The 121,896-nt window shown below is 46.9% G+C and overlaps 3 protein-coding genes across 5 annotated transcripts in view; 2 read left to right on the top strand and 1 right to left on the bottom strand.

Annotated features, from left to right (window-relative positions):
* Positions 1-3,821: 3,821 nt before the first annotated feature.
* On the top strand, positions 3,822-66,024 carry EPHX2 (epoxide hydrolase 2). The gene is made up of 19 exons (XM_077868752.1): positions 3,822-3,982; positions 9,096-9,180; positions 16,234-16,393; positions 17,619-17,809; positions 18,936-19,058; positions 22,464-22,538; positions 26,090-26,185; positions 26,693-26,771; positions 29,908-29,942; positions 35,176-35,202; positions 37,454-37,539; positions 41,803-41,914; positions 55,293-55,367; positions 56,959-56,992; positions 58,810-58,912; positions 59,740-59,809; positions 63,595-63,675; positions 65,331-65,389; positions 65,565-66,024. The coding sequence occupies exons 1-19, from the start codon at positions 3,882-3,884 to the stop codon at positions 65,641-65,643; spliced, it is 1,671 nt and encodes a 556-aa protein (XP_077724878.1). The 5' UTR covers positions 3,822-3,881; the 3' UTR covers positions 65,644-66,024.
* A 5,096-nt stretch (positions 66,025-71,120) lies between these two features.
* On the top strand, positions 71,121-103,079 carry LOC144295994 (L-gulonolactone oxidase). 3 transcript variants are annotated; one of them, XM_077868748.1, is made up of 12 exons: positions 71,123-71,325; positions 72,174-72,275; positions 74,682-74,807; positions 76,762-76,856; positions 80,693-80,783; positions 83,997-84,182; positions 93,776-93,883; positions 94,810-94,886; positions 98,542-98,691; positions 99,564-99,728; positions 101,483-101,573; positions 102,340-103,079. In XM_077868748.1, the coding sequence occupies exons 1-12, from the start codon at positions 71,161-71,163 to the stop codon at positions 102,466-102,468; spliced, it is 1,485 nt and encodes a 494-aa protein (XP_077724874.1). In that variant the 5' UTR covers positions 71,123-71,160; the 3' UTR covers positions 102,469-103,079. The 3 variants fall into 3 exon arrangements, with proteins under 3 accessions (XP_077724876.1, XP_077724875.1, XP_077724874.1); XM_077868750.1 differs by lacking the exon at positions 98,542-98,691 and having other exon boundaries at positions 71,121-71,325; XM_077868749.1 differs by lacking the exon at positions 101,483-101,573 and having other exon boundaries at positions 71,122-71,325.
* An 8,259-nt stretch (positions 103,080-111,338) lies between these two features.
* CLU (clusterin) overlaps positions 111,339-121,896 on the bottom strand; it is a 16,908-nt gene continuing 6,350 nt past the window's right edge. Inside the window, exons 4-9 of the mRNA XM_077868747.1 lie at positions 119,867-120,037; positions 117,788-118,193; positions 116,589-116,687; positions 113,217-113,446; positions 112,103-112,278; positions 111,339-111,587 (exon numbers count right to left, since the gene is read on the bottom strand). Of these exons, the coding sequence (XP_077724873.1) occupies positions 111,578-111,587; positions 112,103-112,278; positions 113,217-113,446; positions 116,589-116,687; positions 117,788-118,193; positions 119,867-120,037 (1,092 nt within the window). The 3' untranslated portion in view covers positions 111,339-111,577. The remainder of the gene's footprint in view (positions 111,588-112,102; positions 112,279-113,216; positions 113,447-116,588; positions 116,688-117,787; positions 118,194-119,866; positions 120,038-121,896) is intronic.

Raw genomic sequence — 121,896 nt, 5'->3', positions numbered from 1 at the left:
CTAAGGCAGAAACAAGTTCATCAGCTAGAGAAAGAGAAACATCTTCCCCTGCTTCCTGGTATTTGCTGTGGGACGCTTCTCAGTCCTTAGAGTCTCATTTCTTTCCCATCAGTGCTATGAACTGAACTGATGTGGTAATTAGGCAAATCACAGGATTTTGAAATCAAATTCTTTTGAACTTGGATGGTAGCCATCTTGTCAGTTACCCATTTATTGCCTGTCATCTCTGAGTGTACCTTCAATATATGTTTTTTTTTTTAAAAGCATGTGCAATACTAAGCTTTCTCAGTGAAGAGCACCAGTGAATAGAAAACCATGCCATGGTACAATTTTTACAAAGCCACCATTGTGCCCCTCTCCATCCATACTGAGTATATAGGACTAGACTGCAGAAGCTCCATATTATCCTCCCCAGAAAAACCAGATCCTTCTACTAATGCCCTTGCTGGAAGAAAGTTCCAGCTGGCATATCTGTTGCTTCAAGTTGTTCATTCCATACCCAAATCTCAGCCCAGAAGGTTAACTCGCAGAGCCCACGTCATATATCAGCATTAAGGAAGCCCAGGAAGCATGGTATTTATGGAGTCTAGCTTGAGAAAGCAGAACTCAAAATGTGAGAACTATGAAAGTAGAGAAGAGATCTTCGAAGGACATCGTGCATCTCTGAATGACAGATGTCCACTGTAGAATTTTTCAAATGTAGGACAAAGTTGTAGATGTTTGGTAGTCAAAAAAAAAAAAAAACAAAAACAAAAAAAAAACAAGAAAAATGACAAGTAGTCATCACAAATATTTCTAATGTCATTCTCATGGCCCCAGAAGCAACTAGCAATTCCTCGAACTCATCATTCCACTACAATGGGAGCTTCTTAGTCCCGATTTTTGTCTGTTTTATTTACCAACAAATCCCAAGTGCCCAGAAAGTGCTGAATACAACATCTATTAATTAAAGAAATTCATTTGCTGCACCTACGAAAGACAAAGCTTCAGATGGAATGTGGGTTTAGAAAACTGCCAGAGATAACTTTAACTTTGCTTGATTCAAACACCTACAGCAGGAGAGGCAATAGGGTTACATAGAGTTTTAAAATAGCATTGGAAAACCAAGGTCTAGCAGGTTCTGGGAAAGGGTGGCAGTGGCAGGAAATCCAAAACAAAACTTGATGAATTTACTGTGAGTTCACTGTAAACTTAGTGATTGACATGAGGTATAATTTCTGAATCTGTGTTACTACATTAGCCATATTTTTATGATTCCATGCTATTACCTCAAACATATTTTATGGATATTAAAATTAGCAGACATACAGGGTGGGATTTATATTTCAAAAAGATCCCCCTTTCCATAGCCCAGTTGAGTGAGCTCTTAACCTTCCTCTACCTTGGTTTTGCAGAAAACCTAGGGGAAGTGTGACCCATGAGAAACAGAAAAGCACAGCAAAATGCAATTGAGACCTCTAAACCTTGCCTAGGCAGTTCAGTAAGGAAGTTCTGTAACTCATAATGTATTATAAAATATTCCAGACTAGATCAATTTACTAGCGTACCACCTCTGAATAAAGAAAGGTCTGTCATAGTTTCACAGTTTCCTCTTAACTGGCAATGATTCCCATTTTAAAATGGAGTCTCATGTTCTGTGTTTCTTACTTTCCTTCCCAAAGGGGGTATTTACAAAATCCAATTCTGTCCACGTGTCCTTCTTTGCTTTGCTATGTTTACAAACATATGCATATATGTATTCCTAAATGGTACCACACCAGTCAAACAGCAGAAATCACTCTAGGTAATTTAAATAGAAAGATATTTAATACAGGATATTAGGAACTGACAAAACCTTTGAAAGCAGTGGAGAAGTGAACTCTGGGGTGAGCCTTTAAGAAAGACTCCCCAAACTCACCACTGAACTAGAAGCTATTACCTCTGCCCTAATCAACCTGACAGCACTGGGACTGAGTTCAAGAACACACGGCTTAGCCGGGACCCAGGGATCCAGAAGCAGCTCCAAGTTCTTTGGGCTAAGTAACTGAATGAATGGGGGTGCCATTGAGTAAGACCAGGAATGTGCTGGGGGAAACAGGCTTGAGAGGTGGGATGCAGCAAGAGTTCTGTTTTGGTCATGATAAATTTGAAATACCTGTTGAATATTCAAGATGAAATATTGAGTAAGAGGTTAGATATGCAAGTTTGGAGACCGAAGGAAAATCTAAGTTGGAGAATTAATTTAAGAGAGTTCATACCCTACAAGTCATGTTGCAATTTTATTTCATTATTTTTTTTAAAAGCTCAGTTTTGCTTTTGAGATCACCAGTTCCTTGAGAGACTGCTGTAGTCACTTTACCTTTCTCTCTAGGTCTTCAAACCTGGGGCAATCTAGCTTTTATCTCCAAAACCTCTAAGAGTGTTCTGAAAGAGGTTGTCCCGTGTCATCCAAGTCCAAAATCAAATGGCTTTTTTTTTCCCTTTCTCCCTGCTAAATTTGCCATTGTTGACTCTGCAATTCCTGCTTTCTATTTTGCTTTGTGGGAGTGGATCTCAGCACCAATAACAGCCTCAGGCAGGTCCCAAAAGAGGTTATGAGGCAAGAGGAGTAAACATGGTCATATTTCACCAGAGCAAAACACCCAAAGTAGACTCATTTTTCTTCTTCACCAGACTGATGATTTGTAGGTACAAAGATTGTTGTAAATCAATGCCTCTTGATTTTAGTAAGGTATCTGATGATCTTTCACAACATTCTTCTAGCTAAATGGAGGAAAATAGCTTGGGTAAATTCACAGACGACACACTCAACAGAGAGGTCTTTAGTGTGTGTCTTGAAGCGTGCTCCTGGCAAGCTATGACACAAGGTCCAAAGGATGTTTTAATTCACAGAGCTAGGGGCACCTGAGTGACTCAGGGGTTGAGCGTCTGTCCGCCTTTGGCTCACAACATGATCTGGGGGTCCTGGGATGGAGTCCCACATCGGGCTTCCCACAGGGAGCCTGATTCTCCCTCTGCCTATGTCTCTGCCTCTGTCTCTGTGTCTCTAATGAAAAAATAAACAAAATTTTTAAAAAATTCACAGAGCTATAGTACAAAGGCGTGAAGAGTGCAACAACCCGTAGGCAAGTACACCTCAGACACTCCTAAGCAAAGTCCAGAAACAAAGGAGCCAATAATATGGAATTTGATTTCAAACAAAGCTGGAACATTTTCAGGCAGCATTAGTACAAGTAGAATGTACAGAGGAGTAATAAGTACTCCCAATTTTTCCTTCTAAGCCTCCTTCCAACAAGAGATCAGAATAAATGTATTCTGAGTTGGCGGACGGTATCTGGAGCGTATTTTATTCTTGAAACACATTCTGCCTTGACAGATAACGTGTGTGAGGAGGGGAGCGAGCTCAGCATAGGGAGGGCTCTGTAAATATATGCATCAAAAGGAGGGGCAACAAAACTATTAGCTCAGTGGCTATGCCAACCCAATCAACAGAATCCAGAATGCCAACCGAAACAAGTATCACAGGATCCAGATACAGAATGAAACTTTTGGCAACACACACACACACACACACACACGCATGCTTCAAAGGGTCTGTGGCCTCTGGCTCTTTTTCAGACTTTCTTTTTCTGAGGCCTGCGCAGGCTGGTGAAAGTCTGGCAAATTCGCTGGAAGTGGTCAGCGGTCCAGGTTTCTGCGCCTGGAAGGGGTGGAGATAGAATCCAGGCTTCCGGGCGCTGGACCAGGATAGGGGGCGGGGACTAGGCCGGGGGGCGGGGACTAGGCCGGGGGGCGCGGGGCGGGGGCGGGGCCGGGGCCGGGGGCGGGGCCGGGAGGGGCCCGGGCGGACCAGTGCGGTGGAGGCTCGGCGGCAGGGCTCGGGCTGCGGCTCCGGGGCCGTCATGGCGCTGCGGGCGGCCGTGTTCGACCTGGACGGGGTCCTGGCGCTGCCCTCGGTGGTCGGCGCCCTGCGCCGCACCGAGGCGGAGCTGGCGCTGCCCAGGTAAGGGCGAAGCTGCCTCCCGGGGCTCCCGGGGCTGTGGGGCGGGCCCTGCAAAGGTGGAGGCAATTTCCCGGGTACGCGAGTGGACCCCATCGTCTTTCTAAATGTCAAGGAATTAGATCTCTCGAAAGACTCCAAAATTGCTCTCTATCCTGGATTCCACTGCTGTCCCCGCGCTCTGTGTAAGGGGAATGGCTCTCTCTCTCTCTCTCTTTTAAGATTTTATTTATGAGAGACAGAGAGAGGGGCAGAGACCCAGGCAGAGGGAGAAGCAGGCTCCATGCAGGGAGCCCGACGTGGGACTCGATCACTGGGTCTCCAGGATCACACCTGGGGCTGCAGGTGGCGCTCAGCCGCTGGGCCACCCGGGCTTTGCGGGAATGGGCCTTAAAGACGCGCTGAAGTTGAGAGGGAAAAAAAAAAAAAAAAAAGTTCTGTAATAGGCAACTAGAGAAACAGCCCCAGAGCCTCACCACTGGGAAATAAACTAGGAAGCATCACCGGTAAACCAGTAAACAGGATGTTCAGAAGGAGAGTTCAGTAACATGAGAAAAGACCTGTTATGATCATTGAAAAAAAAAAAAAATCCCCACCAGAACGTACAACAATGTAATTGAAACATAGTTTCAATTATAGGGGCAGGGGCGCGTGGGGGGGTGGGGGCGGGGGTAGCTACATGCAGAAAACTGTGTCGAAGAAATACCCCAGAAGGTGTTTGGAATTATTAATCCCAGGTGAGATTATGAATGATTTTCTTCATTTTTCTACTTTTTGCGTTTTCTGGGTTTATCTACTTATGAATATATATTTCTCCTCTACTCAGAAGGAAGACAAGCATATTTGTTTAAAAAGTTAAAAAGGGGGCGCCTGGGTGGCTCAATCATTTAAGCATCTGCCTTTGGCTCAGGTCATGATCTCAGGGTCCTGGGATCCAACACCCCATCGGGGTCCCTGTTAAGAGGGGAGTCTGCTTCTCCCTCTCTGCCTCTCCTCCCATTTGTGCACACCTGTGAACACACACTCTCTCTCCCTCAAATAAATAAGTAAATAATATTTTAAAAAATTAAGAAAGATAGGTCACCCTGGCAATACCCGAGGAAGACTAAATTCTAAACTACTGGCAAGAATAAGGAGCAGGGTGGAAGCTTTGAGAGTACTGCTTTGTTTCATGGCAAATTCATGCTCAGAAGACTGTTTCTCTTGGCAGCTATTTCTTTAATCCATGTTCACTGCAGGTATTTCACAAACCAGTAGCATACAGGATAATGTCCTTTCATTACACCAATAAAGAAACAATATACTCCCAAACAATGATAGATTAATCCCGTTATTGTTCTGGTCAAGGGGCTCTGAAAGAAAGTCCAAACTTTGTACTTGAGAGAGATGGCTTAACCAATTGAGAGCTGCCCTCCAGCTTGGCTGTTGCAAAAGTAGAAGTCCCCTGTTGCCAGAGCATGTTGCTAGGGAACGATGGCACCAGCATTAGTGAGCAAGAGGACTTTATTCCCCAGCTGATGGCTGCTCTAAAGAGTAAAGAGTTGCCTTTGCCCAGGCAAAAGCTAATTCCCCCAAGGGCTTTGGAGGGCTGTTTAGATGAACCCAGTCCCCTGGCCCAGACCAAACACTCCTGGATAGTCCTCACAAACTCTTGGTAATGCTGCTTTATGTTTTAATTGATAGACACCCAGGGAGGCCATCAGCAATTGAGCCACTGAGTTCTTATCAAGAGCAACGGAACAGATAACCAGATGTTGACACGCTCTTCCAGCTTACCTCACTCTCCCAGCAAAACAGCTTTACTTCTCACAACAACTTCATGGTTTTTAGTCTTTGTCATGAACCAACAAGTGGATCTGAAATCATATCAGAGCAATACAAAATATGCCCCATTCTGGAATTCTGGTGATACCAAAGACCAGCAAGGCTTTCTAACCTGTTATACTATATACATTATATATTATAAAAGGCTTGGGTCTGCAAAGATGACAAGCCCAAAGGATTCTCAGAATCTAGAGCCACCCTTACTTTTACAGATACAGAAACTGAAGCCGAGCAGGGAATTAACTTGATTGCATAATAATTAGTCATTAGTCACAGGCAGCTATGGAACCTAGTTTTTCTGACTCCTAGTCTAGGACTCTTTCCTCTCTGGTTCATCCTGACTTCCCACCTCCCTCAGTTATCTTTCTGGGAAAGATATCAGTCTGTAGGGGGTAACTAAGTACATCAATAAGTATATCAATAGTAAATTGATACCAATATATCAACAGCAATAGTAAGTGTATCAATAATTATTTATTGTCAATAAATACAAAGTGCACACAAGGCCCACAGTCAGAATAATCACATCCTAGGTAATTAGGATTTGAAAGCAGTATTAAAAATGGAGGACCACTCTCAATCGAGACTTGTCCAACTCAGATCATTTGCAGGAGGAAAAGCTGAAGAAGGATTAGTGAGCTTTTTTAGAAGCCCTTTAACCATAGTGTTGTTTTACTTCCTTTTGACTCATAAATTTGATTTTACATAAATACATAAAAAGAGCTTACTCTTGTAAGCTGTGAGGTGTATTTGTGCATGTGACCTCATCAATGTAGAGGTGAAGGTGACTTGTGAGAAAAAGTCATAAATATTACAGGTTTGCAAGTGTGGGGTATTTAAATGAGCAATGGTCTCTCAGTCAGACCCAGATTAAAAATCTTAGCTCTAACACTTACTCCTGGGTAACCTCAGTTAATCTGTTTTAGTCTGAGCCAACTCCTCTGAAACCTGAGTATTAGTCTTAAGATAGGAAAATGCCTTCCCTTAGACATTTTTGTGAGGGTTAAATTAGGTAACACATTAGGATGGGCAGCTGTATTCCAACACATTTCTTTCTTTATAAAAGTCTTGTGCACATGCAAGGTGATGCATTGGGCATACTCTGTTTATCTAGTGTTGCACAGACTCACACCCTCCCTCCATGACCATGATTTGAATTGTTCCCAGCAGCCATAAAATGGGTCATAGCAAAGCTAGCTGATACCAGGAGGTCAGAGTCCATGGTCTTGACCTTGTTAGCCTATGGAGTCTGTGAACCAACCATGGAGGTGTTGGTTCAGAAGGTGAGCCTGAAGGGCCTGCCGTGCATGGGGCATTTTCAGCATGCTTGGCATCTGGTATGTGAATTCAGGCATCCACTGATAGCCAGAGTATAAGATGAAGGCAGTGTCTTAAAATGAACAAAGTTCTTAGGTAGTTCAAAGAAGGGACAGATTAGGTCTGAGCAGAGAACCAGAAACGCCTTAATGGAGGCAGAGCCTGAGAAGATTGATAAGGGGTTGATGGAAAGAGATATGAAGAGAGAACATTCCAGGTGAAGGAAGCAGCATGAGCAAAGGCTGGGGGCAGAAAGCATGGAATGCACACTGGAGTATTGCATAGTCCAGTGGGGCCAGAGAGGAGGGGAGTCATGAGAGAGAAGTGGGAGGAGTTGCTTATCATCTTTATCTGTCCCACTACTATGAGTAGTCACACCTTTCCCTAGAAATTTCCATAGAAATACCAATCACTATGATTAAGAGAGATACCCCAGACCCTCCTAGAAATGTTACTGACTTTTGAAACTCATCTGGTTCTGAGGCTTCAGATAAGGGATTGTTGGGTGGAGAGGTTACTTAAAAACAAGATCTTTCAAATAAGTAAGTAAATAGATAGATAGATCCATCCATCCATCCAACTGATGGCAAAGGTGTGGCAAGGCCATTGCTATTACTGGGACGTTGAGGAAGGCTACAGTAGTAAGAATATATCTTTTTACATTTTGTGCAAAATCAGTAATTGTTACCTGTGAGAGGGTTAGTCGAATGGAAGATAGTTGACTATTTTCAGAAATAAAACTCCCAGATTAGAGATATTTGTTGTCTAACTTGGGAATGGTAAATACTTCAACTGGTTTGCTCATTCGAGTCCATTGTAAATATTTGCCTGAGGCACTGTATTAAGAAGGATTGCACATCTGTGTAGTGGAATCGGATGTGGTGATGGATTATCAACATCAGCTGGGGGTGTGGGAGAGCAGAGGTGTTTGTGCATGCCACTTATGTACCATATTTTATCCGTCTGATTTCACCCAGCTGGCCATGTGAGGGTAGCTGATCCGCTCCTGGGGGTGGGAAATTACCAAGAAAGTGGAATGGAAACTTTTATTTTGTAATGTGAGAGGGTAATTAGCTGGTCTCTCTGTGTGTCTGCTACTCCTTGGGTCTGTGTATAAGGGATAAATATGAGCTGAGAGGTATTAGATGGCTAGGGCTGCCATAACCAAGTACCATGCACTGGGTGGCTTCAGTGGTAGTTCCAGAGGTCAGAAGTCCAAGATCAAGGTGGTGGCAGGGTTGATTTCTCCTGAGGCCTCTCTTCTTGGATTGTAGATTGCCATCTTCTCCCTGTGTCCTTACATGGTCTTCTCTCTGTTCAGGCCTATGTCTTGATTTCTTCCCTGGGACACCACTCATCAGATAGGGCCCACGTTAATGACCTCATTTTCATTTAATCACATCTTTAAAGGCAAATACAGTCACATTCTGAAGTACTGGGGATTAAGACTTCGACACATGAATTGGAGGTGAGGAGAGGCACAATTTGCCTCATAACATGAGAAAACTGTTTAAAAATTAAACAAGGTCAAAATGAAATAGAAACTATATGCTCAGAATCAAAATCAGAAAAAAATCTTTCATTCCCTTTGAATATGTACTGATAAAGCAGTCCTTTGGAGCACTGCCTTGTGCAAACAAGCTGAAGATGGAAAAGGATCCATATCATAGTCTTGATTTTGTACCTTAAGTGGCAAAGCCAGAAGTCCTGCCACTTGGAAAGTGTCTGCTAGGTGGTGCCCCATGAGCTGCTTCACCTGCCAGCATACTCATCATTTAAATTATGGTCTCATAATTTAATAATTTGTTAGATGGCTCTTTCAGGCTAAGATCCCAACTCGAACTTTGCCTTTCCCCATCCATAGCAGAATGCCTTTCTAATCAGAGTTTGTGGATAGAAATAGTGTCTGTCCCCTACATGCTGCTGTGATGAAGTCATCTGAATATACATGCTGTTGTTTCTTTGTGTCTTCCAGAGGCTTTCTGAATGAAGCTTCCCAGACAGGGGGCCCAGATGGCTCCAGTGCCCACCTTATGAGGGGAGAGATCACATTTTCTCAGGTAAGGTGACATTTCACAGACCCCCTCAAGAACGCTCTGAGCCCACATGACCATCTCCCATACTGACTAGAAGCTCTCTGAGGGCAGACCCATGTTTGTTTCACCCACTTATCCCATATAGTATTTACTTCATAAGACTGGGATGGAGGCTCAGAGACACACAGAGAGATATTTAAGACTGGTTTATTGTCTCTATGGGCCAACCAGCAGGACACACCCCATGACTGGAAAAATTTCCAGCCCCTTGAAGACCTATGCCAGGGAATTACAGCAGCCAGAGTAGTTTTTTTTTTTTTTCTTCTTAAATTGTGGTAAAATACACAATACAAAATCTACCATCTTGATCATTATGAAGTATGTAATTTTGTAATGTAAAGCATATTCGCATTGTGAAACCATTACCATCATCCCTCTCCAGAACTCTTTTCATCTGGCAAAACTGAAATTCTATACCCTTTAAACAAAAACTCCCCATCCTTCTTTTCCTCCAGCCACTGGTGACCACTACACTACTGAATTTCCTATCTATGTATGTGGCTACTATAGCCACATCATATAAGTAGAATCATGCAATATTTGTCCTTTTGTGCCAGGCTTATTTCACTTAGCATAATGTCTTCAAAGTTCATCCATGCTGTGGCATTTGAAAGGATTTCTTTCCTTTTTAAGGATGAATAGTTTTCCAGTATATGGATAGACCACATTTTATCTGTTCATCTGTTTTTTTTTAAATATTTTATTTATTTATTCATGAGAGACACAGAGAGAGAGAGAGAGGCAGAGGGAGAAGCAGGCTTCATGCAGGGAGCCTGATGTGGGACTTGATCCGGGATTTCCAGGATCACTCCCTGGGTCGAAAGCAAGCGCTAAACCGCTGAGCCACCCAGGGATCCCCATATCCATTCATCTGTTGATGGATACTCAGCTTGCTTCTACCTTTCAATTATTGTGAATAATACTGCTGTGAACATGGGTGTACTAATACCTGCTTGACACATTGCTTTCAATTCCCCTGGGTATAGACCCAGAAGTGGGATTACTGGATTATAGGGTAGTTCTGTTTTTAAATTTTTAAAAAAGATTTTATTTATTTATTCACAGCAGACGCACAGAGAAAGAGAGAGGCAGAGACACAGGCAGAGGGAGAAGCAGGCTCCATGCAGAAGCCTGACGTGGGACTCAATCCTGAGTCTCCAGGATCATACCCCGGGCTGAAGGCAGCACTAAACTGCTGGGCCACCGGGGCTGCCCTGTTTTTAAATTTTTAAGGAAACTCCATACTGTTTTCCAGAGTGGCTGTACCAGTTTGCATCCCCCTGAGCAGTGCACAAGATTTCTAGTTTGTCCACATCCTTGCCAATCCTCGTTAGTCTTTGTTTGGGGTTGTTTTTGCTTATTTGTTGTTTGTTTTGTTATTGTTATTGATAATTGTCATCCTTAGAGTAGCTGTTTTCAGACAAGGGCAATTGTGGAGAGGAGTTTTTTTTTTTTTTTTTTGAGTTTTTTATTAATAACTAAGTCATTTATTATTAATCATTCCAAGGTCAGAGAGCAGGATTTGAATCACAGCTCCCATTTACAGACTGTGTTGCCCCATCAAGTTACTCAAACCCCCAAAGACTCAGTCTTACCATCTGTAAAATGAGAGTGATCTATTGTCTACTTTGTGGGTTGTTAGGAAGCTGGGAAAGTGCCTCACACAGTGCCTGGCACAGAGTAAGTGCTCAATAAATAGCAGTTACCATTGTGACTACAATCTCAGTTGGTTTTTAACAAAGTAATCAGGATCTGAAACCACTTGGATTCTCTGTCAGTGTGTGGAGGAAGAAAGGCTATTGAGAATCTATTCTATAAGCACACAGAGAACATGGTCTATATTTTAACACTTTTTATGAATTACAGCCACCTATCAGTCTGTCAGAAAACTTAGGGCTGGGACTCCTGGGTGGCTCAGTGGTTGAGCATCTGCCTTTGGCTCAGGTCATGATCCCAGGGTCCAGGGATCGAGTCCCACATCAGGTTCCCCACAAGGAGTCTGCTTCTCCCTCTGCCTATATCTCTGCCTCTCTCTGTCTCTCGTGAATAAATAAATAAAATCTTAAAGAAAAGAAAAGAAAAGAAAAGAAAAGAAAAGAAAAGAAAAGAAAAGAAAAGAAAAGAAAAGGCCTACTTAGGGCCTACTGCAGTAGGAAGTAAAAACCATCTTTTCTGTGAAGGCACCTCTCTCTCTCTCCCTCTCTCTCTCTCTCTCTCTCACACACACACACACACACACACACACACACACACACACACACACCGGAGTGGCCCCTGGTGAATGAAAACTAATGATACTGTTGAAAAGAAATGTTAAATCAATAAGAAATCTGCAGTTAATATTATTGGAAGAGAAGGAAAGAGGGAAGTGCAATGTGGTTTCAACTAACATAGGAATTATAGATTGAATTTCTAGTAATTACTGTGAAAAAACTGCACCTATTCTGACTTCTTTTGTCTTTGTGTAGCTTCTAGAAAACTTGAATGGTTAGCAGATGAGGCTTGAAAAAGCAAATTGCAGTTGACCCTTGAACAACATGCATTTGAACTGCATGATACCTATACATGGATTTTTTTGTTTGTTTGTTTGTTTGTTTGTTTTTATACGTGGATTTTTAAAAAAATAAATAACAAGTGCATTTTCTCTCCCTTATGATTTTCTTAGTAACATTTTCTTTTCTCTAGCTTACTTTATTATGAGGATACAGTATATTATACATTTAACATACAAAATATCTGTTAATCAACTATGTTATTGGTAAGGCTTCTGGTCAACAGTAGGTTCTTAGTAATTAAGCTTTTAGGGAGTCAAAATTTATATGTGAGTTTTCAACTATGCAGGGGGTTCACATCTTCAACCCCCACGTTATTCAAGGGTCAACGATATACTATGACAAAGGCTATGGCTACTTAGGTTTAATTTGTCTTTTTAAAAATCGTATCTTAGAAATCAGTGCCATCTTTTAATTTTTCATTTGTGTATATAGGGCACCTGGGTGGCTCAGTCAGTTAAGCATCTGACTATAAAAATTTTTTTTCACTTGTGAATACAATACAAACAGAAAAATACACAAAGTATACAGCTTAATGAATTTTCACACAAATTGAGTGCACCCATGTCACCGGCACCCAGATCAAGAGATAAAACATGATCAGCACTGTAGGCACCCCACTTCACACCCCTTCTAACACTACCCTTTGGAAGGTAACTAACCATCCTGACTTCCAACCTTAGAGATCACTTTTACCTATTTTTTACTTTATGTAAATGGAACCTAACAGATGAATCTTTTGAATCTGGCATCTTTTCCTCAACATTGTATTTGTAAAAGTCATAGATGTTGTTGTGTGCAGTCATAGATGGTTTTATTCTCATTGCTGCATGATATTCCATTGTATGAAGATACTCCGATCTATTTATCCATTTTTTTTTCCACCCTGAGATGGAAGGGAATTGGGAGATTTTGAGCAGTGAAGTGACTTTATGTATATGTATTTGCAGGAAGGAAAAGGTTTATTTGAGAGGCAGCCAAACACGGAGATGGGAAGGCAAGCAAGCCTCAAATCCACCTCCTGACTGATATTTTTAAAACCTCATTCTTCTACTGCATAAATAGTCCAAAAGGGCAAGGATCATTATAGATTAATTAAGGAAGCTATTGGAAGATCCAGGTGACAGATGGTGGTAGCTTAGACTAAAGTAATATTGGTGGGAGTGGTTAAAAAGTGGTCCAAGTCTGAAATATTTTGACAGTAGATTCAACATGGTTTCTTTAAAGATTGAGTGTGAATGAAGGATAACAAACATTTCTGGCCAGAATCAGTGGACAGTATCAGTTGCTGTTCACTGCTATGGGGCTCGGAAATCAGATGCCAAACTTGGGATTTTTAAAATTTGAAATGCTTATTGATCCCCAATACAGTATAGAATAGGTAGCTGGGTATACAAACCCAGAGCTGAAAGATGTCCAGACTGAATACACACACAGCATATAAATGGCATTTTTAATGCCATTGGACTCAGTGTGATCACTGAAAAAAGGGAGTATAAATGGGAGAATCCAGAGTCCTGGGTACCCTAATTTTAAAGGTCAGGTTGATGAGGATGACTCAGGACTGAGGAATGGAGAATGAATCTCCACCCATAAGAGAAAAATCAGGGGGGTGTGGAGTCCTGAAAGCCAAGAAGTTATCAAATTTCAGATGAAGATGAAGTGGTCATCTGTGTCAATGCAACTGATGAGTCAGGCAAAACAAAAGCTGATGAGTACCCATTAGGTACAGCAGCACAACATGGATGGTCATTGATAACCTTGATAACCTTGAAAGGAGAAGTTTCTGTGGAATGTGGAGGTAAAAGCCTAATCAGAGTATGTTCAAGAAAGAATTGGAGCATAGGCTTGAAGACTACGTGAAGTTTTGATGCAAAGTGAGGCAGAAAAATGGGGCAGTAAAAGGAGGAGATAAAGTCAACAAAGAGGTTTTCATTATGATAACCACATGCTTGCATGCTGATGGCAGTGATCCAGTAGGGAGGGAGATGGCTGATAAAGGAATAAGGAAGGGAGACCCACTGGTGCCACATTATTCAAGGGTCAACTATATTCTATGACAAAGGGTACTTAGGTTCAATTTGTCTTTTCAAAAATCATATCTTAGAAATCAATGTCATCTTTTAATTTTTCATTTGTGTATATAGGGCACCTGGGTGCCTCAGTCAGTTAAGCATCCGACTCTAAAAAAAAGAGAAAGAGATGGAATCTAATTGGAAGAGTTGAGCTTGGATTAGAATAATGTACCATTATCTCTGGCAACTGAAGGGAAGATGGAGCTCTTGGCCACAGATGCTAGTTGATGGCTATTTGTGATGGTGGGAACTTGCTGGAAGATTTTTATTATTTTTATGGAAAGGTGAATACTTTCATTATTTTACCAATTTCATTAATGGTTTTAGTCTATTCATGTTTTATATTTTATCTTGCATCAGTTTTGGCATTTGTATCTCGTTTTTCCTTTTTATCTTTTGGCCCCCTTCATCACATTTCTCCCACCCTGTCCCCCACCATCTGCCTCTGGCAACCATGTTCTCTGTATCTCTGAGTTTGGCTTTTTTTTGTAGTTTGTTTTTGTTTCTGTTTTTAGTTTAGTTTCCATATACAAACGAGATCATACAGTATTTGACAGACTTTCTCTGTCAGACTTATTTCACTTAGCATAATGCCCTCAGTGTTCAGCCAGATTGTCACAAATGGCAGGATTTTGTTCTTTTTTGTGGCTGAATAACATTCCGTTATATACCACATTTTCTTTATCCATTCATTCATCCGTTGTTGGGCATCTAGGTTGTTTCTGTATCTTGGCTATTATAAAAAATGCTATAGTGAACATGGGAGTGCAAATATCTTTTCGAGTTAGTGTCTTTGTTTTCTTTGGATAAATACTGGAGTGGAATTGCTGGATCATAGGGTAATTCTATTTTTAATTTTTTGAGGAACCTCCATACTGTTTTGCACAGCGACTGCACCAGTTTGCATTCCATGATGTTCCCTTTTCTCTACCCAACATTTGTTATTTCTTGTCTTTTTGATAATAGCCATTCTAATTGGTGTGAGGTGATAGCTCACTGTGGTTTTGATTTGCATTTCTCTGATGATTAGTCATGTTGAGCATCTTGTCATGTACCTGTTGGCCATCTCTATGTCTTCTTTGGAAAAAATGTCTTTTCAGATCTCCCATACACTTTATAATCAGGTTGTTTGCTTTTTTTTTTTTTTTCCTGTTGGGTTGTATGAGTTCTTTATATATTTTAGGTATTAGCCCCTTATCAGATGTATGATTTGCACATATTTTTCCCATTTACTGGGTTGCCTTTTCATTTTGTTGATGTCTTCCTTTGCTGTGCAGAAGCTTTTTAGTTTGATATGGTCCCACTTGTTTATTTTTGCTTTGGTTGCTTTGCTTTTGTTGTCAGATTCAAAAAATCATCACCAATACCTATGTCAAAGAACTTATCACCTATGTTTTCTTCTAAGGGTTTCATGGTGTCAGGTCTTACATTCACGTTTTTCATCCATTTTCAGTCGATTTTTGTGTATGATGAGAACAGTGGTGAAATTTCATTGTTTGGCATGTTGCTGTCCAGTTTTCCCAACACCATTTATTGAAGAAATTGGCCTTTCCCCATTGTACATTCTTGGCCCCTTTATTGTAAATTAATCAGCTTATATGTATGCATGGATTTATATATGAGCTCTCTATTGTTCTGCTATTGGGGTTTGGGTAGTTTTCAGTTTGAACTATTACAGTTAGTGCTGCTATCATAGTGTGTAAATATATCAGAATCCATTTTGCTGTTAACAAGTATAATAGTTAGCTAGGGCTGCCATAATAAAATACCATAGACTGAGTGGCTTAAATAATAGAAATTTATTTTCTAATCAGCTCTGGAGCCTAGAAGCCCAAGATCAAGGTGTGTTGGCAGGGTTGGTTTTTTTTCTGACGTCTCCCTTCTTGCAGTGGTCATCTTCTATGTCTTTGCAGTCTTTCCTCTGTGGGGTACACACCAGGTGTGTGTATGTGTGTGTGTGTGTGTGTGTGTGTGTGTGTCCTAATCTTACAAAGACACCAGTCAGATTCAATTAGGACCCACTCATGACCTCATTTTACCTTAATTACCTCTTTCAAGACCCTACCTCCAAGGATAATCACATTCTGAGATGCAAGTGGTTAAGATTTCAACTTGAATTTGGGGGGAACACCATTTAGCCCATAAACAGGGGCATTTGTGTAGTTTATAGTTTGGGGCTCTTAGAAATAGTGCTGCTGCTGTGCACTATTATAGTGTATATATGTATATGTCTTTTGGGGAACATCTGTAGACATTTCCATGCGATGTGTGTCTAGGAGTGGAATTAATGGATCACAGAGAATGCATACGGTCATATTTAGTACATGCTGCCAAAAGCTTTTCCAAAGGATTGTACCAATTGATAGTCCCTAATCAATTCACTTTTACAGTGGGTGCCACTCATGGAAGAAGGCTGCAGGAAATGTGCTGAGGTCTCTGGAATCTGCCTCCCTGAGAATTTCTCTATAAGTCAAATCTTTGGCAGAGCAGCTGCAGCAAGAAAGATCAACCACCCCATGCTTCAGGCAGCTCTTGCTCTCAGAAAGAAAGGTAAGGATCCAATACTGGCCATTCTCTGAATCAACCACACCAGAATCCTTGGGAGGGTTAGGTTCGAATGTCAGAATACATTGAAATGTGTATTTCTGGACCTTGATAGGAAGCCATTCTTAAAGCATAGCCCCGAAGTAGGTTTCATCAAATGGCCAAAAGTAGCGCTATCAGAATAGCTAGAAAAAAATGAAAGAATTTTATTTAATAAAGCAATTTGTGCCAGAGACTGCCTTGTGAGCAGAATTCTTTCCCTCCAGTGACACTAGTAATGACCAGAATGACCCAACCTCTTGTCACAGTGATTGAAAATGAAGGCCTTTTAAGTGATTGTCTCAACCTCTGAATGTCAAAGTGACTGAGCTGTGAGCTGGCTGACATGAATTCAGATGATGTCAAATGGTCTGGGACATGGGATCATGTTCATCCAATAGGCATTTATTTACTGTCAGAGCCCAGCTTTTCTTTACAGGTATATTCGAAATCATTCTACCCACTTATCAGTAGACTTACCTGGTTGTGCCTAAGCCATCCCATGTCCATGTTTCTCACTCATGTTACATGGAAAGAGCCTCACCACTTGTCTCATCAGTGCCTCGTTTCCAGCATCTCTTGGTTCTTGCCTTCTTGGTTAGAGAGAGAAAGCCAGGGGATAATGCTGTCTCTGTTTACATTCCTCTGGTTTTGAGATGGGAATGCAGCCTCTGACAGCTAAGGCAGGTGTTTTGAAAGATAGCCGAGCAGAGTTTTCAGTAACATAGGCTGGAGTGGCAGTGCAAGGACAGGAGTCTGGGCCTGGCCCAGTTCTGCCTTCACTGTGTGACTCTGTGAAGCTCATAATTTGTCAGAGCTTCTGTTTGCTCATCTGTAAAAGTGATGGTAAGATCTGCCCTGCCTGCCTCAAAGGTGGTGAGGATCATAGGAGCTGATGAAGATCACAACCTCTTGCTCTGCAGCTGCAAGGAATTAAAGGATGTAGTGTTTCTATCTGCTTCTGAAAGCCCTTAATCTACCCAGTTAGCTTACTCTGGTGTCTCTGTGGCAGGAGGTGCTAATGGGTAAAGATGATTCTTTTCCCATCTGTGAGTTTAGAAGCTGGGCATCGAGAGTCTAATGCAAATAAGAACCCTGAGTGGGCCCTTCTTTGGGGTTCCCTGTGGGGTACCCTGAACTTCTCGGAGCAAAGTTCTATATCTGGTCCAGTCACTGGTGATTTCTCATTCAGGATACACAACCTGCATCCTCACCAACAACTGGCTGGACGACAGCTCTCAGAGGGGCAGCCTGGCCCAGCTGGTGTGTCAGCTGAGTCCACACTTTAACTTCGTGATAGAGTCGTGCCGGATCAGCATGGCCAAGCCTGATCCTCAGATCTATAAGTTTGTGCTGGACACCCTGAAGGCCAGCCCGAGTGAGGTATGTGGACACTTCCTTTTAGTGAAAAAGAATGTTCTGGAGATATTGCAAATAAGAAAAATTGAGGAGTGAGCATGTGGGGACATCTGGGTTATGGTAGTTTGATTCTAGGTACAGTGATAGGGTCCCGTTCTCCCAGGCCAGGACTTCTGAAGGATTCTCCCTAACCCTTCAGCCTAGAACATTCTACAAGAGATGGGCATCTGGCCCCTCTCTGGGGCTTTTATATAGGCCAACAATCCCAGAACACTTCCTCTCTCCTCTTAGACTTTGCTCCTGCTCTTCTCAGCCCCTGGATTAAGCCTTGTGACAGTGCTCTGAATTTTAGCATGCACATAAATAAACATCTTCTCATTTCTGGCTTTTGAGTTGGATGAGCGGCTTAGAAGTCTGGGCCTGCCTTAATCCAAGATGATAATGTACTTATGTTCTCTTCTACAATTTTAAGGATATTTTTAATTTAAAAATTTAAATATTTTATCCATTCAGAATTTATTTTGGGGGAAGATGAGAAGGAAGCATTCAATGTTTCCCCCAAAACAGTTGACATAATTATATAATATTTTAAATACTATTTTTTTCCTTGCCAGGTAGACAACACAAGTTATCATTTATATTTGGGTTCATTTCTTGGGTCTCTTCTATTTCATCAATATGTGTCAATTTCTCTTCTAGCACCTTTTTAAAAAAATTTTACCTTTCGTAGCCTCATTTTAGTATCTGCCCTTATTACAGTTCTTTTCCAGACTTTTTGGGGGATCTATTCATACATTGGATTTCCTAGATGAATTGTAATGTCACCGTGATAAGTTTACCTTCCTTAATTTTTTTAAATTAATTTATTTTTTTTCCTTAATTTTCTTACAATTTCAGAATTCAGGCTGAAGCCCACACGTATATGGGGGAATATGTACATCTATCTGTGTGTTTTTGTGTAGGCTTATGTAATTCAGTATTTTTAGTTTAAAGAGTAAACAAATATATGGAGAAAAAAATAATTCTTCACTTTGTTATCAAAAAAATAACCACTAATCACATTTTCCTGTGTGCCTTTCCGGTGTTGCCCATCACGCATGAGTTTTGCTGTGGCTGAAGTGATGCTGGTGTCTGTGTTATCTGGATTCAGGTTGTGTTCTTGGATGACATTGGAGCTAATCTGAAGCCGGCCCGTGACTTGGGGATGGCCACCATCCTCGTCCGTGACACAGACCCAGCCCTGACAGAACTGCAGAAAGTAACTGGGGTGCAGGTAACTTTGTGGGTTGCGCCAGGTTGGGTCTCCTGCCACTCTTCTGTGGTTGGGTGTATAGGCGACCCAGCAAGTGAGAGGGGAGCCGGTTCCACGGGTCCATCGCTGTGCACCTCCTGGGTGGAAGGCCGTCCCCCTCATTGTGCCATCAGCATTCTGTCCTTGAAGAACTTCTTGTTTCTTTCTCCGCAGTCATGAGCAGAGAACTGATGCTCAGAGAGCAAGAATCCGTACTCATCAGAGTCAGATGAACCAAGATCCAAGACAAGGGTGGAGCTATCAAAGCCATCAGGCCTTTCTTTCTTTCTTCTTTCTTTCTTTCTTTCTTTCTTTCTTTCTTTCTTTCTTTCCTCTCAAAATTGTTTTTAAAATTTTTAAATTCTTTTTTTTTTTTTTAGAGTAAATTCTGAGAATTTAGCTGCTAGGTCTGCCTGAGTAGGGGTAAGGAGCACAATCCTCCCCTTGTCTGCCTGGTTATACTGCTGGCACTCTGGTGGAGTGGTTTAGTTTGCACCCTGACCTTAAAACCATCCCTCACAGAGAAGGAGGGGACACTCTTAATGATGCCCCAGGGGGCTGCCTGGGGATTAGTTTGCTGTACCAGAGCTGAGGCACTTTTTGTTGTCTTGAGATTACCTAAGATCATGAATCCCACTGAGCTCAGGAGTGATGGCTGCACAAGGCTTTTCCAGGAATGCCATGCTTTGGTTGTGTCAGTGTGGTGGGGGGAGGGGCATACACCTGGTGGAGCCAGCTGGAAGGCACAACCATCCCAACCTTTTCTCAAAGGGAACTGTGTCCGTTTCCCTGAGCTGCCATAAAGTACACAGCCTGGATGGCCAAGATTACAGTGTTGGCAAGGGTGGTTTCTTCCAAGGCCTCTCTCTGTGGCCACATTCCTCCTGTGTCTTCACATGGTCTTCCCCTGTGTATGTTCAAATGTTGTCATCTTTATGAGGACACCAGCTAAATTGGATTCTGTCTCCAATAGGCTCACTCCAGTGACCTCCTTTAACTGTAATGACCTCTTTAAAGACCTTATCTCCAAACACTGTCACATTCTGAGGCCCTGGAGGTTAAGACTTCAACAGATGAATTGGAAGGGGACACGATTTAGCCCCCCATAATAGGAACAATTGACTTCTCATCTTTCTTTTTTCTTTTCTTTCTTTCTTTCTTTTTTTTTTTTTTTTTTTTGTAGATTTTATTTATTCATTTGAGAGAGAGAGAGAGCATAAGCAGAGGGGGATGGACAGAGAAAGAGGGAGAAGCAGGCTCCCTACTGAGCAGAAAGCCCAGCGTGGGTCTCTATTCCAGGACCCTGAAATGATGATCTGAGCCAAAGGCAGACGCTAAACTGACTGAGCCACCCAGGTGCCCCTGAGTTTTCATCTTTAACAAACAAATAGAAATGTGTATCTAATGACTTCACAGCCATAAAGCTTCTTGCCCAAGTTTGATTTGTCCTTCTACAAGACTGGAAGTTCCATGCAGCAGAGAAGAAAACATCCCAGACTTGGAATCCCAACATCTACCTGCTTGTCCCACTTACTAATTGTCCCCTCATCACATATGAGTCACAGGTTACTGACCTGTAATTAGGAAAGTTAAGCCATGCCTCACCTGTCTTCTCTGGAGTATGGGGAAGTTATAAAGAAAAATTAAAATTATTCCCTTCTAAATGGAGGAGACTTACCTCTTCTCTCTCAGGAAAAACTATGGGACTCAGCCCTGAATAGGCTTTGTAAGTTGTAAAAACAGCGGGAGAATCGTTAGAGTAGGAAACCCCTTTCCCCACCCTGGAAAGAGTGGGACATCCCCTCGGAAGCTAGGGATATCTCATCAGAAGGATCCCAAGGGACACGGACTCTTGGTTGGTATCTTGGCTCCCTCAGGCCAGACAAGGCTCATTGCTATCACAGGGCACCCAGCTGCCCATCCCTCTGGCCACACCCTGAATCCCCGCCAGTTGCCATAGAGGTAGGGGGCTTGACTTCTGTTTCCCCCTCTGGGGAGCCCAGGCAGACTGTTCCATGTTTTAAAAAGGGAGGCAGATATCATGGTTTATTTCTCCCACTTTAGAGGTCAGAGCTAAGACTTCTTCCTTAGGTTGCATCTTTGGGACTAACTATGAGCGATCTAGCAGGTGGAGTTGCTAATATGTCACTTCCCACAAATAAGTTCACTTACATGTGTCAGCATCCTGTCCTTTGTCATTCCTGTCTCAAGAAATCTGACACGAATAAGGTAAAGAAGCCCCTTAAGGACCCTTTGTGCAGGGATTTTCTTCTTTACCCAGATTTCATACAAGGATGGGTTATCTGACCTCCTGGAACTCCAGAGGACATAACTGGGGACTGTAGGCAGAAGGCTCTTGCTGGCTCAGCTCTGCCCCCACCTGCCCCAAATTCATTCATGTTAAAGCCTCAGGAACTCAGAATGTGACCATGTTTGGAGGAGATAGGACCTTTAAAGGGGGTGATTAAGAGAAACTGAGGTCATTGCAGTGGGCCCTCATCCATATAACTGTGTCCTTATGAGAAGAGATTGAGATACAGACATATAGAAGAAAGACTATGTGAGGACCCAGGGTGAAGGTGGCCATCTGCAAGCCAAAGAGAGAGGACTCAGGAGGAACTGACCCTGCCAACACCTTGGTGTTGGATTCCCAGCTTCCAGAACTGAGAGCCCTAAATGTCTGCTGTTGCAGTCACCCAGTCCATGGCATATTGCTATGGCAGCTCAAGCAGACTGATACAAAGGCACAGAGAGTTTGCTTTTGGTGGCCTGAAGGAGAAATCCTTCAGTGGAGCCATACAGTGATGGGATGGCTGCTTTGTGAACTTTGTGTTCCTGGTGGTGTCCAACATGAGCCTGGGTGACCACTTGAGGAACTGCCATAGAGAAGAATTACAGTAATAGAAGTACGAAATCTCAGAGTTTTAGAGCAAGTGGTGTTTATTTCTTGCTTGTGTGAAGTTCAGTTGGTGGTGGCCAAGAGCTTTGCTTCATGCAGCCATTCAAAGGCCCTGAGTTGACAGAGGACCCCCTTGTCTTCCACTGTGGTTTCCCAGGTCACACCAGACTCTCAGCCGGTGGTTAGAGGGGTGTGCAGTAGAGAATGTAGAGAATCGTGTGGGGATTTTAATGGGTCAGGCTGATGGGCCATATTCTTCTGTCCTAAGGCCTCAGTCCCCGGCTGCGCTGAACTGAAAGCGAGGGGTGGGGGAGATGAATAGACCTGTGTGCCTTCAGGAGAGGGATGTGGGCTGGGCAGTCACCGGGAGGATTCAGGAGGCCATGGCACAGGTGCCTCTAGCTCTCTTCTGGTGCCAGCAGTCTCGACTTTTGCAAACTCTGTCTGAGAACTTCTCACAGAAGGAGGCTGTCTTCTTTTTCTTTCAGCTTCTCCAAACTGCAGCCGCTCTGCCAGTCCCGTGCAATCCGAGCGACATGAGCCATGTGTATGTGCCAATAAAGGTACGTGAGCACTCTCTCACAGGCAGCCGAGTACTCCCTGACCAGGCCACCTACAAGAATGTCCTGCAGAGACATTTGTTAAACATCAAGAATAGCTGAACATCCACTGTTTATAGGGAAATAGTATTTCTTCATATAATCATTCTTCAAAAATCAGAAGACATGGATCCTGCCTTAAGATATACAAAGCAGTGTATGGAGGTGGTCAGATTCCCATGGAAAACAGGTTACACAGTGCCTTGAGTAGCCCAGGGGTGCTAGAGTCCATGTGTTATCTGGCCTGTGTTCTGGGGAGAACTTATTTTTATTCAGCAGATAGTTATTGAGCACTGCCTTGTGTCAGGCATGGGTCAGATACGAGCGATGAAGTGAGGAACAAGACAGACCCATCCTCAAGGAACCCATGGCAAGAATAAAGAGACAGAATTGGGGACACCTGGGTGACTCAGTGGTTGAGTGTCTGCCTTTGGCTCAGGTCGTGATCCTGGGGTCCTGGGATTGAGTCCCACATCAGGCTCCCCGCAGGGAGCCTGTTTCTCCCTCTACCTATGTCTCCACCTCTTTCTCTGTGTCTCTCGTGAATAAATAAATTATCTTAAAAAAAAAAAAAAGACAGAAGTGGTCAATAAAACACCCAGTGAAAAAAAAAAAAAATAAAATAAAAAAAAAAAAAACACCCAGTGACCAGGGCTACAACAAAGCCAAGGCAGTGTGCAGAGGGGCCCCAACTCCCGACCCAGCCAAGATACAGAGAAGGGTGTTACAGTGTCTTTATGGATTCACTTTGGAATCTTTCTTCATTTGTCATTGGTCCCATTTAAATGGGAAGGGACCTAGAGTGCCAGGTCAGCTCAGAAGCAAACCAAGATGGGACAGTTTCTTTAGGCTAGAGAGAACCAGTGAGAATCCTGGCTTTGGCACTAAGTTTGCAAATTTAGGTACATTTTTTATCACTCTGAATGTCAGTGTACATAGCTCTGTGACGAGGTGATGCTAATACCTCCCTTCAGTGTTCTCGTGTGGATTAGTTGACCCTTGAGCAACATGGGTTTGAACAATGTGGATCCACTTACTTGAGGATTTTGAACAGCACAGTGCTGTAGATGTATTTTCTCTTCCTTATGATCTTCTTAAGATCATTTTTTCTCTAGCTCACTTTATAAGATTACAGTATGTGATACACATAACGCAAAATATGTGTTAATTGACTGCTATTGGTAAGGCTCCCTGTCAACAGTACAGTAAGCTAGTACTAGTTAAGTTTTGGGGGAGTCAAAAGTTATATGCAGATTTTTGATTACACAGGTAGGGGTCAGTGCCCCTTATCCCCACATTGCTCAAGGGTCAACTGTCATTGAAATACTGCATGCAGAACACCAGGCATAGTACCTGGCATCTCCACGCTCCATAAACGGTAGCTGATGGAGAGGAGAGCTGGTGGCCTGAGAGGTGTAGGTCTGCAGAATGAGGGAAAGCCCAGCTGCTGTGGAGGACAGTCCCTCAAGGATTTATTGAGTATCTGTAGTTTGCGGGGAACAGAGAGAAATACCGAGATGGATGGAGTGTCTTCTATCTTAGGAATTTTACAGTCTAATGAGATAAACATTCCCAGCCCCTATAGTTACAAACCAGGATGGGGTCCTTGTCTAATAGTGGAGCCCTGGAACACTGGGGATGGTCTCTGTGAGAGCAGAGGCTGCACTGGTCAATGTTCAGCAGCCATGGCGAAGTAGGCACGAAAGGATGAGTGGGAGCTGGATGGTAAGAAAGAGCTATCAGCGTCAACCCAGCTCCTTCTGTAACCCTGGGTGGTCCTGAAAGGGTGAACATTTCACGAGGTCCCTTCAGCCTTCATCTCCAGTGTCAATGAGAAGCCTGGGGCCTGGGGTCTGAGATATAACCTTGTGTCTTAACCCCATGGACAGAGTTATTCTCATAATCCACTTGAGGCTTGCAGGTCCAATTATTTTCAATACATTTCTCACTTGACCAAGAAGGAGAGTGATCAGAATTGCTTTATCACCCGCTCTGCCTTCACCACAAATTAAAGACCTAGGACAGCAACCTCTGGGGAGTCCCAGCTGAGCCCCACTCTGGGGAGTGCTAGTTCATTGATCTCCGTGGAATACTAATACAACTCAAGGTGGGTTAGATCTTTCTTGTTTTCTGGCTTTATGGCAATTTTATTAACATACCATTTAAAGGATGGGAAAGGACATGCATTTGCTGAGCTACTCAATGCTGAGTCAGCTCTGAAGCAGCAAAATGGAGCCTTTTGGTTAGGATCCTTTTAGAACAGGGGCAGATTTGGATTTTACTGGACATTAATACTGCAACACTTTTCAATATAAGCAACAGAATTGAAAGTTAAACCCCTTCCTTTGCTAAGTACTTACAAGAAGACTATGGAACATGTTCTGAAAAGAAGATTGAAGACCATAAAAGAATTTGTGAAATGTCAGCCTAATGTTTTCTTGAGCAGAAAAACTCGTTGGGAATCATGAATGAGACTTCCGACTTGGAACTCGGGCATGAAGTAATCTGAGATGCAGCTACATAAAGTTGTTCCAAGCGAATTTCCATACACACAGCTTATTTTTCCCATTTATTTACATTAAAAAGTTGGAGATACATTATTGGGGAAAATAGAGCACTCTGACTGGATACCTCATGTGCTTAGACCATGTGGTAATAATTGGAGTAGGTTAAGTACTAAAACAAACCATCCCAAGCTTCCAGTGGCTCAACATCAAGTTAATTTCATGCTTCCCAGACAGTCCAAGGTGGGGTAGGAGGGGGCTCTCTCCATGCAGTCACCAAGCAGCTCGTCCCCTTCTTTCTGCTGGCTGTACCTTTCCCAAGGCCCAAACCCTTCAGGGCCTGGATAGGAAAAGTGTGAGGGCCACACGTGGGAGATCTCTATGGGCCCAGAACGTAGCCCACATTTCTTCATTCTCATAGGCCATTGGCCAGAACTCGGTCACATGGCCACACCCATTGCAAGGAAGTGAGGAGAGGTCTGGAAAATGCTGTCGTGTGCCAGGAGGAACAGAACACAGACACTGAGCTCTAGCAGTCTCTGACACACAGCCCAGAAAGCACTAGAAGTGTAGCAAAGCTTGGAAAAGATTTTACATTCAAGAGAGACAGAATTTTTAACAAAATAATCCTGGTACTTGGCATGTTAACATGAATATTATGCTGTGCATAAAATCAGGCCCAGTTTAAAATATGGAAGACCTGTCAAGCAGTATCAGAAACTCCGACAGTATGAGGGCCTTTTAGGGAGGTGGGCAAAGTTGTTTTGTTTTTATTTTTTACCAAACATAACCTCCTTTTCAGGCTTCTTATGTTCCTGTAAGAGCTGCCAGGTTTATTGTAGTTTGACCAGTTATGTATTCTTGAACATTTCCTAGCATTGGGGTCTTGAGCTGAGAAATTGTGAGGTCTGGCAGTACATGGAGATGGCCTGGGGAGGTCTGCAGAAGACGGACCTGGTTCTGTCCAGCCTGGCACTGTGGTCATTAACTACTCACCTCTCTTTTCAACAGCCTGGGGTTCGTCTGCATTGTGTGGAGCTGGGCTCTGGACCTGCTGTGTGTCTCTGCCATGGATTTCCTGAGAGCTGGTTCTCTTGGAGGTACCAGGTAAAGGAAAATGGGGGAAGGTCTGCCCCAGTCAAGGTGAAGGGAGAGGAAAGTCTAGATGGTGTGGCCCTGCATAGAATACCATTGAGAAGCTGAAACCGTAGAGTGAAGTATCATCTCCAGTGATGACCATGATACCTCAGAGATGGATCCAGACCTCAGAACTGTGCTAGCCCATATACCACCTCTGCAGATTAGAAAAAGGCAGATTCTTTAAGATGCTTTATGTCACCTGCTGGGACATCTTCGTCATGCATATAGAAATATGCAAGGTCTTTGCTAGGAAAGATGCTCTCTTAGTTGTAGCATGACATGTAGTACACAGACCCTACCACTGTCCATGGCAGCCCTATCCAGATGAACTCATGCCAAGGATCCCAGATAGTGCCACCTGGCACTTTAAGTTGAGCCATTTATAAGAACATGGATAGAAGGAAGCAAAGAAGGAAGGTCTGCAAAAGACTCATGAGACCACACTTGAGTGTACCTGAACTGTTTGTTTTCCAGATCCCTGCTCTGGCTCAGGCGGGTTTCCGGGTACTAGCTCTGGACATGAAAGGCTATGGAGAGTCATCTTCTCCTCCTGGTAAGTTAGCTGTCTCACAGCTTCCACTGTTGGTTATGCCTTCTGACTATCTGAGCTCCCCAACTGCACTGGCTGCCCCTGGTCCCAGGTCAGAGCAGGCAACCCTTCAGGGGGGTCTGACTTTGTCCCTCCCCTCTCTCTCAGTGACCCTTGTCTATATACTTTGGGCTCAGATGTCTCTGCTCCCTGTACTCTGGATGAATACAAGAAACCCAATGACCTGTGCCCTGAGGAAGTCTCGTGCTGGATGTAGGGTATAGGATGTGCCATCCAGCTACAGAACTTTCTCCATCTTGCAGAACTCTGTCCCATTAAAGCATTAATTCTCTGTTCCCCCTTCCCTAGCCCCTGGCAACTACCCTTCTGCTCTCTATCTATGAATTTGACTACGCTAGGCATCTCAAAATGCATCTCAAAGTGGATCATACAATATTTATCCTTTTGTGACTGGCTGATTTCACTTAGCATCATGTCTTCAGGATTCATCCATGTTGTAGCATATATCACAATTTCCTTCCTTCCTAAGGCCAAATAATATTTCATTGTATATAGACCATGTTTTGTTTATGCATCCACCCATTGATGGATATTTGGGTTTCCTCCACCTCTGGCCAATGTGAATAATGTTGCTATGAACATGGACATGCAAATATCTGGTCGAGTTCCTCCTTTCAGTTCTTTGAGGTGTATACCCAGAAGTGGAGTTGCTAGATCATATGGTAATTGGTAGGCCAGGTTCTTAACCCAGTGTCTATGGATCCAGATGGTGTCTATCCAAGGATGGGCATTAGAGGCCTATGAACCTGAGTCCATGTATGGGTTTATGAGGACTTTCCCGGGGTGAGGAAGTCTACTGCTTTTATCAGTTTCAAAGGGGTTCTCAGGGCAGCCCGGGTGGCTCAGCAGTTTAGCGCCGCCTTCAGCCCAGGGCGTGATCCTGGAGACCCGGGATTGAGTCCCATGTCAGGCTCCCTGCATGGAGCCTGCTTCTCCCTCTGCCTGTGTCTCTACCTCTCTCTCTCTCTCTGTCTCTCATGAATAAATAAAATAAAAATCTTTTTAAAAAAGGGGGTTCTCAGTTCCAAACTGTTAAGCACTCCAGGTGGAGATAGGAACGTGATACAGTCAGACATGCAGCAGAGTCCCTGTCCCTCCAAGTGTCAGCCATACTGCTGGCAGTGGTGGCTCAGTGAGCCAAACCAGGGGCTTACCACCCTTTCTCTGAGCTGCTTTCCCCATATCCACATCAAGTCTGAGGAGTTTGAAGCCAGCTGACATGAACTGGCACTCAGGTGACCACCAGCCAGGCCATTCAGCCTGTCACGGGCCAGGGTGTCACTCCATGATTGTTCCCTAATTGTCATGGTACCTACTCAGTGGCTGCTTACTACCTCTTAAATGGTCCAGAGGCATTTTAGACAAAAAGAAAGTGTCTAGTCCAGCCATCCAGGAAAGACATTAACAGGTTTTTTTCCCCAAAATTTTATTATTAAAATGTCTATTTTCATTCATCTAGACTATGATCTTACCTGAATCCCCTAGGGATAACTTAGTAATTAATTTATCATTCAAACTAGAACACCATTAAAAGTACAAGAAACACTTAATAATGATACACATAAACTGAACAGTTCTGGATGAAGTGGGACCTAGGGTTATACGTACTGTAATTATAATTATTTTTTGAGAAAACAATAATTTATGGGGTACCTGGGTGGCTCCAGTGGTTGACCAAATGACCTGGTTTCAGTTCAGGTCATGATCTTAGGGTCGTGAGATAGAGCCTGGTATCAGGTCATGATCTTAGGGTCGTGAGAGAGCCTGGTATTGGGTTCCATGCTCAACACAAGTCTGCTTCATATTCTCTTTCTCCCTCTCCCTCGGCCCCTCTCCCCATCCCATGCTCTCATTCCATCTCTCTTTCTCCCCCTCTCTAAAATAAATAAATAAATAAATAAATAAATAAATAAATAAATAAATATCTTTGAAAAAGGAAAACCATAATTTACATGTTAACTATTGCTGAAGATTATATATTACATTAGTTTTAAAGCCAAGCATGAGGGCAGCCCCAGTGGCGCAGCAGTTTAGCGCCGCCTGCAGCCTGGGGCGTGATCCTGGAGACCTGGGATCGAGTCCTGCTTCGGGCTCCTTGCATGGAGCCCGCTTCTCCCTCTGCCTGTGTCTCTGCCTCTCTCTCTCTCTCTCTCTCTCTCTCACTGTGTCTCTAAAAATAAATAAATAAAATCTTTAAACTTCCTATTTAAAATAAATAAATAAATAAATAAAAAATAAAGCCAAGCATGATGATTTGGAATGCATACATACACATTGCAGATCATTTGTGTATAAATTTCATATCATTTGGCAATAGATTTTAAGTAACAAATTGTTTTTCCTTAAAACTGTGAAGCTCTTGTCCCACTATTCTCTGTCTTCCTTTGTTGCTATTTATTGCCAAGTCCCATGTCATTTGGATCCACGAGGCTATCTATGTTATTGTTTTTTTTTCCCCCTTACCCTTAATGACTTTAGGATCTTTTTCTTTAGCTTCTGTGTTCTAAAATGTTATGATATTGTGCAATTATGTGGATCTCTTTTCATCCACCTCTCTGGGCACATTTAGCTTTCAGTTCTTGGAAGTTTTCTTGAATTATTTCTTTGATAATTTTTTTCTTCTGTTTTCTCTGGGTTTTTTTTTTCTTTTTTTCTTCCTAGAATTGCTGTTATTGTTAAAATATTCATACTACCCAAAGTAATCTACAGATTAAGTGCAATCCCTATTAAATCCCCAATGGCATTTTTTATAGAAATAGAAAAAAACAATTTTACAAATTGTGTGGATCCATAAAAGACCCCAAATAGTCACATCAATCTTCAGAAAGAACAAAGCTGGAGGACTCATAATTCCTAATTTCAAAACACATTGCAAAGCTACAGTAATCAAAACAATGTGGTATTGGTATAAAGACAGACATAGAGCCAATGGAACAAAATAGAAAGCTCATAAATAAGTCCACACACATACAGTCAGCTGATCTTTGACAAGGGTGCCTAGGACAAAAGGGGCCCTTTTAGTTTGTTGGTAATTTTCAATCATGTGAATTAACTGTATTTCTTTTATTTTTAATTGCAGAAATAGAAGAATATTCCATGGAAGTGTTATGTCAGGTAAGAAAGGTCTTTGGGTGACATTTGTAACATCTTTTCCATCCTAGTGTTTTTACTGATATAAGACAGAGTGTGGATATTCATTTAAAATCCTAGGAAAACATTTCACAGCATTTGGGTATAAAAATCTTACTAAAAGTTAAGATGGTATTTCAAAATGATAGCCAACATTTACTGTTTATCAATTACTGCTCTAAGCCATTTGATGGAGGAGGAAACTGAGTCATGAGGAGGTAAAGAAATTGCCTGTGGTCAACAGCTAGTAGAGCCAGGTCTGAGCCCGGCAGTAGCTCCCATGTCCCTTCTCTTAGCCACTCTACCATCTGGCCTTTCCATCCTGAGAATTTAAAAGATCATTTTATTTCAGCAAAGATGTTGTTGGCAAGACCTAGGGAGTCAGTTTGTGTATTGGTAGCTATAGTGGCACTTCTATTCTAAGTGAAGTATAAGTGCCATTGGGGAGGGGACCTTCATCTCAGAGCTTGCCAAGGCTGGGGTAAGGAGACTGTGCCCCAAGCCTCCATCAGCCCTAGGGCAAAAGCAAAGGCTGGAGGGGCTCAGGGGAAGAAACAGCCTCTTAGTTGACTGTAAAACTGGTGATGCTGCTAATCATGCTAAAAATTACAAAAAGGCTCCATATAGAAGTCATAGCTCTGTTGGGACCACCCACAACCAGGCCTGGAAGTAGGCTTTGGCCCCTCGTAAGAGGAGCCTTGACAAAATCTGACTTTCCAGTTGTGGTTGTTCCATCCTTCCTCAGTTTCCAAGTCTTTACCTCTTCCATTCTGCACCTTCTTATCATGCTCATATGTCTGACACAATCCTGCCAAAATCTCACTAATGGCCTCTCCCCATCCCCCTAATGTCCATTAACTGGACCTCTGCCTTGTTTCTGTCAAAATTGGTTCTCAAGATGGGTAAATCAGGTCACTTGATCTAACTGGCCTCCAAAAGAAAGTCCTTTTACTGAAACAAGCAAGATAAAATGGGATGCTCTGGTCCTCCAGCTCCACCCTTATAAAGTCACTAGTATGTCCGCTACTAGGTATTGACCCAAAATAATTTTAAAAATATGTCCACCAAAAACTTGGACATGAACGTTCACAGAAGCATTATTCACAAAAGTCAAAAAGTGGAAACTACCTAATGTTCATCAACTGATGAATGGATAAAAAAATGTGTGGTATATCCATACAATGGAATATTATTCAGCCATAAACAGGCATGAAATAATGATGCATGCTTCAGCGTGAATGAACCTTGCAAACGTTATGCTAAGACAAGCCAGTCACGTAAGGCCACATATTGTATAATTGCCACGTATTGTATAATTTCATAATTGATATGAAATTTCCAGAAGTGATCAATCCATATGGACAGAAATGAAGTTAGTGGTTTGTCAAGGGCTAGGGGAAATGGGGAACAGGAGTGACTCTTAATGGCTACAGGGTTTCTTTTTGGCGAGATGAAATGTTCTTAACTACACAGCAGTGATGACCTCACAGTTCTAACTATATTAATATCTGCTGAATTGTGCATTTTAAAAGGGTGAATTTTATGGCAGTGAGTTGTATCTCAATAAAGCTGTCATTTAAAAAATTAGCACAATATTTTTAATGTAAAATTTTATTTAAAATACCCGGTATAATCTTTTTTAATAAATAACCTGAATAATCTTTAAATATAGGGTTATAGGAAACTGAATGAAGATCCATAATACTGCTTACCCTCAAATGCCCACAAAAAACCTTTTCTCAACTACATCCCTCCAAGTATATTGAAATCTCTTTTCTCAACCACAATTCCTTAACTTTTATGTCAGCTCATCATACAACTATTATTTGTTTTAGAATAGGTACCTTTAAGGCACCACGAACCTATTCTCTGTATGACTATAGTCAGGATTCTAAATTAGAGGTTTTGGGATGCAACATAGCAATAGTGGTATCTCCTCAAGTTCATTAACGTAGAGAAACTTAGCTACACCCAGTTGTCTCTTTCACTGTGTGTGACCTTGGATAAGTCATTTAATCTTTCCAGGTCATGCCATCAAGTATAAAATACAATCTAGTGGATGGACTTCATGCCCTCCAAGACCCCTCCAGACTTGAGTGTGATTCTTAGTTTGTAGCATTCAATAGCAAAACTTCAAGCAAATAAATTGTAAAGGTCCAATTGGTTTTATGAATCAATTCAGAAATCGGGCAGCACCCCATATAGCAAGTACAGGGGAGCTCCAAAGGGCTACAGAAAAGAAAAGGTTTTTAAGGGTTCTACCCTTAAAAGGGAGTAGAAAGTAGGGAATGATTAGCAGAGAATCCATTGTTTTAGGCAAGGTCACCCTTGTGAGGGGAGCGGAGGAGGCCTCTCGGTAATTTCCTCGTGCTGACCGGGAAATTCCTGTGTTGACTGTGTAGAGGCTACATTTGTAGGGGGCTGAAGATGCAGTCAGGCTGGGGTATTAAGTGACTTGGGGCCTTCACCTAAGTGATGCCATTTTAGGCCTGTGGCTTCTTTTTAACAGTAGGAGGTGGAAGTCACACAGAGCTAATCTTTAGTCTCTGTGATTAATTGGAGAGTGAAAAGCAGCTCTCTGATGTCTCTTTGATGGACAGGAATCCTATCTGATCAGGGCCCCACCCTCATAACCTCAGTGAACCTTAATGACTTCTGTAAAGACCCTGTGGTCTTCAAATGCAGCCACACTGGCGGATAGAGCTTTAACATGTGAATTTTGAGGGACACAGACGTTCAGTCCAGAACAAGACTTCCTGACACCATCCAGTAATCTGTCTTTGGGGGAGAAGGGTGGAAATAAAAACTGCTAAAATAATATAAACTAAGTAATTGCATCAATACTGTGTGTCTATCTTGAAGAAAAAAAAAATAAATGGTGCGTATTTTAACCAGTGGAACCTGTCACCTGCTCTTGCCTTCAAATATTCTAGTGGGAGCAGTGAGGGGCTTGCCCATTGTTTCCTGAACCAATGAGGCCATCCGTGTGGCCCTGGGTTTGTGGGGCAGGCATGGGCCCAGAGATAGCCAAAGGAATCAGAACACCTTTACAGTTCTTTGTCTTTGAAGCTGGCACTGGTTGTAGGCAGAATTGTATGTCCCCACCCCCAGCCTGTCTCCCCCAGAAAAGGTGCCCATATTTGGTGCATTTCCACCACAGAATTGAGACCAGAGTGGAGAATATCTGTATACTTACTTTTTAATGCTCTTAGGATAGAGAATACAAGGGCTGTGGGGAGCCCTTTGTCTTTGCCCTGCCTCCTACGGTCCTGCAATTTCCACCTCTTTGCTTAATGTGGAAGAACAAAAACAGAGCCCTAGCCCAGAGAAGGGAAAGAAAATTGCCTTTCATTTTGGAAGCACCTTAAAGAGTAGATGATGAAAATACAGTCACATATATTTTTTTAAGTCTTCAGCCTCTTATGGTGCAATCTCCGCAGCCCCCAGTGAGAGCCTCCATCTGGGGAACCAAAAAGCAAATTAGGATTACTTCTCAATTGGTAGAAAGAGAGGTGGAGTCAAGGGCCTGGAAGCTATCCAAAATAAGGCTGTCTACATGGTAAAACAGGATAGCTTTGGGGCACCTGGATGACTCACTGGTTGAGCGTCTGCCTTTAGCTCAGGTCATGATCCTGGGGTCCTGGGATCGAGTCCTGCATTGGGCTCCCTGTGAGGAGCCTGCTTCTCCTGCCTATGTTTCTGCCCCTCTCTCTGCCTCTCATGAATAAGTAAATAAAAATAAAGTAAACAGGATGGCTTTGTACGTTCTGGTGTTGAATTTTTGAAATCACATAGACCTCGAATCAATCCCATTTCTACCACTACTAGTTATGTGGCCTTGGCCGCATCATTCAATCTGTGTGAGCCTCAGTTTACTTCTCTGTAGAATGGAGCTGCCGCTTCCTCCCTGCAGTTCTAAGTGAGGGGAAAGGAAGTGATGAAGGTGAGGGGTGTGGCACAGCACCTCTGGCCATGCTAGGGATGCACAGATGCAGCTTCATAGATTTTTTTTTTTAAGATTGTATTTATTTGACAGGGCACAAGCACGGGGAGCACCAGGCAGAGGGAAAGGGAGAAACAGGCTCCCTGTGGAGCAGGGTGTCCAGTGTGGGGCTCAATCCCAGGACCCTGAGACCATGACCTGAGCCAAAGGCAGACACATCACCCACTGAGCCACCCAGGTGCCCTGACTTTTTTATGATAGCAAGCAGAAGTTCCTCATATGGGCGCAGGTGAATGGGGGTAGTGTTGACAAATTAGATGGGACCACTTAGGAGGAATGGGGCTTCAGAACAGGGAGCCAGTGTGGCTTTCTGCAGAGGTTGACAGGCCTGCCTGTTGGTCACTGATTCATTCTCTCCACACCTCTGCTCTGTCCTCCCCTCCACCCCTGTCCCCAGTAGAATTCCCCTACTTGCCCATTCTGTACCTAGCCCAGTATGACAGCTCCGGCCCTGATTCTGGATGCCCCTCATCACCGACACCTCCACACATCATAGACACCTTCCCCAGACTCCCTGCTGGCTAGCTGGTGTGGCCAGGTTTCCTCATCAGTGCTGCGGGATGGGGGCAGGAGCTTGCTGTCCTGGGGTTCTCTCTTTGTCCCCAGAAGAAGCTGTGATTTATAATGGATATGGCCCCGTTGAGTGCTGTGCAGTAACAGACCCTGAATAACTTACTGTGAGTGTCTGGGATCTGCCTCGATACTGAGATGATGCTAGAAAGGGAAGGGAGAGAACTCACAAGCTGGGAAGTGACTGTACGTCATATGAGTGCACTAGGGCTGCCATAACAAAGTACCACAGACTGGGTGGCTTCAACAACACAAATGGATTCTCTCACCATTCTGGAGGCTTGGAAGTGAAAGGTCAAGGTGTCAGCAGAGTCTGAGGCTTGCTGTCAGTGTCCAAATCTTTGGTTCTCATAAGGACACTGGTCAGCTTGGGATCATGGCCCGCTCTAATGACTTCATTTTAACTTAATCACCCCAATCACCCTATCTCCAAGTAACAGCCACATTCTAAGGTACTGGAGGGGAGAGGTTAGGGCCTCAGCATGTGAATTTGGGGAAGACACAGTGCAGCCCCTAACAAAGGAAGACACAGGAATTCTGTGTGTTTCTGATTTTCATTTATTTATTTATTTATTTATTTATTTATTTATTTATTTATTTTTTGTTGTTGTTGTTTCTGATTTTCTTGTGTGTTTTCTTTCTTAGGAGATGGTCACCTTCCTGGATAAGTTGGTAAGTAATTGTCTTGAACTGATCTCTGGAGAGTTCTGTTTGGGTGGGCAATTAAAGATGTAGCCTTTGAAAGTGTCAACTGTTAGAGCCCCCCAGGTGAGTGGCAAGGGCAGGAATGGCACCCTTTGGGGCAGCGGGAGGCAGGGTAGCTGGTCAGGAGGAATTACAAGCACAGGGATGGCAAAATGTTCGGAGAACAATATAGTGCCAAGTTTGGGCGTTTTTGGTTTTGATTGTTTGTTTCATGGAAAGTATTTTCCAGGGAACAGGATTATCTCGGGTTTGAGTTAGGGGTAGAGAGCTTTGCTGGCTGGCATCAAGAATTTTGGAAAATAGCCTATAGGCTAATATTTCACAATTTTTAAAAATTGATGCCCCTTTAGAAATACCTAACATCAAATGCCTTCACTTAACATTGTTTGGAACGTCAATGACAAATACAACGCAGACCAGCGATGGTGATCGGAGACTATACTTTTGCTTTTCACTCACAGAAGATTGAGATTGTAATTAGGTAGGACACTTCTCCCATCCTGAGTTAGGTCACGGTGGCAGGGTGAGGACACTGCAGCTAAGCCAGGACTGTGGCAGTGGAGGGATAGCTGATAGAGGACCTCAAAACTATGGATTTAGTCCCTATTTGTTGGATCTGAGAGTCAGGAGGAGAATTTGAGATGACTGGTGGGTTCCAGTTCAGCAGCAAGGCATGGTGGCAAACACTGTAGGAAATGAGGCAAAGACGTCGTGGTCTCTGCCCTCTGCAGATTCTCAGTCCCACAGAATTGGCTTCGGATCTTTGAGAATGGTGGGGACATCTAAGAGGATATGGCCTAGTGCGGCCACCCCAGTTCTGACTCTAGAATGACCTCCTATCTAGAAGACTTCTAGCTGGCTGAGAAAGTCTCTTACTCTGATTGTTGAAAGAGAGCCCTATGGTTGTTGGCCGGGTGGGGTAGGTGTCCCTCCCTGGCCCAGTCATTCCTGGGACCCTGGGGAAGGAAGCCGGGCCCGTTGCAGGAGAGGTGGTCATCCGCCACCTGGAGACAGCCACTGAAGCCATCGGGGTCAATGAGTTCCCTGAGGAGAGGCCTTCAGGTTGCACCATGAAGTACTCCCATGTGACGGGGAGAGGAAGGAGTAGACTCAGTGAAGTGAGAAAAAGAGTCTGGAAAGCATAGTGTCACAAAAGCCCAGGGAAGAACATTGCAAAGGAAACGTCTGATGCCACAGAACAGTCAGAAGAATGAGAGCCAAGAGGGAAAAAAAAAAACTATTATGAATCATGAATAGCCTTTGAGAGGGAAGTTTCAGTGGACTCAGGGATCGCAGGGAAAAGGCCAGGCTTCGGAGATGTATGACAGTTACCAAAGAGGCCACTGGGGTAGATCATTGTGAGAAGCTAGACACAGAGAACAGAGGAGTGGCAGGGAGCTGAGTTGGGAGCTGCTTTTCAAGATGATGGTGAGGCTGGGCAGGCTCGGGGAGGCTCTGATGTGGCTAAATGCAGCCAGCAGGGTGGGGTGGTGGGGAAGAGCCCGGTTTTAAATTGGGGAGGCCTGGGTCTGAATTACCATCCATGTGGCCTGGGCAAGTCATCTAACCACTGTGAGCCTGTCTCCCTATTTGTAAAACGTGTATTAGAAGGTTATTGGAGGAACTCCAGATGGTAGGTATACACACTTAGCACAGTGCCTGTGACATAGTAGGTCCTCAATAAACAGGAACTGTTGTCATTCCTTGTTAGCAGCAGCAGAAGAAAAGAAGATGCTGGTAGAGAGGAGGGCAATAGAAATGCCTTTGAGGTTTCAGTGGTTAGTTAAAGGAGGAAAGATCCAAAAAGAGTGGGGAGTAGAATCATAATCACCCAATGAAAGATGAATATGGAACACAGGGAGGGAAGTCATACTAACTTTAAGACAAAAAGTAGAAAAAGAGGTAAGACAAATTTTGATCTGAGAGAAGGTAGAGAGGGAGAGGGAATTTGGGGTCAGTGGCTTTAGGGTTCTGAGAAAATATAAAAGATCAGTCACCTTTGGAGGCTCTTGAGGCTGGTCTGTGTGGGAAGGGAGGCTTGAAGAGGGTGGACGTTGAAGTTGCTACTGTGGGGGCAGTGGAGGAGGAGTCCTAGGAAGTGAACAAAGGGATTGCTGGCTGAGGCTTTGGGCCAACAGGGAGCACAGGGCCCCAGGGCTCTCACCTCCCCATCCAGGAAACTTGCCCACATTCAGCTCCCTTCTTTATCCTTCACTAGGGCATCCCTCAAGCGGTGTTCATTGGCCACGACTGGGGAGGCATGCTGGTGTGGAACATGGCTCTCTTCTACCCTGAGAGAGTGAGGTAATTAGGCTTTAGGCATCAAGAGTTTGGATTTGAATTCCCCTTAGAATCCTTCCTTGGGTCTTGATCTCCAGTAAATTCTTGAAAACAAATAGGTTATCTGGGAGTGCAACATCTAGCTTCCTAGTACCCATTGAGCCATTAATAAGGAAGACTTAATGAGCTATGTCTTAGGAAGCAAGGCCTGTCCCAGTTACCGGTAATGGGACTGATAACTCAGGGCCTGGGTAGCCAGTGGGAAGGCAGAAGAATGGTGGTAGATTTTGGAGAGAGTGGGTGAGGCTTCAAGGGTGGTGGAGTCATAGAATTGAGTGCCAGAAGAAACTTCAGTCCTGGACTGGGAATTAGGAAGCATGGCTTTCAACTTTGCCCTGACCCAGCTGTGTGACAAATCACTTCATCCATCAGGCCTTGGTTTCCTCAACCACAGAGTGGTAACTCCTTTCAACTATCCAACCTGGAAAATGCTATGCAGGTGTCAGGTTAGAATGGCATGTTGTGACCACCACCACATCATTCATAATCATTCTTAGAATGACATCAGGGCACCAGTGGGAGCTTTCAGAGGACAGGTTTTGAACCCAGAGAGCCAGGTGGCCTTTGTGGCCACACCCAGTTGAGCAGGCAACTGTAGTTAAAGCCTGTGTGAACTCCCATTCAGCCTGGGTTCTTAGCATATTAAATAAACATTATCCTTCACAGCCCTCTGTATTTCCCTAAATGATCCATTCACTTTCTCTTTGGTGGGACATATAAGAACAGAAACAGTGGAAAATTATGTTCAGCCCAACATCAGTTCAAATGGTAGGATGATATCAAAGACCAAAAGGAATCCAACACTTCCTGAAATATTTTTAAAGTTTTTGCACTCTTGTGTTTCTGATCTCTTTAGCTTCTCTGTCTGTCCTCTCTTTCATTCAGAGTTGAAATAAGAGCTCAGTTCTTAGGAATTGGGTCACTAGAAAGTTACTGTACAGACTGTATTAGATGCTTCTTAAAGAGGACAAAAGGAAATAGAACAACAGGCTTATGATCTCTACCTTGAGGGAAGTGAAACACCTTCCTGTTGTTCTATTAACAACTTAGTCTCTCTCCCGTGAGAATTTGAGAATATTTAACATGAGCCCAGTGAAGTTATATTCAGAATAACATTAGGTCTGACATACACAAGCATGCTCTGGATTCCTGTTCCTCCTCTCATTGTTCTCTTTCCATCCCATGTGTCATTAGTAGTAGTTGCTCCTTCTCCATCTGCGCTCATCAAAGCAGCCCTGTTACTACACTCCTGGAGGGTGGGAGCAAGCCAAGACCCCCTTCCAGGGCTGTACATAGTGGGACACAGCATCTCTGGCCCTGGACAAAGCTGACTTAAGAATATTATTGCCATTGAACATCTTTCTGGCCAGAGAATGAAAGAAAGTTCAGGGTAGAGCCCACCTTTAATTGGATTTTTTTTTAAAGATTTTATTTATTTATTCATGAGAGAGAGAGAGAGAGAGGCAGAGACACAGGTAGAGGGAGAAGCAGGCCCCATGCAGGGAGCCTGACATGGGACCCAATCCCGGGTGTCCACAATCAGGCCCTGGGCTGAAGGCGACACTAAACCCCTGAGCCACCCGGGCTCCCCAAGATGTGGATTTTTTTTTAAAGAATCTTTTATTTTTATTTTTTTAGAGAGCAGGGGGGAGAGGCAGAGGGGGAAGGGGAGAGAGAGAGAGAGAAACCTAGGTAAGCTCCACACACAGCATGGAGCCCAATGTGGGGCTCAACCTCACAACCCTGAGATCATGACCTGAGCAGAAATCAAGAGTTGGAAGCTTAGCCAACTGAACCACCCAGGTGCCCCCTGGAATATTTCTTTAAATCCTTGGTTTTGGCATTCAACTGAGATAAACTATAGGGACATATTTAATGTAAGGGTCTTCTTACATGTTTGACCAAGAATACTTTTTTTATCTCCTTTCTTTGACAATCATCTAGAAATTCTGCTCCCAAAGGAGACTGTGGTTTAGCTTTCTCCAATCCTTATGCGGTTGGCACCAGCTTTTATATGCTAACATCTCATGTGATGATGATAATTTTTTTTATATATGGAATAAGCTGTATGTCAAGGCAATTGAAAAGAAAACCTTCATCTGCTCAGAATATTTAGATAAAGCTAGAGTTTCTTGACTTGTGATTTAAGTAATGCTTAAAATAGATTCACTGGTAACACTAGAAACCTTTAGGCATTGGTATAATTTATTTTATAGCCTCAGCTGCACTGTCTAATGGTGGCTACTGAACATTTGAAATGTGGCTGTTTGAACTGAGATGACTCTAAGGGAGAAATACCTTCCAGATTTCAAAGACTTAATACCAAAAAAAATCTTATTAATATTTCTGTATTGATTATGTGTTGAAATTATTATTATTTTAGATATATCATGTTGAATATTAAATTATTTAAATCAACAGTAGATTTTAAATTTGTATTAACAATATTAGTATCATTCAGTTAATATTAAGTAATATTTTAGATTAATCTCACATGTTTCTTTCTACCTGTTTTAATTGGCTAGTAGAAAATGTTAAATTATGTGTGGCTCGCATTATGCTTCTTGGCTGGCACTGGCTAAACCTCAGCACTGCTTTTCCTGATTATTTCATTTGTCCTAGTTATCTTGCTCCTCCTGGTTTATATCTCCCCAAGATATTTTCTCTTTCTTATTTCCCTTTTGGGAAGGAGTTTCCCTAGGATCAGAGTAGGTACGGGATCCCTTACTGATGAGCCAGACTAACTGTGCTCCTGGCTGACTTCTATCAGCCCTGACTTCATGTGGTCACTCAGATCTACCCCTCTGTTCTTTATGGGACTGAGAAATCACTCACTGCCATCCTGTTCCTCTTGGGTGACTAAAGTAGTAGTGTGCTGGGCCTCTCCTTGCTTCTGGTGTCCCTCTCTGCATCTGTGTCATGTATCCCTGCTTGATACATCACTTCCTGACTGCAACTTCAGTCTGCTCCTCCCCTCTTCTCAGAAGCCCTCATAGTTTTCTTGATTTTCTACAGCATCTGATCCAGACTCGCAGCCCTGCATGTCTAGGCTCTCACTTGCCTTGCTGGCTTTATTTCACAAGATGCCTCATTAAACACTTGGCCTGGGCAGCCCAGGTAGCTCAGTGGTTTAGCACCGCCTTCAGCCCAGGGCCTGATTCTGGAGTCCCAGAATCGAGTCCCATGTCAGGCTCCCTGCATGGAGCCTGCTTCTCCCTCTGCCTGTGTCTCTCTGTCTCTCCGTCTCTCATGAATAAATAAAATCTTTAAAAAAAAAACAAAAAAAAACACTTGGCCTCTCACCACATAGATTTTTTCTTTTCTTTGTTTTTTTGGCTCTCTCAAACTCAACCCCAAACTTTGCCCCCTTCTAGAATTTGCTAATGCTACCCCATGGTATTTCCCTTACAGTATTGTTTCCCCTTCCCTACACTCTTCCACCCTTAAAAGACAAGTTCAGATGCTCTCTTTTTCATGAGATTTTCCATGATGCCCAAATCTAGAAACTCTTTGTCTCCTTGAACTCCCATGTGCTTGTGCTATTCTTATGGCTCGTATCACAGTTTGTTTTGTAATATAGTCATGGGTATATTTGTCTAGCCTTTTTAAATTATAATGAGCTCTCTGAGTATTGATTTTATATCTTCTCTCCCCTAGCATATAGCATGGAATTAACACAGTGAAGCGAGTGAAGGAAGGAAAGAAGGAAAAAAAGGAATGCATTTTTAGAAACTATAATCTAATGAAGGTTGATATACTGCACATAATGTGTGTTTGTGTGTGTGTGCGTGTCTTTGTCTAAGGCAAGAGGGTGAGAAATACTGCAGTTTGGGCAGCCCCTGTGGCGCAGCGGTTTAGCGCCGCCTGCAGCCCAGGGCGTGATCCTGGAGACCTGGGATCGAGTCCCGCGTCGGGCTCCCTGCATGGAGCCTGCTTCTCCCTCTGCCTGTGTCGCTGCCTCTCTTTCTCTCCCTGCATCTCTATGAATAAATAAATAAATAAAATCTTAAAAAAAAAATACTGCAGTTTAGTGGGGGAAAAAAACAAAAAAAGCCATAGCCTGGGAGTCAAAAACTCAGAGTGCTGACCCATCCTCCCACACACTGCTAGTCAGAGATCTTATATATATCCCTTTCTTGTTCTGAACTTCCGTCCTGATGTGTAAGGTCCTTTCTGGTTCATACAGACTTCTTACAGGGTCTGTGTCTTCGTGTCTTCTTTCCACAGGGCAGTGGCCAGTTTGAATACTCCCTTTATGCCAGCAAATCCCAATGTGTCCACAATGGAGAAGATCAAAGCCAATCCCGTTTTTGATTACCAGCTCTATTTCCAAGAACCAGTAAGTTTGGGACTCAAGAGTTATGATCCCACCAAGGTTTTTGTTCTTCTTTCTCCTCTATCTCTCGTTCTCCCATTAGCTTGATTTTCTCAGTGCCCTTTCATTTTCCATGGCATTAGTCAGAAATGATTTTACACATGGGCTCAAGTGAAACTGGCTCCTCAGCTCAGCTGGCCCTTCCTGGGTGATGACACATTTCTGTGTGTGTGTGTATTTGGGGTGGCAAGGGGAAGGGCATAAGGGTGATGGTGCAGTGAGTTCTCCTGTTTCTCCAAAATTGTGGAGTGGGGAGCTGAGTGCTGGTTTGGAGCTGCTCTTTCTCAGTTCCATGGCTGAGAGGCTAACAAAGGCCACTGATTGTTGGTGACAGCTCCTGAGCCCTTGCCAGGGACCTGGTACCTCACTTGCTGAGGACTGGTTTGTGATACAGGGAGCATCAGAGCCTAAAAGCAGGCACTAGGCCGCAAGTGTGCTTTGAGATATGTATTCTAGGTATCACTTCATGTGCCACAAAGCCCAGAGTGCCTTTCAAAGATGCCCCCTGGACCTTAGGTGACACCTGTGATGGGGTGTCACTGTTCCCTTTCAGGGGGATTCACTGAGGGTAGCATTGTGAGTCAGAATCATCTGGCCTCATCTGAGGGGGCACTGCCACTCATCAACTCTTAGGTTATGGACCCCAATGTCCAGCTACATCTGGGTAATTCCAGAGAGGATAAGAGAAGTTTGCTTAGCACTCTGGAGAGAGAAGGATGGATTGAATTAATAAAGAACACAGGAACATACCCCCACTTCTCTCTCCCAGACTTTGCCCTTGCTGCTCGTAGGAGGTACCATGCCCAGCAAGGGTCACACCATCCCAGTTTCAATTTGCCAAGTAACTCTTCTCTAAGAATGATTTTAGGGATGCCTGGGTGGCTCCATCAGTTGTCTGACTCTTGATTTGGGCTCAGGCATGAGCCTTAGGGTCATTGAGCACCAAGTCCATCCTATGCTCAGTGGAGAGTCTGCTTGGGATTTTCTCTCTCCCTCTCCCTCTATTCCTCCCCCTGCTCTCTCTCTATTGTTTCAAATAATCTTTAAAAAACAATAACATATGCATACACACAAACAACAATTTTGATTGATAAGTTGATACCTTGGAAGAGGAACTTTTTTTTTTAAGATTTTAGGAGCCCAACGCAGGGCTCGATCTCACAACCCTGAGATCATGACTTGAGCTGAAACCAAGAATTGGACACTTAACTGACTGAGCTATTCAGGCCCCCCTAGAAGAGGAACTTTTTGATTCAGGCAACACTCATTCGGAAAGACACCAGCAGCCTCTGGCAACATCATGAAAAGATGCTGAATATATCACATTCTCCATTAAAGCCAGGCCTTACTGTACCCAAAGTGCAGGAAGTGGTGGGCTCCCTTTGGCTTGAATTGAATCAACACATCTTTAAGTAGTGTACTTAAACATGTTTGAAGTACTTTCAACACGTTTGAAGTAGTCTTGAGCTTGAAGGATGGATTAGATGGTGTATTAGTCAGCTGGGGATGCCATAACAAAGTACCATAGACTGGGGTGGGGGCATAAATAATAGAATTTATTATCTCATAGTTCTGGGGCCCAGAAATCTGAGATCAAGGTGTCTATCTGGTTGGTTTCTTCTAAAGCCTCCATCCTTGGTTTGTGGATGGCCCCCTACTTGGTGTGTCCCTACACGGGATATCCTCTGTGCATGTGTGTTTCTGTGTTCAAACTTCCTCTTATAATGACACCAGTCCTAGTAGATGAGGGTCTAAGGTAAAGGCCTCATATTAATTACCTCTTTAAAGACTTAATCTCCAAATATCATTACATTCTGAGGTATTAGGGGCTAGGGCTTCCTAGGAATTAGGAGGAGATATGGTTCAGCTTCAGCCTATAACAGATGGGTAAGGGGAAAAGGAACAGTGCCCTTGGTGAAAGAAATGGGAGGAAGGGACAAGATGGGGATGGTGAAGGGGAAGGGGAAGGGGGCAGACTGTGAGAAGTGCTCTAGTGCCCTCTTTGGAAGGTTTGGTCAACTGGGACAGGAAGGAGGTGAGTGTCCTTGTGGCCTGGACACTAAACCCTGAGCCTGTAGTTGATGTCAAAAGTAGTAGAGAATCCTTGTAGGTTCATCGTCCGGTCATAGATGGCCCCATGAAAATTCTTCCAGCAGGACTGGAAATCCGAATCCCAATCTCAGGTGTAATGTACTGCCTGCCACCCTTTCCCAGGTGTTTGCTTCACCCCTGTGCATCTCACACTGAAGAAGGCTCTGGTGGTGGGGAGAAAAACAAAGTGTTGGTTGTAGGTGCCTCAGTGGCAGCTGCCTCGGCCTTTGGGAAATGGGGACGGAACAGGACCCCACCCAAAACTGGGAAGCTGGTGTGTGGATTCCTCTCACCTCTTACCTGACCCTTTCTCAATCTCTGCCTCTGCTTGGTCCATACTCCCAAGAGCCCTATTCCTTCCCACCACCCTCTGTGTGCCCAGAGTATCCCCTTTCCAGAGGACACGCCCACCCACAGGTCCTTCCATCACCAGCACCTCATGCTTCATAGTTACTTCTCACCCTCTTCCCTCTTCCCTAACCCAGCCCCCATGCCCCATGCCTGGGCAACAGGCCCTCAACACTCAGGCCCTAGCTGCCAGGCTGCACCATATGGGGGATGCACAGGGGTAGGGATGGCATGGGCATGAAAGCCCTTTCTCATCCATTTGGATTCACCATTCAAAAGACTTGTATCTGCTACGGAACAGAGGTGCACCACGACGCGGGTGAGGGGCTGAGCATGACAAATACACTTAAATGTCAGAAATGTTTTGACTAGTGTTTCTTATGAGGAATTAATATCCATTAATTCAAAAAAAATATCCATTAATTCATATAGCAGATGCATCTGCATCATCTCTTATGTGCCAGTTTCAGAGATGAGGTACAGTGTCTGAGGGTTGAAACAGTTCTTGGACAAAGAGTCAAGTAACACATAACTGTAGAAGAAGTCAGCTACTAGGACCATCATGAAGGCACAGCTTATTCTGGGATCTCAGAAGAAAACACAGTTAAATTTTTATTGAACGAGAGACATTTGAACTGGCCCTGGGAAGATGAATAGGATCTGTGTGAGTGATAGAAGAAGGAAGGGCATTCCAGTCTGAGGGGACAAATGGCAGAAAATGCATATGAAACTTGCTTAATGCAGGCAAGTTATTTATCTCCCATAAATATCATGGGACATAGGGAGGTCCTAAAAAAATAGTCAGTGATCCTTAAGGTGCATTTCAGTAGGTCTGGAACATCTTGAAATGACCCGCACAATTTACTGTATGCATGCATTTTCCCAGGGAAGGAGTTCCTTCCTCACTTCCCTTAGAACCGTAAGAATTCAATACAAGCTAGGAGCCGAAGGGTTTGGGGTGTCAGGCAAGGTGCAGGAATCAGGGGCATTGATATCACCTGGGAGTTTGCTAGAAATGCAGACTCACAGGCCCTTTTGCGATCTACCCAACAAGACTGCTTTTTAACAAGGTCCCCCTGGGTGACTCTTGTACACACAGTGCCCGAGGAGGCTATCCCAGCTTGGACAGCTCCTGTTCTGTGACTCAATTTCTATGATTCTCCAGCCTGATGATTCTCAGATGTCAGCATGCATCAGAATCACCTGGAAAGCTAGTTAAAACACAGATCACCAGGCTACACCCCCAGAGTTCTGCATCAGTGGGTTTTGGTGGCACCAAAGGATTCACATTTCTAACAAGCTTTGAAGTGAGGCTGGTGCTGCTGGTCCTGGAGTGTAGCCTCAGGAAAGGGGCTAATCTAGTCATTTTCCAGGTGGTGGTAGGCAGATAGCCATCCTTCTCAGTGAATTGGAAACTTCTGGGCAGCTATCCCAGTCAAGGATTGCTGGAGCGGATCAAGGAGGCCATTGACCCTATCTCCAATAATAGGTTCCCTGCAATGCAGTGGATCTCAGACTTTCTGGTCCCAGGCCCCCTTACACTCGTAAAAGCTATTACAGACCTCAAAGAGCTTTAGTTAATGTGTGCCAGCTATGTGTACTGGTATTTACCATACCAGATATTGAAATTTTAAAATACTTATTATTTCACTTAAAAAATAATAATGTGCCCATGTCGATGTAAATAACATGTTTTTATTTTTTAATAATGTTTTCCTTAAAAAATATAGTGAGGGGGTGCCTGGGTGGCTCAGTCAGTTAAGCGTCTGGCTCTTGGTTTCGGTTCATATCATGATCTCAGGGTCGTGAGATCAAGCCCTGTATTGGGCTCTCCACTGGGCATGGAGTTCTTAAGATTCTATCTCCCCCTCTCTCTGCCCGTCCCCCAGGCATATTCTCTCTCTCTCTCTCTCTCTCTCTCTCTCTCAATAAGTAAATAAATACATAAATAAATATAAAATAAAGTAAAATAAAATAAAAAGAAACTCAAGGCCCCAAGTCAGTAAACCAACACTCAGTACCCAGCCTGACTGGAGCTTCAGCCCCCCACAAATGTAACCTCTATGCAGTCAACACCCAAATTTCCTGGTCAACACAAGGAAATCACCGAGAGGCCCCCTCCACTCCCCTCAGAAGGGCGACCTTGCCTAAAACAGTGGATTCTCTGCTTCTCTTTTCCTTCTTTTTACTCCCTCTCTACCCTTAAAAACCTTCCCTCTCCTGTAGGCCTTTGAGCGCCCTCTACTGGCTACACGGGATGCTGTCCCATTCATGAACCCATTAATAAAGCCCAATAGATCTTCAAAACATACTTGGTTAGATTTTTGTTATTTAACCACACACATAACATAAAATTTACCATCTGAACCATATTTAAGAGTACAGTTCAGTTACATTAAGAACCTTCGCTTTGCAAAAAAAAAAAAAGAACTTTTGCTTTGCTGTACAGCCATCAGCACCATTTGTCCCCAGAACTTTTTTGTTTTCTTTTATATATGTATAATATATTATATATATATATATATAATATATCATTGAAGTTCGATTTGCCAACATATAGTATAACACCCAGTGCTCATCCCGTCAAGTGCCCCGCTCAGTGCCTGTCACCCAGTCACCCCCACCCCGTGCCCGCCTCCCCTACCACTACCCCTTGTTCTTTTTTCCAGAATTAGGAGTGTCTCATGTTTTATCACCCCCTCTAATTTTTCCCACCCATTTTCCCTAGTTTCCCCTATAATCCCTTTCACTAGTTTTTATATTTCCCATATGAGTGAAACCATATAATGATTGTCCTTCTCCGATTGACTTACTTCACTCAGCATAATACCCTCCAGTTCCATCCACGTCAAAGCAAATGGTGGGTATTACTTTTTCATCATGCAAATCCAAAATTATACTCAGTAAACACAAACTCTCCATTCCCTCCTCCCTCCAGCCCCTAGCACCCAGCATTCCACTTTCTGTCTCTGAATTCAACTATTCTAGAGAGCTCATAGAAGTGGAGTCATAGAGGAATTTTGTTTTGGGGGTCTGGGTTATTTCACTTTATACAGCATCCTCAGGGCTGTTCCACATTGTAGCATGTATCTGAATTTCCATCCTTTTTAGGGCTGAATAACATTCCACGGTATGTGTAGACCACATTTGGCTTATCCATTCCTCCTTTTATGGACACTCAGGTTGTAGTTACTACTTGTTTTGAGCACGGTATGCCAAGTGGTCCTATTCACAAGCACACGCTGGCGTTCTCCTGTCTTTCAGAGAAGCAGACAGGGGCTCTGGGGTTCACTAACTGGCCCAAGACTAGGTACTGACTGGGTTTGTTTGACTTTAAAGTCTACGTGCATCCTCCTAAGCCACACTGTGAGGGAGCTTGGACTTTGTTGTGTGTGCCTGGCTCATCCAAACACAGCAGGAAGGAGCAAACCAAGATAAGCTCAAAGGGCTGATTAATACAAGTAACCTCAGGGGAAAGATGCTTACTAACTGCCCCCTTAGTAGGGCGAAGGTTATTATAGTCTTTGTGGAAAAATCATACTCCTATTGTTATGTTGTCGCTGCTGGGTTTAAAATCTGCAGGAAGAGTTGAGAGAATCAAGAGTTTCCTCTTGATTAGGAAAATGTTTAATATTCAAATAAGTGAAGGCTGGGGTGTGGGAGTGCGTTTGGGGTGAATTCAGCTGCTGAGGCTGGTCTGGTTGGGCACAGAGCTGGGTCTCTAGGAGAAGCCCTGCACGAGGGTCCTGCCAGCATGTCTGCTGCCTGTTTGGCAACAGGGCAAGTCCCTTCCTACGTTGGGCACTCAATGTCCTCATCTGAAAACGGATGGTCTCATTGCATGGTTTTCAAACAGGTGACAGCTTCAAACCGAAGCCAAATTCAAGCCTAACAAAGCATAACGTGTGGGGCACCTGTCTCATTCAGGGGTGGGGGCTGGAACCTCCTCCTTCCTGCCTCTCTGCTCCCAAACCTGTCCCCGCCACTCCCCAGCCAGGAGGAGTGACCGGAAGCGCTCACCGTGGATGCATTCAGTCTAAGGAAGCCTCCAGACTGGTGTCCCTCCCACGCCTGGTTCACGCTTGCTGAGCAGGACAGGGTGTGGCCTAGGTAAACTCCCCAGTTTAGATTCAGTTCCTCTAGCTCTTTGAACCCTGAGCCATTGTGTTTACTGTCTCTCGTCCTGCGTATTTGCCAAGTCTGGTGGAAACCAAAATGAAAAGGCATGTTTTTCTTTTTTTCTCAGCGAAGAGATGACAAGCTTTGCATTTGTATAGTAGGAAAGAGGAGGAGGAGCTCTGGGCAGCAGAGACAAATAGAATCGGCTGGGTAATTTGAACATGACAAGTTCCATGTCTTAATCCTTAAGATTCTTCACGTCCTTGCTTAGCCTGGGGATATTTCATAGTCCCTCTGTCCCTGAAATCAGAACATGGTTAGTGCGTGTCCCTTTCTGTCTGCCAACACCGGTGCCTCTTTACTCCTCCTTAATAGTATATATGTATTTTTATTTCTTTGGAGAAGGGTGTGTGTGTGTGCGTGTGGTGTGGGTGTCTGGAACCATACAGCAAGCTATAGGCTCTGTAGGTTAGAGCAAGCCAAAGCCCACTTTTAAGTATTTAACCAGCTGAGAAACTAGGTAATAGAAAATGTGGGGAAAGGAAATTGTAGATAGCAGTCAAGAAGAGATGGTTTCGCCAGGTGGAAGGGCACCCCAACATCCACAAATGGTTTTCTTCCTTCTCCCTCATGGTGTTCAGAGTCCCCCTTAATCCCCCTACACATAGTACCCCCCCCCCCACCAGGCCACCAGGCTACAGGGACAGCTGGTGACTTGCTACTGCCTGTATGTTGCAGATGATTTATGCTTGGTGCTTTAAAAAAAAAAAAAAAGTACTGAGTCGTATAAAATAAAAAGTTGAATCCCCTTTCGCTCATCTAGAAGTAGCTACTATGAATAGTTTAGCAAGTATTTCCCAGACATTTTTTAAAAATATGCTTTTAAGTGTGGCGGGGGAGGGGGCATGCATATGTGCATATGAGTGTATGTGTAATTTTTATATAAATGGAATCATGCTGCTTTTTCATTTACTAGATCTTGGACAGATTTTCCTGCCAGGACGTATAGGTTTACCTCATTCGTTGCAGTGGCTTCTTGGTGCTGCAGGATACAGGTGGACCATCATTTATTTTATTTTATTTTATTTTTTATAAAGATTTTATTTATTTGTTCATGAGAGACACAGAGAGAGAGGCAGAGACATAGACAGAGGGAGAAGCAGAGGGGAGCCGGATGCGGGACTCTATCCCAGGACCCCAGGATCATGACCTGAGCCGAAGGCAGACGCTCAACCACTGAGCCACCCAGGTGTCCCTGGACCGTCACTTATTTAACCAGTCCTCTACTGAGGACAATATTTTGGTTGTTTGTCACAGCTGAATAATGTATTTTAGAAGAAAGTGCCGCTGTTTGCATCTGCCATGGAAGAAACTCTTCTCATTTTATTTATGTTTTCGTAAATGGGTAGTGTTACATTATAGTAAAGAGAACTGGATACAGGGGGCTTTGAAGTCTGGAGTTCTTGTCTCCAGCTTGGCCATTTATAATGTGCCTGACTTTGAAGGAGGTCACACTCCACCCAAGAGTCTCCATCTGTAAGGTGGCCTTTGAAACTCAGTGCCGTGGGAAAGAGCGAAGGCGCCCACCCAGTGGAAGTGGCTTCAGAGAGCCTCAGGTCTTCTCATGGACTTACCGTGGGGCCTGACTCACCTCTCTTCTGAGTGTGTGTGTGTGCATCTGTCTGTCTGGCCGAACACTGAAGAATAATAAACCATTTTCTCTTTTTGCCCAGATTTCAGATAGCATTTTCCATCTCAGGGGCAACCACCCCAGCCATGAATTTTCTGACCTCGTTTGAAAAAATCCTGCCCCAGAATTTCAGAGCAATCTGAGTGAGGATTATCAAGGTAGACAGAACATGAAGCAGAGATGCTGGCGCCAACCCCCTGATGAGATGGGGCCTTCTTCTCCCCGTGATGCATCTTCTAGTGGTAGCTGTAGTAGCTGTAGGGGGACAGAAGCCGTCCGGGCTTGTGCCCTGATGGACCTGCCCTTTGATTTCGGTGGCTGTCTCCACTGTCTTGGCAATGAAACAGTAGAACCAATTAAGAGCATCTTCTGAGGCTGACCTGTCCTACATCTTGGAAGGAGCAAAAGGGCAGATTGGAGAAAAGAAACCCCCCGGAGTAGCTATGAGTTTCTGTGATTTCAAGTTTAAAATAAAGAGCGGGAGGAGGCAGTGGTAGTTAGTTAGAAAGGCCAAGAAATTCTAATGAATTCTCCAAAGTGGGTTCCCTTATGTTTCTAGTCATTCACACCATGAGAAGACCTCCTTAAACAGCCTGGGAGTACTCTTGAGACCAAGCTCCAGGATCCATGGAATTCCAAAGGCTTTGTTCTAGGAGCTCCTTTTCTTTGTTTTTCTTTTTTTTTTTTTAATAATAAATTTATTTATTTTTTTGGTGTTCAATTTGCCAACATACAGAATAACACCCAGTGCTCATCCCGTCAAGTGCCTCCCTCAGTGCCCGCCACCCAGTCACCCCCACCCCCCGCCCTCCTCCCCTTCCACCACCCCTAGTTCGTTTGGAGCTTTTTTCCAAACCCAGGGCTGTCTTCAGTTTGCCTGCCCCGGGGACAGCTTTGGGTCACAGGAGAGCAGATCCTCTCATTTGTCTCCGTTCTGTAGATTACTGCTCAGCCTCACCTCAAGCTGGGGCTGACTTGCCTCGTTTGGCAAATATGAGCTCACAGTGGAGGGCGGAAAAACAAAAGCCACGATCATTCCGAAGACACTCCCACCAAAGTCTTTCTCTCCTATTCCTGCCCCCTTTGCACCTCTCTTCCCTTTCTCCTTCCTACCCACCCAGCCTTTGCCGGGTACCTACTATTACCATGCTATGGCCATGGGAAGAAAAATATGAATACGATACAGTGTGTGTCCATGAGACACAGGCTGGTGAGGGGACCAGATCCCAAAATAGACATTTCTGGTGCAATCCAGTAACTTTAAGGATGGGGATACTAATAATAACAATTATTACCATTTCTTGGCATTTCTCCTGAGTGTCAGACATTGTAATACGCATTATCGTTATCTTGTAGAAATCCTTACAAAACTCCCGTTTTATAGATGTGGAAATTGAGGCTTGGGAATATTAAGCTGCCCAGTTAGTTAAGTATCAGGAGAGGGGCTCGCAGCCTTATTTGCCGGATTCCAAAGTCCATCCCCTAACTGCTCGGCTCTGGAGCCCAGAGGGAGGAGCCGCCTCCCAGGGGGCAGGTGGGAATTTTGTCATTGGTCTGCGGGACTTAAAAATACGTTTTCACCTTTTAAAACTTACAGAGAGTCAGGTGATATCAGCAGGGCACATAACCAGAGGACAAATGTTATCATCTTCTCCGCTTCCCGGCCCTCACCTTTGTCCCCGTTCCCCCTGTTGATCTGATGTACTTTCATGTGTGCGGACAGACTTATTTACCTTTATGATCCCTTTGATTTTTTATTGACCCATTTGGCATCCATTTGCTCTTCTAAAGACCATTGGCGGGTCAAAGCCCCGTCCAGACCTCTGCGCTTGGGGAGGCTCCTCCAGCCCCCGGGCTCGTGAACGGCTGCAGTTTCTGGGATGAGGACAGTTCCCAATGAATAAAAACGATGACCTATGTGACATGCGGGCTGACCAGGGCTTTTATCGATCACTTAAAATGCACTTCCTCCCGCGGCTCTTTCTTGCCGTGCTGTTCATCACGATGCAGAAGGTCACGACCGAACCTCCATCAAAACTGGACCTGACAAACGTGACGGGGGTGTGATGATCACATCGGCGTGGCTCGCATCGGAAATTCCCAAACTGCAGACCCAGCGCCGCGGATGATAAATGCTGCTTTTCGTGCCGCTGCCTCGTAGATCCAGGGCTCTCCGGACGTCGGTGTGCGGAGTCAGTGTGCAGCGGGGCCTCTTAAAGTGCACACACAGGCCTGAGGGCCGCCGGGCACGAGAGCGCCTTAGAGACCTGCCCTGCGGCCCCTTCCTCTCTGATCATGACCATTTATGTTCAGCCCCTGCTGTCCTGGGATCAGTCACAGAGGCTTCCAAGTGGATGCTTCCCTGCCTTGAGGGTAGCCCGGGTGGGGGGTTGGGGGGGTGGCACGTTAAAGCTCTCTGGGATCCAAGAATAGAGTTGTTTTATTGGGATGGTGGAAGGCGGGACTTCGTGGAGGCAGTTTTGGGGAACAGATGGTGGAGGTTCTTTGAAGGCCACACTCAGGAAGCTAGGGGTCTGTTTTTCAAAAAGATTTATTTCTTTGCTTTATTTATTTATTTATTTTAAAGATTTTATTTATTTATTCATGAGAGACACACAGAGAGAGAGGGAATGAGAGAGAAGCAGAGACACAGGCAGAGGGAGAAGCAGGCTCCACGCAGGGAGCCTGATGTGGGACTCGATCCCGGGTCTCCAGGATCACGCCCTGGGCCGAAGGTAGCGCTAAACAGCTGAGCCACCCGGGCTGCCCTATTTCTTCGTTTTAGAGAGAGAGAGCATAGAGAGGGAGAGGGAGAGAGAATGTCTCCCCCACCCCTACCCTGATGAGTGCAGAGACGGACCCGGGGCTCAATCTCATGACCCTGAGATCATGACCTGAGCTGAACCCAAGAGTCAGATGCTTAACTGACTGTGCCACCCAGGTGCCCCAGGAGCGAGGTGTTCTGATGCAAGTTCCAGTATTCAAACCAGGGAGGTGAGAAAGTAAGAGTGCCTAATCAGAAAACATTCTGCAGTCCATTTCAGCTGGGGTCTGTGTACGTTCAGGAAAGCCACTAGACAGGAGGAGAAAAAAGTAGTTGGCACCGTGCTATAGACTGAATGTGTCCCCCCACATTCACATATTGAAATCCTGATCCTCAATGTGAGGGTGTTAGGAGGTAGGGCCTTTGGGAGATGATTAGGTTGTGAGGGTGGCACCTTCATGAATGGGGTGAGCATCCTCTCCAAAGGGCACCCCCTCGTCCCTTCTGCCATGCTCACACACAGCCAGAAGACAGTCTGCGGGCGCCTGATCTCAGACTTCCTACCCTCCAGACTGAAATAAACGTCTGTCTATAAGCTCACTGACATATGGCATTGTGTTAGAGCAGCCTGAATGGACTAAGACATACTTAGTACTCTTTCTCAGCGTCCAGCCTCAGCTCTGGTCTCCTCAGGACTGTTGGAGAAAGATCTTGATTCTTTCTGAGCAGTTGCCTCTGGTGGGTCCCTGTAAAGAAAGACAGCTGTCTTTCTTTACACAGGTTTTATAACAGCTTTCGGGTCCAATTTCGGGTAGAAGTACGTTAGTTTGGACTCTTTTTTGGGTCCAGACAAGGAGAAGGTACAGATAGAGCAATTACAATGCTTTCAATTTCCAAGAAAGAAAGCCTGGATTAAAATGTACCTTTTATACCCCCAAAAAATCACATCCTGAGAGACTAGCCAGTAGAGTTGCATCCACTGATGGATCTTGAAGCCCCTTGCCAACCTATCTTAGTGTCACAACATGCTCCTGGATGAGGGATTTGGATAAGAAGGAAGGGGAGCTGAGAAATCCAGACCCTGAGTTTCCAGCAAGGATGTCTTCCCCTGGTCTTAGGGTATATCAACACCTCCAGCATTGTCCTCAGTCCACATCCAACACTCACCCCCACCCTGGGGACCTCTATTTTGTACATTAGCATCTCTTCTTAGACCCATTTGCAAGAGAAGGGGCCCAGTATCTGTGGAACTGATGTGGCAAGTTCAAGTCAGAGAACTATCCAGTAGTGCACAAGCCAGAGACATGGAGATGACCGAAGAACCATGTGTGGATTGGGCATTATATGTAACAAGGCTCCCATGAGTGCAGAGACCTGGCAATTTGTCACCACAAAGGATATGGGTCTTAACCCAAGCAACCTTGCTGCCCTGTCCTTTGAGAGACAATCCATGGGCATGGAATAATAATCAGTCTGTAATAATTTAGACCCAGCTCAAAGAGGTTGGGTTTGACGTTACCATAGCAAAATGAGATGCATGAATGGAACAACTTTTGGCTTTTCCACTTGGCTGCTTGGAACCCTTGGAACCATTTGCTTTTCACCAGCAATGTACTCCTGTCCAGCCCTCTCCCATTCCTTTGAAGGGCTTATTACAAGTAAAACATTCTCACTGTAGGAATTTTGAAAAACAGAGAAGAGAATTTTGAAAAACATCTCCCACGGGGGGACCACTGTTAGCATCTTGGGTTTCATTTGAAGTTTTTTTTTTAAATATTAATTTCCTATTGCAAGAGAGAGTAAGAGAGTACGCACATGCAGGGAGGGGCCAGAGGGAGAAAGAGAAAATCTTAAGCAGACTCCTCACTTAGTATTGAGCCCGATGCAGGGCTTGATATCAAGACCCTGAGATCATGAATTGAGCTGAAATCAGGAGTCAGCTGCTCAACTGACTGCACCACCCAGGTGCCCTGAAGCTTTTTTTTTTTTTTTAAGATTTTATTTATTTATTCATAGAGATGCAGAGAGAGAGAGAGAGAGGCAGAGACACAGGCAGAGGGAGAAGCAGGCTCCATGCAGGGAGCCCGACGTGGGACTCGATCCAGGGTCTCCAGGATCATGCCCCGGGCTGCAGGCGGCACTAAACCGCTACGCCACCGGGGCTGCCCTCCCCCCCCCCTTTTTTTTAATGTGTTTCAATCAGAAAATCCAAACTAACGTACTTCTAATGAAACATGGGCTAGATGGGGCTCCATGGGTCAGATCGAGGCAGGCTCTGGTTCTCACAATTTCTATGGAGTCCTTCCTTTTGCTTTCTTAATTTGTTTTAGGGAGTAGCTGAGGCCGAACTGGAACAGAACCTGAGTCGGACTTTCAAAAGCTTCTTCAGAGCAAGTGATGGCAAGGTGAGTGTTGCAGAGGTCAGGAGGGCAGGAGGGTGGAAGGGTGGAATGGGATGCTGCAGCGGTACGAAGGCCTCTGGAAGGCTTCCCTGGGAGGGAAGGGTCCTGGAGCATGGCAGGGTCTGAAAATGAGCAACTTGGCATTGTTTGACTTCTGTAGTCAGGGTGATTGAGGTCCTCACACTCCCCTCCTCGTGGGGAAAGGTTGTATCCTCCCTATCACATCCCAATAGGGCTTTGAAACATGTGCCAACCGTCCTGCCACTGCCGTCGGTCATATAGTCAGTGCTGCCGAGACGTCCCCATGTTTGCCAGCGCCTTTGCTGGTCACCTCTGTGTCTTGCTCCTTTCTCTTTTGTATAATTTCTTTCTTCCTGAAGTACCTTCTTTGGTAGTTCTCTCCATAAGAGTCTATTAATAACAAAAGTATAATTTTTTAACCTGAGAATATTTTAATTTTGATCTTCAGTCTTGTAGACTAGTTCATCCAAGTCTAGAATTCTAGGTAGAAGTTTCTGTCATTGTTTTTGAAAAACCAGCCTGAGGTCTGCCCTCTTCCTTGTATTGGGTGGTGTCAGATCTGCAGCTTAATACATCTCTGAAGTTTTCTTTTTAATTTCCATGAACAAGGTGTTGTGTTGTTTTTTTTTTTAATTTGGCTCTTTTGCAAAACATTCTAATGTCTTGTGATAGAGTCTTGTTTTATTCTTATGTTCTATTTCCTTTATGTCTTTAATCATGTTAAGCATACTAGGTTTTCGCTCTCTCTCTCTCTCTCTCTCTCTCGGAGTTCTATTATTTGATATTTTTGGAGACCCTGGCTTTACTGTTTGCTATGTTTGCTACCTCTTGCAATGGAACCTGTGTGTATGTGAAGGGGCTGAGAAGTGGGGGAGAGTTTTGTAGTTTGGGTTTGTGAGCTCTTCTTCAGCAGCACTGAATCTGCCCAATCTGCTTCAGTTGGGCTTGAGAGGATGCCTTAGCAGTTGCTGGTTCTAACAGGCGTCCTGGGGGCATTACCAGCCTAGGCTCACTTTCCTTGTTGTTGTTTACTTTGCATCTTGGAGGTTTCCAGATCCCACAGATAGAGTAGGTTTAAACTGAGATACCTGTGAAGGCAGGCTTATAGCCATGAATTCCTAGGGGAGTTTTCTGTGGTTTCATCTTAGTACCAAATGGAAGTGAAACAACTCCTTTGACATTGCTCTGCATGATGGGTGGGTATTTTTCTAGTCCACCCTTTCACCGAGGACTACAGATTTGCTGGATTTGCAGTGGCAGGGTAGGGAGTATCTCATCTTTAACTTACCACCCACCATAGGTCTGGTCTCTTGTTCCGATGGGTTGTGTCAACCCAAGTCCTTACATGACCAAGACCTGCAAGTTCCTAGGAGCAGCGTGAGTGCAGAGCTTTGGTTGTTAGCTGCCTCTGCTTAGACCCCTGAAGATTCTCTACCTCTCTTGGGAGTTTAGCATGTTTGCATCACTTGATGGTGCTCATAGGTTTTTGGTTGTGACAGGTTTACAGATGACCTGTTTCAACATTTTTCCTTTACTTCACCCATGACGACATTTCTAACCTTCTTCCCTACAGCCTTTTCTCAACGTGGGCAGAGTCCGTGAAAGGGGTAAGAGGTTCTCAGGAGGGAAGGGGGACAAGAGGGTCATGGCAGGAATCAGCTAAACGTTAAAGGAGTATCCCTCGGACTGCTCTGAGCAGAAGCAGCCACTGGCTAGCTCTCCACTCTGACTTGCTTAACAAAAGCCCTCCCCCCTTCCTCCCCTCCAACCCCTGCTGGTGAATAGCACACACCCTTGCCCTGGGCTGACCTCGTGACCTTGGTTCCTTTCCTCCAGGGAACTTTGGGTCCAGGATCTTAAGCCCTAAGAGCTCAGAGGAATCTTAGAGCTCATCAGGGCAATCCCACCCTTCGCTGATAACGGCCAAGACCTAAGATACTAATTGACTTCTACAGGATCACCTGGGGCACACAGAGCCAAAGTCAGCCTTTCCTCCATCCCTATAATGTGTTCCCACCATTTCCAGAAAGTTTCTCCATATGAAGACCGTCCTTGTTCTCCCTCCTGGGTTGGATACAAGTGAAGAGTCAAAGCTGAGAGCAGTTTGGAGCTCAACCCCGCAGCTCCCACATCCATCACTGCTCCCACAGAACCTTGCTTTGTCCCCAACACTGTGGCCTTGCCAGTGTGCACTTGTATTAATAATAATGATCGCTACCACTTGTTGGAGCACCTACTGTGTGCATCAAACACTGGCCCAGCCCCCTTCGGATATCTTATTTATAGTCGTCATTGGCATCCTTTAAAAATCCCACTGTTAATCACTGTTCCACAAATGGGGAAAATAGATTCCAAAAGAGTTAAAGACCTTGTTCAAAGAGGTTAGGCTGGACTTAAACTCTTCCTACCCTAAGGCCATACTCCTCTCACCAGTCAAGAATGCTTTCTCCCTCTCTCCCTCCTCGTCTTTCCTCTTTCATGCAGTCTCTTATTGATCCCTTCATTCCCTGAGCATTTAAAGCCTGCACTTAATGTGAGGCAGGGGCAGATACCCAAATGCACAAAGCACAACCACTGCCCTCAGGGAGCCCATGGCCTCCTAGAATGGCAGACAGCAGTGGTAACAAGAGGAGAGCAGGTGGGGGTTCTTCTTCCAGAGGTGCTGAGCAAGCCTGGAGCACCAGGCTGGGGGGAGGCACTCTGATCACCGCTTTGATGCATCTCACAAAAGTTCCCGTGCCTGAAAATGGTGAGTCAGCCATGTTCAAGTGCTGGCGTTAACAGCCCCGTGGCTGTCCCCTGTGAAATAGCAGTTGTCCCTGGGCTGCCTGTTGTCCTCGAAAGGTCACCACCAAGGGGACTGGGGACTGCCAGGACACAGTGTACCCCACTGAAGACCAGATAGGATTCCACACTGTGCAAAGAATACAGAGCATGCAGAAGGCAACAGAATGCATGCTCTCTTTCCTGGATTTTCCTCCAGACTAAGAAAAATCAGAGTGCATGCTTCCAAAAATTCCAAGAATCAGTGGAGGTATCTAAAGAGGAATATTATTAGTTAAGCTATTTGGAAAAGGTTTAGTTGGGGAGAGAGGGTAAGGGAGGGTTGGCAGGGCCTGGTAAACAGTAAATAGTGTCATCCTGGAACCACTTGGGGAGTTCTTAAAGGCAAGAGATATGGTTTGTCCTAAAGTTCATCCTGGAAGGGAAGGTCCATGAGCATGACGTCGCTGGGTTCCAGAATAACAGTTAGGGCACAGATTTGCAGCTTGAGAGGAGATGGGCTCATGGTGGAGAAGAAAGATGGAATGAACGAAGGAGCACAAGACCCTTCACTGTGAGTTCAGATGTGACCTGAGAGGCAATTCGATGCCCAACCTGAGTTGGCCCGGGTCTGGGAGAGCAAAGCGGTGGCTGTTTGCAGGAGGACTCCTTGTGAAAACCCCAGAAGAGCCCAGTCTCAGCAGCATCGTCACTGAGGAGGACATTCAGTTCTATGTGCAGCAGTTCCAGAAGTCTGGTTTCAGGTAAAGAGAACAGTTCCCCTAACACAGAAGAGAGATGATCAGCAAGGAGGGGCTCTTCTGCTCTTGGGGTGCAGGGTGAGGCCTGCTGTCCCTCCTGTGAATGCTCAGCCAGCCTCTGCCTCAACACCTCCTGTGTCAGGAGGCTCCCTCCTGGAGATACTCGGCCTGTACTAGTTGGGGATAACTCAGCTTGCTTCCCGCTTGTGCTTGTGGGCCCCCTCAGAACAGATGGCCAAAAACATGTTTTCAGTCATAAGCCCCTAAGACAATCAGGCGACAGCCCTGGGATCTTTCTTCAGAAAAACACAAAAAGCCTACATAGACTCCAAAGTTATAGACCTCTACAGGGGAGAGTTATAGGCCTCTCACGTTCTTGATTTTTGTTGCTTGGCTGGTTGGTTTGTATTGAGGATTGGGAGAGTGTTCAGGTGCAGCCCCTGGCCATCCTCACCTGCTCAGAGAGGCATCTTTGAGCCACCTCCCTATGTCCCATTAGAAGGAGAGCGCCTCCGCACCACGTCCAGCTCCTGAAGTTCCTTTGCAGTAGGTTCAATAGGTTCCCGGGGCAGGAGAGTGGCTTCTGGCTGGCAGCAGAACTAAACAAAGCTCCCCATTATCTAACACAACAGCCCTCAGAGAATATGGAGAGTCCTGTAGGGCCAGCAACTAGATGTGAACCCCGGGCTCTGTTCTCTTCCCCGCTGCAGGAACCTTGGCCCCCACTGGGCAGACTGGCTCTGTGCAGGGCTGGCTGCCCGTGAAGTCTGTAGCATCGTCATCCACTAAAAGCTTTCCTATCTTTGTTCCCCGATCTTCCCTACCCCCAGAGGTCCCCTCAACTGGTATCGCAACGTGGAAACGAACTGGCGGTGGGGCTGCAAAGGTGTGGGGCGGAAGGTGAGTGCTGATCCAGTGTGGTTGCCCTCCCCAGTAAGCCCCCTTCACTGGCCCAATTCAGCTGCCCCAGGGTCAGAGGGGGTGGGGGATGGGCAGGACAGAGTGACTTGCCATCCTTGTCCTTTCTGTCCTTTCCCTCCACACAATGGGGGGAAAACTCTTAGGACTTTTGCTGATGCTTCCCTTGGAATGGTCAGGGTGGCACTGGGGCAGAACAGGGGTCTGGCCAGGTGTCTGCGGCACCGGTGTGGAAGGCTCAGGTGTGGAAGGCTCAGGTCTCCTGGCTGTGCCCCAGGTCAGGGCAGCAGATGTCCAGGATGACTCCCGAAGGTGAGGAGGATCATGGAGCCCCCATTTCTTAGAAGGAGCATTAGGTGCTCTCAGACAGGCTTTAGCTTCTGGCTGTGTCACCTTGTCCAAGTAAACCTGCATCTCAGTGTCCTCGTTTGCCAAGCAGAAGATACATTTCCAATCTCTAAGTCTGCAAAGGGAATACAGGTATACCCCCCGCATTCTGAAAATTCGCTTTTACAAAAGGCCTACATTAGTAGCAGTTTTCTCTAGCTGAAAGAAATCCAAAGAGGATTTTCCCTTTTAGGAAAAAAAGGCAAAAAGCAAAAATATCATTCAGCATTTCTTTTGCAGCGAGTCATTATAGAGTCAGCACACAAGCCAGAGGGGCCTCGCCAAGCCTCTTCCCCAGGAACTCCCCTCAGCATCAGGCCACCATAGCTTTGAACTGTGTCTGTGAGCATCTGGGCTTGACTTTGGTCTCTTTTGTGCCTCTGTTAGCAAGATGTTTCCTAAGGTATCAGAAAAGCCAAAAAGAGGTTATTGGGGAGGGGGAGGGGTGTCTGGGAATGTTAAAAATTTTTTTCATATAGATTACTGGTGATTGCTACTTCACTCTACATCATTTTGGCTTATGGCGGTTTTCACAGGAACGCTCTACATTTGATAGCAGGGGAAACCTGTAACAGATCCCCAGCTTACATTCAAAATGTCAAAAACCTAAGGGAAATTTCATTTTCGTGTTCCTCAGCCCACTCAGTAGCCCCTGGTTATCTCATCGGTCCACTGGAATATGAACACCCTCTATGTGCCAGGCACTTTGCTAGACCTTAGCAATACCATGGCAAATAAAACAGATGAGATCCTGACCTCATGGGTGACGTGGTGAGGCAGTAGAACATGGAATACAATAGTTAAGAGCAGGTTGGGCAGCAATTTGGCCTCCGTTCTAATCCCTGTGTGACCTTGGGTAAGACACCTAACCACTCTGTTTTCCATTGCCGCTTCTGTAATACGGGAATGACAAGAATAGTGCTTACGTCCTAGGTGTGTGTAAGCATAAAATGGATTGATGCCCACAAAATGCTTAAAACAGTGATAAGCACATAGTAGTAGCTCAGGTAAGGCTCATTATCTTTGTCTCTGATCTGTGACTGACAAAAAAATGACAAAGGCATAATTTGATAGGCAAAATCCTTCAGAGCATGGAGGGACATAATGACAGAGCCTTTGGGAAGGCTTCTGTCTTCTACAGCTACCTCCCGGGTCTTCCTCCTCCCCCACCTCCTCTCATGCCCCCACGACCAGTTACATTTCAATTGGGAATATTCTAGAGTTTACAGCAGCCTCAGGACAAGTTTTAGCAACCAAATCACTTTTGAGCGTTTCCTAGTTCTTCATCATTTGGTGGAGGGGCTGCAGCGAGAAGCACAGGCTCTGCATGTAGGGAGGAAATAGTGCAAGTCCCGGAGCAAGGACACATCGAAGCTGTTTGAAAATTATAATGGTGGAGGGAGAACAAAGAGGCTGAAGGCGGCTTTCTCCACCCCCCAGTGTCCTATCTGTCGGCAGATGAAAGCGGAGTCATTTCTACCGCCGCTCATGACACATTGATAACAGTTGTGGCTGGCCCATTCACTCTGGAATCCTGGCTGACCTTTTTAAGCATTCATTTAATTCAAAGAAAAGAAATATTGATCTCCGTTCAAGGGCATCTTTCCTCCTTTCTGGTGTCATCTCTTCCTTTCTGTTAAAAACCAAAATTCGACTGAGTCCATTTGAAGACCTAATTGGCTTTACTAAATGATTCCTGAATCGGGCAGCATCCTGTCTAGCACGGGGAGAGGCGCTCTGAGGAGTTGTACCAAGTGGAAGGTATTTTATAGGAAGGAGAGTGGGGCAAAAAAGTTCTAAGCGAAAGAAAAGAGAGGATTGTTTCAGGCAAGGTCTCCTTCCCTTGAGGGGGCAGGGGGCAGAGGTCTTAAGCACATTCCCTCATCTTTCTAGGAAGGGTCGGAAAGGGCCCAGGTGACAGATGACCTCATTGGCACTAGTCAAAAAATTCCTGCCTAACCAGTTAAGACATTTCTGGGGGAGGTTGGAACTGCAATTAGGTTAGGTATTAAGCTCTGGTTTAGTGACTTGGCCTGACCCAAGTGACACTATTTGGGGCCTACAGTTTTCTTTTTACAGTTGCGTGAGTATCAGTCACACGAGTGGGCCAGCACATGGGTTCTTACTTATACACACACGTGCACACAAAACCTGTGTTGGTCACTCCACTGCTAACTCCATCTATATTAGAAAAACCCAGTCTTGTCCTTCTGTGTGTCTCCTTTACTTTCATATAAAATACTTCCCCAGAAGTCTGACACTCCTGGTCACCAAATGTATGGGTTTTTTTCCCCCACCAGCCAATTCTCTGCAACAGCAGTCGGATGTCCTATAATTCAAATCAATTCTGACACTGTCTCTGGGGAGACAGTGTCAGATCCCACATATAAGGTCCCAGTCCCTCAAGATGCCCCCACTCCAGATGCCAATCACAAGTCCTGGTTGTCACCTGTGCTTCTGACCGATCAGCTGTACATCTGAGGTTCCCACGACTCCCTCCTCAGTTCGATTAATTTGCTAGGGCGACTCACAGAACTCAGGGAGATACATTTGCCAGTTTATTAAAGGAGATGACAAAGGATACAGATGAAGGGATACATAGGGTGAGGTCTGGGAGGGTCCCAAGCACAGGGGCTTCTGTGCTTGTGAAGTTGGGGTGCATCACCCTCCCAGTGTGGATGTGTTCACCAATGTGGAAGCTCCCCAAACCCCACCCTATTGGGATTTTTTGGATTTTTATGAAGGCTTAGATGGGCACGATCAATTATTAACTCCATTTCCAAAAAAAAAAAAAAAAACCCTCCATTTCCAGCCCCTCTGCCCTCTCTAGAGAATGGGGAGGGAGGCAGAGCTCTCAATTCCAAGCTTCTAATCTTGGCTTGGTCCTTCTGGTGACCAGCCCCCATCCAGGAGCCCACCCAGAGAGGCCTCAATAGAACAAAAGAGGCTCCTATCACTTTGGAATTTACAAGGGTTTTAAGAGCCCCCCCTCCCCCATGGCTAGGATGGGATCGAAAGATACTAATACAATGAATACTAAACAACAGATGCTTATAGTGTCCTTAGCACGTAGGAAATTATAAGGATTTCAGGAGCTCTGTGCCAAGAACCTGGGGCAGACACAAATATTTTCTATCATCTCACACCATCATTTTAAGTCTCCAGTAACAGCAATGCCTCCTTACAGCCTGGGGAAACAAAGCCAGGACCACACAGCAGCACCATGAGTGGTCTTTGGCAGGGGAGGTGGGGGAGGCACTGTTAATAGTGGAGGAAGACGCAAAGCAGGAACAAGAAGTCCTGTGTGTGTGCCCTGGGAGTCGTGGAGGGGGGATGTTTCCTCCCTCTGGATGCTCCTGCTTCCTGTGACCCTTCCCCAGATCCTGATTCCGGCCCTAATGGTAACCGCGGAGAAGGACAAGGTGCTCGTTCCTGAGATGTCCAAGCATATGGAGGACTGGGTAAGAGAATGGTCTGTACTAGGGTCATCGGTACTTCCCAGCAGAGGGCACGGGTGTTGCAGAGGAATGATGGCAGCTGAAGACACAGAGCAGACCTGCTTGAACCAGTTGCTCAAGGTTCTCCGTCAATAGTTACACCATCAGCTCTTGGGAGCATCAGTCATAGTCATGATGCTTCCTTTGCCGGGCACCCACGTACCCTGTCACACACACACGCATGCATGCATGCGTTCATTCATTCATTTCGTGGGCTTTTACTGGCACGTAAGTGTGTTGGCTGTGTTAGATTGTGGGATGGTAAGGATGTCTAAGATACAGACCCTGCCCTTGGGGAGCTCACTGTCCAGCAGTTCATCCTGAACCCAGGAGATTGTGAAGAGGAAGGCACAGTTGGGAATGAGGTCTTTGCAGAGGTGCTGACCATTGCCTCTGGCCTTGGGGAACAGCTCAGGCTTGCCTGGCACAAAGCACAGGAGACAGGGTGAGAGGCAAGGAGCATTCAGGGCATGCTGAGAGGATAGCAGGAGTGCAGAAGGCTGGAAGAGTCTACTGAACCTACTGGGCCAGGCTGAGCTCTGGAAGAGTCTACTGAACCTACTGGGCCAGGCTGAGCTCTGTATGCCCAGGGGCCTGAGCCATTGAAGGGGATTGACAGGGGCCACCCTGTGAGTTGGAGGCTCACTCTGCTACAAACATGGAGGTTGGTAGGGATTCGGGAGGCCTGTGGGGGGGGTGACCGTGGGCTGGCTCATTTATCCTGCCTAGCTGCTGGGAGCGGTCCATCCATACTTGGCGTTGTGGGCATCACCAGACACAGTAGACCGTGTGTTAAGTGGGATGCAGCCAAGGGCACCCTTCCTGCGGGCTCTAGAACCGGCTGACAGAGGGCTGCGGAAAGCCATGAGCCCATTGTGCGAGCTCGTTCTCTCTGGCCCTATCCTTTGAAGGTTTCTGTAGGATTTCCAGTTCTGCAGCTGGCCCTTTCCAGCCCTGGCAACTGACTGCTTACCTGATTGAGGTTTAGGCTTGGAAGGGGCCGCTCTTGCCCCTGGGAGGGAAGCCACATTTTTTTTCCCCAGCGTTTTCTACATCATGTTGCGCTGTTCAAGGCTTGTGTCAGGAGGGAGCCTGCTTGTGCAAGTGCAGTGCTGCCATTCACTCTCTGTCCTTGGTCGCTGCTTGTTGCTATGATGCACTGTGGGGATTTCGGGTTCAAAAGGGAGGGTGGACAGCCCTGCATGCAGACCACCAGGGAGAAGGGAGGTAGCCCGAGAGGGGGACTCAGTCATGCCTTTATGGCAGGAGCCAAACAACAACCAGGCATTTTCCAGACAGTGAACAAGCTGAGTGTTAGTGATTCTAAAGAGAAGCAGCTTGTTGTGATGAGTACAAGTCAGCCCTGAATTGCTCAGCCACTCTGTTTGGCCTTGGGCAGGTTACCTAACTTCTCTGAGCCTTCATCTTAGGGGTTATGGTCAAGGTTAGAGAAGACAGTGCCCTTAGGGTACCTGGCACATAATAGGAGCTCAAGAAATGTCCACTGCTTTCCTTAATAGTGCAGGGGTTTTCAGGGGGTGGCTTGTGTGGAGCACTAACCTAAAACCACGCCCACTTGTATTCTGCTGTTTACTTTTCTGGGTGGGGTTTTCTTCCAGATTCCCTACCTGAAAAGGGGACACATTAAGGATTGTGGACACTGGACACAGATGGAGAAGTAAGGAGATGTGGCGGTTGGTGGGGCGGGCGATGTGGATCCCTCAGTGGAGGTGGGACTTCCTGTTCACCTCCAATAGGGCTTTCTTGGCTTAGCCATTCACTTCTTCACCTCTGCTTTTGTGTGGGGTGAGTAGATCCGACACGTGTGAATCCACCCTTTATTCCCTTTCCAGGCCCACCGAGTTGAATCAGATCCTCATTGAGTGGCTGGAGACTGATGCCAGGGACCCACCAGTGGTCTCGAAGCTGTAGGCTGTGGCACGTGCCAGCCCCCAGCAGCCCTTCCTCTGTTGGCACTGCTCTTGGAACCCAGAGGAGGCCTTCGCAGCATCTCTCATAATCAGCAGTGTCAGTCCAAGGGGGTTTACTCCAAAGAGTGGTTTTCTTTCAATGACGAGAGTCAAATCTGACATAATTGTAGATACAGGAAAAATCACCTATGATGCATTCATTCATTCGCTCTAAGGTGCTACTTTAAGAGTGGCTAATGTTTAGAGGGGACAGAATGGGATGGTGAGAGGTGATTTCTCTTTGACTAACCAGTTCATAGTTGGTAGCAAAATCAGCAGTTGATTTGGGAGCATGTCAGCTGAGATTGGAACTCGTTTGTTTAATAAAGCTTAAACAACAGTGGTACTGGTGTTTGTGTTCTGGGAGGAAGGATTGTCTGTCGCCTTTGAGTGAACATGTTTCCCTCTGCTCTTGGGTCTACGGGGCACAGCATGATCTAGACCAGCACTGTCCAGTGGAACTTTCTGAGATGATATGGTCTGTTCTGTGCCATCAGATGGAGAAGCCAGCAGCCACATGTAAGCCATGTGCCCTCTTCCTGCCGTCCAGGCAGTATGCTCCCACACGTGCATATGGCCTGAGCACCTGAATGTGGACAGTGGGCATGAGGCTGTGAATTTCTCATTTAGTTTTAATTACACTGTTCAAAGGAATCCATCTAGCCACAAATGATAACATATGTTCTTCATGGTTGTAGACATTTCTACTCCACCCAATTGTTAACTGTCTGCCCCACGAGCCTGAAAGGCCCGTGAGATTGACTGTCTAGCTGATTTGTTCTCGATGCTAATCCAGCAGCAGATGCCTGACATTTTATAGATGCTCATTAGATTTTTGCTGAATGAATCAGAGAATCGCCAATTGGCCAATTGGATGGCCAATTGCATGACTATGTCAACCATACCGAACCTTGATGGAACAAGACTCTTGGGGCACCTGGCTGGCTCAGTCAGTAGAGCGTGCAACTCTTGATCTCAGGGTCATCAGTTCAAGCCCCATGTTGGGCATGGAACCTACTTTAAAATAGATAAATAGGGGCGCCCGGGTGGCTCAGTTGGTTAAGCATCTGCCTTAAGCTCAGGTCATGTTCCCGGGGTCTTGGGATTGAGGCCCACGTCAGGTGCCCTGCTAAGTGGGAAGCCTGCTTCTCCCTCTTCTGCTCCCCCTACTTGTGTTCTCTCTTTCTCAAGTAAATAAATATTAAAACAAATAAATAAATTGTAAAAAAAAAAAAAAGGACTCTTATTAAGACTCCCATTAAACACCAACTCCTCATTCTCCCTCTCCCCAATGCACAGCAACCCCCATTCTACTTTCAGTCTATGAATTTGACTATTCTAGCTAATTCCTGTAAGTGGAATCATACAATAGTTGTCTTTCGTTGATTGGCTTATTTCACTTACTATAAAATCCTTGAGGCTCATTTATGTTGTTGTAGCCTGTGTTAGGTATTCCTTCCTTTTGAAGGATGAATAATATTCCATTGTATGGATTTGCCACATTTTGCTTATCTCTTCATCCATGGGTTGACACTTGAGTTACTTCTACCTTTTGGCTATTGTGAATAATGCTGCTATGAATATGGTGTACAAATATCTTCGAGTCTCTGCTTTCAGTTCTTCTGAGTGAATACCCAGAGGTGGAATTGCCAGATCATATGATAATTCTGTGTTTAATTTTTTGAGAACTCACTAGACTGTTTTTAAAGGGTAGCTGCACCATTTTACATTCCCATCAGTGATGCAAAGGGTTTATTTTTTTTTTCACCAACACTTGCTATTTTCTGAGTTTTTGAGAATAGCCATCTTCATGGGTGTGAAGTGGTATCTCTCTGTAGTTTTGATTTGCATTTCCCTAATACTTAGTGATGTTGAGCATCTTTTCATGTGCTTGTTGGCCATTTGTATATCTCCTCTGGAGAAATGGCTATTCAAGTCCTTGCCCCATTTTAATCCATGTTTGTTTTCATGTTGAGTTGTAGGAGTTCTTTATATATTGTGGATATCAATCCCTTATAAGATAAATGATTTACAATATTTTCTCCCATTCCATGGGTTGTAAACTCATTTTAAATCAATTAAAAAATAACTTGCAAGTCTAAAAGGCCTTGGATAAGACCTAATGTGGGTTTCTTATGCAGTTCATCACTCTTTTTCATGATGTTCATGCCAAACCACCCCCCCCCCAGAATGGGACAGAATGTATCAGCACTGGAGATTAGGGGTGACTATCTGACTTATGTCAGAATCTCAAAGACAGAAACAATTCTTGGTTTTTGTAAATCAGAGTTAGAAAAGTCCAGAGGAAACCACCTCCATGCCCCAAACAATAGCCTTTTTTGCCAGTTGAATAGATTGAGGAGATGGATATTTGGTCCTTCTCTCCATTAATTATCCTGGATTCAGGTGGAAAAAGAATCCTGAGACACAGAGGACATTAGTGCCATCCCTCTTTGTCTTATGTATTGAGCGAACTTTATGCCCTACATTACATTTTAAAGAGAATGAATGGGACAAAGAAGTAATATCTACAGATGAGAAATCATTAAACACACTTCCAAGTGTTCACATTACTTCAGAGAAGTGTTACGTTACCACATACAGATTTTATATTAAGGAGCTCATTCTGATTGATTAACAAGTATGAGTGGAGAAAAGGTCAAAAAACAAGCTTCAGTGACCATTGAAACAGTTACATTAATTTCCCTTGCCAACAAATGTTTGAAAAAAAATAAGACTCAGCAATTATTGAACTAGCTGAGCCCTTCAGGCAAGAGGAAATAAGCAATAAATTATCAACCTCAACCATGAGATGGTGGCAACAACAGATTGAATTAACTGATACACAGTGTTTTTGCTGATTTTTATATTCATGTCATTTTATGTTTCTCAATAAAGGCAGTTTATAAGATTGATGTGACTGGCTTGTGGGGGTAGGGGAAAAAGCCTTCCATCCAAGGGCAGTCGCAAGAGGTGAAGAAAGAAAACTGCATGATTCCCCAGGCTCTGGGAAATCTCAGCAGGGGAGAGATAGGAGCCCCTGGGGCAGTTCTGAGGTACAGCCAGCCTACCTGCACCCCACAGCACCTGGCTTCCAGAATGTGTCAGCACAGAATGCATTCACCAAAAGGAGAAACCTTGAGTCTTGACTGTGGTTGAATGGGGCATTCAGGGTGGGTGGGAGCAGGACATACTTGGCCTGAAATTGTAGGGACAAACCTTAAGGATGAGTGGGAAATAAGTTATTTATCAGGGGTAACACCATGCTAACCCTCGGGCTCCCCTCATCCCTAACCCACCTGTCCCCCCTCCGGCTTGATACTCACCCCATCAGTTGGCTACAGTTCCCGGACCTCCTTCCAGGCCTTTGGAACAATAGCCAACCAGGTGCTTTCTCCACCCTTGAGTCCCAAGGCCTCCACCCCCACCCCCTGTGTCCCTCACCAAGCCCTGCTTTCCCAGGCAGGGAAGCTGAGGTTCTACGGGGAGATTCCACCCCCACCACGCCCCCCACACCCCTCTGACAGCGGAGCCAGCAGCAGTGGAGTGCACAGGCACTGCCTCTTCTATCAGGAACAGCCCAAGTGAAACAGGCTCAGAGGTGAGAGCCAGGTCCTGCTTTTCTCTCTCGTGAAGGCCTCGGGGGGTGGGGGGACCCCAGCCTCAGGAGCTTGTAGACTCTGTGCATTAATTTGCAGGGGCTGCCTTAACAAAGTACCACAGACTGAGTGGCTTCAGCAGCAGAGATTTATGTCCTCACGGTTCCAGAGGCTGGAAGTCCGAGATCAAGCGGTCAGCGCAGCTGGGTTCTCCTGAGGCCTCTCTCCTAGGCCAGCAGACGGCTGCCTTTTCCAGAGCGCCCACATGGCCTTCCTGCTACGTGCCTGTGTTCTACTGTCCTCTTCTTCTCAGGACACTAGTCGCATTAGATCAGGGCCCGTCCTAATGACCTCATTTTAACTTAATTATCTCTCTCTCTTTTTTTAAGATTTTATTTATTTATTCATGAGAGACACAGAGCGAGAGAGAGAGAGACGCAGAGACATAGGCAGAGGGAGAAGCAGGCTCCATGCAGAGAGCCTGATGTGGGACTCGATTCCCAGGACCCCGGGATCACTCCTTGAGTCAAAGGCAGACCCTTAACAGCTGAGCCACCCAGGCGTCCCTTAATTATCTCTTTAGAGGCCTTATCTCCAAGTACAGTCACATTCTAAAGGTGCTGGGGGTTAAGGCTTCACCACAGGAATTTGGGAGGAACAGGGTTCAGCCTATAATAGGGCCCTTCCCACAAAGTCAGCTCCTTCCCGTGGTCCCAGGACTCCTCTCTCTATGACCCAGCTGCTGAGTTGCCATAAAACGCAGTGCCTCCGGAGCCGGCCCTCCCTGGGAGGAGCACACAGCCGCCACCCTCATCTTGCACAGGGACATTTGCATCTGGGCCGGGGGTACCATTCACACACGTGCCCTCGACTGCTTGGCAGGAATCCTGGTTTGGGGGATACAGGTGGGACTCTGACACCCCACCCCCCTTCCAGGACTTTTTTTCTGCTTCTCAGACCCCCAGTTCCGCTCCAGCAGCCCAGCCTTTCCTCCTCTCAAACCCCAGGGCTGTTGCTCATGCTTCCTGCTTGGAGAGATCTGAGAAGCCGAGATGCTCAATGACTGATTTGTTTGTTCATTGCACAAATGTGCTTTGGACACTGGCTCTGTGCCAGACACTAGCTAAGGGTTGGCAGTAAGACAGTAGAGTCCCCAGAATCCTGCGGCCAGCCAGCTCACAGCTGGGGCAGATGCAAGAGCTTGGGGCCATTTCCAAGTTCCTGTTGTGTCCCCATGCTCCTCATCCAGCAGCTCTAACCTTTCGATGGACCCAGAGAATTAGGCAAATGTGCCCCCAACACTATCGAGGAGGAAAACGAGGCCCTCAAGTGTTATCAGGCAAAAAGTATAGATAAGGAACCAGCTCTGTCTGCCCTAAAGCCTAGGGAAGGGAAGGCCGCTGCTAGAAGACTCTGCCTGGGCTGAGTGTCCCTTTTCTCCCCTCCCCCAACCCCCCACCCCCCACCCATGTCCTGTCTCCTAGAGTGATGGCTGGCTTCCTGTACCCATCCCCCAAGTCTGACAAGTGGGCTAACTAGCACAGGTGCAGATTCCATTCCATGTGGCGTGCCACGTGTGCCCTCCTGCAAGCAGGCACCAAGGGAGGCCCTACGTTAAGACCCCCACAAGCCCCCCACATCATAGCCTCCCCTGACCTATGGAACCAAGGACCCAGTTCTGAAGCAGCGGGGTGTTGGGGTTGGGGTCAGAGTGCAAGACACTTCCGGAACAGAGCCGCTACCTCTTAAACTCTGCTCTTCCACCTTCTGCCTGAGAAGGCCCCCGAGGCAGGGGGCAGGCCTGAGCTGCTGTTTGTATGGGTGGAGCTTGTCGCAACACTGTTTACCCACCTTTGCCAGGGCCCAAAGCCCCTCGGGGTATGCGGTACATCAGAGTCAGCCCTGAGCAGAGGGAGGTCACTGTGCTCCCGTGCTGTGTGCTCCGGGGCCCTCGCTCCACCTCGTCCCTGCAGCCCGCTGCCCAGTGCTCTGTCCCTGAGGAAGCCACAGTCAGCCAAGGCCACCGACCCACCCCTGGAGCCATGGTAGGCTAACGCCGCACAGCCCGGCAGGCTGCGTCCAGGTTGCGCCCATGAACCAGGCAGGGGAGGACAAAATTAAGTCAGGTCTGGGGCTGCAGGGGGGAGGCCATGGGGACCCTCTTGAATTGGACTTGAGGCTTTAGGGGTGGCACTGGGGTGTTGGGGAAAGCTTGGGAGGTGAAAGTCCGGGTTGGACTCCAGTGTCTTCACTTGATTGCTGTGTGTGCTTGGGGAAGTTACTTCACCTCTCTGAGCTTTGCTTTCTGCTCCTGAAAAGGGCAATAATGTTACCGCTTTCTCGGCATTATTATAAGGTCTAAATAAGGTGTGATATATAGAGGATCTCAGTACAGTGCTCGATACACAGGCTTCTCCCTGGGGCTCCCTGCTTGGGCTTCGAGGCCGGGACGGCTGCCGTGGAGTCTCCCAGACCTGGCCCTCCCTGGCAGGAGGAGCCTGGTGGGAGAGGTGAGAGCCAGCTCCAAGGCCTCTGGGCCACCAGGCCAGCTCAGGCCACCCCTTCCCCAGTCACCCCCCAAGAGGTGCCCCAGACAGAGCAGGGGCCAGGCGCCCTGAGGCCTGCCCTCTCAGCCTCCGCCCCCGACCCCGTCCCTTCTACTAAGAAGGGACACACGGTTTCCCGTGCCATCCGCCCCCGTGGCCGCGAGGGGTCCAGGGAGAAAAGCCCTGCACGTAGCTGCTCAGCTTCAGAGCCGCCGACGCGTTCCACCTCCCCCCGGGCCCTGAGCGGTGACCGTGACCGGGCGAGCAGCCTGGCTCCGCGCCCTGGCCGCAGCCTCCCAGCCCACGGCGGCCTCAGCCCTGGCCACCCGGCTCTTCGCCCCTCGCAGGTCCACGGGTACAAAGGAGTCAAGTTCCAGAACTGGGCCAGGACCTATGGCTGCTGCCCAGAAATGTACTTCCAGCCCACGTCCGTGGAGGAGGTCAGAGAGGTGAGTGTCCCTCCAGGGCAGGGAGCGGGGACTTGCTGGGCTAGGAACCCCCCCACCCCCCAAGACGCACCCCCTTCCCAGGATCGCTGGCCAGGGGAGAGCCCCACGAAGGCGGCTGCGCTCCGGGCTCCTGGCCCCCACCTCCCCTGCTGCAGCTCCGGGTTACAACACACTGTGCCACCAATGACCGCCAGCCTTTCACTTGCAGCTCAGGCCTCTGCTCGGGGCGCAGAGCTGCCGGCGACTGCCTCCTTGGGGGTCTCGGGCATCACAGACCGACACCCCCCGAACTCCATTCCCAGTGTTCCGGGGCTCTTTGGTTTCTGACTTCAATGTCTTTCTATCCCTGTCTCTGCATCGGGCACCTGGTCACTCAAACTGGAAGCCAGGAAGTGGTCACTGTCTTTTCTCTACCCCCTTTTTTAAAAAAAGATTTTATTTATTTATTCATGAGACACAGAGAGAGAGAGAGAGGCAGAGACAGAGGCAGAGGGAGAAGCAGGCTCCCTGCAGGGAGCCCGATGCGGGATTCGATCCCAGGACCCTGGGGTCACGCCCTGAGCCAAAGGCAGACGTTCAACCTCTGAGCCACCCAGGTGTCCCTCTTTTCTTTACTCTTATCTAACATCAGCAAGCCTGGCCCCAGAAATTTCCAGAATCCATCTCTTTCTCTTCAGCAGGGCTGCCACTTTCCATGCCCAGTCCATCTCTTCCTCACCCACCATGACCTGCGGTGGCCTTGTCCTGGGTCTCCCTGATTCAATTTTTACTTCCTTGGAATGAAATTTCCTCATCAGTAAAAGTAGTCGTCTTAAAATATAAGTTGGGTTGGGCTACTCTCCTGCTTAAAGCCCTTTAGAGGCTCCCTATTGTGGAATAAAACCCTAGCTTGACTCCCAATGCCATGTATCACCTGGCTTTGGTTCACCCTTGGTGCATTAGGCAAATCAAACCTTTTCCTACCTCAGGGCCTTTGCACTTGCTATTCCCACCGCCAGGAATGCCTGTACCTTCACTTTTCACAGGACTAACTCCTTGTCATCCTTCCAGTCTCAGGGTAAAGATGAGCTCCTCAGTGGATTCCCAGACCACCTCATCTGCAGTATGGCCCAGTGTTCTCTGTCTCCGCTCCTTGTTTGTTTCCTTATTGCAAATTTATAATCACCTACAATTATTCTGTTTCACAGCTGAGTAAACTGAGGCTAATAGAGGCTTTGTAATCTCCCACATTAATAAGGATCAGAGCCAGGATTCACACAGGGATTGTCTGATTCAAAGCTGGGGCCCAGGAGAATGAATAAGAGCTCCACTTACGGGGAACCCCACTGCCAACAAGGGGGAAGTGAGGAGCATGCCTGGGGAGTCAGCAGAGGGATCAGGGGTGGGTACAGACATGCCTGGAGGGGATGAGTGGACCGAGGGCAGAAGAGGAAGGTTGGGAGGGTGGGATCAGAGGGCCTTGAATGCCGAGGTAACTGGCTTCCTTCTGAGCTGAGGGAAAAGCTGGAGGTATGCCGATAGGGCCGTATGTCAAGGCCGTTCCTAAGCTGTGTTGACCTACACAACTGAATTCCTAGCAGGCTGAGGCCACCGCAGGCTGACATTTCCCTGGAGGGCTAGCAGGGTCCTAAATCTAGGTTGTGTGGTCAAGGGGGCTCATGCAAGATGGTGTTAAACAGACTTCATTGTTTTAGAGCCTATAGTGTGGAACGTGCCACAGGCACGGTGGGTAGAGAAAGGAACTAGTGAAGACGAGCCCTTCCCCATCTCACTTCCTCATCGAACCCCTTGTGGTACCTATTGTACGACGAGTGTTCCGTGGACCAGATGTGAGGTTTTTGAGCAGGGACATGCAGGTGAAAGGGAATCCGTTCATTTAAGTGAGACCATGTGTTTATGTATTCATTCAGTGATCACTAGAGACTCGTGGGGCTGGGGCTGGGGTAGACACAGGTACCAAGTCAAATTAAGCCACTGTCACCCCCAGGAGCCTTCATTCCAACTTGGGAGGCAGCTGAGCCCGGGTAGGCCAAGAGGAGGAGTTGGAACCTTATTCTGAAGGCACTGGGGTGCCCTTGAAAGCTTTCGTGTTGGGGAAGAGAGTGATCAGATGTGCCCATAGAAGAGCCTCCAGCTGAGGTGGGGAGAGCACACAGGAACCCCCCATCCACCCAGGATGATTCCTTGGTTCTCCATCCCGTTCACCTCCCGGCCCTGCACTCCAGCTCTCTTTCCCAGAGTGGACTGCACAGCAGCCTCCAGCCAGCCCGGGGCCTTGGAAGCCTGGTGGGTGTTGGGGGGGGCGCAAAGCCTGGGCCGCCCACCCCCCTGCAGGTCCTGCAAGGTCTCTGGCCACCTCACCAAGACACCCCCGAGCTGGGCCTGACGCTGGCTTTACCTTGGCAGGTGCTGGCCCTGGCCAGGCAGCAGAACAAGCGGGTGAAGGTGGTGGGCGGTGGCCACTCACCCTCCGACATCGCCTGCACGGATGGCTTCATGATCCACATGGGCAAGATGAACCGGGTTCTCCAGGTACTCAGAGCCTCGGCTCCCCCCACCTCTGCTATTCTTAGGCCCAGCAACCTCAGCCTCTATCCCAGACCCCAGGGGCCTTAATTTTTGCCCTCAGGCCTGATCCCCTCCCTGTCCCTGAGTCCAAAGTGACAGCCCCCAACCGCACCCCCCACCCTGTTTCTGACCCGCTCATGATCACCCCTTCACAGAGCCCTGGGCCTGCCCACACTTCTGGGCAGGTGTGTATACCTCCTTGTGGCCACTGAGAGGATGGGCCTCCTCTCTACTCCCGAACAAGAATGGCAGGTCAGCCCCCCAAAGATGGACTCACAATCACAAATCCAGGAGGACTTACACTTCACTGGTTTTACATAAGGGGGGACAGGATCAGAGAGGATGAGTGCCTTGCCTAGGGTTACACGGCCGATCAGTAGCAGAGCTGGGCACCATCGCAGGAATCTGACCCCAGCCCTGTCCATGCAATTCAGCCCATGCTCGGTGAGTGCCCCCCGCAGGCACCGGCCAGGGAGCAGAGGCCAGACAGGTGCCCGCATGTTAGGAAGACTCCTCACCCGACAGGGCCAGCTCCTTTGAGCTCTAGTTTTGCCAAATAACCTCCTGTCCACCCAGCCCTGCTAGCAGAGGTTCTGGGGTTCTTCTCTCTATTATTTCCTTCTTTGCTCAGGCTGACAGTCTCCATTGTGTAGAAAATGCTCTGGTCAAGATATCAAGTCACAGCAGTAATGAGCTCTGATTGCTAATTAGTGAGGATTGGGCTCCAACAGTCTCCTTCCTGTGAAAGGAGAGAATCTGCTCCTACCTCCCTGCGCTGCCAGGGATCTTCTAGTGCCTCTTCTCACACAGGGCAGGAGCCTCCTGTCCTCTTCCAGTCCTCAGTCTTTGCCTCAGACCTCCCCGGGGGAGAATAAGTGGGGAATCTGGACTCCCATCTAGCAAAATCAAGCCCCTATAGGATTAGATCCTTGTCAGTTGGTGACTTTGTGCGGCTCTGGGAATCCCACCTTCCTGGTCTAGGCAGGGTGGGGTTTGGGGAGAGTGCAGTTGGGGCGAACCCCTTCTCTTCCCTGCTCCTCATCTCCCTCTCTTGTGAGAAGAAGGGGTTACAGAGAATACCCTAGCCCCCAACCCCTTATCTGTGGTTTTGCTCTGGGGGTCAACCACCATCAGAAAGCAAATGATCCTCTTTCTGACATTATCAGATGGTCAACAGCCTAATCCTATGTCACAACTCCTAAGTCCTTCACCTCACTTCATCTCATCACGTAGGCATTTTATCATCCCACATCCTTATGAGACGAAAAGAGGCTGAGCACAGTACAGTAAGAAATCTTAAGAGAGAGTTCATGTAACTTTTGTGACAGTATATTGGTTTTTTTTTTTTTTTGGTTTTTTTCTAAAGATTTTATTTATTTATTCATGAGAGAGAGAGAGAGAGAGGCAGAGACACAGGCAGAGGGAGAAGCAGGCCCCATGCAGGGAGCCTGATGTAGGACTCAATCTCGGGACTCCAGGATTGTGTCCTGAGCCGAAGGCAGGCGCTAAACTGCTGAGCCACCCAGGGATCCCCTGTGACAGTATATTGTTATAATTGTTCTAGTTTATTTTTAGTTAGGGTTGTTACTTTCTGTGCACAATATCTAAACTTTATCATAGGTATGTGTATATAGAAAAAAACCATAGTATATATAAAGTTCAGTGTTATCTGTGGTTTCAGGCATCCACTGGGGCAGTCTTGGAATGTATCCCCTGTAGATAAGGGGGGACGGCTGTATTCCCAGAACTCCAGCAGATCCAGGGCCTGCCCACACCCTCTTCAGCTGCCTGCAGCAAGTGGTGGCTTGAGCTGATCACAGGCTGGGACAGACAGGTTCATATTCGTGGCAGTATGACTGTTGGGTGGGGACTGGGTTATAGCCTCCCCACCACCACCACCTGTGCTGGTCTCTTGCAGGTGGACACAGAGAAGAAGCAGGTGACTGTGGAGGCCGGCATCCTCCTGGCTGACCTGCACCCACAGCTGGGCAAGCACAGCCTGGCCTTGTCCAAGTAAGAACCACCTCTCCCTTTCCTGGGGGGCTAACACTGCTCACTACCCTCTCCTGGCCCCGGCTGGACACTCAAGGATCTGATGGGAGACAGAGAAATGCTTCCCAGGGTGCACCCCCTCCCTTTCTCTGGACCCTTGTTCTTCCCCCATGGAGTACTTGTCTCCCTGTCCCCCACGAGTTCAGGGACTATTGTGTGATAATAGAAAGAAATAGGCCAGAGATGGGTCAAGTCTTTAGTACCAGTCTTGTAAAGGGGCAGGAAAACAATGGTTAAATTTTTCTTAAAACTTGCAATAAACAACTGCACAGACCCAGACAGAAGGGTCTGCAGAATAAGCACGGTGGGACGGAAGAGCATGCTGATTGAGCTGCAGGACTTGCTGGTATCCTATCTCTGTCTGTATTCATCTCTCTATCCAAACGTGGTGTCAGGGACTGCTCAGTTTAATATCAGAGGATTTCCATCGAAACAGGTGTCAAATACAGCCAAAGGATTGAATGTCTAACTGTAGAATATCAACCATTGGAAAAAGATGTGACAGGTGTTTTGGATATTGGACTTGGATATCTCTTTGCAGCTGGAAACTGCACCCATGGAAGCCTGTGGTTTGTTTTCAAGTGTGGGGGGTCCATTTGCCTTAGCTCTCTTACCACAGGCCCTGGGGCAGTGCTACACATTTTCACTCTGGAAACCTATCCTATCCTGTTCCTGCTTCTCCAAAGATCATGGCAACTCCAACATTTGTGAGGAGACTACCATGTGTAGGCCCTCAAGAGGCAGGGATGAATAAAACCCCAAGGAGCACCTTGCAAGGAGCAGACTAACACACAAAATGATAAGCATAATAAAGGACGCTAGGTTCAATGTCAGAGAAGTGTTCAGGGCCCTTTGGGGCTCTCAGGGGGCCCCAGGTTCAGCCCTGGAAGACAGGGGGACGAGTGCGAGGATAGGAATCAGGGAGCCTGCAGGAGGGGCCCCTGGATTGAGTCCTAAAGATGACCAGGCATAAACCAGAGAACAAGAGGAGAGAAGGGATTCAGGCAGAGGGAACAGCATGAGTGAAAGGCCAGGAGGGGGAGAGCGTGCCAGGCATACAGGGGCCTGTGAGCAGATAGTGGGACAGAACCTGTGGCCAATGATGACAGGAAGAGACATGTCCTATTGACTATGGGCATCAGCTTCTGGACTCTGAAGCATCTCTGTGCCCCGTTCATGGTGCGTCTCCGTCCCCAGCCTGGGGACCCAGTCCTCAAGTGGCTGTCTGCATGGGGCCCTTCTGCCACTCAGAGGGAGTTAGGGTGTCCTATCCTGTGTATCGGCGGAGGGGAGCCTGGGTGGACAGCTCCGAGGATGCTGTGGGCACTCCAGGGGTACCTGCGGCTGGGGGGGCTGAAGGGGCAAGACCAGAGAGCTGAGGCAGGCCGCATGCTGGGTGCTTGACAGGTGAGGGATATAAGCCTGTTTACAGATGAGGAAACCGGGGTCTGAGGCAAAGTGGCTTACCAAGGCCACACAGCTGGAAAGTTCTGGAACACTCCACCACATGGTGAACCAGAGGAGGCCGGACAGCAGCATGGTGTAGACCCCAGCTCCAGAGGCAGATGGCCGAGGTGCAAATCTTGCTGCTTCGACCTCATTCCCACTGTTCGCCCAGTTCCTTGGCCCGTCTGGGCCTCAGGCCTAGAAGACGGGTCTGAGAGCAGGGGCCTCGGAGGCCTGGACGAGTTAAAGCCGCCCCACATGACTGCTCAGTCAGCGTCCGCTCGCGCTTACCTTACAGGTTCCAGAGGTGACCTTTCCCCTGGGCGGGCTGTCTCCGGCCTCTCAGGGCCCAGGCTAAGCCTCCCTTCCTTGACCCTTCTCCCCCAGGGCCTCGCTTTAATCCAGTTTATTCCTTTTCACGAGGTGCTGGCAAGCCTGTTTCCTGTAGTGGCCTGGTAAAGTTCCTGGAGACGAGGAGACACCCTGCAATCCCATTAACCACCCCCTCTGTGGGCACTGAGCTCCTTCCCAGGTTTCCACTATTCCTACGTCATGCCGTGATGAACAGCTCCGTGCTATACGCCTTTCCACATGCTGGAGGATTTCCCTAGGGCAGGATTCCATGATCCTCTTAACATTCTGGTATTTTCGGGGCACCTGGGTGGGTCAGTCGGTCAGGTGTCTGCCTTCAGCTCAGGACATGATGCCAGGGACCTGGGATTGAGCCCCGCGTTGTTGGGCTCCAAGCTCAGTGGGGAGTCTGCTTCTCCCTCCACCGCTCCCCTAACTCGTGCTCTCTCTCTCTCTCTCTCCCCTTCTCTCAAATAAATAAATAGTCTTTATTTTTCAAAAAAAAAAAAAACCATCCTGGTATTTTCCCAAGTAACCCAGCAAATGTGGACAAAGAGACAAGACTAGACACAAAGGCAGTAGTGGGGGCGAGTAAGGGGAGGCTGGAGAGGCTTGGGTTTTTTCATCCTCTTCCTCTTGCCAGGACAGCCTCCGGGTCTCACCACCTCCCTAGGAAGGTCTGAGGCTAGACTGACTTTCTTTCTTTCTTTCTTTCTTTCTTTCTTTCTTTTTTTCTTTTCTTTTCTTTCTTTCTTTCTTTCTTTTCTTTCTTTCTTTCTTTCTTTCTTTCTTTCTTTCTTTCTTTCTTAAGACTTTATTTATTCATGAGAGACACAGAGAGAGGCAGAGACAGAGGCAGAGGGAGAAGCAGGCTCCGTGTGGGGAGCCTGACGCAAGACTCTATCCCCAAACCCTGGGATCACGACCTGAGCCAAAGGCGGATGCTCAACCACCGAGCCACCCAGGGCCCCTGAAGCTAGACTTTCTAATCACTGTCTTAACCACGGGGCTCCTGCAGCGACTTTGGGAGCCAGGCCCCGCCTGCCGCAGGGGTCCTTGCTCTGTGCTGGGAGCCAGGGGCTGCGAGGTGGTGGGCACACCGCCTCACCTGCTGAGCCCACCTCTCATGTGGGCTGAACTATTGTGAAGATATTGGGCAGCACATAATGCTCCCACCCCTTGGCACCGGGGAGGCCTTGAGTAAACATCCGTTTCCTTCTCCTTTAAGCCAGGCCTGAGATGTCTCAGAGGATGATCCTAAGAAGTAAGACTTCTGAACACCCTCTCCCTTGACCCTGAGATCCGGGCACACGTCTCTAACTCCTGCCCCAGAGCACAGGTCTCCAAGGCTCCCCTTCAGGACCCTGGCCCTCCTGTGCGCACGCAGTGCTGTTAGCATTCCTCCCAGGGCCCAGGACTCTGGGCTGAGAGATGTGGGCTTATCCTGGGGGCCCTGAGGAGCCCCTGACCGTTTCTGAGCACGGGGATGACACAGCCGCCTCCCCCTTTGCTGACAGCTCAGGGAAGCTCCAGCCTTCTCGTACCTTCCTGGGACAGCTGTGTGAGCCGTTTGAACCAGGTCACTCCCTCAGGGACTTTGTGGGCCTTGACAGGCTGCGTTGAGAGAGGTGTTAGCAGGAGCATTTGGGCGTTTGGTTGGTGGAGAAGGCATTGTTGGCGGGTGGAGGGCAAAGGAAAGGCATGTTCTATGCTGCAGAAACCCCAAAGTCAGCAGGCAGCCCCCCTCAGACTCGAACCATGCCCCCTACCTGCTTACCGACAGGCCACCGAGATGGGGAGGCTGAGGCTCAGAGAAGGGAAGGGCCACCAAGTCAGACAAGCTAAGTCGTGGTACATTCGGGGCCAGAACCTGGGCAAGAGATGAATCTACTATTCTGCTCCGAGGGGCTTCGTACTGCAACTGCAGGGGGTGCGGGGTATGGTCCCAGGGAAGCCTAACGGGTCCCTGTGTTCCTCTCCCTCCCTCCTGTTGAGCCCAGCCTGGGAGCTGTGTCAGACGTGACTGCGGGGGGCGTCATCGGGTCCGGAACCCATAACACAGGGATCAAACACGGCATCCTGGCCACCCAGGTGAGTTTCGGCACCCCCTTCGCCGCTCCACTGACTGGCCGGAGTGGGGGGGTTGGGATGGACACCTCTTCACGGAAGCTCCTGGGAAATCAGGGGCTCCGTGGGCAGTGTCGGCTCAGCTCCACACAGGCCTCAAAGGCACCCCAGGCCCCTCTCCGACAGACACTTGGCAGGTGCCCTCCAGACACATTATCTCCACTAAACCTCATTCATCTCCAACAGACACAAGTGAGAAGGAGCCATTGTGCATGTTGAGGCATCCCTGCCTCCCAGGAGCCTCCTGGCCACCCTGTGGAAAAGGGCAAGCAGGCCAAGACTTTCTATCCCCATTAAAAGTTCTGAGCCAGGAGCCGGACAGTGCAGGACAGGAGGTCTTTCCGGGTTAGCAAGTAGGGGAGGAGCCAGGACAGGAGCCGGGGCCTGGGAGGGCGTCCATCTGCACCTGACCATAACACTGAAAAGCATTTCTTAAATTTTATGAGAGTCCGTTTTGGGGAACTGGTTATGAACACAGATTCTGGACTCAGATCTGGGTTCAAGACCTGGCATGTACGAGGCATGCGCCAGTAGGCAGGCTATTTAGCTCCTCAGGACCTCCCTGTTTTCATCTGTAACTTGGAGAGAATAATCCTCAACCCAGGAGGAGTAAATTGAGATAATAAATGTTAAATACGTGGCCGAGCCAAGGACAGTTCATGATTTCTGTGTCAGGAGCCGTCCTTCGGAGGGTACACCTCTTTTTACCTTTCAATATCTGGAGGGGCTTCCTAACAGGCCTGGCTGTGCTGCATGAAGCGGGGTGCTGGCCTGCACATGGGGAGGCTGGCCGCTCGGCGGCAGGGACGGAAGAGATCCCTGTGCGTGGGGGGCACTGCACAGCTCACCTCGTGTCCTCACCTGCAGGGCCTCATCTGTACTCTGGGCCGTGGGGCCTCTGGCCACTGGAGCTAAGCACTGGGGCTTGGGTTTTGCATCCCGGCTCTAGCAGTATTGTCTGTGTGACCTGGGCCAAGTCTCTACCTCTGGCTACCTCAGTTTGCTCACCTGGAAAATGGGGATGGTCAGAACAGCAATGCATCTGGGGTGTTAGAAGAGCGGACAGTTAGTGCTCAATAAACACTCGTGATGGGTTTTGCATGTAAGACAGGAGCTTGCAAAAATAAAAATTAAAAATTAAAAATTAAAAAAATTAAAAAAATTAAAAAAAAACAGGAGCTTGCAGCCTATGCTGTAAATGAAATTTCAGGATTGCTGAGGATGGGATCACACGGATCACTTGAGTGTCCCCCAGTCTACCCAGCTGTATGGCTGTCTCCTGAGGTGGACAGACACCCCAGCAAGCATTGTCTGAATGTGACTTCTGGGGACTGGGTCCCCTGTGCTCCAGTCTCAGAGCAGCTCTGAGATCAAAAGAAAATGGCCCAAAAGCAATTTCTAAGAGACTTTTTTTGTTTGTTTGTTTTGTTTTGTTTTCTCGACCACCAAGAGGGAAACCTAATTCCCCTTGTCCTTAAAACTTCACTTTGCTTTCTCATCAGCATGGTGCACGGCCTCTGGTTTCTCATCCTTCTCCCCTCCCTCTTTCTATCGCGAAAACCCCACAGAATTCTCCAGGCAGGCAAGGGGCAACCCGAGGGCAGGGAGTGAGCCAGGAAAGGGGATACCAAAAAAAAAGGGGGGGATACCATCCTAGGGCACCCATGCTAATCATGCTCAACCGCTTCCACAGGTAAGAACTGTGGCTGCAAAGCACGCTGGGTTTTGTGGGACCCGGTTCCCAGCTACTCAGAGCCCTCTGTGGACGCTCCATGACCCCCTCAAAGCTGGGTTCACTGCCCAAGGAGCCCAGTGATAACTGGGAGTGACGGGTAACACAACAGCCACCCCCCAAGATTAGGCCACAGTCCTGAGAGACTTTCCAGGGCTGACGGGTGTTTCTGAAAAATGTTCAGCAGAGTGTGGAATAATTCTGAGTGGCCACAAATCAAACTATGCATGAGATTTACTGACCCCTTTTCTTAGGAAGCTCAGCTGAGCCCCTGGAAAGGAGTGGGAAAGCCCCACTGTTTTATTTTAGATATTATGCCAATGGCAGGGAGCAAGGAAGGGGCAGTTGACATCTTCGGTGCCCACTGTACACCAGACCCTTAGCTGGATACTTCACACACTGTCTCTGAGATAGTTATTGTCCTCGTTTTACAGATGGGAAAACAGAGAGGTTGGATAACATGCCCACGGTCACACAGCTAGTAAAGCAGTGCCTACCTTTATTTGTTGCTGGATCCTGCTGAGGGATTTCACCGGCCAATTCTCACTCACAGCCCTGGATCTTAGACAAAATCTGGTTTTTAATAAAAATCATTCCGATGTCCTCACTCCTACAGATGGCCATCGTGCCCCATTTCTGCCAATTTCTCCCGTCTGGTCTTGGTCACTGTTAATCAGAATTAGTTCAGCTTTCTCTGTTCTCTCACCCCGAGCACCCAGCCTCCAACTACACATGTCAAAAGCAATTTCTATCCGAATTAGCAGGTAGTGGAGTGTGGAGAAGTACTTAAACGGGCGATAAAAGAGGATTCCTCTGGAAATGGGGGCCAAGGGTAAGAGACTAGAGTTAATCGTCTGTTTCCAGCTGAGTGTCCCACCTCTTACAGAAATCCAGGTTTCTAATTAGGTGTGGCCAAGCAGGAGAATCTAGTTCCTGAGACAAGTGCGTCTCTAAAAGAAAGCATGGACTTAGCTTGCTCCCAAGAGGAGCAGCCAGCAGGGAGAGTCTGCAGGGGACCCCGGCCCCTGGGCTGTGCTGGGACGGTGGGGACAGCCCTAGCTCAGATGCACGCACATCTTCCCTTCACCTTCGAAAGATAACTTTAAGCAACACCCACAGCTCTTTGGAGCCCTGTCTCATCTTCAGTGTCCTCTGGGCAGAGGGGAGCCTCGCTGCATCCTGACAGTGAAGTCAACTAATGAGCAAGATAGTGGTGGGAGGACTAGCCTCTGGGATCCCATGGACTGCTTGTAAGGGATGGCCCCCTCACTGCTGAGGGCTGATGCTGCCCAGATGGAGCCTTCCTTTCCCCGTTGCCCTGTGGCCAGGGCATAGGTGCTACCTGGCCTCACTTCCAAAGACAAACAGGGCAGGGAGGGCCTCACCTGGAGTCTACAGGACATGCCCACCAGGGTTCTGAAGTGTGACTCTTCTCCCACTACTAGGTGGTGGCACTGACCCTGCTGACGGCTGATGGGACCATTCTTGAGTGCTCTGAGTCTAGCAACGCAGACGTGTTCCAGGCCGCGCGGGTGCACCTGGGCTGCCTTGGAGTGGTCCTCACCGTCACTCTGCAGTGTGTGCCCCAGTTCCACCTGCAGGAGATCTCCTTCCCCTCGACCCTGGAAGAGGTACTGGTTTCTTGCTCACCACCACTCAACTTCAGAAGACAAATGCAGGATAGTGACAAGTAGACCATGCTCTACTGATGGCCCCTGGTGGCTCTTCAGGCTCCCCGAATAGGGGAGTGGGCTGACCTCTCTAGCACTTCCTTCCTTGGCCCAAGGATACTGTGGCCAGGTCCCTTTCTGAGCAGGGCAGTGAAGCTCAGAGGAACTGCAAGGGGTTGGCAGAGGTATGGGCAAAGAGGGATGGTAGTAGGTAGAGACTTGTCCGGGGAGATATGGTGCTGGCACGAGCTGACTGCTCCTGGGAAGGCATTAACTCTCAACTGCACTGAGCCATAGAATGTGCCCAGAATTCCCTTTATAATGGCTTCTTCACAGCCAAGTGGGTAGGCTAACTCAGTCTGGCTGGCTGCCCAAGGTCTCATGCAAGGGATGTGGACCTAGATGATGGAGGGCAGAAAGGATGACTTCTGATTGGTAGCAATGTTTTGGGAATGAATGAAAAAAGCATGTTGGTTGGCTGGCTGGTTGAATGGATGAGTGGGTAGATGGATGGATGCACAGATAGATGCGTGGGCGGATGGATAATCAGATGCACAGATGGATGCATGGATGGATGGGTAACATGCAGCCCTCCTGAAATGCCTGGAAGGCAGGATTTATGCCTGGTAATCACTATGCTATGGGACTCAAATCTACGGTTCCAAGTTCCTTGGTCTTTGAGTTCCTCTGTGGTCACCTTATCCTTCAACATGAGTAGACCCTCTGCACAGTTAGAATAGTCAGTGATATAAACACTACTGACCCAACATGGTTAAGTTGGGATTGGTGATCAGATTGGCCTGGCCTTCTCTACTACTTCTAAGCTATGACCTTGAGCCCATTGTTTGACCCTGTTAATTAAACCCTAGTTTTCTCATCCAAAAAGAGAGTTAATAATATCTACCTTAAAGGATTGAATCTGAGGATTAAATCAGATAAATTAAACATATCAATTGTCTAGTTCAGTATTAAAATTTGCCCCCAATGGCACCTAGTCAGTGATAAAAGGAAAATATTGTTATTTAGAACCAGGTCTAAAATCCTTAGAGTTTTTTTTTTTTTAATTTTTTTTAATTTTTATTTATTTATGATAGTCACAGAGAGAGAGAGAGAGAGAGTCAGAGACATAGGCAGAGGGAGAAGCAGGCTCCATGCACTGGGAGCCTGATGTGGGATTCGATCCCGGGTCTCCAGAATCGTGCCCTGGGCCAAAGGCAGGCGCCAAACCGCTGCGCCACCCAGGGATCCCATCCTTAGAGTTTTTAATGCAATGAAGTCACAAGGCAAAGGCCTTGAATCCAAAGGGCCCCCTACTCAGAGCATGGTGTCGGGTGGAAATTTATCCCCAGAACTCCCAGTTGGTGGCAAGAAAGTGATTCCACACAGCTCTGGGGGATATAGCATGGATCCCTGGAGCACAAAAACTGAGTCTGATGGGTTGATAATTGAGAAGTGAACTGCCTGATGCCTTGGCCCAGGAAAGTAGGATGAGTTTGGGACAATGACATTTCGTGGAATTGTTTGGCAGGGAAAAGGTGTGGCTAAGGAGTTCCATAAGGGTCTGGCCAGAGTCCCACATGACTCTGCTTAGAACCAGCCCAGACTCTGAGATCTTTGGGACCACCTAGGCCTGCCTCAACCAGCTACAACCTTCTAGACCAGTGCTAGAGGGAGGATCTAGATGCTTTGTTCACTCCTAGTAGGGTTCAGAAAGCATCCTACATTCTGTCCATCATCAGGCATGTTGATTTTGAGGCCTGCTTTGGGGTCAGCATTTGAGACTTATATAACTCTAGGGCTAACTCCTAAGGCCATCGAATAGCATTCTGAGCATCCACTGCAAAGATTGATTTTTTTTCTGTAGCCGTCATGCCTCTAGTATTCTCAGACTTATCCTTCTGTACTTCTTAGAGGGATGACTACTCCATCCTGGTCATTCAGCAAGGTGTGGCAGGGACCCCCACTGAGATGCCACCCATGCACTCTTCTCAGGCTTCAGTGGGAAGCCTTTCTTCTCAACAGATCCAGGGACAGACTACTTCTCTCCTCCTTGGCAGCTACCACCATCCATCCTCTGTACCCTCCAGGCTGTCTTGTCTCTGGACTGGCTGCAGAGAAGATAACAGATCCTCCAACTTCCCTCATCTCTGATGCTTCTGAGCCAAGCATTTCAGTCTTCTTCAGCCAAAGGATTTTTAACAGAAAGAGAATTACAGAAATGTGTGCAGGAGGAGGTTATAAGGATAGATCATCTCGGTTCCACTCTGAGATTAAATCATATATGCTGATGTGGCCAACGAAGGCATGTAGTCTTGAAGCTGGGGCTCCAGGACCAACAGACTAGCCAGCCTGCTCCAGGGCTTGACACTGAAGATGGCAGCCAATGCAGATGGTCTGGTCAGGAGCTAAAGAAATAGTTCATAACAACTGTCAAGTCCAAAGGGAGCCTTGGCAGAGAGCTTTGACCAAAGTCAGTTCTGGGAGGGAGATTTGGAAGGGAATGAGGTTGAGTGGGCATAGTCTGGAGAGGTATCCAAGGGGCTGAAATACATAGCCAAGTCCACTTTTTTTACGGCACAAGTGTAAGAGATATTTAAATGCAGAACCAATAGGACCTGACAGCTGAGTGTGGGGTGAGGGACTAGGAGGCGGGAGGCAGAAATGGTGCTACCGCAGAGGTGGAGAATCCAGGGGGCACAGCAGGTGTGGGGAGTGAGATAATAAGTTTGGGAACTCAGATTTGAGGTGCCTCAAGTGGAGGTATTGGAGGGCAGCTGGCTTTGCAGATTTGGAACTTAGGCAGGAGGCAGAGGCTGGAAATACAGATTGAGGGGTTGTATTAGTCTGCTCGGGCTGCAGTAACAAATAGCATGGACTGGATCAGGATTGGTCCCTTGTGAGGACTCTCATCTTGACTTATAGATGGCCATCTTCTTGCATGTCCTCACATGGTCTCCTGTCTATGCATATCTGTGTCCTAATCTTTTCTTATAAGCACACTAGTCATATTGGATTAGGGCTCACCCAATGACCTCATTTAACCTTAATTACCTCTTTAAAGTCTTTGTCTCCAAATATAATCTCATTCTGAGGTATAGGGGATTGGCACTTTGATATACAAATGTGTGATGGTTACAATTCAGCCCAAAAGAGGGGTCATCAGCCCCCTAGGTGATCATGAGGTAGGCAAGACCACCTAGAGAGAGTGGGTTTGAGTGACAAGGGAGTGTATAAGAAGATGGAAAGAGTGTCACGAAGGAGACCAAGGAGGATGGGTCAGAGAGGAATGAAGCCAATGAGGAGAGGCAAGGACAGAGTGGTCAAGAGTCCAATGCCATGGGGATTCAGCATATTGACTGGTCTGGTCATTGGGAGGCTGTAGCCTTGGTGAGGATGGTTTCGGCAGAGCATGGGGTAGGTTAAGGGATGGATGAACATCACCAACGGGGAAGGGAGATGGGCAGCACAGAACACTTTGAAGCAGAAAGGGGCTGTAATGTGCTTTATTGTTGAATCTGTTTTCCTGCCCCTCACATAAGTCAGCACTTATTAATTGTGAAGCTGAAGGTTTTGACCCAGAGATAAAAAGATTGCTTCTTAAAAAAAAAAAAATAGATTGCTTCTTTTGCCAATAGGATTGGCTCCCAGATTCCTAGTAGGATATTGTAGCTGAGTCTCCTGATACCTGGTCCTCTTTCTACTCCTCCTCTGACCCAGCTGAGATTGACTAAGATTGATTACAGCCAAGTCCTGGTTCTAGTGGAGCCTGATCTCAGGCCATCCTATGGCTACCCTAACATACTGATGCATGCATGTACACACACACACACACACACACTCACACACACACACACACAGAGGCTGGCCTCTGTGTCAGTCCAGAGCTCAAGGATTTTTTTGCCTCCAATTTACCTCAACAGGGAGACTTCTAACTTAGAAATGACATTCTTGAAAATTCTAAGCGACTCTAGGCAATCTGCTATGTTCTTCACAAAGCTTCCAACTTCCTTGATTTTGAAAGGCTGTGATGACACATGAGAAATAGCAGTTGCTATCTCTTCCCCTAAAAGACAAAGTAGACACCCACATATACACACACACACACACACACACACACACACAATTACACAACAATAAATACTCAACAGGATGTAATGAAAGGTCTCCAGGAAGGGAGGCAGGACCCCCTGAGGTCTGGCTGTGCAGCTACCCTGTTTGAATAGCGTACCCTGCTACCCTAAATGAGCAAAGCCCTCACATTTGGGGTCCCTAGTTTCTTTACCTTTTTAAAAGTAGGGTCAAAGTAGATGGCCCTTAAGGCCTTTCTCAGCCCCAACATTCCACAAGTCAGTGCAGCGCTTGGATGTGAAGCTCTCCTCTCACCTCCTTGCCACACCCTGGAGGCAAGGGTCATCTCTGACATTATTGTTTCTCTTCTTTGGAGCATCTGGTGAAGTGCTTGGGCCCTACCCCCAGAAGAGGCATGAGCCCAATGGAATACTCCCACTGCTCCCATAGATCCCAGCTCACCAGAAGAGGCAGCATGGAACAGGAGTCAGCAAGCCCTCTGTGGGTCTCTCCCTTTCTGTGAACGCAGCTGCTAGTCCCCCAGTGCGACAGAGCCAGCCTGGCTCTCTAAGAGGCCCATCATCAGCTTCCATCAAACCCTGCCGACAGCCTTCCTCACAGTCGCAGGCCATAAACAAGGACTGCCACAGAGGGTTGGTTGTATTTGCAGCCCTGTGATTTATTCCAAGGGGTGTATGCAATAAATGGCCCAACATTCAATTTGCTTTTGCTCTTTCCACTCAAAGCAGCCTTTAAAGGGCACCTTCAAGAGGCTTTGAATCCTTAGGAGGAAGAGATAAGTGGATATAAAAGCCACACGACACAGACCTTCCTCCCCTCAAAGGAAACAAACCCATGGAAGAGGAGGAAGGATCAGAAAATCATTATTAGAGCAATTTCTCATCCTTGCTTGACCTGGGATATTTTCCCTCTAATCTAAAAGGAACAATAATTGGATGTAACCTTCAGGGGGCATAAAGTTTTTGAGAACCAACCGGAAGACGGTGCACCCTCCTGTTCATGCATTGGTGCTGACACCTGGTTTCTTGCCATTTAAGTTCCTGGCAAACTGTGCTACCCTAAGTGTTTGCCTCTATGTCTGGGCTGCTCCAGGATGGATGCAGTTCCCCAGCATCCTGTCCCCTTTGGACATGGGCTTGTTCCTGATGGCCAAACCCTCCAGGTTGGCTGGTCCTGAGCTACAGGAAGACAGGACAAAGGAGAATGACAGTTGCTTCTTGCACATAAAGGTGTGTTTGAAGAGCCAGCTACTCTACCATTTTTCCCTTATTTGTCCTTCCTTTAGTTTTCTTCTCTTTCCTGCCTTCCATTTAGCACGTGTTTATGAAATGTCTACCATGGATTTTCCAGCCTTGAACTTTGAAAGAGCCCAAGTAGACCTATCATGAGGGATGCGATGTAGAGGGAATATTTCTCCAAGTCAGACCCCCAGGTTTGAAGCTGGGTTTCTCCACTGACCCTGTATGAGTCTGGAGAAGCCTCCTCACTTCCCTGAGCTTGGATTCCTCACCTGTGTGGTAGGGATAAGAGCTCCACTGTCCCCATGGGATGTTGTTGGTGAACTGTCAGCCCCTGCTCTTCTTTATAGCCTCAGAGAGGAACCCCTAATGCCTCCTCCCTCTGACTTTACTCATAGAGAATATTACCTATTGACACCTGCTCTGTGGATAGATCCTAGCATCTAAGTCAATGCTGTACTTAACAGGCTAAGGGTGCTGGTCACTCTGTTTTGCTCATGAACACTGTCACCAATTCTTGAAATGTTCCCTCTCCTTTTTGCTGCTCAGTGATTAGTTTCTGGAGGGCAAGGGATTTTATCTAAGGCTTCTTGCTCCCCAGCATCCACAAAATATATGACAGTGCTCAATACAAGATAACTCAAGGTCAGTTGATCAGCAATTTATTAAAAATCCATCCTTTCTGGGATTTTCCCCTTCTCCTCCCACCCATGCTATGTGGTGGTCCATCTCAGATACAAGTCTGGGCTTCCCATTACTGATTCTCTTAAATACATTACAACATGATTTCTGAATGCTGCTCAAAGCTATATGAGGGGTAACAGTCATTCCTTGGCCCCAGGGAAATTTCAATCAGTGTTTCTAGATGCAGGGAGGTAGGGCAGGGAAAGATGTCCAGTTTCATGGTGCTAAGAAAGGGGCAGCCTTCATGGCTTTTCTCACAAAGTCTCAGCATTTCAGACTCTTGGAGTTTGGTTGGTATGGAATCACAGCCAGTTAGAAAGCATGAAGATTTTAGAAATTGTTTTCAACCTTTTGCCCTTTATGCCGCCCAAACCATAATGAGATGTGATGAGTACAGCTGCTTGCTGCATCAGCCCTCCTGCAGCGCCCCAGGAAGCAGTACTGATCCTAGTGTGTCACTGACCTTGTCATCAGCAGCCAGATGCCAGCCACTCCCTGGGGTGGCTGTCCACCGATGCTGAGTAACATCCCAGCCATGGTACTGGGAGCCTACTACTGACAACCCTGGTAGCCAGTTCCCAAAAGCCAACTCAGCAGTGTCACAAAGTCTAAATCTGGGGGGACAGAACCCTCTATCCTTCATGCCAATAGTGTGCCAAGGAAGAGAATCCTCTGGAACCCAAAGAGTTGTGGTAGAGCGCCCAGAAGACACAAGTCAGATGAACGAAATCCATAATCCTATGGATCATCTCCTCCAGTTAGGATGGTTTGTAGGTCCTAAAGGAGACAGTTTAATTTACAGTGGGGTGGGGGTCATTGTTCCACCATTCAGCAACCACTTGGTGCTAAGTTAGGGGCCACAGAGAGTCTAGAGCTTGATCGTGCATGGTTCATGCCTCTAGAAGCTTATAATTTTATGTGGGGGGCCAGTTAGTGGAGGTCTAGGGGTGGGGAAGATATACCTTGTTTCTCTAATGTAGGGAGGAAAACAAATGATTGGTGTCAGCAGAGAGGCACAAAATGTAATGGAGGGTTGACTCTCGTCACTCCATTCTAGGTAGGAAGCTAGATTCTCACTAAAGCTGAGAAGGGCACCATTACTTCTACTACTGGGATTCTGGGCAATGCAGTGGGATGGTCCGGGATGCCAAACATGAAGAGATGGGGGGTTTCTCCTTTACAGTGTCCCAGCCCCATCCTCCAGGCAAATCCACCAGGCTGTGTTCCTGGCTTTCCCAGGGGAAAATCACTTCTGCCCAGAGGCTTCCCAAATAAGAGTCCTACAGACCATCACCCTGTCAGGATGGAAGCAATAGTGACAGGAGCCCTGGGATTTCATCCTGAGCTTTTCCTGGGCCTTTAGCACAGCAGTAAAGGCCTTCAGCTCTTCAAATAAGGAATGATAGGGTACTCCAGCATTTTCTGTGCAATGCATTGTTCCAGCAGCTCTAAGGCAAGGGGTTGTAGGCAAAATATGTCTTACTGCCCATTTTTGTAAAAATTGTTATTGGCACACAACCATGTGCATTGTTAATGTATTATCTATGGCTGCTTCCATAATACCATGGCAGAGTTAAATAGTTGCAACAGAGACCATATGGCCCCCCAAGCCTAAAATATTTCCTATCTGGTTCTTTACAGAAAAATTTTGCTGATTTCTGCTTAGCAGGGGGAACCAAAGCTGGATGAGATAGGTCCCTAACCTATAAGAGAATGTTGCCCAGTTTCAGAGATGGATGCTTCCATAACTACAGTATAATTCTGGGATGGATGCAATATAAGTAGAAGCCACTTTGAATGGGAGGAGATGGCTTTATGAGGAGCATTTGAATTATATACATCTCAATTCAGATAAGTCACTTTTAGGGTGCTCAATGGCCACTTGTGGCTGGCGGCTGTTGTATTGGACAGTGTTTGTGGACAGAGGTCCCAGCTGCTGAACTAAGTTTTGTGGGCTCTATTTTGTAGGAAAAAGAGAGCTTATGGGGATTTCTGATCTTGCTTTGGATGTTCTCTGTAGATGTTGTCTGGAATGATGAGAAAGGAGACATATTATGAGGTCAATGTAAGAGTATAGATGACAACTAAGGGGGATGTCAGCAGTAGGTCACAGGAGAAGGAAGACTGGGAAGACATTTGCAGAAATACAACAGGGTGACCAACAGATTGGAGCTGGGGTGGGGTGGAGGAGAGTTAGGATGACAGCCACATCACTTGAATGCAGCAATCACCCACCCATCCTTATATCCCTGGCTGCACCATGCACTGGTTAGCAAACCTCTTTGGACAAATCTCTTGGATACTGTATTGCCCCATGACTGGATCCAGCCATTTGTCTATGCTGGGTACTAAATTCCCCATAGTGCATTTGGTCAGTAAGCTTTTTTTTTTCTCCTGTTTTTCCTGACACTCTGTCCTCCTGTACGCACATGTTGACCTTACAGCTTATAAAGTGCTTTCAAATCCATGATTTCCCCTGCTCCTCACAACAGCCCTGGAAGGAAGGAAGGAAGGAAGGAAGGAAGGAAGGAAGGAAGGCAGGCTAGATTAGTGTCTTCATTCTACAAATGGAGAGATGCTACCCAGAGGCCTCAAAGGACTTTCTGGAAGCCACAGCTAGGGACTTTGGAAGGAATAGGACCAGTACCCTGGATGTGTGTGTGTTAGTATTGATCAAACCCAGAACCAAAAGTGTTCCTTGGGTACGTGCCATGTGACAGCCACTGTACTCAGAAGCTTTGATGTAGATTATGTCATTTCATTGCACAAGTGCCCACATGTTATTGGTGAGAAAACCAAAGCTCGGGTACATGGCTCTTCCAAGGCCATGCAGCTGGTAAGCTGCAGACCAGGACACAAATCCAGAATTTACTTTAGGACCGATGGTGCTTTATCTCAACCTCCCAGCTCTCTGTCAAACCCCCAATCTGTTTACCCTTGTCCTGTATCTGCTTGACAGGTTTTAGGAAGATATGATTTGTTCTGTGATGTCATCTCCAAGAGTGCAATGATGAGCCATATTAGAGCAAGATTCCTCTGTTCATTTTATTAAGGACCTACAATGTGTTAGACATTATGGGGTTAAAGGATGATGATGATGACAATGTGGGGGTAGCAACAGCAGCTGCTTAACCTGTACAGTGTTCATGACACCATTGTAAGCACTCTCTAGGCATTAGTGCATTTCATCTTCTTACCAATCCTGACATGGGTATTGTTATTAGTCCCATTTTATAGACCTGAGGCACAGGGATGTTAAGTGCTTTGCCTAAACTCATATAGCTAGGAATTGTTCAAGTCAGGACAAATAAGAAATCATTTCTATCCTCTGAACTGCTCGGGGAAGGCAACATGCAAAGAACCATTTCAATGTTCAACATATTACAAACCACGTTCCATGTCATTTGACAATGTTGGAACAATTTTAAGTATTTTCTCTTGATGGGGAAAAACTGAGGCACCCCCAAGCTTTGAATTCTAGTACTTCCTCACCATTATCCTGCAACCAACCCAGTTTTCCCTTTCTCTCTCTGTTGACGTCAGGTTCTTAACAACTTGGATAGCCACCTGAAGAAATCCGAATACTTCCGCTTCCTCTGGTTCCCGCACAGTGAGAACGTCAGCGTCATCTACCAGGACCACACCAATAAGGTAGCAACAGGTAGCAACAGCTACCTTATTCCCATCCTCACACATAGCCTGCAGTCCCCAGGATGGCTGACATTTGTCATTGTCCCAATGATCAGTGAGGTGTGACAGGGAAAGGAAGAGTGAGCATCACTGAGCATGAGGATAGAAGCAGAAAAGGCAGGAAGGTGGAAGGAGGAAGGAAAATTGGCACAGTAAAGGTCCAATGTGGCCACAGGTAAGGATGCGTAGGAGGAAGGTCAAGGCACAGCCCAGATGTGGGACAGGGGAGCAGAAGTGTTGGCAGGACATGGTAGGATAAGATAAACTACCAGGCACCTGGGCTATACCTCAAACCATCTAATACCCTCCACCACCCCCAACTTTCCCACCCCCAAGTGGACAGGTGAAGAAACCAATGGTCTTGTCCCATGTCCTTAGCAAATGGGCTGCTTCTCAGCAGAACACAAAGCCATCACTCAGGATGAATGTTCATGGGACAAGTCAGGCAAAAGCAATGACACTCATTGTGTGTTAGAGACTGGCATGGGGTCCATAAATGGTGGTCGCTGGACACCTGCCTTGTAGACTCAGAGGAGGAGAGACAGATGCACATTGTCTTGTGCAAAATAAATACGTATGTAAATACACATGAGATGAAAGAGTCATGAGAATTGGCTGTGTCACCAAGAAGTGAGGCTTTCAATTGTCCTATTTTTGGGGTCACCCCCCCCATACACACATGCAGCCCCTCCTGGGACTACATCTCCCTCTAAGGGGACACGGTGACGCATAGATCAGAAAGCAGCCACTGAATTCTACTCCAGAAACCAATATTGCACTGTATGTTAACTAATTAAAATTTAAATACGTGTTATATATATGTACATGTATAGTGATGAAAGCAGCTGAGCTCTGGCCCTGCACTGATCACAGATTCTTTTTCCCAGCCCCCCTCCTCTTCCGCCAACTGGTTTTGGGACTATGCCATCGGATTCTATCTACTGGAGTTCCTGCTCTGGATCAGGTAGGAATGCAAGAGTACTTTCTTCCAGCATCTGCTAAATGCTGTTGAGGATGCAGTCCATCAGAATAATAATACCCTGGCCTTTATGCATGGAAAATGGGTCTGTCTCCTGGGTCTAGAGCAGGGATTTTTGACCCTACCTGCACATTCAAATCACCTAAGCAGCTTTTTTAAAAAATACCAGTGCCAGGCTCCACTCTCTGGCCCCCTAGTGATGTAAATCTTCCCATATTGTTCTGTTTGCTGCCTTCCCAGCCTAAAATCTGTGCTCATGCTCAGGCCCCGTGTTGGCCCAGTAGACATGTAACTCTGAGAGATGGGGAAGGTTTCATGGGGCCTTGAGTGGTAACTTTGTCACCAGCCAAGACATGGGATGGCATTCTATAAAATTTTTTGAAATATTTTATACATGTAAAATAATATTAAAAACATATTTAAAGTATACAGAATAACGTCATAAGCACCCATGTGATTACCACCAGCTTAAGAAATGAAACAACCAAAATAGCAATAGATGAATTCAAATAAAAACAAAAAAAAAAGAAATGAAACAACAGGAGTACAGTTGGAGTGGTCTTTGTAAAGTCCCAAATCACAGCCTCCAAGGCGTCACCAAGAAGAATCGCCACCCTGAACTTTATGCTTATCATTCCCTTGTTCTTATTTATAGCTTAGTTTTACAAATCCTGAAATAATAAATGTGGTAGTCCAGCTTCGATAATGATAATTACCCATGTTGATATGCACAGCTGTAATTACTCATTAGTCACTATATGCATGATGTATTTGTCCATACTCAGATATTTGGGTTGTTTCCGAAATTTTTTTTTCTGTTATAAATGATACTGTTGTGAGCATTCTCAACCATTGCTCCTGGTGCTTTTATTTTGTCTTAAGTGAAATTTGTGGGTATTTTTTGCTTACTGTCCTGTAGAGTTTTATTTATAGATTTTGAGCAATTTGTTGCAACATCTCCCTGTTTGTGTTGTCTTGCATTTTTGTCGCTTTTAACGTGTAGATGTATATAATGTTAATGTGAAAATTAGCCACCTTTTCTTTTACTTTGGTACTTCTGTGTCTTATTAAGAAATCAGGGCATAAAAGCCCATCAAGGGTGGCACCGCAGCAGGACCTACAGAACAAGCTGAAGTTCTTGGTGGTCCTGGACACGAATCTGAATCCCGGCATCTGGGAAAAAGTTGGCCTTCGCCAGGGCAGGGGGGCAACAGGTGGCACCACTTGGGACCCACGTTGGGGTGACTCACTGCCTGGAAGGTGTTAGGAGAGTGAACACAAGCCAGGACTTACTGCATCCAAGCAGGGATGGGACAAGAAGCCATGAGTAAGCCCCACTGGGAGCCACCGCTCCAGCAGATTGTGGATGGGAGTGAGGGTGCAAAATGCCCTGTCAGGGGCTTTCTCTCCAGCTTCCATCACAGCCTCTCAGCAGTTTTACATGTATGTCTCTGGGGCTTGAGCCCAGTGAGCACCCAAATAAATTGGGCTCTAAACCACAGCTGCCAGTTCCGGGCCCCAGGTGGACGCTCTGTGGGAGCTCCACAGCTTCTGAGTTCAGCCCCCATGGCTCTGGCTTAGCTGCTTCTGGAAACTGCATCCACCCGGCTCCCCCAACCCTGGCAGTTCTGCAGCGCTCACTAAGCTGTGTGCCCAAAAGTGAGGGAATGAAAAGTGAATAACAGATTGTGCTTGGTGGTTTAAATGGCTGCTTCACTGTAAGACTCATGGTGTCCCTGCAAGGGCAAGGACCCTGTCTGTCCCATCACACTCGGTCCTTAGTGTCCCAAATAGTGGCTGGCACCTAGAGGTGGCTCCTGGATAACTGTGTAAGAAATGCCAGATGAAAAGCCTGACGCCTGTCTTTGAGGAGTTCGTGGTCCACTGTAGGAGTGAGGGTGGTGGCTGCAGCTGACCAGCACAGAAAGGCAAACTGCCTGTTGGGAACAAGTCCCTGGAGGGTGAGCCAAGGCCAGGGCCGAGCTCAGCTCCTGTGGTTAGAATAACCCTCTCCCAGGGGCCAGTGGAAGCTCCACCGCAGCCAGTTGGCCTCTGAGACAGCAGAGAACATCTACCTTGAAACAGACAACATCCTTCTCCTGCCCTGCCCCTGCAGCATGCACCCAGGTACCCTTTCTGAGTCCCAGGAAACTCACCAGCTTGGGACCACAGGAGGAGCATGAGCTGTGGATTCAGAAGAACACGGACTCTGGTCCTCACCCCTTCATTTTCAAGCTGTGTGACTGGGTAAATTGTTCAGCCTCTCTCGGCTGTGGTTTACCCATATATAAAGTAGAGCCACTAGCAACAATTGGGTTGTTTGGAGGATTCAGTATCAAGTCTGCATGAAAGGTGTTCCCTCCCCTCTCACAATGGCCTCTAAGGGGGCAGGGGTCCCCGGATCTGCTGTTCTTATCTGTACCCCCATGAGCTTTGAGCAGCTGGGATGGGTTTTTGACAATGAGACAGAAGGGATGAGACAAGGGACAGGCGTCTGGGGAGGGTCCCTCTAACCAGAGGCTCCCCACAGGCAGGAAGAAGCCAGACTAAGCCTTGTTACCAGGAGTCTTGGGTGACTCCAGGAGAGGCACAAGCTACAACTGACGGGATCAGAGCCAGTTCAGCTCACAGGAGCTAGGCTGGCAGGAACTGGGCTTATGAGTGGGATGACCAGGGAGGCCCCTGCAACCGGCCTCAGAGCCTGTGTCCCCTTTGGGTATATATCTAAAAGGATTGAAAGCAGGGACTTAAAGAGATTTGCACACCCATGTTCACAGCAGCATTATTCATAACAGCCAAAAGGTGGAGGCAACCCAAGTGTCCGATGGATGAATAGATAAACAAAATGCGGTCTTTACTTATAATGGTATAGTATTTGGTCTTAAAAGGGAAGGATGTTCTGACACAGGCTACAGCATGGATGAATTTTAAGGACAAGATGTTGAGGGAAATAAGCCAGTCACAAAAAAGCAAATCCTGGAGCACTTGGGTGGCCCAGTGGTTGAGCATCTGCCTTCGGCTCAGATTGTGATCCCAGGGTCCTGGGATCGAGTCCTGCATTGGGCTTCTTACAGGGAGCCTGTTCCTCCCTCTGCCTATGTCTCTGCCTCTCTCTGTGTATGCTCATGAATAAATAAATTAAATCTATAAAAACTAACAAACAAAAGGCAAATCCTGTACATTGCTCTTCTGTGAGGGGCCCTAGAGCAGAGTCATAGACACAGAAGGTAGAATGGGGGCTGCCAGGGTTGGGGAGGGGAAGGGGAACGGGGAGTTGTTTATTGGGGACAGACTTCCAGCCTGGCAGGATTCTGGAGATCCCGTACCCCAGCAATGTGAATATCCTTAACACTGCTAACTTCACACTTACAAATGGCTAAGATGGTAAATTTAATGTCGTGTATTTTTTTTTTACCAAAATTAAGAATGCAAAAAAAAAAAAAAAAAAACCACCCAAACACTGGAAACAAGCTGCTCATCAATAGGAGAGCAAGTGGCAAACGTGGGCTATCCAGAAGTAGCAGAGTCTGTAGAGAATGAGGTTTGTAAGGAACTCACCGCACGGTCTGCAAGCACACGGCGGGGACCCGCTAAGTGCTGGGTGCTGTGATCCTGAATCACCCTCTGTGCTGCCCCCCAGTTCCTTCCTGCCAGGCCTCGTGGGCTGGATCAATCGCTTCTTCTTCTGGCTCCTGTTCACCAGGAAGAAGGAGAGCAGCGACCTCAGCCACAAGATCTTCACGTACGAGTGCCGCTTCAAGCAGCACGTCCAGGACTGGGCCATCCCTAGGTAGGGGCCGCGCGGGCCAGGCTGCGGGTGGCCTGTGTCAGAGAGACACCCTTGGGTCTTCACCGCAGCCCGGGCATGTACACTGTCAGCCAGGTTCCCAGTCTCGCCCATTATTAGCAGGGGCCAAACTGGAGGCCGAGCCCCCTTCTGGCACCCTTGTTACCCAGCTGTCCTACCTGTGAGGGGACACCAGCCACGGAGTCCCCTCTGTCCTCCTGGTTGGTCCCTCTCCAGCTTGGAGGTGGGTTGCAGCCCATGGGCGTGGAGCGTGGGGCTTCCTGCCCAGCTTCTTGTTTTTCTGGAAGACTGTCCCCTGCATTCAGTCCATCGGTGGACAGAGCCCCCCTTCCTTTGCCAGAGGCTGGTACTCTTCCTTGAGAGGGACACCTGGTGACACAGACCTAGGCTGGGTCTGTGGCCCATGACTCATTACAACTTTCTCTCTGAATGGTCCCCTCTGTCTGTCTCTCTGCAGGAAAGTGGGTGATGGTGTCAGGGGCTTAGGGGATGTCCCATCACTGCGTTCAAGGGCAAGGACTGTAAGGACAAGTGGAAGTATTAGAATCAGACTGACTTTACCCTGACAGAGAAGGAAGATGCCAGCGGGGTGGGCCAGCTATGGCCAGACACCTGAGGGAACCCCCTGATTAGGCAAGGCGTAGGCAGGGCTGAACCAAGAGCCCTAGTAGCTCTCCAGGAGGGACATTCAGAGGCTCTACTTCCATAGGAAGGACTTTGAGAGCAGCCACCAGAATGGGCCTCCTGAGGAGCTGGGAGCCCCCGTGGGCTGGGGGGGCCATGGGGAGCCCAGTGTGAGGGCTCCCGGAGGCCCCTTCCTGAGGGCTGGCTTCTGTCCCCCTGGCCGAGTGCAGAGAGAAGACCAAGGAGGCCCTGCTGGAACTGAAAGCCATGCTGGAGGCCCACCCCAAGATGGTGGCCCACTTCCCTGTGGAGGTCCGCTTCACCCGCGGGGATGACATCCTGCTGAGCCCCTGCTTCCAGAGGGACAGCTGCTACATGAACATCATCATGTACAGGTGACTGGCTCTCTGGGTGGGCGGGGAGGGGAGGTAGGGGCTGGGGAGGCAGCTCCTCAGCTTTGAAAGGACCCCCTCCCTACCCATCTTTCAAGGCCAGTTCAAATGCTACCTTGTCCGGTGAGACTTCTTTGATCCTGGCAGCAGAAGATAGTCTCTCTCACCTTTGGGTTCCTACAACTACCATTTCCACCCCCTGTCATGTTAATACAATAATCAATATTAATAAGCGATGTGACTCCGAGTAGCTACCACTTGGGAGATGGGTATCATGCAGTGGCAAACGCATGCTATCTCGCGTGCCTACTCTGGCCGATGGTTCTGAGAGCCTGGAACGGCGTGTTGAGGCGGATTCTGAGGCCAGGTTTAAGTTAAGCAGAAAAGAGGATCCCGCTCCATCCGAGCTGCCTACCTGGATGCATTCGCCCATCCCGACCAGCTCCACCAGGCCCCGTGCAGGTACCTTACAGCTGCATGATCTTTACCTGGTTAGTTGTACACAGCAGTCTCCAGGACAGGGCGTAGGACATGCACGTTTAAGAAGCCCATCTCTTAAAAAGATTTCCCCCGTAAAATGTGTCTTCCTTTTGCCTCTTCTTCCAGCCCTCATTGATAACAGCCCTCCTCTGACTTTACAAGAGAAAAACATACCTCTCCCCCAGCCTGAATCTTACTATGGGGTATTTCTCCAGCATGTAAAAACCTCAAACGTAGAGGATGCCCAAGGGACAATTATAGAATGCGCTGTTCCAGAAACATGTCCCAAAAAGCCAGAAAAGAGAGCTTTGGAAAGATGCATTGACTGGGAGGCAGCTTATTTCACACAGGGACAGATTGTTGGCGAGGCTCAGACCTTATCTGTCTGTCCCTCTATCTGTCTTCTCCCTACCTAAGAATGCAGATCAGAAGTGAGAAAGTTGCCATGGGTATACATCGCGTTTATTTGAATTTTTGAAAGTTTTGATTTAGATTTTTTTGTCAGTAAGTCTGACTTGGCTGTTGGCAGTAAGGTTCTATGGTCTTGCTTTCTAAATGTCAAGTGAGGGGATTTGGAGATTCCTAGGCTTTGTCAAAAAGATGACATATTTACTCCCTCGGCCTCTGCCTCTCCCCTCCACCCATGCTTTCTCTCTCTCTCTCTCTCTCAAATGAATAAATAAAATATTTTCTTTAAAAAAAGAGGACATATTGAGCAGCGCCTGGGTGGTTAAGTCCATTAAGTGTCTGACTCTCGATTTTGGCCTAGATAATGACCTCAGAGACCTGAGATCGAGCCCCTCATCAGGCCTCGTGCTCAGCTAGTCTGCTTGAGATTCTCTCTCTCCATCTTCTCACTCTCCCTCTGCCCTTCTCCCATTCTCTTTCTTACTCTCAAATAAATAAAGAAATCTTAAAAAAAAAAAAAAAAAAGAAAGAAAGAAAGAAAGAAAAACTGTCATGGTATTTTAAAAAAAGATGACATATTTCTATGTTATACCATAAAGATGTGTGTGTGCATGTATAATATATTTAAACTCATGATAAGTTTCGGATGCCAACTATAAAATATGTGAGAGGAAGCAACCATTTATGAAATCCTTCTAGTGATGAGCAATGAGCAAAACCCCTCAAGTTGCTTGATCACTGCCATCCATGTCCTGCGGGCAGAGCCACGGCTTAAACTCCTCACCGCATGCCAAGTGCTGAGTATGGCACGGAGAAGGCCACCTAACTATGGCAGGAATGGGGCCTCACCTCCTTCTGCTCCCCACCAGGCCCTACGGCAAGGATGTGCCACGGCTGGACTACTGGCTGACCTACGAGACCATCATGAAGAAGGTCGGGGGCAGGCCCCACTGGGCCAAGGTAGGATTTGCCAGTGAGAGGCTGACAGGGCCATCAGCCTGGCCACTGCTGAGAACTGCAGATTCACCAGCAGGTGCCTCTCTTCCTCTGCCTGCCCAAGGCTCAGAAATTGCCATCCAGGAGCTGAGCACATGTCACAGGAAGGGAGGGTTTCACTGCTGTACCCAGACCCAGCTTCCCTGGCATCCTTGTTCTGACAGCTCCATGATTGTGCTCAGTGAAAACTGCCTCAGAGTTTTCAGAGAAATGTCTCATCTTTCATTTTATTTGATTTCTCATAGAAACCCACCAGGCAGGATAAGGCAGGAGTCAATGAGCCCCTTTAACAGGGAACGGAGAGTCTCTCCGAGGTGATGGGACTGACTTCCTAATCAGCAGTAGAATTGGGGCCAGAGCCCTCTCCAGGGTCACACTGTGAGGTGGCAAGGGGCATGGAGAATTTAATGTTAGCACGGTAACACTTTTCTTCTTTACCTTCCTAAGAACTTCCTCTCTCGTATTTGGGTCTTTACATTATGTGTGTCCATGCATCGTGCATGCGTATGCCTGGATATGTGTGCACATACACGCGCGCGCACATGTAGGTATGGGTACATGCATTTTGTGTGCATGCATGCATGCATGTGTGAGTGAGTGGATGCCTGTGTGTGCCCCGGGATAGGAGTGTCGCACGTTCGGGCACACAGACACAGGGTTGCCTGTTTGCAGTCGCACTGAAATGTCAGCTCCAAGGAACAAGGCCCTTTTTGTCTGGTTGCTTCCACAGGCCCACAACTGTACCCGGAAGGACTTTGAGAAAATGTACCCAGCCTTTTCCAAGTTCTGTGCCATCCGAGAAAAGCTGGACCCCACCGGGATGTTCCTGAACGCGTATCTGGAGAAGGTGTTCTACTGAAGCAGAAACAGAAATTAATTGAGCCCACCTCATTTCCCTCAGGCCCACCTCTGGTGAGGTTGAAGGCTCAATGTCCCACTGGCCTGATGGGGAGCAGACTTCTCTCTGCAGGACCCACAGCTGCTCCAACCCACAACTATGAGCTTGGATCTGGGCAGGGCTCCCCATTCTACTTCCTGTATCTTCACAACAACCCCATGCAAAGAAGAGCACCCAAATCTCCATTTGCATCTCCATGGGGCAGTCCCTTTTCCTAAACCTACGACCACCACCTTCTGTTTTCCCAGGAAATAGAGGAACCCCAAAATGTTATGTTTAAGAGGTCAGGGATCCAGTCATTCACGGGTTCCACCTGCCAGCTGGGTGTCTGTAACTCCAGAGCCCCTATTAACATATATTTGGGCACAATTGTCATGCATGCTACCTCCTTACACCCTTGAGGGGGTTTCAAATGCTCAAGTGAGTGGCCACCAGCCCTGGGACTGCCCTCCTCCATCTCTGTCTGTCCACCTGACCTCCCATAGCCTGACCTCTAGCATGTCTATTTCACGGGGTGTTTGGGGAGTGGGCCTCTCCTTGCCTTCTTTTAAATAAAGACCAAGAATTATTCACTCTCTGCCCCCATCTCTCCATCTCCAGGTAATCGTTTGGGAACAGGAGGCTCACTAATTTCCTGGCTTCCCTCCAGAGGTAATGGGTCTTGGGCCTGCCCGGAAAATGCTCTGCGTATTCCTTTTGCAAATTTAGTTTCAACTTGCCTTAGTTTCACACTTAGTGGCCATTCTTTTGTGAATATTCACTAAACACCTACTAGGTGTCAAGTGCTTTGGGGGGATTGATAGAACATTAAGACAGGTTCCTGGCCTCAAGAAATGTATATTCTAATCTCATATCTCATAAGAGGTTAATATCTGTGATATATGAAGAACTCTTACAATTCAACAACAACAAAAATTTGTAAATGGGCAAAAGACTTGAGTAGATATGTCTCCAAAGAAGACATCCAAATGGCCAATAAGCCCAAGAAAAGATGCTCCACATCATTAATGATTAAGGAAGTGCAAATAAAACCACAATGAGATATCACTTCACACCCATTAGGATCAGTATTATTTAAAAAATAAAAATTTTTAAAAAACAGAAAATAAGCTGTATCGTCAAGGACATGAAGAAAGTAGAACTGTTGTGCATCACTGGGGGGAATGTAACCTGGCACAATCACTCTGGAAAACAATATGGCGATTCCTCAAAAAATTCAACATACAATTACCACACGATCTAGCAATTCCACTTCTAGTATATACCCAGAAAAACTGAAAGTAGGGACTTGAAGAGAGATTTGGACAGCATGTTCAGAGCAGCATTACTCACAATCCTCAAAGGTGGAAGCAACCCAACTGTCCATTGATGAATGGACAAGCAAAATGTATAATATACAGACAGTGAAATATTATTCAGCCTTGAAAAGGAAAGAAATTTTAGCTTATGCTACAATATGGATGAACCTTGTAGGCATCACGTTAAACGTAATAGGCCAGTCACAAAAAGAGAAACACTGTATGATTCCACATAGATGAGGTATTTGGTGTAGTCAAACTTCTAGAGACAGAAAGGAGAAGGGTGGTGGCCAGGGGGTCCGGGAGGGGGAGTAGGGACTGGGTGGTGAATGGGGACTGAGTTTCAGTTTGGGACAATGAAAAAGTTCTGGAGATGGATGGCAGTGATGTTTGCATGACAATGTGGATGTTCTTAATACTGCCACTGACATTATTATTTATTTAACAGTGGTTAAAATGGGAAATTTTATGTTATATATTTCTTACACCAATGAACATGAAGAAATGTATATTCTAGTTCAAGGAAACAAAATTAATGTGCATAGGACGTGAAATAGTAATACCCGGGAGACAAGATGAAGGGTCAGGGAAATGGTATAGCCATGAAGACCTGGCCAGCCCACCTGGACAAAAACTACCTCAGCCGAAAGATCCAAGACCGTGGCTATGAGAGCCAGAACTAGCCCTTCGGCGGGGCTGATTATATCAGTCACAGGGTCCAGTGCAAAACAAAAAGGTCAGGCAGGTGATAGCAGAGCATTAATTTAAGCTTAGGATTCTTCTGAGCACCACAAAGGTCATGCCCAGACGTGTGTATCACAGCCACAACAGCTAGTTTTGTGTGTCAACTTACCAGACTCGAGTATTGAATCATTGAATCTAGGCGTGGATCTGAAGATGTTTTGTAGATGTGGTTAATATCTACAGCCAGGGACTCTACATAAAGGAAATTAGTCTCAAAAATGTGGGTGGCCTTTGTGCCATCAGTTGAAAGACTTAAAAGCAAAAACTGAGGTTTCTGGAAGAAGAATGAACTCTGCCTCCTGAGTTCCTGACAGAGTTTCCAGACTGTGGGGCTGCCCCCACGGATTTCAGACTTGGGAACATCACATGAGCCAATGTCTTGGATCAGTATGAAGTATGCATTGATTCTGTTTCTCCAGAGGACTCAGACGGGTACATATAAGAGATGAGTAAAGTTACTTAAAGGAAAGGCATAGCAGGCAAAACCCTGAGGCTTTCGAAATCCATTCACTCTCATGTTCTACAGATGAGGAAACCAAGGCTCAGAGAGGTGGAGAAACTTGTCCGATATCACACAGCAAGTTACAAAAGGCAGTATCTCAAAACTTTCAACCAAAGTCTGTCTCACAGCCCTACATTTTTGAGAGTTTGAACTTAATTTCTAAGATCGATGCATGTTGCATTCTATTTCATTATGTAATTGTGTTTTAAACTTTTGAGTAACATTTTACTTTCCAAATCTTTAAGTAACATTTCTGCTCTAGGAAGGAGTGCCCTGTTGGCACTCCCCAGAGGGAGACGCACAGATATTGAAGGACACAGATATTGAAGCCCAATGTCTGAAGTCTGAAACCTTGAGATTCAGAAAAACTTCAAGTCCTGGAATGCTAGGGCAAAGAATACTCTGGAAATAGACTTTCTAATTATCAGAGAGCCCAGATGTCTTTTCTGGCTCAGGCTTTTGATGAATATAATTTACTCTTCCTTTGATTTGGGATCTTTTGATGCCTGGAGTTCATCCTTCCCAAAAAAATTATTGTGCAGAATACTCTTGATATTGAATGGTGTGCCCTGAGGCCATAAATTGGGCTCCTGAGGGCATTGCTGATATGGATCCACTTTTTCTCTCCTTCCTTGATTCCTGCTTGTTCTTCTGTCCCAGATTCCCACTGGCTGGCTTCTTTTCTCTCCCAGTATAGCCTTATTATGTAAGCCTCAGGTAGCGCAAGCCAGCTCTGCCCTCTGTGGCAAACATTCTCATGGGAGGAGATTTAGGAAATCATGGGTGCTGAGACCTATGCTCTGAGACTGGGTTTCTAACAGTGGACAGTACCTGCCAGCACCTCTAAAGAAACAGATGGAAGGATGAGGAATGGCATTTCCCTTGGGCCAATGGGAAACTAAATTGTAGTGCAGCATCAGGGCTGTTAGGCCATGCGGGCTCTCAAGGTTAAATCTGGGGTGAGAGGTCACCAGCCAAAAGAAAAACTGCAAATCTCACCAAGTGGAGTGAGTGAACTGTGGGTGGCTTCTCCCCTCAGGGCAGCCACCTGGCCTCTCACCCCGCCAGGGCAGAGCTGAGAATGGCAGGGGTCCGGGTGAGCTCTGAGGGTCTCAGAAGGATGCACTTCTGCCCAGAAAATTTCCCAAAATTCAAAGATGTGAGACATTTAAAGGCTCAAGACAGATGCCCCCTCACTTTACTTGCAGGTGTCTCTGTGCAAGGATAACCCCAAACTGGCTGAGCCAACTTGGCCACCTGCATGGACAGGGCCAAGAGGATAGCTAAGAGGGTGAATAGATAGGGCCGCCTCGAGGGAGGGGGCAGCAGAGTCCACCCGTTGAGCTGCAACACAACTTTGGTCCTCTCAAGGTCAGCAGCCACGGTCAGCCCCAGAACAGGGACTCATGGCGCCCCCTCGTGGCAGCCCTGCTGACACAGCCCAGGTACCCGGGCAGAAACAAAGCAGCCCACCCTTGACCTACACTGTGCGGTGGGCTAGTGCCCAACTGTAAAGCAGCCAAGAATGCCACAGAGAAGGGAGCAGACCCTGAGGGAGGGGAGCCATGGAGGGGGGTTGCTGAGAGGGAAGAGTTCTTTATGCAAGCCTAGGTTTCAAATTTAGAGATGTCTGGGTACCCTACAAGGAAGATCCTACCTGTAGGTCTCTAGTTACTAAAATGAGGCCAAAGGCAGGAGCTAACCACAATGGGAGCATGGAAGCTGGAAAAGTAGCTATGAGCATCCTAATCTTAGGAGCCCTGCAGGAACCCATGGACTAAAAGGGGACCCATAAAGGGATCCCTGGGTGGCCAGTGGTTTAGCGCCTGCCTTCGGCCCAAGGCATGTTCCTGGAGTCCCAGGATTGAGTCCCACATCGGGCTCCCTGCGTGGAGTCTGCTTCTCCCTCTGCCTGTGTCTCTGCCTCTCTCTCTCTTTGGGTCTCTCATGAATAAATTAAATCTTTAAAAATAAATAAATAAATAAATAAATAAATAAATAAATAAATAAAAGAGGACCCATACAATAAAGCAGGGTCTGAGCAAAGCTGAACTAAATCCCCCGAGCCTGCCTTATCTTGGTTTTCCCCCTGGTTTTCTTTCCCACATGGCAGGGACTTTCAGAGACCAGATGACACCTAGACATCTCCGGGAAATTATCAAAATTTGGTGGTTGTTTTTTTCCACTTTTGACATCCACGCTGTGCCGTGTTCAAGATCATTGCAGGCTCTTATGTGAAAGGCCAACAGCACCCTGTGCACTCCATGCAGGTGGACCAATGCTTGGATGTGGGTTTGAGGTTGAGGAATGGATCCGTTCCTTTGACACCTCTCTGTGATTTCACGTACATGAAGTCATACACAGTCGTCCAAAGTCTCCTTATGAACACAAGGCCCACCTGTCATCCCACCCCTGCGATGTGCGTTCTTTCAGGTAAGATTGGGTGAGCCGTTGGTTTCTCTTGAACTCGGCACCGGAGGGGGACTGAGATCCAGAGGAGCTTGTGGGCAAATGTCTGGTACTAGTTCAAGGTCAGTGTCTTTGCCCCCTACCCCCCTTCCCGGGAGCACTGGAGGCAACAAACGAGGGCAGACAAGCCATGGTGCTATCCTCTCTCCATCCCCTTTCCCAGCCTGAGTAAGCACCTCCGCAGCCCTGGAGAGGCCTGGGTGGGCTGAAGGCAACTGTGGGCCATCAGCAAACTGAGTCCTCAGAGCAGTGGCTGGTGGGGGGGGGCAGGAAGGACTGTTCCAACTACTGGTCCCCATCCTGCTCTCAGCCATATCATAAACCTGCAGGATTCTTTTTTTTAAAATAGATTTTATTTATTTATTCATTCATGATAGACACAGAGAGAAAGAGAGAGAGAGGCAGAGACACAGGCAGAGGGAGAAGCAGGCTCCATGCAGGGAGCCCAACGTGGGACTCGATCCTGGGTCTCCAGGATCACGCCCTGGGCCAAAGGCAGGCGCTAAACCCCTGAGCCACCCAGGTGTCCCAACCTGCAGGATTCTGACCCAGTGGTTGAGAATATCCCACAGGCATCTGGACAGCTCGTCATCCACCTTGTCAATTTGTCCCATATGGGACATGCCATTTACTGATGATTTGGTGATCACTGATTTGGTGATCACTGGTTCGATATATCAAGAAGCTCTGCAGAGGCGAGTCCTTTCCACGTTGCCTTTAGAGCTACCTGATCCGTCCCGGGTTTGTCAAGCTGCTCTCTCACGGCCAGAAGATGCCAGGCCATGCTGGCTGGATGGGAGATAGAGGTGGGAGGCCCAAGAGGCTAAAAGGTGGTGGTGAGGTTCCCGTGAGCCCCGTGAGCCCCGGCGTCAGGCCTGGGTTCGATCCCAGCTCTGCCACTCCCAGGTGGCACGACGGCGGGCAATCGGTCCCTGTTATCCCTGCAACCTGAGCCCCGGTGCCCTCCGCCCAGCGCGCTGCATCTCCATCGCGGCTAAGAGCTCCCGGAATCCGCCTCTCGTGGGGTTCAGCTCAGGTGGGGACACAAATATGAAATATTCTTATTCATTCTAGGGCCGTTCCCATCACTAAATCACATCTCCCGCAGATCGTTTTCCTTCCTGGACACGCCGCAGTTTATAAAACAACCGGTTTTGTGTACTTTAGAATGTCAATCCAATATCCGGATCTGAACCCCTCCCGTCCCCCATCAGAGGAGGGGTGGAGGTGAGGGGCACTCTACCCTCACACACCCCCAACCCCGGGTTCCGAGAGTCCAGAGCAGTCGGGAGGGGCATCGTCTGGCTCTGGACTTTATCCACGCACCTCCACCCACCACCCCACCCCACCCCCAGCTCAAGCTGTCTGGGGTTATCTGAGGTGGGGCGGGGTCTTGCTCCGTCTGGTCACCTAGACTGCTACTGCCAGGTGCTGTCCTCTCCTTGTAGACAGAATGATGGTTTCCATGGGCTGGCTTTGAACTTCACTTGGGCACCCTTAGACCTCTAGGGCGGCCCCTGCCAGCAGCCCAAGCCTCCAGCCCGCTCTGGGTACTGTTATATGGTGAGCATGTTCCTTCGATCCTGTCACTGTAATTCTGTGACCAAAGTGTAACCCCACTGGAGATGATGTCAGAAGCCCAATGGGAGGCCCTCTGGGTAAGTGAAGCCTGAGCCAAATGGCCTTTCATTCACCCCCAACCCCACCACTTAGTGGTGAGCTCTGCTCTGCACACGTGGGCAGCTTCCTGGCTCCAACCTCCCTCCTCCCTTCCCCTCTGCTTCACAGTGAAGGGTGAGCAATCTGAGATCCCCTTCGATAGCCTCTGTGGGCCACAAGGATAAGGGTCAGATGTTCTTCCATCTAAGCCTTCTGAGTCACACGCTTTTCTAATGAAGGCTACTCCTGGAAGCCTTTGTAATATGGGGGAAATGACCTCTGCCTAGAGAGTAACTGGGGGACTTAATGAGATTACATGAAACAATCGGCCCAAGTGGTAGAGCACTTTGCTGGCCCAGGACCACTGGTACAGTTGCACAAGCTGTACACTGTGTAATTCTGGTGTCATTTCCCCATGTAGTGAGCAGAGATTATTTTCTATTACAGTGTTCTGGCAGAAGGCCATCAAGTGTCATAGGGCCTAACCGCAAGGCTGGTGGCATCCCCCTTGCTGGGCAGGTGCCAAGCCCTCTCTTCTCAGAACAAGCCCTGCTCCCACTTTGCCACAATATTCCTAGAGACCAGAAACCAAGGCCTCATTAGCCAGTCTCCCCGCTGGAATTCCCCATTTCATCCCTGCGCCTTCGTGATCTCATGTCCTGCCTTGGCTTTTGTAGTGCCTCAGGCTAGGACCCCTGTGAGAGATGGAGAGACATCCAAGGACCCCCAACAAAGCCACTGTGCAAAGGGCGGCAGGAGATGGACACGCGGGTTTCTAGCAAACCTCGGAGTCGGCTTTAGGCTATCTTTAAAGAGGCGAGCCTAGGCCAGTGTTAAGTAGATCGCATAAAAAGGAGCAACAGTTGGATATAGTGGCTTCCAGAATCTAGTGACATAATAGAAAGCAAAAAGTAAATCTTGAAATAAGGCATGTGATATTAATGTGATACACAATTTACAAGGATGGTCATTCTAGGAAACGTCTCCTGAACCCATAAACCTAATATTAATATATGTCACTAAGTGAGTCATACTGACTTTATTCTGAATTTCCTTGAGTAATACGAAAATACTTAGCTTGTTTGATGAGCTAAGCCTTGGAGTCTGTTACTTATGCAGCAGATACTTAGAACTGCAAGAGAGAGACAAGGAATGGTAACCTAAGCACATTCTAAGCTTTTCATGTCTATGTGGACTTTGCTACAAACCTGGAATGCCACCAGATGTGTTTTCTTCATGTGAAGTATATTTGATGAAAGGAATTCTATAGTTAGAAAATACTCAAAAATGGTTAAGGTTTCGTAAGGTGATGTTGAGGGAAGAACCACGGCCAGGCAGGGCCCTCTGCTGGCAGCACGGGGTACTGCAGCCCAGCTATATCCGACTAAGTGGTAAATACGCCCCCAGGGAAAAATCCAGGTAGATGAGAAATTGTGGTCCCGGGAAAGATAGGAAGGTTGTGTGGATGGGAGCAAATAATGCCAACAGTCAAGAAAGTGCCACAGGAATTCCAAACCCTTACAAGGAAAAAGGGAATTGCTTCATTTTGTCTTTTGGGGACGACAGATTCCATTTAGACTCCATTAAGAAAAGATCAACTGGGGGGCACCTGGGTGGCTCACTGGTTGAGCATCTGCCTTTGGCTCAGGGTGTGGTCCCGGGGATCATTCGATCCCTGGGATCGAGTCCCAGGTCAGGCTCCCTGCATGGAGCCTGCTTCTCCTTCTGCCTATGTCCCTGCCTCTCTCTCTGTGTGTCTGTCATGAATAAATAAGTAAAATCTTGAAAAAAGAAAAGATCAGCTGGGTATTTTAATACCCAGCATGCCTATTTATCATCCCTTCTTCAATCTTATTTTCAATATATTCCTTCAGGAGATCTCACCCACCCCAATCAGAATACATCAACCATTTTATATTGGAATGGACAAGATTCACTTTTCAGAAATTTATTTTACTTGGCCGTTGGAACACATCTCTGCTTCTAAAAGCAAGAAATCCTTGGTTTAACTTTGTCACTCCTTTTATTCTCAATTATATGATATTCCTTATACCATCTTAGCTAGTGCTTTTCTTTTCTACTTTTTTTTTTTCCCATGTCAAGATGAAGGTGTGTGGGAGATAGAAAAGCCCAGCATAAAAGGACGACACCCCAGCACATTCAGATTCCTTGGCGGTTTTATTGAGTTAGTGGCACACAGGAGTTCTTCCCATGATCAGCAAACGTAGGCGTTACAGTGCGGAGTCCAGAGGAAGGAAAGCTGGGTTAGGAGACAGGAGCGCCTCGAGGCAAGGCCTGGTCACTTGGTGACATGCAGAGCTCTCTCTAGGGGCCTAGCACTCATCTTGGGGTCAAAGGAACTCAGCCCTCCCATATTTGGAGAAGCAATGTTCACATCTCATTCCTCTCTGAAAACAAAAACAGAGGAGAAGAGAAGGTGAGGGCTGGACATGCACAGAGGGGCAGCAACCAATACTCAAATGCTTATAAAGAAAGAAAGAACAAGGGTGCCTGGGTGGCTCAGTGGTTGAGCATCTGCCTTAGGCTCAGGTAGTGATCCCGGGGTCCTGGGATTGAATCCCACATCGGACTCCCCACAGGGAGCCTGCTTCTCCTTCTGCCTATGTCTCTGCCTCTCTCTCTGTGTCTCTCATGAATAAATAAATAAAATCTTAAGAAAGAAGAAAGAAAGAAGAAAGAAAGAAAGAAAGAAAGAAGAAAGAAAGAAAGAAAGAAAGAAAGAAAGAAAGAAAGAAAGAAAACATTCTCCAAAGGAGAAATAAAATTTCCAGTGATTTTTCTGGCTTCCTGCCTGGCTCTGGCTATGGGAACAATCATTCCCAGGCTGGATATGCTGCATTTCTTCTGGCTCCTGGACACCTGCTGAGCCTGGAAGGACCACAGGTAAGGCCTGCATACTCACCGGTGCTTTTGGCGATACTCCTGAAGAGCCTTCTCTGCCACAGTCTCCATAAATTTAGGATTGTTCCTGGAGACTGCTTCTGGGATCATCACCGTGATGGGGTCAGAATCAAAGAGCTTCACAACCACCTTAGTGAAGCCCACGGGAACATTGGAGTCAGAAGTCTGAGAACCCACCTAGGAGGAAAAAAGATAAGAGAAGGACTGAAATATTGGTCAACATGGACTCATTTTGAAAAAAAAAAAAAACAAAAAACAAACAAACAAACAAAAAAGCCAGGCTTCAGTCTGGACAAGCTTTTTACTAAGTTTGAGATCTTTCCGATTCAATGAACAGAAATGCCCTAATTCAGAGACATTTGGTTGTAGGTGTAAACACTATATGCAGATGACCAGCCCATGGGGAGTTCCACAGAGGAAAAGTGGTTTCTAAGCCCCTACATGTTCTTTGAGAAGCCACCTGCTGGGGTAGTGGCAGAAAAGGAATCCGGAAAAGAAAAACAAGAAAAGGTTCCCAGCACTAGAGAGAAGCTTCCTATCACTGGTAAATAATAACGCACCAATTCATGAGCCATGCTACCTGGCGTAGAGCAGCAAGGCAGCTTCGTGGAAAGAGCACAGGCTTTTCAACTAGGCGGACAGGTTCCAACACCCAGGCGCATCACCTATCCGTTATCAAGTCTTGGGCAAGCTGTTGAATCTCTCACTTTCTTCAACCATAAAATGGGGTTTTGATGGGAGCACCAGGTGGCTCAGTCGGTAAACATCCGACTCTTGATTTCGGCTCAGGTCATGAGATCAAGCCCCACGTCAGGTTCCGTACTAGATACAGAGCCTGCTTAAGATTCTCTTTCTTCCTCTCCCTTTGCTCCTCCACCCTTTCTAAATACTACTAATAGGGGCACGACATTCATCTCACTGGGAGATGAGGCTTTTCCCTGCAACAACGTACTTAAAAGTTTTTAGGTTTCCCGCCATATGACAAATGCTCAATCCAAAGTATAACTGCCCCCTTTAACAGCTTCATCCCATTCTTCTCCCAAGGGAGGGTCACATCCCCTCCAGACCACACCCAGGGGCCCTGAGCTTCAGAGTGTGGTCAGCATGTGACTCACCGTCGTGACCTGGAGATAGAATGGGTCTTCACTTTGAGTGAGGTTAGCCAGTTGGGACACCCAGCTAAACTGCTCGTTCAGCTGCTTCAGCAGGGAGGACGTGTTGAACATCTTCTCCTGGTAGGACTGCAGCAGCTCGTCGTAGAGCTTGGTGAACTTCTCCGCAATCTGGAGGGAATTACTAAGTTCCTGTCGCAGCTGGACCTGCGCAGGGTTGTTGGAAGAACAATCTGCCCAGAGATGGGGAAAAGAAAAAAAAAAGGCAGACGTGTGAAGGGCAGGCTAGCAAGGGATCAAAACATGAAAGGAGGGGCGCCTGGGTGGCTCAGTGATGAAGCGTCTGCCTTTGGCTCAGGGTGTGATCCTGGGGTCCTGGGATCGAGTCCCGCATCCAGCTCCCTGCAGGGAGCCTGCTTCTCCCTCGGCCTATGTCCCTGTTTCTCTCTGTGTCTCTCATGAATAAATAAATAGCATCTTTAAAAAAAAAAAAAAAACATGAATGGAAATCAGTTCCTGGGGCCAGGACCTACAGCAGAGCTACTCTGAAGACCCAACCACAGGCCACGGGCTGTCAGACTGTAACAAAATACGGAGCTTGCCCCAGAGTGTAAATCAATACGCAGCTTCTTTCATCAACAAAGTCTTGATCTGGAAAACAGTGTCACCTGAACTAAACAGTGTCCTTGGTGACACCAGTGATTTACCTTTGGGCGCAAGAGCCTTCTCTCCTTGGGGACTGGTGACAAAGGGCTTGACCACACTTTGGAGAAGCATTGATCGCAGTCTATGTGCTCAGACCTGGAGCTACTCTTGCTGCCCTAGTCCCTGGACAGATCATCTCCAGAGAGAGGGAGCGTCACTCACAGCTGCCATTTGTGGGGCACCTATGCGAGTGCTTTAGAAATCCACTATCTTCAAAAATCACATCTCTTTGACCTTAAATATTACCAGGGATGAAATTGAGACTTGAACCCAGGAACTTAACCCCTACAGAGTAGGCTCTTCCTCTCTCCATCTGTGGCTCTGGAAAATTCTCCACGCCTGTTTTGAGCATATCTGCAAGAGCTAGAAATCTAGTGCCAACCGTCCGTGAGTTCAAGAGCCGGCCAGGATCCTTGGGGCACAAAGCACAGCAGCCTTAGGGGTCCCACCATGGCAGATCAACAAGCTCACCAGGAGCATAGAGAAGACACAGGTGACTGCTTTTGGTCCTGGGATGCCCACTGAAGGTTGTCAGATTGATCAGAGCTGGTTAACTACTCACTTTCTCTTTAAAAGCTATTGATTTTCATTCCCTAATTTTTTCAAAAATGTCCCGAGGATGGTACATGAGACCCTAGCAAGCCAGGGGAAAAAATATCTTTGCATGTTACATTTCCTATAAAGGGTTACCATAAGTCGTCCTAGTAAATTTAATCATTTGTGTTAGAATTTTTAAAATGTTAGCTGGGGCAAAAGATAAAAGCCAGGTTAAAAAAGATAACATAGTGAATAACCTTAACTCTTCCACCAGGGAAAAATTTAAAAATGAGAAAAGTCATTGAGAACCGAGACGCAGTCTAGAGCAGTGGATCGCAACCAGGGGCTCTGCTGCCCCCTGCCCCCAACAGGGGGATATTTGGCAAGGTCTGAAAATAGTTTTGGTTGTCACAACTGGTGGGGAGGGGAGGCAACTGGTGCGTAGAGGGTAGAACCCAAGGGTGCTGCTAAACATTCCACAGCATACAGGACAGCCCCTCATGACAGAAAGTGATCCAGTCTGGGGGTCCCTGAGTGGCTTGTCAGCCTTCAGCTCAGGTCATGATCCCGGGGTCCTGGGATCAAGCCCCACATCGGGCTCCCTGCTCAGCGGGCAGTCTGTCTCTCTCTCTGACCCTCCCCTCGCTCATGCTCTCTCTCTCTCTCTCTCTCAAATAAATAAAATCTTAAAAAAGAAGAAGAAGGCAATCTGGTCCAAAATGTTAATAGTGCCGAGGCTGAGAAACCCTGGTCTAGAGCGTTCATGCGGTGCGTGCTCATTTGGCTGCTCGCATCTTAAATAAGAGACAGTAACTCTTGGTCAGCGTAGAAGAGAAGGCAGTGTAGGAAAGCTGTGATCCAGGACCATTAAGATCAGCGCTGGGAGTGCCAATTTGAGCCTGGGCATCTGTGCCTCTAATCTTCTGGCCCTACACATGATTTTCTTGTGGTGAGAAGCTGTGTGATCTGTGCTACTCTACGATATTTGATGGAGGAAAACCCAAGAGGTTTGGTTGAGGACTCATCTACACTCATCCATCGGCCCCTCACAGCACTTGTATTTATTTGCAGTGGCTTTGAAAATTATAGGCGTGAGGCTAGGAATATTTAACTAGACTCTGAAGGCTTGCCCTGGCAAACCCAAGCGTATTGAGTAAGAGCGAAGCCACGAGATTGATCTGCTATGTCCAAGGGAAAATAATTAACTCTTTTGGAACAGAGACTATTGTGTGCCAGGAGCCATTGCAGAGGCTTTGACAGCTGCTACTCAAAGTAGGAAGAAATGAGCCAAGGAACAGATCTGATAAAGCTGAGGGGGGAACAGCTGAAGGGAAGTACAGGTGACCCTCGAACAACACAGTTTGAACTGTGTCCACTTAGACGCGGGTTCTTCACAGGGCAGTACTGTAAACATAGTTTTCTCTTCTTTATGATTTTCTTGATGATTTTTTTTTCTCTAGTTTATTTTAAGAATACAGTATATAATACAAGTTACATATGAAATACATGTTTATGGATGGCTTGTTACCGCCTCGTTGTTCAATGGTCAACCCTATTTTCTTTGCTTTTGGGACCGACCAACCAAAGGGTATTTTGCTGGGACGCCAAGGTACCACTACCAGTGACCCCAGAACACATCCCCAACACCTAGCTCTCCAAGGCGTCCTATAATCTAGGGAAGTTACCCAACCTTCCTGTGACTACGAGCTTTTTCACCTCTGTAAGATAGGCACTGGAACCGTACCCAACTCAGGGTCATTCTGAGGAAATGAGTAAATGTTTGCCAAGTGTTTAACAATGGTGCGAACAGTGCTCAGTGTCATGGTGTTTGTTAACAGATTGCATATTATCTAAGATTCCATCATCTACAGGAAGAAATGAGGAGGCCTACCAGGTTCAGCTCTTGGGAAGAGAATAGCTAGGAAAATCAAAAAAAAGGTATCTCCCCAATTTCTGGGACACCCATACATCTTAACCCTTGTCTACAGATGGGGGCCCACATGGAGCAGAGCCAAGGACCTCCCCCAGTACCACAGCTAGAAGGCAGCGCAGCTGGAATTTCAAGTCCCATGTGTCTGATCCTCTAAGGAGAGCCCCAGTGATATACCAGGGACCCAAAGCTCCCCAACTCACCCACTGACAAGATCTCCTGGCACTTTTCACACTGGTCCTTCATTTTCAGGCACCCTGTGGAGTTGTGACGGATCTCCTTGCACACGGTGCGGTTATCTTCTGGAGACACACCAGGGAAGAGGGAGTCAGTTATGCTGAGGCACCACACAGAGCAACATAATGATGGGCCACCCCTCTGATCCCTTCCACACTACCGTCTGCCCCTTTGAAATGCTTCTGTGGGCAGAGCAGGTTGGAAATGAGCTGTCTACCTGCAGACTCAGGCCTCGCTGATCAGGGCTCCCTGCAGAGGGACGAGGAGGTGGTTCCAGGGGATCCCTCAGCTGGGTATGGCCTCACCTCCCACCATCTCCATCCGATGAGACCTTCCTACCTCCACACTGCCATAGCTATATGCACTTCTCTTTGACATTAAAACCCTGTGTGCTCTGTATTCTATCTGGCTCATCTCTCTCCCCCTAGCCAATCAGCAAGCCCCTTGAAGGCAGGAATGGGATCCTCCTTAGAGCCTCCTTGTAACACAAGGCTCCCCCTCAATTATAGATACACAGTAGATGCTGTTCCATTCAATGTCCTCCTGTATCTTCCAAACAATTCCAAGCCAAACTTGGTGCCAGTCAAATTGTAGTATTTAGGAGACAGTGTCAGCAAACCATGTCTATTAATTCAACGAAGGAAATTACCTCTAAAAGTATTAACTTTTCATGTCTGTATTAGACCTGATTCATTCAAAAAATATTCATGCATGCCCATTCTCTGCCAGGCCCCAAGGTCATAGCCAAGAACAGCTTTCTAAACTGTAACATGGATTGATTATATAATTTGTCACCACTATATGCATGGCATCCCCATAAAGTCACCTGAGTTGCCAAGACAAAGGGTCTGGTTCTCTAGAAAGGAGTAATCAATGCCCTGCCTACCAGTTGCTGGAAGGGGCATGGTAAACTTGAAAGAACACAGATTCCCAGTCCGGCAGGGCTAATTCTGACTGGGTCCGCCTTTACCAGGTCAGACATGTTTCATCATCTCTCTGTCATATTTTTCTCCTTAAAGGGAGACAATACCACCTTCATGGGACTGCTGGCGTAAACTGAGATGAAACACGCCAAGCCCTTAGCATAGTTCTTAGAATCTAACAGGCTTCTCAATAACCTGCTAGTTCCCATCCCATCTTAGGAAAAACGAGACAGCTTTCTAACCTTCTGGGAATTCAATTGGGAAGTGGTAAGGAATTCTATGCAGGTTGACATCCATGGCCTGTTGAGCCTGGTGTATCATGTCAAAGAAGGGCTGAAACATGTCATGGAAGTTTAAGGGCTGGAATCTAGGGAAAGGTATTATGTTCCGGGCGATGCGAAATTTGGGATTGAAGAAAGGCCTCCTCTGGAATAAGCTGAAGGGTGAGTAGTGGTAAGTATCCTGGGGCTCCCGGGTGAAGAATCTGTCCTGGAAAAGCTCATCCATGATGCTGGATGCCCGGTTGAAGCTGTCCTGCATGACGTCCAGGGCGTGGGTCTGCTGCCGGTCGTTCTCCAGCAGGGAGTCGATACGATCGCCATTCATCCAGAAGTAGAAGGGAGAACTCTGGTTCAGGAACTCCTCGAGCTGTCACAGGCAGAATGGGGAAGTTAGGAGAAGCTCGCCTAGGTCCCAGCTGCCTCCTGCACTTCCTGCTCGTGGAAAAGGGCCAGTCCTGGCCCTTTGCGGCCCCTCAGTCTCCTCGGTCACATAGCACATGACCAAAGGTTCTGCTAGGACCGGCTCCCTAGCCCCCCAATGGCCTTCCATTCTATCCACGCAACAGGGAAGAGCCTGGGAGGATGTCTGAGGCCAAGAGATGCAGAAACTCCTGTCACCTGAGACTAGTCTCCTCTTTGGCCACGAAGGATCCCCACACCTCGAGTCAGCCAGGGGCCAACTGATAGGCCTTCATGAGTTCAGACCAGGCGAGGCTGGCAGGAGAGGATGGGATCAATATTAACGTGCTAAAATGCTTAATTCTTTCTGCCTAAGTGGGGACCCAGGGATTTGCCATACTATGAAGTCATTTGTTATGTTATCCAGCTAATAATATCTGGGTAAGAATCATCCAGCAGATGGCACAGGTGCTTTTAATGACTTTACATTTGCACACTTGTAGCCAACATTGCCAACTGACGTCGTGGCACTCCAGGCCCAAATGCAGCCAGAGCTGACCAATTGCATCTGGCATGTGAATCAATTCCATCTGGCATGGCCTGAAGCCATGATACTGTGATTTAAAATAAGAAGTATATATTTGGGACCCCCAGGTGGCTCAGCTATTGAGCATGTACCTTCGGCTCAGGGCTTGATCCCAGGTCCTGAGATCAAGTCCTGCGTTGGGCTCCCTATAGGGAGCCTGCTTCTCCCTCTACCTAGGTCTCTGCCTCTCTCTCTCTGTGTCTCTCATGAATAAAAAGTAAAATCTTAAAAAAATAAAATGAAAGTGTATATTTGGCACTGGTCTGGTTCCTAAAACCCTTAGAATTTCCTGAGATGAGAGCAATAACGGTCTTTTGTTATGTTAATGAGGTGGCTTTTGCAAAGCACCCAGGATGGGGACTGGTAGCTGGAGGAACCAAACAAGATTAGAATGATGGAGTTTTTAATTCCATCTCCTGACTTCTGGGGATGGGAGAGGAGCTGGAATTCGAATCCATCAGCAGTGATTTTATCAATCATGCCTATGTGGGGAAGACTCCATAAAAACCCAAAAGGATGGGCTTGACAAGCTGTGGTTTGCTGATCATGTGAAGATCCAGGAGCGTGGCGCCCTCTCAGAGGGCATGGAAGGTCCCCACCCCTTCTCCATACCTTGAGCTATGCATTGCCTCCATCTGGCTTTTCTGAGTTATATCCTTTAATAATAAACCAATAACCTAATAAGTCAAAAGTGTCTCTGAGTTGTGAGCTGCTCTAGCAAATTAATTGAACCCAAGGAGAGAGCTATGGGAACCTCCGATCTATAGCCAGTTGGACAGAAGCACAGGTAACAACCCAGACCTGTGACTGGTGCCTGAAGCTGGAGGGTAGGGAGGACAGTCTTGTGGGTCTGAGGCCTTAGCCCTTGAGATCTGATGCTGTCTCCAGGTAGACAGTGTCAGATTTGAGCTGATTTGTAGGCACCCAGCTGGGGGAAGAATTGCCTGGTGTGAGGAACACCCCCACACGTTGGAATTGGGCGCAGAAGCATATTTCACTCAGTTCTCTCCTCCCCCACTCAGAGCCTAGCTGTACCCAGCAGCGTGTCCCTTCACCTGGTGGCCAACTAGCCCCGAGCCACTTCTGCAGACACGTGCGTAGAACTTCATGCAGGTCTGTTTCAGGCAGGGCTTGCACTCCTCCCAGAGGGCCATCATGGTGTCATTGCACACCCCCTGGGACGCCTTCAGCTTCGTTTCAGAATCCTTGGTATCATTTAGTGCATCCTACAGGAGGACATAAGGCCAGGTTAGCCATACAGAAACCAAAGGCTTCACCCTCTCCAAGCAGGCACCGTGATGCCGGGCCCTCCAGCCCCTAGGGCGGACCTTCCTATGTCCAGCCACATGGCGTGCTTGTCTCCTCCTCTGACTCCTGCATTCCCTCTCTCACCTGGAATTCCCTCCCCACGCAGCTTTAAACATCTTCTTGGGACGCCTGGGTGGCTTGGGATGCCTGGGTTGCTCAGTGGTTGCGCATTTGCCTTTGGCTCAGGACGTGATCCCAGAGTTCTGGGATAGAGTTCTGCATCAGGATTCCTGCATGGAGCCTGCTTCTCCCTCTGTCTATGTCTCTGCCTCTCTCTCTCTCTCTCTGTGTGTCTCTCATGAATAAATAATTAAAATCTTTAAAAAAAACTCACATCTTCTCAACTTCCAAGAACTGGCTCTTCTTTCCATCTTCCCCAGCCACTAGAATTCCCTTTCTCTAATGCTGCCCTGAGTCTTGACTCCAGGATTTACCTCTCACTTACACTGTATTTCTATTCTCAATTTCTGGTGTTTAAATGTTGTCTTCCAGGGATCCCTGGGTGGCTCAGTGGTTTAGTGTCTGCCTTCAGCCCAGGGTGTGATCCTGGAGTCCAAGGATTGAGTCCCACATCAGGCTTCCTGCATCGAGCCTGTTTCTCCCTCTGCCTGTGTCTCTGCCTCTCTCTCTCTCTCTCTCTGTATCTCTCATGAATAAATAAATAAAATCTGAAAAAAAAATTGAAAATAAAAATAAACGTTGTCTTCCAAAGCTTCCGGAGGTGCTCTGAATCTTACTCATCTATTGCAGCCCCAGTCCCTGGCATGCAATGGAAATTAGCAAGCTCTCAAAATCAAAGTCACAACTACCAAAATGCTCTGGCACATCCATGTCATTTGGCCTAATAACTCTGTAAGAGTCCATCCCAAAGAATTCCTGCCATAAAGAGGAAATCCATATTCATGAAAAATATTTGTTACAGATTCATTTATGATGGAAAAAAAATACTGGAATCAACCTGTATGCTTAAAACTAGAAAGCACGTCGAGCAAATTGTGGTCCACACAGAGGCCAGAAGTATAGCTTTGCTAGGGTGTTCATAGTTAAGTTTTAAATAATATAACAAGCATTTTTCATGTTACCAATTTGCAATTTTGAATACAGTGGCTATCAGAAGAGTATGGAGGAGGGGAAAAAGGAGTAATAAACAAATCAAATGTTAACAGTAAATTGTCCATATGTAAAAGGGTTATGGAAAACTTCTCTTCCACTTTTCTGTATTGAAATCTCGACAGATGAGCATATTAACCCTTCAACAAGCATTAAGTAGGGCATCCACACCCCAAACAAAGCTGTGTTGAGAAGAGCTGACCAGGAAGAGTTTGAGTTATCTGAGATCCCTCTGCAGATCCAGGTGCGCAGGCTCTCCTGGTTCCCTGCTCCTGCTGGGAAGGCCACCACACCTCCTACCATGCCAATTCACAAGCATCAACTGTACCACCCACTTCCTTCCTTTCTCTTCTTTCCTGTTCACCTATTCCTTCTAGTCATGGAGTCTTTTCCTAAACTTAATGCCCTTTATCACAGGACCTGGTTGTAGAGTACCAAACTCTGATGACAAGCACAAAAAATCAAGAACAAGAAGTGCCGGACACTTCTCTATGAGCATCTGGAGGGTTCTCATAGAATAGTGAGGAAACACATTGATGCCAAGGAAAGGCATTAAGTGTCAAAAGAAAGAGCCGCATCCAGGCCAGCATTTCATTAAGTGGCTTCCAGGGAATTGTGTTAAAGCTATCATGGGGAGAAAAAAGGATTCCCAGATCAACTCGGTTTG

The sequence above is a fragment of the Canis aureus genome, chromosome 24 (assembly GCF_053574225.1).
Source record: "Canis aureus isolate CA01 chromosome 24, VMU_Caureus_v.1.0, whole genome shotgun sequence".
NCBI classification, from domain to species: Eukaryota; Metazoa; Chordata; class Mammalia; order Carnivora; family Canidae; genus Canis; species Canis aureus.
This window is presented reverse-complemented; position numbering and strand designations above follow the sequence as displayed.

What these genes read in the sequence shown, in the direction of transcription:
- EPHX2 (XM_077868752.1), top strand. Translation starts at nt 3,882, where the DNA reads ATGGCGCTGCGGGCGGCCGTGTTCGACCTGGACGGGGTCCTGGCGCTG. An exon ending in GGTTCTCTTGGAGGTACCAG is followed by an intron (nt 26,186 to 26,692) that starts GTAAAGGAAAAT and finishes TTTGTTTTCCAG; the next exon opens with ATCCCTGCTCTGGCTCAGGC. An exon ending in AGCTCTATTTCCAAGAACCA is followed by an intron (nt 41,915 to 55,292) that starts GTAAGTTTGGGA and finishes AATTTGTTTTAG; the next exon opens with GGAGTAGCTGAGGCCGAACT.
- LOC144295994 (XM_077868748.1), top strand. Translation starts at nt 71,161, where the DNA reads ATGCGGTACATCAGAGTCAGCCCTGAGCAGAGGGAGGTCACTGTGCTC. An exon ending in TCCCCTCGACCCTGGAAGAG is followed by an intron (nt 84,183 to 93,775) that starts GTACTGGTTTCT and finishes TGTTGACGTCAG; the next exon opens with GTTCTTAACAACTTGGATAG. An exon ending in ATGAACATCATCATGTACAG is followed by an intron (nt 99,729 to 101,482) that starts GTGACTGGCTCT and finishes GCTCCCCACCAG; the next exon opens with GCCCTACGGCAAGGATGTGC.